The sequence below is a fragment of the Anolis carolinensis genome, chromosome 1, assembly GCF_035594765.1.
Source record: "Anolis carolinensis isolate JA03-04 chromosome 1, rAnoCar3.1.pri, whole genome shotgun sequence".
NCBI classification, from domain to species: domain Eukaryota; kingdom Metazoa; phylum Chordata; class Lepidosauria; order Squamata; family Dactyloidae; genus Anolis; species Anolis carolinensis.
The window spans coordinates 95,982,713-96,124,750 of NC_085841.1; the positions used below are offsets into that span (position 1 = coordinate 95,982,713).

Sequence of the window (142,038 nt, forward strand, 5' to 3'; positions counted from 1 at the left end):
TTTCCTGCCAAGTCAGTTCTGAGTTCCAAGGACAGACCATTGCAAACTTCATGCATTTTACTCTTTTGTTTTTTCTCCATATTTCTGTTCTCTTTACTTCTTTCACATAAAAGCCTTAGAATACCAGTTGGTTTAGCTAGACCCTTGCAGCTCACCAGAAACCTAGCCTTAGCTCTGCCTTGCACAGCTTTGGCATAACTTGCCTGTCTTTAAAGCTTTGATAAAGTTACTAATAAATAAAAGGGAAACCTCACTTGAGACCTCATCACATAATCTTCTGGAAGCATCCTCAGCATAGCCCATCATTCAACACAAGGTTACTTCTGGTGGGGCTCCATACAGGAAGCATCCTGGCAGCATCCTAGGACACTGCCCAGAGAATATAGGATGCTTCCTGTGTTTTCACTAGATAGAATGGGTGGAAGCCAGGCAGTGACATTTTCTCCCATGTGATGGGGAAAGTGGTATAGCAGGCAATGTGGGACATGGGGCAACTGTTTCCCCCACTGCTCCATGGATTCGCCATGCTGCCTGGCTAATCCCACCACTGTCGCCCAGCTTAGGGGGTCTCAGTGTGATGAGGTCCTTGGATTCTCTTCTTGGACAATTTATTTACTGTTTTCTACCTAAGAAAAGAAAAACACATTCATTTTGTTCATTTGGAGGCTAATTCATAAGTAGGTGAATGGTAATAGAAACATTTTCTTTATAGGGACAGGAATACATTACCCATGCTTTCTATGTGTGCCTCAAATTCTCAGGTACATCAATGGTTACAGAATTATCTTGTAAGCGATGAAGCAACACCTGAGGACTGAAGCCTTTTAAGACATTTGACTTTTGCAGCTTAAACTCCATCTAATACTTAAGCCAAAGAGGTAGGTAGAGGAAAGCTCAAGTAAAGAGGTTAAAACAAAACAGGGGCGAGGAAAATCTAGTTCCAGGAAGAAACTCATTAAAAAAAAGAAAGGAAATCTCTAATGCACAGGAATTCATGTGTTGCTTAAACAAATTTTTTTATAATTGAAGACATTCTTGGCTTTAGTGACACTCTCTCTCCAGTGTGGAAGGAGATGTGGAAAGATTTCTCCTTTCTGCATAGATTGGTTGTTAATTGTGGTCAATTCAAGCATGATTTTTAAAGATGCAAGCATAAAACTATAGCTAGCCAGTATGTGGTTTGAGTGTTGGACTGGAGTGTTGGATTTGAATTCCCACCCACCTATGGAAACCTACTGGGTAACATTAGGTATATCTCATCTTTCACCCTAAGAGGAAGGTGAAGGCAAACGCTCTCTGATTTTCTAACGCCAAGAAAACCTCATGATTTCATCCAAGTCAGAAACAACTAATAATTTTGTGGGAAACAGGTTGTTCTTCAATTTCTTTCCTTTAATCATATTTGAGGGATCCCCTGCAGAGTTCAAAGGTTTCATTAAATTCTCAAAGAGTTCTGTGAAGCAAAAACAAAGGAAGTAGGAAGATTTAAGTTCTATTGATCTAAAGGTGAGGGGAAAGAGTCTAGTGTGTTTACTACGGTCCTTCCAGACATGGGTAAATCCCAGGAGGAACTGAGATATTAATCCCCACACCCACCCCAAACCCCAGATTTTTCCTGGGGGGGGGGGGTTGGCGACTCCATGGATCCACCCTCCAGCCCCCTATTCCCTCCCAAACTTACCAGAGGGACCGGGCTTCATGTTCACACCCCTTTGTGGAAAGCTCCTGGTGTGTCAAAATGATGTGTCAGGAGGTTGGGAGCGGGGGGGGGGGAGGAGGGATTTCCTTCCTCCCTCACCTTCCCCTCCCCTCCCCACCTCCCAACACATCATTTTGACATGCCAGGAGCTTCCTATGAAGGGGACTGAGCATGCAACCAGGCCCCCAGGTAAGTTTTGGGGGGAAATGGGGGACTTGGAGGAAGGGTGGGGGCATCATCTTGCTCCTTTGGGCTCCAGGAACCTGAGGAACTGGGATTGCTGTGAGGAACACAATCCCGGGAGTCAATCCCCACATGCCCAACACCTCAACAGATCCAGACCTTTCAGTAAAGTCCGGATTTGTTGAGGTGTCAAATTAATCTATAGTAAACCGGGAAAACCTGGATCAGTCCAGTTTACTCTGGACTGATTCAGGTTTACCTGAGGCATTGCTTGGATGCCTCAGGTAAACCCATTATAGGTAGAACCTGTGTAAAATGACCCTACATGAGTTTTATCTGATTTGAAATATGTACTTTATAAAGTGGTACTTCTTGTTTGTATCATATTGAAAGCATCTAAATCTGACTGCTTCCCTGATGATAAATTGATAACATTTCAATTCAACAAATGACTTAACTTCTTATTTTAAGAGATATGAAGTTATTTGCCTTTTATTGCTGTTCCGTTTCCTGCATTGCCCATACCCCCCCATAGTTCTTTAGGGCCCCCAATCTCTCATCACTTGTGTAGCAGCTGGGCGTCTGCTGAATGCTGGGAAGTATCCTTCACATGGACAGACAAAATAGCAAAGGTATGCATTGCTGACAGCCACATATGCTTGTTTGCATGAGAAAAATTTACCATTATGCAAACCTCTAATTCATAACACCCTGGGCAGTTTATGGAATACACTAAAGAATGTGTGTGTCTTGCTGTGGGCTGAACTACCCAGCATGAAGAGGAAAGCTCCTGTTATCTCCAATGAAAATTCCAGTTTCAGAAGAAAGACTTTCCTCTGGATTGCGGTAGGAATGAATTTCCATAGACATTTCAATCTCTTGTCTATAGCTAATTAATAATGGATGCATTTATAAAACACTATACCTTATATACAGAGACATGTCCACTGTGGCATAGTGGTTTGGCCATGTGGTGGCTATTTTAGGAGACATTGAAGAACAGGCTTGATTGGGATGTGGCATGAAGATGTCTTCAACTTATCCATTAATTTATTCCACAAGGCAACCTTGCTACTAAGAACAATCCAATATATGAAGGTAAAGAACATATTTCTAACATTAAGTACTATCATGCTACAAATAAATATTTAGTTAATATCAGCCCAAGCTCCCAAATCATCACAATATACAAAAGAGATCTCCAGTGGATACACCCAAGTGAATCAGTCCTGATAAGACTGTGCTATTCCAAACAACTGGGTCAAGCAGCCATGTCTGCTGGTTGTTTCTGGGTTGTCCTTTAGCAGCTGCCTTTTACACTCTCATGGTATGTGCAGAATCCTATCCCTGAGCATAGATTCCTGTTGGTAGATTGGGCGTTTGTTTGTGTAGTACAAAGAGCAAGGCATAGGGAGGAAATCTTATGGAGACTTCTTCAATCTGATTGCTTTCATGCTGGATGCCATGAGAAAAGTAAATCCAACCATTTCTGTTTTGCATTTCAGTATCTCAATAACCCTTCAGTAGGTCCAAGAAGACTGGTGACCAGAAGGTACATTGTATTCCACTGGATACAAGGATGCATCTATACAGGATGCTGCAAACTAAATATCCCTGTTAGCTGGCCTGATCACACAAGTCACCTTTTGACAATCAGGTACATGTCTTTGTTTCTATTTTCCCTTGGACAGAAAAGCAGCTGGGGAAAGGATTTTGAGCAGACAATGACTGGCAGTGCTACTCACAGCGGTGGTCCATGGCTGAGCGCCAATCCATAAGCCACTAGCTTCTGGTCCTTGGATAATTTCCAGGAAGGAAAGTAACAATTGCAGCCAGTGGGCACATATATAGGACCAGTCCCTGGCGTACTTGGGGGGTGGGTAGGATAATTGCTACTACCTTGTATGAGATAATTTGAGAAGTACTGGTTCATTCACTATGCTTACACCTTTTTCAACCTCTAAAATTTCTTCTGATTCTTGTTATAGTCTTTATTTTGCATATGCACATAATTATGGTGTTAATCAGTGCTATGCTACAACTGCTTTGAATTTACTTAACAAGATGTAATATGTAGTATGATTAGAATTGCTGCAGATAATTCTATACAGAATTCTGCACCTTGGAAATTATGGATGTAAAATTAAATGATTCAAAAGGTAATGAAAATAGAATGCAAGAAGTTGAAGAAAAATGGAACCGGATCAAGGATTATATTATGAATAAGTCTAGAGATGAGGCCATAAGAAATAGGATACAAATGTTATATACTGTAATATGTAAATCTAGAAGGATTGTCTCAAACAGGATTAATATGTAAAAGAAAATAATCCTCGTGGTGGTGGTGGGAATTGTAAATGTCGTGTATGTGTATGTCTTAAAATAATAATAATTTTTTTTAAAAAAACAACAATTCTGCACCTTGGAATAACTGCCCTTGAAATCCTTTCATTTTCTTCTGAGAATAGAAATGCAACCTTACACTATTAGAGTTGTTTTACTTCTGGATAGTAGTGCATTTTTTTCTTCCTTAATATCAAGAACTTGGGAAAAACAAGAGTGAATTTACCACACTAGTGTTTGTGTCAAAGGATTTACCTTATGAATGAAATTTCATAGCAAAGCAATAAAATTGCTTTTTTCCAATTGTGGTGTAGAACTTGCAATGAAATAACATAATGAAGTACATAACTACAATGTACAGGACGGCTTCATTATAGTTGTTGCAAATGTATTAATAACGAGGCAAAAAGTAATATTTATGAACCTCTTTCCTAGTACAAAGTGTTTCTGTTTTATACTGGCAGAAAATAAATATGCTTTTCTGGATTTAGTTGTTTTGGAATTCTTTACCTGAGATACTCATTTCAAATAATCATTTCACAGCCATTACTTTTTCACATAAATGCACTTTTTTCATGCCTTCCAACATTTCCAAATAAAAAGTGAACAAGTGTGACAGGGTATAGTCACAATGGCAAATATTAGAATCGAAAAACTAGTGGACTTTGAAAGCTGGTACAATGCATTTTGCATTTTTTCCTGGCCTAATACCTCTCTACAAGGTGTACTTTGAATTTTGTTTTATGGTCAACATGGCCTGCTTTTTTCCAATTGTGGTGTAGAATCCCCCTCCCAAGCCCTATAGCCTACTTTCACATTTGTGGATAGATGTCCAAGACCCTTTGTGGGTTGCATCAAGGCTGTCCTGTTTGCCTGATTTCATATTTTGACTGTGGATGTACATAACCTCAAACATTTCCTGGCAAGAAATTGTCTGAGCACAGAAAGCAGAAGGAGGATAGTTTAAGGGCAAATAGATGTTATGTGAGGAGCAAAAAGTGCTTCCCTACCCTAACCACACCAGGAGGGTACTATGTTTTAATGATTTAAAAGTTTTAACAATCTTTAATCATGTTTGAGTAATATTTAATTCTTTCCTAACACTTATAATTATGTTTTAAAATGATTGTAAGCTGTCTCGAACCCCATTTTAGGAGAAAAGGTGTTTTGTAAATGCAATGAGCGCAGCAGAATGATACATCTATTTATCACTATCTATCTATGCCTACATGAGCCAAGAAACTGGGGGGAGAGTGGAGAGATACTTGTAAAATCTTGTGTGTCCCATTAGACCCATATATTCTGTCTTTGATACAGCAGGCATTCAAAAAATCACGGAGCTTCCTGCCACCTACTTCACTCTCTCTTGGTGAGAAATAGGGCTGCTATAGCTACTCTTGGTTGTCACAACCATGTTCCTCATTTTCATTCGCTTTTTCCTTTCATGGCATGGACTGAGATAGAGGATGGGTAGTGGCCAGTGGCTTTAGCTGGTTGGCTACTCAGGAGCATTGCCCCTACAACATGCCTGGCTGTGCCCTGGCAACCAACTTGCTAAGCCTCCCCCCCCCCCCAATGTGACACTGAATACATGATAGGGCCAGGCCAAGAATTTTTGTCATCTAAAATAAGGGCAAGCTGGTGAGCCCCTGTCCTCTCCTTTCCATGTAAAAAGGCACATCAAAGACAACTTGAGCGGTGTCTGCATAGCTCTGTCATCCAACAGAAAAGCTGGAAGGTTCACAAGGACAGGAGGTAAGCTGTTCTTGCTGCCCTCCAAAATTTGACACCTGAGGCCACTGCCTCAGTCAGTCTAATTATAGAGCTTGCTCTTACAGGAAAATGGTGCATCCCAAGAGTCCAGGTTCAAAAGCTATAGCTGTTTTCTTGCTCTCATAGAGAGATACACAGATGGGCAGACAGAACCTCCTCCATTTTTATTGTAGTTACTATTAAGTAGTATCTTGTTACCATATAAAGATGGCTTGAGAAATCTGTGCCACTACTCAAAAGCAGCAATTTCCACACAGCAATAAACAAGGGCCCAAGGATGGAGAATAGTAAACATTCCTAATTCTTTTTTAAAAGGTTTCTATTTCTTTCAAAATAACATTTTTAGTTCAAGGCAACTTTGCCTTGGAAGGGAACTTGCTGTATACTTGGAAAGATCTAAGGCTAATAAGCAACGCTGCGATATGCTACTGTGAAAGTAGCTCTTGGAAACAGTGGTATAGCTTCTAATGGAGGCATTGTTCTGAGTAAATTCAGTATAAAATGTTCCTTGGTATTTCTCCAAAGACCACATTTTGCAAAAGGGAAAAGACATTGACCTCTGGCTTCAAGCAAGCAAATGTTCCATTCTAACTTATAGTGAGCCAGCATTAAAATGGCTTTTGTTTATTTCACTATTGTCTTGACCATTTTGATGAATGCTGAAGAATATTGTTGACAATACATTCTGTTTATGAAAGGCGGTCTCTTTAGACAAATGTTTTCACTTAATAATATTTTTAAAGAATTGTTTACATGATGGAGTGTGTAGCTTAATGTGATGAAGCTAAGTGCTGGTGCAGCATGGCTTGTAGAATTTATTTCATTGTGGAAAGTATTGCAGCAAATGTACATGTGTAGTTGGTTGGTTTGTTTCAATTCATTTATGGAAGAGCTTAAAAAGCCTCCCTACAACCTCATCATATGGGGCTAGAATTGGCGGCATACACCGATTTAGCCCCGGTCACCCATAGAGCCGGCCGGCTCCTATCAGATGATGTGGTGCTGGCTCTGTGGGTGAAGGAAGGTGGAACTGGCATGCCACTGTCGCTGTGGCAACACAGGATGCTTCCTGTGTTCCCTCTATTTATGGGGGGAAGCTGTATGCACCACAAGCACTCACACTTCCCCCCCATGTGATCGCTCTCCCAGAAGGCAATGCGGGCAATGTGAGGTGAGGCGTTGGGTGTTGGATTCCCCACGCCTCACAGTGAAGTGGAGCACCACCACCTCCTGCTGTTGGCCATCTGATGAGGTTGGTAGTAAGAAAGGACCCTTCCATCAACAGGAAGCTTTTGATACAACAGAGCTTCTCTAAATAAAGACATGGGAAGACAATGTTTATTGATCCCCCTTCTTCCATTGTAAGGTTTGCAAACAACAGTAGCTCCCCTACTGTATGCATTTAGATCATAAACCCAGCTTTGGGAGATTAATATATCTGTTATATTTTAAAAGACAAATGGTCCACTAGAAAGAAGACATATCAATAAATGGACATAGATTTCTATTTGACAAATGCAAACCCATTCCTCCATCTGCCTAGTTCGAGGGCAGTCCCAGTGGGGCAGGATGAGAAGAGGAATCTGCCTAGCCCAGTGGTTCTCAATCTGTGGGTCCCCAGATGTTTTGGCCTACAACTTCCAGAGATCCCAGCCAGTTTACCAGCTATTAGGATTTCTGGGAGTTGAAGGCCAAAACATCTGGGGACCAATAGGTTGAGAACCATTGCCCTCGCCAATCCAAGGGATAATATGAGAAAAGATGAAACAAACAGCTATAACTTCAGCCAATAATACAGGGATGGGGATAGTAGTGACTTTGAAAGGGATTTTTTTGCTTCCTAATTAGGATGTAATTCTTCACTGATTTTCTTCTCAGAGGAAACAAGTGTTTTTAGTAATTCTATTTTTTATTATATTTGTACATTGGCTTGCTTCTGCCAATGGATCCTGTACAGAGGTGAGAGATATGTGACAGAGATGGAATTCTTTTTGATCCCACCACACACACAGATACCACCAATTATAAAGATGTTTTATGAATGATGATTTTAATTAATTATTTATTTAATTATCTTCTTCGCTGCCACCATTTGAGGAGACGTCAGGCAGATGGCACTGGTTCTTTTTAATGATTTCTTTGTTTATTTTACCTCAGATGATGATGTCGCTTAACTTAGTATATAATTGTGACAGAGACTTAGGTGGAATAAAATCAAAATAAGTTTATTGCTTGTACAGAGCTTGATGGTTTCTTATAACTTTTTAAAGGCACTTAGCTTAATGGTTACAAACGGATATGAGGTGTTCAAACTTTCCAAATATTTCTTCCTCTCAGCTAAACTAAAACCTGATCCTCCTGGATCTACTGGGATTAACTTTCCCTAATCCACAGCCTCTGTAAATGACCCTAACAAGTCCCCTAACTTGCTTAGTCTGGCCTAATAGAGGTCTGTCCTTCTGGTTCCCTTCAGTCTTGAAACCAGACTGCTCCCTGTGATTTAAAATCACAGACTGTCTAAAATAAATCCTTTTATTTTAGACCTGATTCAAATTCTTTTGAGTCACCCTGATCCTCCACATGAGAATCAGTCTTCTTCCTGCGACTCAAAATCACAGACTGAAACTGGGTTTTAAAACATTCCCCTTTTCCTTTCCAAATGGCGGTTGGCTCCGCCCCCGTTGTCATAGCAACCAGTTCTTCAATGCTGAGCTGGCTATCTCCTGGTATTATCAGCTCTAATACTCACCATATTAAATTAACCAAACCTGACTGTTTAAACAAATCAAATAAACATGTCATCATTAAACAAAATAAAATCATACACTTCTTTACAGATCCATTCTGCTCTGAGATTCTACTCACAGTTCTTTGTAATATGCGTGCTTGGCTATTTGTGCACAGAAAATTCTCTAATTGGAGACTTATACTGTGTTCAACATTCACATGCAGTTGATGTGAACAAAAATAGCATTCACTGCATAGTAAACAACTTTTTCTGCTGTTTCTGTGCAAAACAGCTAACTGCAATAAGGTTTGTCAGTCCCACATTCAGAAGAAAATCAGCTTGTGCTGTAGAGCTTATAGCAAATCCTTTGATTGTGTGATCATGGAAAACTATGGCTCCCTCATGAAGAAATGAATGTACTACAATATTTGATTATCTTAATGTGCAATAAGACAAGAGGTCATTGTCAGGGAGGAATATGGAGAAATGAAATCGTTCTAATTGGCTGGGGATCAGGTAAGACTGCATTTTATCACCCTGTCTATTTAACTTCTATGGTGAAAATATAATAAACAAAGCTGAATTATACTATAAGCAAAAAGGGTAAAAATTGGAGGAAGGAACATCACATTCAAGATATGCAGATGACATCATATGGCTAGCAGAAAAAAGCAAAATACTTGGAATGACTACTGAAGAAAGACAAGGAAGAAAGTACAAAGGAAATTTTATATTAAGAATACTTTAAAACAGACAACAAAGATACTGAGACAATGAAATATTTTTATACTTTGGCACAACCCTTAATCAAAATAGGAACTGCAATCAAGAAATCAGAGGAAGATTAGCAATTGGAAGGGCAGCTTTGAAGGAACTTGACAAGATCCTCAGGTGTAAGGATATATCCTTTAATACCAAAGTCAGATTTATCAATTTTATTATATTTTGTATGGTTGTGAAAGATGGATAGTGAAGAAAGTTGACAGAAAGAAAATCAACTCATTTGAAATGTGGTGCTGGATGAAAGTATTGCAAAAAACATTTGACTGCCAAAAAGACAAATAAATGGGTTCTAGAGCAAATAAGCCTCAATTCTTCCTAGAAACCAAGATGATAAAACTGAGATGTCGTACTTTGGAAATATCATGAGAAGGCATGACTACTAGAAAATACCATAATGCTATAGGAAGGCCTTAGGAAAGAACCAAGACCACATTGTAGATGGGTAGAGTCAATCAAGGGACTTTGGAACCATTGATGACAGGGTAATTTGGATCTCTCATACATAACTTTGCTCATATGTTGAAGCTGACTTAGCAGTTAATAAGAACACACAACAGTCATGTAATCTTTTCGTTTGCTTGTTTTTTCTATTAAAATTAATCTAAAAATTGAAAAAAAAATAGTTATGCAATTTTCTTGTTAGTTCAGGTCCTCAACATTTCCAAATCTGATATTGTTCCTTACCTGTTTGAATGAATTTAAGATAACCTTTTCTTCTTTCTTCCCTTACTGATAGTGAATAGAAGCCATCTGACAGAGCACAGCTGTACAAGAGGATCTCTAGGATTATTCACATGTTTTCTGTATATTCTCTTTTTCCCCTATTTTCTATTGTTTAATATCATCTGGATGACTATACCTAAATTCACAATAGAAGCAGTGGTGTATTAGTGGTTTTTTAAATGCATGAAACAATTTCACACACAAAAGAGAAATCTTAAAAAACAACAAAGGGAAATAAATCTGCAAGATATTTTGCTTTATTTGGAGGGCTTGGGCTGTTAAGATGTTCTTAGGAATCTTTTCTCCTGTGTAAGACCACAAGGTGTATGCTTTTCACAAAAGCTTTTCCAATAGAATGTGGAATGATTCACAGCCAAGGTAAAGGGGTCTTATGTCAGGGGGAGCTTTATTAGCAGCTAGATCTTTACAGCCATGGTTTAATTGATTTTTCCATTTAGAAAGGGATTCTATCCATGCTATCCATATTGATAACAACAGTGCCAATTTGAGGTATTCAGCATGCTGTGTGGGAAATACAGAATGAGATCCGCTCAGCTCTTTGTGAAGCTCTTTGTCAAGAACTATAGTTTCTTGAAGAGCCATGAACCCAATCTGCCCTTATGTATGTTTGTTACCAAATTCAGCCTGGCAACATAATCAAGCACATCCCTGCATGAGTACGGTTTTATACTTTAATCACTAGAAGGCACTGGACTAAGAAACATGGCCTTTTGGAACTGGAAGTTAACTTGGAAGGCGTTTAGGGAACAGCTACACTGGAGAATTGATGCCGTTTGATACTTCTTTAACTGCCATGGATCAATGCTGTGGAATAATGAGAGGACTACAATTCCCAGAATTTCTTAGCCAGAAGGGACATGGAGCTATAGATCTAAAAAGTAACATGACTAAGCCCTGTCTAAGCCAGTGGTTCTCAACCTGTGGGTCCCCAGGTGTTTTGGCCTACAGCTCTCAGAAATCCCAGCCAGTTTACCAGCTGTTAGGATTTCTGAGAGCTGAAGGCCAAAACATCTGGGGACCCACAGGTTGAGAGCCACTCGTCTAAGCAATGCATAGTCTAAATATGCATTTTAAAACACAAGACACTGAAGTTTTACCAAGTAAGTCTGAAAGTGATTGTTTGTTCACTTTATGGGGATGGTACTTATGGTCTCTATGAATCATTGTGAGAATTGTTGTTGTTGTTTGTACTGTCACACTGGTGGATCATGATCCAAGCAAGGACTTGTTTTTTTCACTATAAATTGAGGGATATTCTTTTTCACTGCCTTTCCTAAAGACTTTTCTTAGAGCCTGAAACTTTGTACAGCAGGAGTGAATCATAGAATAGTAGAGTTGGAAGAGACCTCATGGGCCATCCAGTCCAACCCCCCCCCCCCCCCGCCAAGAAGCAGGAAATCGCATTCAAAGCACCCCCGACAGATGGCCATCCAGCCTCTGCTTAAAAGCCTCCAAAGAAGGAGCCTCCACCACAGTCCAGGGGAGGAAGTTCCACTGCCGAACAGCCCTCACAGTGAGGAAGTTCTTCCTGATGTTCAGGTGGAATCTCCTTTCCTGTAGTTTGAAGCCATTGTTCCACGTCCTAGTCTGCAGGGCAGCAGAAAACAAGCTCCCTCCCTCCTCCGTATGACTCCCTATGAGTGAGAAGTCCTCTAATTGTTTTCTCACAATGAAATAATTCAGCATTGAGAGTTATGTTGCTTTCTGCACCAGAAAACTCACCCATGTCATACACAAGCTTGTTTTATATCATATTTTTCAGGCTTGCTTCCCATGTAAGCTGCCCTGAATCCCTTCGGGGAGATGGAGGTGGGTAATAAGAATAAAGTTGTTACTACTACTACTACTACTACTACTACTAAAATGTCCAGATGCTGTTCATCACATTGACCATTAGGTGTGCTGTTTAGAGCCACAGAATTGCAATGCTAAATGTATTCCCAAACTCTGATTCAACAACATTATAATATCTAGGAATCTTGGCTAAATTATGTGTAAGAATTTTATAATATATTTAATTAATTTCAAGAATAGGAAGGCTAATTGGAAATACTGTAAGGCTAGCTAATTTGCAGAGAGAGAAAGAGCCAGAGCATAATACTCTTTTCAGTTCCTACTATTATGAATTGTTTAATCCAATGTAATACTCTCTTATAATAACAATGAATCCAGTCGTTCTAAGTATGTCTGGAACTCTGGGGATTAAACACCCTTTTAGTAGCACTATGTCCAACAGTAGTCAATCCACCCAAGACTTATCTGAGCACAGAAGGACTGATCATCTTTGAGAGGGGATTAGTAGAGGTGTGTGAAACAACAGAAACCCATTTTGGTTTCATTTCAAATTTCGGATCCCCCTCCCCCCAGTTCCATTTTTGGTAAAATTTGGGAGATTCTGGGGGGGGGGGGGGTTAATTGGTACCACCATGCTGAAGAAGGTGATGCATGAAGAGACATTGTAGTGGGAAGCCACCAGCACCATCAAGCGATGAAACCTTTCCTGCTTCACCTTTAGGAACGGCATGTCATTGAGAGCCAGTTTCTCTCCCAGGCACTGGGAGTAAATAATCATGAAAAACAAGTCCAAATCAAAAAATCTTTCCTGACTTTAGCCAAAAGATTTGGTGGCTCGAGTTTCATTACATTAAGGTTTTGGAGGGGTCATTCCTGGTTTGTATTTCAGCGGTTTGTATGCCAAATCGCCAAAATGATCTGAATTCTGAATCAACCACTGGAATTTCACTGCTCCTGGGGAATAGATTGTTGTGTTTAGCTTCTGGACATTAGAGTGGTGCCATAATTGGGTCATCATATGCTATAGAGACATCTAGCCCTCCTGTTACCTCTTTCTCTAGTTATTCTGGGTTTTGGACCATTCCATTTGAGACCAATAAAGTAGGACTATTCCACTCCACCTTAGTACTAATTCACCCTCCATACTCTTTTATATCATCAGTTGCTCTGAAGAGGCATTAGGAATGAGGGAGACGCTTATTCAAAATGGTGCCTTGCTCAAAATGACAGAAACCTGAGCTGCTACAGAAAGTGACTCCAGGTGCTCCAGAAGAATATTATGATTTTGAACATGATGGGCCCCTTGTGAAGTTCCAGTGCAGTTGCTTTAGGTGATTCCAGGCCCTTCTACATATGCTCTAAAACGTGGAAGAAAGCAGCATAAAAGGGGTGTGAAATGATGTTTCATGAAAATGCACACTGATTTGGATTAACAGCTGAAAAACACGTGTTACAAAGTGAGTTTAAAACCCAATTTCAGCTGAAATGCTCATATTTGCATCACTGTATCTCTCTGCAGTCAAGGAACACACATGATTTCATTCATATACCCTGGTGTAGAATGCTCCAGCGGATGTGTACATTTTAAAATCCCAAAACAGCTGATCTGGGCTGTAAAAAAATGGAGCCACGGACACACAGGAGGCTAAATGGAAGCACACATGGAAAGCAGTTACAATGAGAACTCTCTGCAACCATTCCTTTGTTCTGATGTTTACAAAATTAAACAGAACTTGAATTTACAGTAGGGTGAGGAGAGATAATAAGAAATCTGCTTGTGTGTACATTTAGATATCTACATGAGTGCATATGAGGTCCAGCACATCTCGGATGTCCCCTATCTATCTTGCGGATTTCTAAAATCCGCTACAAATGAAGGTGTGAGGATGGCAGGGGACCATTTACCAGGATTGACAAGTCGATGTTGTGACTTGCTGTCAGGTTCCGTGATTTTTTGCTCTACTTATTTGACCCACATTTTGACACTGTCTGCAAGTGCCCTCCCTCTTCAGTCTCAGCAGCAGAACAAAGAAGTAATGATAGCAAAGTGGGGGTTGAAGTGAAAGGGTAATGGTCGGAGTAGGAAAGTTTAAAGAAGGAGGTAGGAACAAGGCCAATAGGATGGCTAACGTCCTCTCCCCTGTGAATATTGCTGTAGCTGTAGCTCCACAGGCTCTCTCTAGCACTCATAATTTTACGCTTTCCCCATTAGCAGCTTTCCCACTGGGCCCACCAGTCATCGCTTGTTATTGTTGTTGAACAATGTTGCCAAAGAAAGCTGCCTTTAACGTGTTTGCGGTAGCATTACTACTCCTAAAAAAGAAAATGGATTGTTAAGCAACACCACTAGTGTTTAGGTCTTCCCATGCACATCACATATATTGTCACTCAGGTGCCTCAAGGTGTTGAGTGGACAACATCCCTATCTGTGTCAAAGGCTGTGGCAGGGAGCAGGCGTTATGCCAGGGGAAACCTAGCAAGACTTCCTCACCTGATCGGAAAGTGAGATAAGAATGAAACTCTACCTGCTAGTAAGTGCCTTTATCCCACGAGAAGATTCCGAGTACAAGTGCATTCAAATAAAGAACACCAGCCTTTCCTCAAAAAGTGAGCTATTTAGAAGCATCAACATTGTAACCAAGATACATACTACAATGTATGTATTGTACATTCTAGTAATATGTACAATACTAGAAGTCATAAGGCACATTTATGAGAAGGTCTAACCCATTTTTATAAGGCAGCAGTGATATGTTATCCCATCTCAATAATAGCTGTCTTGGGTGTAGGACAGATAATACTTTAAAAGAAAATACAGTATGATTCCTGTACCCACAGATTTGCTATCAATGGTTTCACTAATCCATGTGCCAGAAATATATGCCTGCCACCTCCTGGTATTCGTGGCCCTTCTCCAGTGTATAGAGATAGATATAGGGTCGGAACCAACCAGAATTCAGAAGGGAGAGAATTCCCCAAGTGGAGTGCCATTACTGAGAAGGTATTTTGGGATTTACCCTACATGGTGTGAATAGTAAGATCAGTGCAGAAACACACTATTTCATGTGTAGAAAATAATATTTCTGCTTTTTAAATAAGGTCAACAATCAATATATCAAGGGCAGATGTGCACATAATAATTCCCAAGATGAAAAAATTATCCTCAGTCTAAGGTTCTTCTCACTAATGTTTTCTGGTATGCAAGAAACATTTTTTTTACCGTTTTATAAAGAATATTTTACAATACAATTTCCATTCCAATTACATAAGCAAGGCTACTCTTTATCTACTCATTCTTTGGGACCATCTATAGCATTTCCAATGAAGTGCTATTTTTTAGTATTTGTTCTCTATATATAATTGATAACAAAAGGAAAGCCTTCCAAACATGGCAGAGACACCAACTGTGCTGCTAAGAAAAAGATCAATGCTAGTGCAAAAGCTGAGGTCCAAAGAAGGACCAGAGAACTCAAGAATATCTGGTGGACAAAGAAGGCTGAAGAAATCTAACACTTTGCAGATACCCATGATGCTCAGGGATTTTTCAAAGCCACAAAGATAATCTACGCACCAAGAAACCATGGCATACAGCCTCTACACTCATCAGATGGAACCAAAACTCTGAAGGACGAAACATCAATTGCACTTCGTTGGAAAGAGCACTACCAAAACCTTCTGAATCACAGCTCCAATGTGGCCGAAGAGGCCCTCTCACAAATCCCGCAACAACAAACCAGAGATGAGCTTGCAGCACTGCCTACTTTGGAAGAAGTCAGCAATGCCATCAGCCAACAAAAAAATAATAAAGCCAGCGGACCTGATGGGATCCCTGCTGAAATCTTCAAAGAGGGTGGACCTGAGCTGATACAACAACTCCACTAGCTCATTGAAAAGGTCTGGGTGACCGAAAAATCCCAGCAGACTTCAAGGATGCCACCATAATCACCCTTTTTAAGAAAGGGGATAGAACAGACTGTGGAAACTATTGTGGTATCTCCCTTCTAACCTCCGCTGGGAAAATGCTTTCAAGAATCCTTGCAAACCACCTTCTTCCTGTCTCAGAAGACACCCTCCCAGAATCCCAGAATGGCTTCCGCCCCTCCAGAGGAACAGTGGACATGATCTTCACTGCACAACAGCTCCAAGAAAAATGCAGGGAACAAAATCAACCTCTGTACATGGCATTCATTGATCTTGCAAAGGCATTCGACACAGTGAATCGCAGCGCTCTCTGGACCATCCTCCAAAAAAATTGGATGCCCTGACAAATTTGTGAACATCCTTCAGCTCCTCCATGATGACATAATGGCAACAGTCTTGGACAGCAATGGCTCCCAAAGTTACCCATTTAAGGTGGAATCGGGTGTCAAGCAGGGATGTGTTATTGCCCCTACCTTATTTTCCATCTTCATCGCTATGATACTTCACCTTGTTGATGGGAAGCTTCCCACCAGAGTGGAAATCATCTATCGGACAGATGGCAAGCTATTTAACCTCAGCAGACTGAAAGCCAAAATTAAGGTCACCACAACATCTATTATAGAACTCCAATATGCTGATGACAACATAGTCTGTGCGCATTCAGAAGAAGACCTACAAGCTACTCTAAACACCTTTGCAGAAGCATACGAGAAGCTCGGCCTCTCATTGAACATTGAGAAAACCAAAGTGCTCTTCCAACAGGCACCAGCTAACCCCTCTGCAAAGCCAGGAATACAGCTTAATGGTGTAACATTTGAAAATGTTGACCATTTCCGCTACCTTGGCAGCTACCTCTCTACAAAAGTCAACATTGACATTGAAATACAACACCGCTTGAGCTCTGCAAGTGCAGCATTTTTCCGGAGCAGAGAGTGTTTGATAATCGGGACATCCGTAGAGATACCAAGGTGCTTGTTTACAAAGCCGTTGTCCTCCCAACCCTGCTCTACGCCTGTGAAACGTGGACGGTCTACAGACATCACACTCAACTCCTGGAGCGTTTCCATCAGTGTTGCCTCAGAAAAATCCTGCAAATCTCTTGGGAAGACAGACGGACAAATGTCAGCGTGCTGGAAGAAGCAAAGACCACCAGCACTGAAGCGATGTTCCTATGCCATCATCTCCGCTGGACTGGCCACGTTGTCCGAATGCCCGATCACCGTCTCCCAAAGCAGCTATTCTACTCCCAACTCAAGAATGGAAAATGGAATGTTGGTGGGCAGGAAAAGAGATTTAAAGATGGGCTCAAAGCCAACCTTAAAAACTGTGGCATAGACACTGAGAACTGGGAAGCCCTGGCCCTTGAGCACTCTAACTGGAGGTCAGCTGTGAACAGCAGTGCTGCGGAGTTTGAAGAGGCACGAATGGAGGGCTTAAGGGAGAAATGTGCCAAAAGGAAGGAGCATCAAGGCAACCCTGACTGGAACAACCTTCCACCTGGAAACCAATGTCCTCATTGCGGGAGAACATGCGGATCAAGAATAGGTCTCTTCACCCACTCCCAAGACACCAGAGACGGAAAACCATCATCCTCGGCTTACGAGGGATCGCCTAAGTGAGTAAGTCTCTATATAGATAACTCTAATTTACATAATCTGGAATAATAAAACATGTAATCTTGATTTGGAGTACTGTACTCAAATGAGTTTCATAAGAAATGAAACTTCATGAGAATGAGAAATGAAGAGAACCATTGTTTTAGCAAAGAGATAATAAAGTAGATGTTTAATTAAAATTTTCAGTAATATATACTCATTGTAAAGAGTGTCCTAAGAATAGCTGAATTTTACTCTGTGTTTCAGTTAGGGCATAAAAGATGCTGAACTATATAGTGACCAGAAGCTTAAACTATTTTTAGCCTTCTGTTGTGGAGACCAGCTTGATCCATATGGCCCAGAAATTCCAGAGCAATGTAATATACAACACTGGAATTCCAAATGGTTCAAAGAAAACAAGAGTGCCACAACTGACAGGATTTTAACAATACAGTTGGTAGAAAGAACATGAGGTGCAGTTTACATTCTGAAGCCCCGATTGCCAAGGTGTAAATGGGCTTTTTTTTAGTATTCCCTTTTGTAAAGTGTAATTATTATTGCTTCATAAATTTCTGAACTGTGGATGCGGGTTCTTGCACTTGTTTCTCCCTCTGTCAATAGGTTTCATGTCTTATTAACATGGCTTCTAATCTTTCTGCCCTTTGGCTAAGCATTGTAAGTCCCCCCACAGCTGTTCTGTATAAGTTTAATCTATCTTACTATATATATATGTGCAGATGGGAATCTCCAAATGCCAGTTTCTGCTCAGATGTTAGCAGAAAGACAGAGTGGCCTTGACCTTTTGTGTAACTTAGTTGGACATGAAAGGTGGCAGTCCCAGATCCTTTGCAACATAAATTTCATGCCTGTTACATCAGCTGCCCCAAGCCAAAAGAGTTACTCCATTATGCCCTCCCGGTTGACATCTTCATCTAGTTCCCTTCCTTGAGAAACTTCTGACAACTAGGATTTCCCCAAAAAGGTTTTATGGATTGTGTGAATGATAACACGTGGAGGAAGAAAAACCTAAGAGTGCAGATCCCAGACCTTTTAAAAGTACAGTAGAGTCTCACTTATCCAACATAAACGGGCCGGCAGAATGTTGGATAAGCGAATATGTTGGATAATAAGGAGGGATTAAGGAAAAGCCTATTAAACATCAAATTAGGTAATGATTTTACAAATTAAGCACCAAAACATCATGTTATACAACAAATTTGACGGAAAAAGTAGTTTAATACGCAGTAATGCTATGTAGTAATTACTGTATTTACGACTTTAGCACCAAAATATCATGATGTATTGAAGACATTGATGACAAAAATGCATTGGATAATCCAGAATGTTGGATAAGGGAGTGTTGGATAAGTGAGACTCTAGTGTACATTTAAACTGTTTCCTTTCTCATTACTCTAAAGGAATTAAAATATTTACTTTTTAATTTTAAAATTGTCATAGTTCTACAAACTATGAAAAATTGTTTACAGTAATATTGCAAAAAGAATGAAGTTATCTCTTGCTATGATATGTTCATGGAGTACACTGGTTATGCCTTAGATACTAAGCGATTACAGGCAGCTTCTTGTCTGTGACAAGTTACATAGCTATGTCTGTTTTAGCTCTTGTGGGTTGCCTTGAGTCCTGACCTGGGGAAAAGGTGGTATAATAATACTTACAATATTATGAGTTGTGCATACTTCTTACAACACAGAGGCCAGCGCTTGTGTGAATGTACTATACAGCAAGAATTTGTGCCTTCTGCGGCTAGATTCCAGGACTCCTCTGTGGATATCAAAATCTATGGATTCTTAGGTTCCATTATATATGTTGGCAGAGTACAGTGGTGCCCCTTATATAAAATGGAAAAAATTAAAGGTTTTCTTTTTGTATTTAAAAAATGTATTTTCAAGCCATAAGAGGCTGAGTCAGTGGATGAACTACATCTATAGATATGGTGAGCCAACTGTATACCTGTTAGCAATCTGCAGCTTTTTGACAGTGTGGTAGCCAATGCTATGAATCACAGGGAGGGAGTCAATCCCAATAAATCCACACACTTTGAATAAAATGGGATACAATTACCCTCTACACACCCTAAAAAGTGTTTGGAACCATTTTAGGGAAAAGGTTTGGCCCTATGTGTACTGTCTTCCTGCTGGCAGGCAAGAACACTTTCATTCATGTAGGTTTTTCAGTTACTGTAGTGGGAGGTGTTTTTAATGGAGTATATTATTTTTTAAAATCTTTTTACTGTGCTTCAGTTTTTAATAGCACTGCTTTGTTCAATATTTTTTAACTTCTGTATTAAACAGGTTTTTAGTGTACTTTGTTCTTAACCTGATGTGAAATGCCTTGGGTCTCATCCCGGGAGAGCTGAGAGTAAGTAAATAAATAAATCTATTATCTGAAAAAGGTTGAATTCTTTTAATCCTGGGGCCACACCACAATATAAAAGCTTATCAGGTGTTATTCCCAACATTATTTTGAACATGGGGCAGGTTTCCATGCCTTTCTTTGTCATTGCTTTTCTCACATGGAAAGGCCATCATTTGAAGAGAAGTTCATGTTTGTGTTAGCCTTTTCATGGAAGTAAGATTCCTGACCTTCCAAAGTTAGAGCTGCTGTGTGGACAGGATATTCTCTGCTTCACTTTCCACATGGAGAAGGTGATGAAGAAAAAATTGACAGAGAAGGGCAGGGCTAGGACCTCCCTACTTATAGCACAGGCTGGAGAGCAAGCCAGCTGCAACCAGCTGCAATGAATCACTCTGACCAGGAGGTCATGAGTTCGAGGCCCGCTCAGAGCCCGTGTTTGTCTTGTCTTTGTTCTATGTTAAAAGGCATTGAATGTTTGCCTATATGTGTAATGTGATCCGCCCTGAGTCCCCTTCGGGGTGAAAAGGGCGGAATATAGATGCTGCAAATAAATAAATAAATAAATAAATATGTTCAAGTAATGATCAAATAGGGCTATATCTGTGACACATGTTTTATATACCCCACCTAATACAGGTTAGGTATCCTTTATACAAAATACTTGGGACCTGAATGTCAAGAGTCAGACGCCAGTTTAACAAACAAAACAGAGTTTATTCCGAAGATAAGCCAAAAATAACATAAACACAGAAAGTATCCTTGAAACACTTCACTTATCAGTGTTTCAAGAGTAGTTTGCACAAAAATAACTCAAAAACAAGCCACGCTATTTTCCCATGCTGGCATTCAATAAAAACTAAAAGATGCTTCAATTCAGCTTTGGAGAACAAATAGAGTTGACTGCAAGAAAATATGCAAAATAAAGGAAGGCTTGAAACCTTCCAGAAACTGCAGAGTATAACTGAAAGTGCAAAAGCCTCTTTTGGTTCCAAACCGTTTCTGAAAACAGACAGCCGGCTCTGCGGATTTAAAGGGACAGTTCCCAAAAGAAAAACAGCAAACTGGCTAGAAAACAAACAAACTAGAAGAGCAGTAAACTGCTTCCACGGTGCAGATAAAGCCGAAAGCTTCAAAGGGATGACGAATAGCCGTCGTCAGGATATTCCAAGGTCAGGTCAGGAGGCAGCAGCAAATTCCGAAAGGCAAACCAGTAGTCAGAAGCCGGGAGTAGTCGTCAGTCAGAGGGCGTAGACAGAAACCAGGTCAAATTCAATCCAAAGTCCGAAGAGGGTGCAGTCATCCAAACCAGGTCCACGATAAGACACAGCGAGAGCCAAGCCAGATGGTATCAGCAGCTAGAAATAGTAATCAGAATGCAGTCCAGGGAAACCCACACGGTTCCATCTCTCTGCTGCAGAGCAGTCCCAGATAACTTACATCCGAATCACAGTCCAAGTCCAGTCTTCACGGAAACACAGAGATCCCAATGGCGCCTCAGCAACACCTTGCCACACGCAAAGTGCAGTGGCCAAACATTCCCATTTTATTCCCCTTCCTCCTGGGTGACCAAACACTCACACCCAAACACCAGGTGTCCCAAATCTACTCAGAGTCTGAACTCCACACAGCTAGAGCTCGTGGATCAGGAGTACCTAGCAATTCGTCGGAGTCCCAATCATCCTGCCCACACTTAGCCCCATGAACACTTAAAGAACCATCCTCCCTTCTCCAAGCATCCCAATTGGGATCAGCTCCTGCAGAAACCCCAGGTTCAGTAGTATCCATAGGCCCCAAATCCCCAGACATCTCAGGTGGCTGTGCCCATTCAGTGCCCGCTTCCCCAGCCACCACCTGTTCCTCAGCATCCATTTCCCCAAACTCCCCATCTGAATCTTCCTCAGAAGATCCCCATATAGCTCTCTAAGTCACTTCCTGAGCAACTCCTCCAGTGAACCCTCATCACGAGGGTTTTTTCTTCCTCTACGAATCCCATCACCATCAACCATAATCCCCGAAGGCGCAGTCACAACACTGAAATGTTTTGAATTTAAGTTTTTTTAAAAAAAATTGGAATATCTATATTTGCATATATGTACATAATGGGATATCTTGGAGATAGCATGCAAGTCTAAACACAAAATTCGTTTATGTTTTATGTAACTTTACACACATAGCCTGAAAGTAATTTTAGACAACATTTTACTATGTTTAATTTTTTTTTAATTAACTGTAGACACAATGTGAGTAATACAAATCTCAATAATGAAATCCCATTTAAATTTTCCCTCAATATAATGTATCTTATTTACTTAACCTTACCAATCCCATTTCCATACTTACCAACCACTTGTGTCCAGCCCTGGCCCTTGAGCGCTCTAATTGGAGGTCAGCTGTGACCAGCAGTGCTGCGGAGTTCGAAGAGGCACGAACGGAGGGCTTAAGGGAGAAACGTGCCAAGAGGAAGGAGCGTCAAGCTAACCTCGACCGGGACCGCCTTCCACCTGGAAACCGATGTCCTCACTGCGGGAGAATATGCGGGTCAAGAATCGGTCTCTTCAGTCACCTAAGAACACACGGCCAAGATACCAAGGTTGGAAGACTATCGTCCTCGAACGACAAGGGATCGCCTAAGTAAGTAAGTAAGTCCAGTAGTTTTTCTCCCCCTTCACCCAACCCCAATGGGAACAGTTATGCCTTCAGTTTTTACTACCTTTGTTCATGAAGCAAGGTTTGTGTACATTGAGTCAGCACAAAGCAGAGATATACTTATCTCAGACATGTAAATGGACAATTTTAGAATTTAGAATATTTTGGCATTCAGAATTCTGGATAAGGGAATCCCAACCTGTATATACACATTATGGCTTCCTGTTTAGAAAAGGTTGTCTGAAAAGATCAAACACTCTTTGGAAAGATATATAAACAAAATTTAATCTGCAGAAACATATTAATTGTCAAAATGTGAAACCCAGTTCCATAAGTATTCACACTGTTAATTTTCAAAAGAGAATTTCTAGTAGCAGATATGTGAAATTTCAGTTGAGCATTTAGAAATACAGATTCTGTATATACATTAATAGGACAGGCAAAGATACTAAGGCAATGAAAACACAGCTAATACTGTGGTTCTAGAGGTGAATTTTCAATGTCTCAATTTTCAATGCTAACATCTGGGAACGGAAAGAAAATGTAATTGAGAAGACAGAATTTCTATTTTGGGAGGGTGTAATACTCTCATTCTGCCTCCTCCCATATCATTCCTATATCATTCATCAGAGTAATAATTTTAGTCGACTCTTAAAATTGTGTTTGATGGATTCATTTGAATGTGCATAGCACCACTAGTGCATTTTGCCATGAAAATTTGTCTTTTACATCTGCCCTGCCAATTCCACAGGTGTGTGATTTGCCCGTAAGACCAACTGTATCTTCATCTGAATATTTTCCCATTTCTGCTAAGGATCAACAGCAAGGAGAAATATGGCAACAAGAAAATCTATTTGTCTGAAAAAAAGTTCTACTCCCAGCCAAGACTGAACAAAGCTCTCATGTTAGCCTGATATTTTTGAAGACATTAGTACTACCACCTTACATCATTTAATTGTATTATGTTTACACCTACCCACCCACATATTCCATATCTACCACATTTATAGTCCCCAGATCATTCAGAGTTTTGCTAAAACCAAGATAGAGGGTGATGCAATTTTACGAAGAGTGGCTTCCAATTTCTTAATCCCTCAAAATGCAGTGCTGTATGTGTTAAATGGTTTACATATTTGACGTTAATTAAAGGGGAGCAGATGGAATCTGTCAACATCAGGAAAGCACTGTGCTAAAGCTTCTGAGCAGTGAAGAGATCCTCCTCAGCCTGTGCTGAAGCTACTATGCAAAGTGTTAGATATGGGCTGCCTTTTCCTTTCAATTCAATGTAACACATTCTTGATAATACCAACATAATTTAATGTCATTAATAGCAACATACTTCATTCTGTTATAATGACAGTCGCTCTCACTAAGCTCTCCGCATGCCTGCAAAATGCTATCAGAATGACCCTTCCCAGAAGGCAACTGGACTATTCTAATACTCTGGAGACATCATATTATCAACACTAAAAACAACGTGGTTTGGAGTGGCTATCATCTTGACAAAACTTCCTGGAGATTGCAGTTTCAGGAAAGACTGAAAATTGTTTCCAAGCCAAAGGTTCCTAAGAGGTGGGAATGATTGTCAAACCAGTATAACAGTGTGTGTAGACAAACCCACAGTCAGCAGCAGCTTCTTCTTTCACCTATGATTGCAAAGAAGGGAAACAGGGGAAAGTAGTGTTTTTCACATTTATGTATACTCTGTAGTCATCTGTGTGAATTCAGTGTCAAATAAAGTGCTTTTGCTGTTGCAAAAAAAGAACGCAGATTGTTTCTGTGTAAATGCTACTCAACTATATTTTGTGTAAAATTATGATACTTTGGCAGCGTCCTGTGTAAGAATGCATCCCAACATCCTTTTGTGAATAAAACTGACAGGGAGAGAATCCATTCATTTTAAACTGGTACTGGTAGAGAGTGCTACACATACTGTGAACCAATCAATGGGTCCTACAGCAAATAAAGCTTTAACTTTTCCTAGAAGCCACAACGACCAAATAGAGGCTATTGTACTTTGGGCATATCATGGGATGATCTGTTCATTAAAATGGCAGTAATGCCTGGAAAGGTGGAAGGCAATAGAAAAAGAGGATGGATGTATTATTGGTAATAGAGTCAATCAAGGAACTGGACCAGAACTATTAATAATACGATCATTTATAGGATCAACATAAGTAAAAACATCCTTGACAACAATTAAGTCTAGTCTAGTGAATCAGAATATCACACTATATATATTTAATAGAATGTAAATAAATAAATAAACCCAAGTCTTTATACTGAAAATGCTGTTTTTTTTTGTAAAGAAAATGTCTCTTTCAGAACCAAAGAAGCATATGTGAATTTTGCAAAATAATCCATCCTTTGTTTAAAAACCTCAAAAGGAGGAGACTCCACCCTACTCCAAGGCAGCATATTCCACTTTTGAATGGCTCTCGCAATCAGGATGTCTGGAATCCTGTTGGTCACATATCCTGGCATAATTCCCCATTGCATCAGTGTACGTGCTTTTCCATCATTTCAATGGGCAGAAACAAATACCTTTTTGTCTAATGACTATGTCAATCCAATGGACCTTTTCTCGGCATTGAAGTGTGACCCATGGTTAATTAGTGGATATCTTGGATGTCCTCCTTCTCCTGCTGCCCATTACTTGACTATGTGGCATGCTATAGTGCTGAAAAGATCTATTGTGCTGGATGCAGGGGAAAGTCTGGTGAAAGAACTCTAGTATAGCTTTATTCTGTGCCATTGTGGTCCAGGTTCACAGCCAATGTGTGAAGCTGGGGATATCGCACAGATTGTCTGTTGACTGCAGGAATGCTCCCTTTTCAGACCAATGCTGCATATTCTTTAAGCCTGAACAATATCTCTGTATCTCTAAACTGAAGACCATGGAAGACTTTACAGACAGCAAATGGAAGAGTTGTTTTACAGAAAACAAATGTACCTGAAGTATAAGACAATAGCAACATTAGAATTATAATCTGTTGTTTCAAAGAAGAGACATTAGTGCAGTTGTTTATTTAGAGTTTAAATGAAGGGGCTTCCAGACTTCCTTTTTTTCTTTTCTTTTTCAATAGCTCCTGTCATTCTCATAAAGCAGACCATTTTCCCAACGGCAGCACCTTTACTCAGAGGCATTACACAAAGTGTGTTTGGTAAACATGGAGAAGAATGGTGAGAGCTCTCCCTTCCTGTGCTTTCTTGACTGCATGACTGGACATCATTAGTCCAAAAGGAAAACAAGAAGGGAATAAACAACATTGTGCCTGACAACACTTTAGATATGCACAACATCTTCCTTAAATGTCTCGTTCAAAGTAGAAAGGCTCTTTGGGGAGGGGCATAAGAGGTCTCTTAATATTTTTATCTCAACCAATGCCACTGCCTCCTATTTGGACACTTCTGTATTTTGATCTATTTGTTGAATAAATCCCAAATTACTTGTGTGATATCTTCACAAACCCCAACATGAATGCTCCTTTTATTGTGGCTCAATCAAACCATCATAGCCTTCTTGGAACAATGTGGGGAAAATATAATCTCACCTTTACCTGTGAGCAGTCCAATCTTAAATGCTCTAATGTCAGTTCTATTGATTTTAAGAGCATCAATGGTGATTGTTTTTCAGGGGTACTCTATCTGCCCCTCTACAATAACTCTAAGGATGTGATTTGCCATTTAAATCTTAATTTGTTATCTCCAGCTTTTTTCAGTCAGAAAAGAAATTTGAAAACCAAATAACCTGCAAACAACATTAAACTAAGGGCCATGTAAAAGAGAGCCACAAAAAGTGTCTGTTGTAAATGGCAAACCACCCTCATAAAGGTTTCTTTGAGGCCTGAGTTGCTATTTTGAGAACACCAGGAGGCATGGGTAATTCCTCCAAATGTTCAGTGTTTGCCAACCAAGGTCTATGGAGTATAAAAGTAAAGCATGAGCATATCACATAAACCACTTTAAACATGCATCATCATGAATCAGTGCATTCCTCTTTCCAGAATCTTGGAAAAGTTCCTTTTTGGGATTACAATTATCCAAAATTCTCTAGACAGCATGAATTGTAGTTATGTTGGTTATGAGATGCTTTGCAAAAAGTCATTTTCCCAAGTACTGCTTCCTTCCTTTCCCTCTTTTTGCCTTGCTGTTGTATGCCTTCAAGTTTTTTCCAATCTAAGGTGAGTTTTCTTGGCAAGATTTATACAGAAGGGTTTTGCTTTTGCCTAACTCTAAGGCTGAGACGGGGCTCCTGGTGGCACAGTGTGTTAAAGCGTTGAGCTGCTGAACTTTCGGACTGAAAGGTGCCAGGTTCAAATCCTGAGAGCAGAATGAGCGCCCGCTGTTAGCCTCAGCTCCTGCCGACCTAGCAGTTCGAAAACATGCAAATGTGAGTAGATTAATAGGTACCGCCCTGGCAGGAAGGTAACGGTGCTCCATGCAGTCATGCTGGCTACATGACCTGGTGATGTCTATGGACAATGCCGGCTCTTTGGCTTAGAAATGGAGATGAGCACCAACCCCCAGAGTCGATCACGACTGGGCTTAACGTCAGGGGAAACCTTTACCTTTTTTAAGGCTGAGAGAGTGTGACTTGCATAAGATCACCCACTAGGTTTCCATGGTCAAATGTGATTTGAATCCCAGCATAGTTCAATGCACTGACCACTTTATAATTCTGGCTACTGTATTATTATTATTTTTAAATAATGTAATGCTGATAAAGTGTCAGTGGGTGGCACTAAAGAGCTGTTTGGCTATCTACTCCACCAAAAAAACAGCCTTGAAAACAACCTTTTCTTCTTTTGTCTGTAAGAGGGAATGCAGACCCATTCAAAGTTCTTGGTGAGGACTCTGCATAGTGTCTTTCACTTACTAGCAAATTCAGAGGAAAGTAAATGCAAACAAATAATGATATCCTGTAAAGAACACTACAAAATGTTATTTGTAATGTTTGTTGTTTTCTATGGTAAGGCAAACAGTGAAGCACATGGCATACAAATAAAATAAACAAATTCATATAGCAATTTGACCATGTGAACTTACAAATATATCCAGAGTCCCAAACTTGGTGTTTTTCAAAGATACTGAAAGAGAACTAATTGTCTTCCAGTCTCTAAAAGGCATGAAGCTACAAATAGTGCTAGCATTGCCTGGTGCATATGTTTAATCACAGGGATAGATAGGCATGCAGTCCCAAAATGTTCCTGCAGCCTCTGAATTTTTTTTATGATCCCCAAAAGATGTCTGGGTGACACTACGGGCCATTTTTCTGTTTTTAGAGACGTTTTAGTAGAGGGTTCACAAATTTACGGTTTACATGGGTCCTGCTTTAAGATGACCGTCCTGGGCCTGGTTCTGTTCAACATCTTTATTAACGACTTAGACGAAGGGTTAGAAAGCACGATCATCAAGTTTGCAGATGACATCAAACTGGGAGGAATAGCCAACACTCCAGGAGACAGGAGCAGAATTCAAAACGATCTTGACAGACTAGAGAGATGGGCCGAAACTAACAAAATGAAGTTCAACAGGGATAAATGCAAGATACTTCACTTCGGCAGAAAAAATGGAAATCAAAGATACAGAATGGGGGACGCCTGGCTTGACAGCAGTGTGTGCGAAAAAGACCTTGGAGTCCTCGTGGACAACAAGTTAAACATGAACCAACAATGTGATGCGGCAGCTAAAAAGGCCAATGGGATTCTGGCCTGCATAAATAGGGGAATAGCATCTAGATCCAGGGAAGTCATAGCTTGGTCAGACCACACCTGGAATACTGTGTTCAATTCTGGGCACCGCAGTTGAAGGGAGATGTTGACAAGCTGGAAAGCGTCCAGAGGAGGGCGACTAAAATGATTAAGGGTCTGGAGAACAAGCCCTATGAGGAGCGGCTTAAAGAGCTGAGCATGTTTAGCCTGCAGAAGAGAAGTCTGAGAGGAGACATGATAGCCATGTACAAATACGTGAAGGGAAGTCACAGGGAGGAGGGAGCAAGCTTATTTTCTGCTGCCCTGCAGACTAGGACACGGAACAATGGCTTCAAACTACAGGAAAGGAGACTCCACCTGAACATCAGGAAGAACTTCCTCACTGTGAGGGCTGTTCGGCAGTGGAACTCTCTTCCCCGGACTGTGGTGGAGGCTCCTTCTTTGGAGGCTTTTAAGCAAAGGCTGGATGGCCATCTGTCGGGGGTGCTTTGAATGCGATTTCCTGCTTCTTAGTGGGGGGTTGGACTAGATGGCCCATGAGGTCTCTTCCAACTCTACTATTCTATGATTCTATGATTCTATGACTTAGGTTGCATCTACACTGTAGAAGGAATGCTATTTCACAACACTTTAACTATCGTGGTATCCTGGGAGCTGCAGTCTACTAAACAGTACTGGTTTCTGACAAAACTACAAATCCCAGATTCCATAACATCGAGTCACAGCAGTCAAAGAGGTGTCAGGCTGCCTTTATCCTATAATGAAATGCACCTTTCATGAGAGTCGATTTTTATATAACACCAGGCTGTCCTGAAAGGTAGTTGTTAAGAGAAGAGAGATTTACAGTGTGTGTGTGTGCATTGGTGCAGGATGAGGTCAAAAACAATTTTACTGATTCAAAAGGGGGGAAATGTGTTGCTGATTCTTGTCTTAGCTTTTAGATCTTGACTGGTCCAGGTTCTGGTTGGTGGAAAAGTTCCTGGTATGTGCTGGTGATCTTGGGTGGATCTACTGATCCCCAATACCAGGGCTGATCCAGTATGATATATGCCAGCTCTGCCTCAGTATGGGTCAGACAGGCATTCTTCCACCTGCTGCAGAGGCAGGATGGAGTTCCAACTAGTCATGGGCCTGGTTACCGTCTCATCAGTTTAATTCGTGTTTTCGTCCTGTTTTGTTCATTCGGAATGTACAGAATGGTACACCCCCATCTGGAATGGAAATATCAGTGAAACAAAAAAAAAGGAAGAACAGTAAATGTTTGGTCAGCTGATTTTTGGTGCTCCGCTGCAAGCCCTGGCAGGCGCTTTGGGCCTGCTTACCACACACACATTATCTTTCCAAGGTAGGACCTAGAGTCTGGCAGGGCCTACAGCGGAGCGCTGAGCACCTCTCGCTCAGCATGCTCGGATGTAGGTCCTGGCAGACCCATGCTTTTGCCAGCAATGGGTTGAAAATATTCGGGGGGGGGGGTTGGACTTTGGGCGGAAAAGCTCATTTGGAAAGGCACCCATTTTTGGGAGAGGTGCTCAAAAATGAAAACAGGGTCTTATGAACGAAAAAAAACCAGGAACTGATAGTGATTCTATACAAATGCACAAGATGAGGTCCAACTGACTAGTGAAGGCGAATGCAGTTGAGTGCTGCGGAACAGTCAACAGTCAATCATCTCCTCCCATCTGTGTTGTGGCAGTCTCCATCCATGGCATGGATCATACATTTTTGTTTACACCTGCAACAATGCTGGATGGAGCAATGAGACAACAAGGGAGCGGGGAGGGGAGGAATATCTCCTTTCCCCCTTCCTTTCCTGATAACTGTCTCTCTGGTCACTCCAGGTAGGAACAATGTCTCAGCTGGAGACTGCAGCAACACAGTAGGTAGGAAGGGACTGTAAGTGCCATACTGAGCCTCTGGACCACCTGAGCCTGGAAAATATGAGATAGCGATGAGAACAATTGCAGCCAGTTCCCTTGTGTGTCTGGCTCAACTGCTTAGGCTAGCATCCACACTATCACCAAAACTTTGATTAATTAATACAGTTTAACACGGTTTTATCTGACATGGCTCAATGCTACAGAATGCTGGGGTTTGTAGTTTAGTCAGTCACCAACATGCTTTTGTAGAGAAGACTAAAGGCCTTGTAAAACTACAATTTGCAGGATTCCATAGCATTGAGCCATGCAGTTACAGTAGTGTCAAACTGTATTAATTCTTCAGTGTAGATGCACCTTCAGTTAGAAATACTAACCCAAAGCTTATTAGGATCATACAGTATGATGATGGTGATGATGGTGATGATGATGATGATGTTTCTTTATACCCTGCTTTTTCTCTCCATGAGGAGACTCAAAGTGGCTTATATTAAAAACATTTCAATATAATCTAAAATCTACAAATATACAAACATTAAAACAGAATTAAATATCAATGGTATTTTTAAAATCAGTTTAAATTAATAAAAACATATTCAAAGCTAAAAATCACAGCACCCCCTGACCTGACCTTAAAAACCTCCTTCTTTAAAAGCCTGCCTAAATGAAAAGGTTTTAGCCTGTTGCCAGAAGGACAGCAGGGAGGGGGCCATTCTGAGTTCCAGAGTTATGGGGCAGCCACCGAGAAGAAAGGCCCACTTTCTTGTTCCCACAAGTGGGCCTCTCCGGAAGATCTCAGGGCCCGGGTAGGTTTGTACAAGTGGATGTGGTCAGCCACATAGCCTGGACCTGAACCGTCTAAGGCTTTAAATAACCTGCAGTTTGAATTGTGCCTAGAAAGAGACTGGCAGTCAGTGGAGCTGCTATAACAGGGGGTTGTCCGCTCCCTGCAGCCACTCCGAATGAGCTACCTGGCCACAGCTCTTTGAACCAGCTGAAGTTTCCAAGCACTCTTCAGAGACAGCCCCACATAGAGCATGTTACAATAATCTAGATGGGATGTTACTAAGGCATGTCCCACCATGGCCAGATCTGGCTTCTTAAGGAACGGGAGCAGTTGGCGCACAAGTTTTAATTGTGCAAAGGCTCTCCTGGCAACCGCAGATATGTGGGCTGGTTCATAGCTGAGTCCAGGAGGACACCCCAAACTGGATCCCTATTCCCTGATCTACCTTCTGACTGACCAGGAGCACCTCTAGATTGTCTGGATTAATTTTCAGTTTGTTTACCCATCCAGTCCATTACTGATAACAGACACTGGTTTAGGGTCAGGACGGCTTCCTTGGCTTTAGTTGAGAAGGAGAAGTAAAGTTGGGTGTCATTTGCATATAGGTGGCACCGTACTCCAAAACTCTGGATGACCTATCCCAGTAGTTCCATGTATACATTGAACAGCATTGGGTCAAAATGGAACCCTGAGGAACCCCACAGGTCAATGGCTGGGGGTTCAAACAGGAATCCCTCGGCACCACCTTCTGGATAAGGTCCTCTAGGAAGGACCAGAGCACTGTAAAATAATGCCTACCAGTCCATCTCTGAGAAAACCTAGAAGGATACCATGGTTGATAGTATCAAAAGCTGCCAAGAAGTCCAAGAGAACCAACAGGGACACACTCCCCTTGTCTAGCTCTGTGCATAGGTCATCCACCAAAGCAACCAAAGATGTTTCAGTACCATAGCCAGTTCTGAAACCAGATTGAATGAAGCTGTCTTGTATGTCTGAACCTATTGCCTTTCTAGGTGCTGAACCTATTGCCTTTCTTTTTGCATGCAAAACAGATTCTCTACCATGGTAATGCCTTTCTCCCAAGAAAAACACATTCAGACAAAACTGGATAAATTAGAATTCCTTGTGATCTAACCTATTTTGCTTGCATTTTGTAGCAATAAGGAAAAAGGGTTTCCACTCTGTGCACTCTGATATTTTCTGTTTCTGTCCTTACCTTATGATTAACATCTATATCAATATTGATTAAATCTTTATACTTGAAAGGAAATAACCTCTATGCCACACTTAATAGAAATAAGGCTAAAACCAGAACTTCATTCTAGTTTCCAAGGACACTAAAAATCATTTTCTTAATTGTCCTTGGCAATCTTTTCATGATAGATCCTAGCATTAATTAATGATATAATGCCATTTTTTATCCATTAAGCCTTATGCTTACACAATGGCCATTTTATTCTCCAAGCATTCTTTGTGGGGATTGTATCTATAGCACAAGTAATTCGCATTACAAGTGTTGCCTAGATGATTTGTACTATGCGGAACATTTCAATTGTTCGGAAATTTGATTGAATGAAGGAAGCATTGATGTTGCCCACAAATATGTTCCAACCGAGTCTTTCTTAAGGGACTTTTTATGTCGAGATTAGAATCAGTGTTTAATTGACAGCCTCTTCACTTAATTAATTACTGGGGTTATTGTGACAAGAGGGAGAATCTGCACAAAGGCATTTGTGTTATGCACAACTACCACTACAAAAACAAAGATAGAAGGGTGTTCTGCCCACAGGGGTTGGGGGAGAAAATCTTTTTACATTTCCATACAACAACATTAATTTTCATTTATGAGTTTCAAAGGAAAGTGAGACTATCCACAATAACACTGCTTTTTGAATGGAGAGCAGGTTGAAAGTGTTTATATTTTCAAACTTCTATTGAGAGAAACTCTTAGCTGAAGGCTGTGGTTTGGTCTTTGTTCCATGAAAACACAGGCAGAAAGAAATTGCAAATACACTCTTCTAGGTGCCCATAGAAGAAAAGCAAAGCAAATAATGACTACAAGTCTCTCACCAAATCACTGACTTGTTGGTTCAAATCAATTCAGCATTATTATAGTCCATAAAGGAACTGTGAGTGGGTGGGAGGAGGGAACTACATAGTCATCAGGTACAATCACTGTATAGATATGTTAGGAAGGTTCATGGATCTTTTAATCCATACTCTGCCATACTTATTGAATCTATGGCTCTTACTACTTTTATATGTCTGGTTTTAAATGTGTTATTGGTTTTCATGTTGATATACTGGATTTTGTATGTAGTGTGGCAGCACTGTGTGCTATCTGCAAGTCACCCCAAGTCCCTATGGGAGATGGTACAATGGATTTTGGATCGGCTTTAGACCTTGGCTTTGGATGATGTGTCTCATATTGAAATGTATTTTAATCATGTTTTATGTCTGTTTTAATTTTTATAATTCTATTTAATGTCTATGTTTATGCTCAAGGCACTATATATGTGCCGTTTGAAAGCCACCTTGACTCCCCCCTCCCCCCAGGGTAGGGAAAGGTGGGATATAAATATGGTAAATAAATAAATAATAAATAATGGGGGTGGGGTATAAATAAAAGTTTGTTGTTGTTGTTGTTGTTGTTGTTGTTGTTGTTCATGCATGTATATGTGTGTATACAGATATTTATTGTTCTTTTTGATAAATTTTAAGATGAAAAAATATTAAACAAAAAGGAACTGTGAGATGCTTCCATGTAGATACTCCGTTTGTATCCTATGCGCACATATCGGCACCAATTATAAGAAGCCCCTCGGATGCTGGAAGCCCCTCGGATGCTGAACCAGTGCCTGGCCGCTGTGGCGGACTGGATGAGGAGGAACAAGCTGAGGATCAATCCCGACAAGACAGAGGCCCTCCTGGTCAGTCGTTCGTCGGATCGGGGTATTGGGTGGCAACCTGTGCTGGACGGGGTTGCACTCCCCCTGAAATCACAGGTCCGCAGTTTGGGGGTCCTCCTGGATTCAGCGTTGACGCTTGAGGCTCAGGTGTCGGCGGTGGCCGGGAGGGCTTTTGCACAACTCAAACTTGTGCGCCAACTGCGACCATACCTCGTGAAGTCTGACTTGACCACGGTGGTGCACGCCTTAGTTACCTCTAGACTGGACTACTGTAATGCACTCTACGTGGGGCTTCCCTTGAAGACGGCCCGGAAATTACAACTAGTCCAACGCTCGGCGGCCAGATTAGTAACGGGAGCGAGTTTCAGGGAGAGATCCACTCCCTTGTTTAAGGAGCTCCACTGGCTGCCGTTCATTTTCCGGTCCCAATTCAAGGTGCAGACCATCATTTATAAAGCCCTAAACGGTTTGGGACCCGCCTACCTTCGTGACCGCATCTCCTACTATAAACCTGCCCGAGCCCTTCGTTCATCTGGGGAGGCCCTCCTGTCTCCACTGCCTTTATCACAGGCCCGCCTTGTGGGAACAAGGGAGAGGGCCTTTTCTGCTGTGGCCCCCCGTTTGTGGAACTCACTGCCCATTGAGATCAGGCTAGCCCCCACTCTTTTAGCCTTTAGGAAAGTTTTAAAAACATGGCTCTTCCGGTGTGCTTTCGGAGAGTAATTGTATATACCTCCTGTGTTTCTCTCCCCAACATGTATTCTGTAGACCCTGTTCCCCATGGTTTTATTCTTATCTCTTCTTACCCCGAGTTTTTAACCTTGTGTCCATGCGGCCCGCCCTTGTTATGTTATGCTACGTTCTGCTTTTTTGTTCTGTATTGTGTAGTGTTATTGTTGCATTGTTTAATTGCATTCTGATATGTTGTTTTTATATTTTGTCTATTGTATTGTCTTGGGCATGGCCCCATGTGAGCCGCCCCGAGTCCCCGTTGGGGAGATGGTGGCGGGGTATAAATAAAGTTTTATTATATTATTATTATAAGTGATCCATTTGCTCAGAGAAGCCCAGCCTCCTTCCTGAATATCAATTTGCTACTATCAGTGAAGCAGTAAATACTGTAAATAAATAAATGTGTGATCTGTTGTGACTTTTTCTTTTGGTTGCTTGCTTTTATTTTCTTCGGCTCTTAAATCTTGCATATTTGGAACTCCACAGACTAAGCTTCCCAGTAAAACTTTATTTGGCAGAAAGAAGGCCATGTCCATCAATTTAAAGGCCTTCACTATTGAACAGGCATTGAATTCCACAAGTGCGTGCTTCTTAACCTGAAATGTTGGGCAGGTCACTAATTCTGTGTGTTGAGTCCTCCAGCTAACATTGTTGGCATTTCTCTCATCAGTGGTAAATAGCTGGGCAATCTGTCTGCATTTTTGGCATGGTAAATCTTACAGCCTGCTATGTTTTAAAGATAAATTATGGCTCAGTCAATTCTTATTCTCTAAGGTTGGGTGCATTTTTTTTTGCATTTTTAAAAAAGTTTACTTTAGAAGTAGCACGAACATCCAAAGATTGGCCATATATTATCTGTGTTTAATAATTCAAGAAAGATTGTGCGTTCTCATTCCATGGAGGTCTAATGATTAAAGCAAATTTGTGACACAAACTAGTAAGCCGTATTGTTAACTACTATTTCAGAAAATGTACATGACCATAAATTAGCCTGTCTTTTCTTCCCCTATGCCCAACCTGTCCTAAGGAATGATAAAGAGAGATGGACAGTGGCAGTTCTGCTACCCTGTTTCCCTGAAAATAAGGCATCCCCTGAAAATAAGACCTAGTAGACGTTTTGCTGAATTGCTAAATATAAGACCTCCCTCGAAAGTAAGACCTAGCAAAAATTTTATTTGGAAGCATGCCTGCTAAGCAGAACACCAGAGCATGCAGGATTGGTAAATGTACGCACCATGGAGTGTTGTACATGGAAATAATGGTAGTAACAAGAAATTCTTCTTTTTTTCTTTTTTCCCCCTTTTTTATGCTGGTTTGTGATGACAACTAAATAAATGTTCATGTTTTTGTTCAACAATAAATGTGTCATGACAAATTTTGACCAATATTCAGACTGCAACAATTTTCATGCAAATGAAGATACAGACTTGATCAAATTTGCAACTACCCCCCAATTTGGGATTTTGCTTTTTATTATTCTGTTAAAACTAATAAAGATTATTTTATATTTAAAAAATTGCAACTACCCAACATCTATACCCAACAACTACCCTGCAGGATCTCTTCAGATTTGGCACTTTCAGCACAAAATGTAAAACCTTCCGAAATTCAAAACCAATTATTTAAAAAGAGTCTACCTGAATGTGTTTGTGAATATGTTGTATATGCTATATATCACATTGAAATCAACAACCCCATTGCCTTAGGGGCCACGCCCAATAACCATGCAATAACTAGCAGGATCATGAGGATGCATAAAGCATAAGGCATAAATGCAAAAATATTACATACTTTGACGTGAGTAATTGCAAAACAAATGTAGAGCAAAAATTTCTCTTTCAGATGATAATATTCATAAGCATATTCAGGTAGACTGTTTTTAAATAATTTTAAATTTGGCAGTAGACTCCTTATGGCAGTAAAATCTTCAGTTCAGAGCTTACTTCTTAGTCTTCTAAATACTTCCAGAAATTCAATTTCAGATGAAATCTTCAGTGAGATATTTTATTATTGTTATTTTGGACAATAACTGCTCCAGCATGGCTCTTGCCAGAGAGATTCTTGGAAGCCTAGTCTAAAAAAGTAACTTTTCCAAGCTCTGCTGACACTCTCCATTTTGCTGCCCATCTCCCACTTATGTCAGCTGGTGCTCTCCACTAATGTAAATGCAATATCCAGCTAAAACCAAAGTGTTAATTCCTCTAAAATGCCTTAAGCAACTGAGCAATATGGGTCCAATGTGATATCGCTGTTTTTCAGAATAAATGTTATGGGACATAATATTCTATTATCTCAGCCTATCAATGATGTTTTAGCATGCTCATATCTTGTATATGAACTCCATCCTCCCAATGGTTCTTTGGAGATGTGAGAAATTAGAATTGTCTTTCCAAACCATGGGTTACCATTTGCTGTTGTTGGCCTTTAGCTTTCACACCTCTCAGTCAAGCATGGCCAATGTTCAAGAATTCTAATGGTTACAGTACAAAAAGAAAATCTAGAAATTCATTATTAGAAATCGGTGCATTAGGAGCTTTCTGTCAAATGAATACTGGTCCAGTGCACATCCTATTTGAAGACAATGGCCAAGATCCCTTATCAGCTATCAGTATTCAGAGAAGTATAACACAAGAAAATCCAGAACGCTCAAATTAACATCTTTAGTGGGCAAACTAAAATGCACAACTTAAACTTGTATCACAGATTCTCTGTTTCATGGATTCTAGATTTTGTTGTATTTTGCTGCTTGGCCAATACAACTACCTCTGATTATGTGCCTCTGATAAGTATGCTTTAACTACGTAGTATCTCTGGCCTGAACCAACCATTCTACTTTATGGGGTAGCATCTGCTGCAAGTAAAAAAGGTCTGTTCTCATGGTGATCAGGACAGAGCACTACTGATGTTTTCACTCATCTCCTGCTGGTGTTCTATGGTATAACAATCAGTAGCAAGATCCTTGGAGCCACCGGTGCTGCTGAACTTACTGACCGAAAGGTTGGCAGTTTGAATCCATGGAGTGGGGTGAACTGTTGCTGTTAGCCCCAGCTTCTGCCAACATAGCAGTTTGAAAACATGCAAATGTGAGTAGATCAATAGGGGAAGGTAACAGCGCTCCATGCAGTCATGCCGGCCACATGACCTTGGAGGTGTCTATGGACAAACCGGCTCTTCAGCTTAGAAATGGAGATGAGCACCAACCCCCAGAGTCGGACACAACTACACTTATTGTCAGGGGAAAACCTAAGCAAGATCCTTGCTACATTTTAACTTTGTATTGGAGATACTAACAGGAGGTACATTTGGAAACATCAGTATGCTTTGATTATGTTTTTATGGATTTTAACTGTGAATTTATTAATATCATTTATATTTAATTCTGTTTCAACATTTGTATATTATTAGATTTTAAATCGTATTGAGATGCTTTTAATGTGACCCTCTTTGAGTCTCTTTGTAGGGGAAAAGTGGGGTATAAATAATAATAATAATAATAATAATAATAATAATAATAATAATAATAATAAGTCCTCTAATAAACAGGATAGCAGATCGATGTCACGCTGATTGCTGCCTGGTAAAGCAGGGTTGGGAATTTTACAATCTGCCAATAGTGTCATGATTGTGAATATGTAGGGAATGTGAATACAGTTCAGTTATGAATATAAAACTCTATTTTATATCCTACTATTCTGTGATAAGTCATCTAAAGAAACCTTCCCTGAATCCTACTGCATGTGATAACTGTAGGCCAGTCTTCAAGTTTCCATTTTAGGGCAAGGTACTAAAGTATGTGGTAGCTATCTATATTTTAATAGAATCAGATTGTTTTAAATTAGCATTGTTTTATATTTACTGTTAGGTTATAACATAAGATTGGAGGACTGGGAAAGACTGTGGAACCACAAATTAAGATACATCTGTTCTTACGACATGAAAGAGAACTGGTACAAGATGTTCTACCAATGATACATCACGCCAGTTAAAATATACAAATGCTATAAAAACTCAAATCCAAATTTCTGGAAATGCGGAAAGTAAAGAGGAACCTTTGTCCACATGTAGTGGAGTTGTGTTAGATTAAAAAGGTTCTGGAAACTCCATGATGTAATCCAAGGTATCCTTGAAATACAATTTCAACCAAAACCAGAACAATTTCTATTGGGACTGACTAATATAAACATGGAAAAAAATAACAACATCCTTCTCCAACTCTTAACCACTGTGGCCGGGATTACATACGCCCGATACTGGTGATCCGAGGAAACCCCACCAGTTAGCGAATGGCTAATGAAAATGATGGAAATCATGAGTGTGGATCGACTATCAAACCTCCTAACAGATCGTCAAAACAAAGCTAGACAAGAAATTGATAGGACACCCTTGTCAAGATATATGAAACAAGAAAAAAATGAAGATATTAATTTGACTCTACAAAAGGGCAAATATTGACCTCTTGTGATCCAAAAATTCAGGAACGACCAGAACAAGAATAGGAAGTAATTAAGGACTATTATAGTCCAAGATACAGAAGATTGGAAGCCTCTAAGCCCCCCCCCCAACCCTTTATCCCCCCAGTCTTTCCCCCATGATCCCTGACACTGCCCTCCCCACCCTTCCACTCCCCATATCCCATCCCTCACCCTTCTCTCCTTTTACCTTTTTAAAATTATTTACCCCCCTCCTTGGAAATACTTCAATAAAATTATTTATTATATTTACTGTTAGACATCTGAAATCCCCCTATCAGGATAAAAATAGGATAAAATAAAGTATATTATAATAAATAATGTAGAGTATGATTTAGGAAGGAAGATATGGGGCCAACAGAGCTGAGTGTTGGACTATGAGGCTGGAGAATAGCTATGTAAACCCACTGGATGATCTGACCTTGGGCAAGACAGTCTCTCAGCCTCAGAGGAAGGCAAAGATAAAACCTCACTGAACAAATCTTGCCAAGAAACCCTATGATAGGATTGTGTTAGTCTCACCTTATTTTGGAAATGTCTTGAAGGTACACAACAATATATGAGTCTGTGAATGTTCTTCTACCTCTTTCATGCTTGACTACATGCCACAGTATAACATTCTGGCTTCTCCTGGGAGGGGATTCCAAAATGGGTATGTTTAGGCTAAGCTCCATGTGGGCCCATATCTTCCCCAGAAAGGCCAACTGCAGCTACTTCTTCCTGATTTGGAAGGGAAGAAGTAGAAGGCAATCCAGATGAGAAAGATCTGGACTCATAAGTGAGAAGAAATAATAGTGCCTGCCTATTGGAGTGTCTTCCTTTTCTGGGCTAGACAAAACTACAGTTAGATGGATCTGTAATTGGCTAAGTGAACAAACCCAAAGGATGCTCACCAATGTGTCGTCTTCATCTTGGAAAGAAGTGACGAATGGAGTGCCACAGGGTTCCGTCCGTTTTGTTTAACATCTTTATTAACAACTTAGATGAAGGGTTAGAAGGCATGATCATCAAGTTTGCAGATGACACCAAACTGGGAGGGATAGCCAACACTCCAGAAGACAGGAGCAGAATTCAAAACGATCTTAACAGACTAGAGAGATGGGCCGAAACTAACAAAATGAAGTTCAACAGGGACAAATGCAAGATACTTCACTTTGGCAGAAAAAAAGGAATGCAAAGATACAGAATGGGGGACACCTGACTCAACAGCAGTATGTGTGAAAAAGATCTTGGAGTCCTCACGGACAACAAGTTAAACATGAGCCAACAATGTGATGCGGCAGCTAAAAAAGCCAATGGGATTTTGGCCTGCATCAATAGGGGTATAGCGTCTAGATCCAGGGAAGTCATGCTACCCCTCTATTCTGCCTTGGTCAGGCCATACCTGGAATACTGGGTCCAATTCTGGGCACTGCAGTTGAAGGGAGATGTTGACAAGCTGGAATGTGTCCAGCGGAGGGCAACTAAAATGATAAAGGGTCTGGAGAACAAGCCCTATAAGGAGCGGCTTAAAGAACTGGGCATGTTTAGCCAGCAGAAGAGAAGGCTGAGAGGAGACATGAGGGCCAAATATGTGAGGGGAAGTCATAGTGAGGAGGGAGCAGGCTTGTTTTCTGCTGCCCTGGAGACTAGGATGTGGAACAATGGCTTCAAACTACAGGAAAGGAGATTCCACCTGAACATCAGGACGAACTTCCTCACTGTGAGAGCTGTTCGGCAGTGGAACTCTCTCCCCCGGGCTGTGGTGGAGGCTCCTTCTTTGGAGGCTTTTAAGCAGAGGCTGGATGGCCATCTGTCAGGGGTGCTTTGAATGTGATTTCCTGCTTCTTGGCAGGAGGTTGGACTGGATGGCCCATGAGGTCTCTTCCAACTCTACTATTCTAGGATTCTAATTGCCCCCCTCTTTCTTCTTGCCAGCAAGGAGTAGAAGCAATGGAGGGAGAGGATTTGGGCTAAGTGCAAAGAGCAACACAATAACCCTCTATGCCCTATCTGAAAGAGACACACCCACATGTGGGCCACTCTTATGTAGGAGTAAGCAGGTGAGGCATATTTTATTTATTTACAGTATTTATTACCCCACCCTTCTCACCCCGAACGGGAGTCAGAACAGCTTACAGAACACACATACAGCAAATATTCAATGCTGATTATACAATTAACAAGGCCAGAGAACACAAACAAAGGTAAAGGCAGTTTTTCCCATCTTATTTCTGGCATCTTGGAGGCTGTGCTCAACTCTGGCCACAGGGGGTGCTGTCTCTCCATCTTCCTTGCTGAGGAGCTTTTCTCTGATCGATGTCCTTAAGGGTGCCTTTATTAACTCCTCGCTAAAAACGGTACCTATTTATTTGCATTTCTGCTTTTGACCTGCTAGGTGGGCAGATGAGCTGAGGCTAACAGCAGGTGCTCACCCGGGCTCAAACTACCAACCTTTTGATTGGCAAGATTTTTCTGCAGCACAGCGATTTAGCCTGCAGTGCTAAACTTGGCCCCTAAGCCTGGCTCAAGCATAGTGGCTTTAGTATTGGACTCTCACTTTGGAAACCAAGATTTGATTTCCCACTTGGCCATGGAAACCTTGGATGAGTTGGTACACACATTCCATGAATCAGAATTGACTCAAAGGCATACAACAACAGCAAACCACTAATATAATCTTGTCCTTGGTCATCCAAAAGGCCATCAAGCTGTTTTCAGAGATGATTCCAAAACAAAATGGATGGCTTGCTAAATAATGTCTTCATTGAAAAAACGAATCTAGAACAGCAAAGTAGCTTATTACTTTAAAATGAATTCAATGTCACCTGTAGTTGGAAGGAAGCTAAAAATGTTCTTAAAGTAACCTTTAAAAGTAGCTAGAAAACATTACTTGTAACACCAAAAGAATAGCTTCTTTCCCACTTCATATGTACTTTAAAAATGTAATTTAAAAATGTAATTTTAAAAGTACATAGGAAGTGGGAAGCTATTCTTCCTTCCTACTTCTGGGATATAGGGCCGTAGGGTGTAGAAGGCGGCAGAGAAAGAGGGAGAGGAACATGAGGGAAGAGGCAAACTTGATAATCACTTATGGTGGAGCTAAAAAGCTAGAAGTTACAATAAATGTAGCATTTTGTAACAAAGGCATAATAAAGGCATTTCAGAGGGGGATTTTTTTCTGGCTCACATTGTTATTGTTGAATGTTACCAGACGTTACATGACTTGTATATTTTGAGTATGTACAGTACTTCAAAGTGGGTCCAGAAGCAATTTGAAACTTAAGGCAACATTCGTAGATTTGCTATAATATCACCAGAAACACAAGCTTTGGCATTTATTGTGAATGCAGTTCCTGTCTAAGAATTGTCCAGACAGCCTGGCTAGGGATTCTGTGAATTGTAGTGCACAAATAACTTTTATAAATTTTGGTTTCTGAATACTTTTCAAAGATAGTTATAAGAGGAATACATTACAAGACTACAATCTCAAGATGATCAAGGTAATGATCATACTGAAATACTGGTGGGTGTAGTCAGCTGCAAAGGAGCTACTGGTCTTCCACTCAAATGACACACTACAAGACCTTTTCTTAGGGCCCACCCGGACAGACCCATAATGCAGGACACCTCTGGTGAAATCGAATTAATTCCGAACAAACCAGGGTCTGAATTAATTAAACACCTGGTGAGATCTTGTGTTTCACATGCCAGTAAGGTAATGCTCAAGATTCTGCAAGGTAGACTGCATGTAGCCACCCTCCCCAGGAAAGTCCAGGTTTTGGGGGGCTTTCCTTTGATTTTCATCCTGTGTGGAAGAACCTTTATTGCACTAAATAGAAATTTTTGCCTTTGACACATTGATGTAGAAGTCTGCATTGAAATGTGTACTGGAAAGACATTACTGCCATCTAGTGGTATGTGATACATGGAAAAACACTTGTATAGTCCTCCTGTAACCAATTCAGCAAAAGAAAAGAAAAAGACACAATTTGATGTGGATAGTATTTCAGGGCATAACTTACATTAAAAGTTGGATGATATCAAATGTACTGCTGACCGTGACAAGGTATATAATAGCTAGCTACCCATAACTGAAATAATCTGCATTTTTCCTGTATGATCTATAGTATGCAGACACTCGCAGTCACTTATTCATACTCATTTCATTACTATTATTTACTTTCCATTTTAGAAAAAGGCCTGTCTTGAGGCTAAATTGGCAAAAACGTGCATATACTTCCAGTTATTCTTTGGAGACAATGGGGTGAATTTATTTGCATTGGGGACATGTTGGGGGGACCCTCCAAGTTTTCCTAAGGTACCCCCTGACCTTCCTCAGTTGCCCAACCTGGGTTTCACGTGGCTCCGAGAGCCTCCATGGTCCTTTTGGTGTGTGTCATATGGCTTTCTCTGTGTCTATATATATACCATTTGGGCTGTTTTGATCTGCAAAATTGATTTTCTGCTTTCAGGTATGGAGAAAATTACTGAAGCTGGATTCCGTTAGCTGTCTATTCCGCTTCTTTACATAGAATGGGGAAGGCCAAGCTGGCTTGTCTTTTGCATCAGGTAGCAAAATGTCTCAGCCTGACCCAAGTTTGGTTTAAGTTAGCTTGAGGCTCACTGCCTCAGACTCTACAGAATCACTGACTTAAGCAGATCATATATTTTCAGACATTTCCAGAGCCTTTTTTTCTTGGAAACTATTTCTTATAGGTGCTACTTCTTCTCTTTTGAGGAGAACTTTGAAATGTGACAGAAGCTTCTGACTGATCTGGTTTCAGTTTAGAGAAAGTATGTTCAAAATAGTGTATTTCAGAATACACTAAAGAGTTAAACTAAATGTTTAGTGTTTATTCAGAAGAGATGCTTCCTTATGGCGAACAACATCTGTTTTTCACAGCACATGATTGTCTTCAATAAAATATCTTGTATGCAATGTGGTTTGCTTTGTGCTTGACTATTAGGTGAATACAGATGTAATTTGCCATTCTGATCCCCAAAATATGTCTTTAGGAAGAAATCCTAGTGTGAGAGGAAAAATGTACTCATCACAAGGAATTCATTCTCCCATTAATATCTAATTTGATCAGAGAATATGTCATTTCTTTATCATAAGGTAGACAACATATCCTGGGATAGCTATTCCCATGACAATCGGGATCCATTCAGTGGATCTTCTCATGTACTGCTATTCTTCTGTGTGGGCAAATGGGGAGGATTAAGGACCTCATCACTTTGAGGTCCACATGGTGGTTGATCACGGGGATATTCACCATGCAGCATGGGGAATCCGTCACCTTGAATCACCCACATCACCCCTTACCTATCCTACTGGGAGAAGTGCCACTGCCCAGCTTTCCCCCAGTCTTCTCTATGAGAACACAGGAAGCCTCCCATGTCCTTGTTGCTCCCTCATGATATTTTCACCTCAGTTCAGGGACGGAGCCCCGCCGAAATGTTGTTTGATGGGATCCGGCGGGCTCTGTCCCCGAACTGAGGTGAAAGTGTTGTAGGGGCAAATTCACCCCTGTGATGAGGTTGTTGTCAGACTGCTTCTCCAGCACAATCACTATTAAAACTGATGCTGTTGCTGAATACATTATTGCCATACCCCTGCCAGCCTATTTAGAACTTTGCCCAAAGTTCCCCAATAAAAGTGTTACCTTTAAGCCTAACAGATTTGCATTGCATGAGCACTTGTTGGATTTCAGGGAAGTTAATTAAGAGTAGATATTAGGCTTGATCGATCCACGAAAAATTTGATTCTAAACTCGTTTCAAAACTAGAGGGGGGCAGCTTTTCGTTTCTGATGGTATTTCCGAATTTGGCCCCCCAAAAAATTCGAAATTAACGAAAATTCGTTATTTTCTAAATTAATTCGTTAATGGCGGACGCGCATGCGCAATTCCCAAAAACAGCACAGAGGGAGAGGACTTTACAGGACTCTCCCACCCTCATTTTTTGAGTGATCTTCTTCCAACTTGGTACAGTGGTAGAACACATTTAACACTGATAGCTCACCAAAATTTGGAACGTTTCCCTTATCCTCTGATTTTTGGCGAATTTTCATAGCTTTTATAATAAACCATTTTTCAATAATTGCAGAAATCTGTTCCTGGTTTGAAAGTCTTATTTCCTGTTAAATTGGGTTGTCTTTACTGTGAAAGTCATTGTTCTACTTCAGAAACTTTGTTTTTGTGGCTGAAACTTTGTTAAATTGGTATGTGTGTGATATATACTGTGTATATAGTCCCTGCATAATGTGTGTGTGTGTGTGTATATAGGTAAAGGTAAAGGTATCCCTTGACGTTAAGTTCAGTCATGTCTGACTCTGGGGGTTGGTGCTCATCTCCATTTCTAAGCCCAAGAGCCAGTGTTGTCCATAGACACCTCCAAGGTCATGTGGCCGGCATGACTACATGGAGTGCCATTACCTTCCCGCCAGAGCGGTACCTATTGATCTACTCACATTGGCATGTTTTCAAGCTGCTAGGTTGGCAGAAGCTGGAGCTAACAGCGGGCACTCACTCTGCTCCTGGGATTTGAACCTGGGACCTTTCGGTCTGCAAGTTCAGCAGCTCAGTGCTTTAACACACTTCGCCATCGGGGCTCATGTATATATAATATACATACACATACACACAATGTGGAGAATATGTGGAAAGGGATAGATAGATAAGTTGGGAGCCACAGCGAAGGCACCTTCCTGGGAGCAAGGTCTAATAATAATAATAATAATAATAATAATAATAATAATAATAATAAATCCCTTACAATATCCAAGATGGGTACCATTATTGGCAGAGAAAGCCAAGCTGTAGGAGTTGAAATCCAATCATTTATCCTCCCTATAGAATCAATTTTATATGCATTTTTAGCTACAGAAAAGCTAAAATCAGGACAGTAAAAGAACAACACCCAGAAAATGGGAATTCCAGACAGGAAACAATCAGGGCTAGCTAATACCTCCCAACAAAGGATTCCCCCAGGTAGGAAGCAGCCAGGCTTTGAAGCTGCAAGGCTATTCAATGCTAATCAAGGTGACCAATTGCAACATTCACACTTGCCTCCCACAGACAAGAGTTCTTTCTCCCACCCTGGACCTTCCACAGATATATAAACCCCACTTGCCTAGCTTCGCACAGACGTCAAAACCTCACCGCCGGGCCCCTCTCTGTCTCTCTCGGTCTCTCCATTCCCGGCTCCATCCGCCGCCTTCCCGCCTCACAGAGAGACACCAGGCCTGAGCTGAGGCGAGGCGGCGGCGGCGGCCATTTCCCCCCTCCGTCTTCCTCCTCCTCCTCGGCCTCCTTCCCCCTCGCCCCCTCCCATTGGCTGAGCCCGTGACGCCCCTTTTGCTGAGGGGCAAAAGGAAAGGGCCTGAATGGTGGGAGTTTGGGTGATTTGCAAAAGCTTTTTTTTCCTAACGAAAAAAACGACGACATAACGAAAAACGGCCTCTCGCGATTCGAAACCGCGATATCCAGACGTGTGGACAACCAATGCTTCAAAATTGCTTCAAAACAAACGAAAATAATGAATTAATAACGGTTAACGGGGAAAACGAATTATTTGAGCAAGCCTAGTAGATATCATTTACCACATATCTGATGAGATGGAGTGTAATCACAAAATAACTTACTTTTACTTTCATGATGCTAGCCTGTTATGGAGTTGTGAGATGAATGGGAGGATCTCAGCATTTTTTTTCCAACCAATGAATATAGCAATCTTTTTGAAAATTGCCCTGTTGCAGATTGTTGTAATCAAATCTGAGTAATGTATTTTGACAGATCGCCTGGTAATCTGAGAACTGTCAGTCTAATTGTCTGATAATAGCAGCTCATAAAGGTCCTGGGTTTTAGTTTAAAGGGAGACATGTGTGTTGTATTATAATAACATTAATCAAATCAGGGAAATAATAACCTTTTCCGATTGTAATCCTTCATGCCAAACAGGGAAGTGGCTTGTGTTCCAAACCAGTAGAGGGCACCCAAGTATTGTTCTGTTGGCTTCTTGTACCCTAGTTAACTACCATACGCCAAATAGGCTGTCTGATTCAGAAATCCACCCCACCTTTTCCATTTTGTACTCATATTATCTGAAATAATATTTGAAGCGATGTGTTGAATTATTAATCTATTTGCTTTTCATCATTGTCAGCCCACATAGCCTCAACTATGACTAAAGTGCAAGCTGCATTTTAATAAAACAACTCCATTATTAAACTGTTGATCAAAATTCAATGATTTGTATTCTAAGGCCTTTAAACAGAAAACAAGGACCAGCTCTTAGACCATGTTTCTGTGATGTAATCCTAGATTTATGTTGAACACATGTAGAATCTACCTACACAGTGATTCTCCTACAGCACCCTTCAGAGCAGTGTTTCTCAACCTGGGGGTCAGAACCCCTGGGGGGGTCGCAAGGGGGGGATTTCAGAGGGGTCACTAAAGACTATCAGGAAAAAAAAACATATTTCTGATAGTCTTAGGAACCCAAATCCCTCCAGTATTTTCTGTTGGTTGCATGGGTTCTGTGTGGGAAGTTTGGCCCAATTCTATTACTGGTGGGGTTCAAAGGGGTCTTTGATTGTAGGTAAACGATAAATCCCAGCAACTACAACTCCCAAATGTCAAGGTCTGTTTTCCCCAAACTCCATCAGTGTTCAAATTTGGGCATATTGAGTATTTGTGCCAAGTTTGGTCCAAATCCATCATTGTTTGAACCTACAGTGCTCTCTGGATGTAGGTGAACTAAAACTCCAAAACTCAAGGTGAATGCCCACCAAACCCTTCCAGTTTTTTCTGTTGGTCATGGGAGTTCTGTGTGCCAAGTTTGGTTCAATTCCATCATTGGTGGAGTTCAGAATGCTCTTGGATTGTAGGTTAATTAGAACAGGGGGGTACTGGGTGGCAACCTGTGCTTGATGGGGTCGCACTCCCCCTGAAGGCGCAGGTCCGCAGCTTGGGGGTCCTCCTGGACTCATCACTGACTCTTGATGCTCAGGTGTCAGTGGTGGCTGGGAGGGCCTTTGCACAACTAAAACTTGTGCACCAGCTGCGACCTTACCTCGTGAAGTCTGACTTGGCCAAGGTGGTCCACGCCTTAGTTACCTCCAGATTGGATTATTGCAACACACTCTACGTGGGGCTGCCCTTGAAAACGGCCCGGAAACTTCAACTAGTTCAGCATTCGGCAGCCAGGCTTCTAACTGGAGCGAATTACAGGGAGCGGTCTCCCCCCCTGTTTAAGGAGCTCCACTAGCTGCTGTTTATTTTCCGGACCCAATTCAAGGTGCAGGTGATGACCTACAAAGCCCTGAACGGTTTGAGACCCACCTACCTTTGTGACCACATTTCCCCCTACGAACCCACACGATCTCTTCGTTCGTCAGGGGAGGCCCTTCTCTCGCTCCCACCTCTATCACAAGCGCAGTTGGTGGGGACGAGGGAGAGGGCCTTCTCTGTAGTGCCCCCCCCGACTCTGGAATGCGCTCCCCAGGGAAATTAGGCAAGCTTCCACTCTGGAAGTCTTCAGGGAAAGCATGAAAACATGACTCTTCATTCAGGCTTTTGAAAACTTCCCGTACTAGTCTCAGGGTTCACCCCCCCTTTTAAGGTTTCTCCCTCATGATCTTATAGCACTTTAACTTCCACCATGTTTACAAGTCTCACTTAGTGCACTTTTGCCCAGTCCATTTTTTATGATTCTATTGCTTTATTTTAACCTGTGTTTTATTAATGGTTGTCATTTTATTTATGTCTTTTTCATTTAAATTTTCATTTGTGTTGTTGTTCGGTTCCTTATGTTATTGTACTTTTGTTCTGCATTTGTAAGCCGCCACGAGTCCCCACGGGGAGATGGAGGTGGGGTAAAAGAATAAAATTATTATTATTATTTATTATAAATCCCAGCAACTACAAATTCCAAATGACAAAATCAATCCCCTGCAACCCCACCAGGTCATCTGGCAGTGTGGACTCATATAATCCAGTTTAAAGCAGAAAACCTGGGATCAGATCCTGGGATATAGAGCCTGTCTGGAACAGCTCTTACACTGCTATATAAAATCCAGATTATCCACTTTGAACTGGATTATATGGCAGTGTAGACTCATATAATCCAGTTCAAAGCAGATAGTCTGAATTATCCGTTTTGACAATCTGGATTATTTGGCAGGGTAGATCCAGCCTAAGAGATTCTAGTATTCTACAACTAGAACAGAAACAACCATGTTCCTTCTCATTTCAAATTTCTGTGCTGTGAATATTGATGCTGAATTCCATATCTGAGTATCAATATAGCTATGTTTCTTCAGCCATTTTATACAAATGAGCAAATCAATAACCATAGTATTGATTTTCATATAAAACAATTCATAACTAACTTTAAAAGTACAGACATTAAATAATATAATAATAATAATACATTTATTCTTATATCCCACCCCATCTCCCCGAGGGGACTCGGGGCGGCTCACAACAATAATAAAAACAGTGACAAATTACACATTGTAAAATCAAACATGAAAAGCAGTCATACAATCAATACATACACCACATGTTAAAAACAAGGAGATAAAACAGCTCTAGGCCGAAATAGAGGGCTTCTGTAGCTTCGTGGCAGAAGTACTCAGCAAGGTATCAATAATCATGGCAGAACACTCTCTAATTAAATTAAATGGGCAGACAAATCAACCCCCAAAAATTAGTCGTCGAAGGCCCTCTGGAAAAGCCAGGTTTTAAGGCTTTTTCGAAAGGCAAGGAGGGTGGGGGCCTGTCTAATCTCCCTCGGGAGTGAGTTCCAGAGGTGGGGGGCCACAGCGGAGAAGGCCCTCTCTCTCGTCCCCACCAGCCGCAACTGCGAAGGTGGTGGGAGCGAGAGGAGGGCCTCCCCCGAAGAGCGAAGAGATCGTGATCTAACATTCCCCAAGTTAGACACAAGAGAGATTCTGTATGTTTGTTGTTAAGATGAATTTGTTTGTAAATCAGAACAGGTACATTTTTAAATGTAATTCCAGCCCAAAGTGTGTGTGTATATGCATGCATATATACATATATATGCCTTGGATAGCATAGGGGTTAATACCCCTGTGGTGTTTGTTTTGCTGTCTATGCTTCTGTTCAGAAATTTTCTCCTCACTTTCTGTCCCTGTAATAACTGGATTTTGAAAAAATTGGCTTGTTGTGGAAACAAAGATCAGTGATAAAGCTTCAGTGGAAACACCTTTCCTCCATGATAACTCTACCAGGAGTATTTTTTTTCTTCCAAGGGATAGATTTCTTTCACTTAATGTTGTCTTAGCCTCTTTCTTAACTATGAATTGCTTGTAAGTTGGATGTTCGTAGCTTAGCACCTGCCTGTAATCAGAATGTAGAATTGAAAGAACAAAAGTGCAATGTTAACATTTTTAAAAAATCCATTTTCTTCCAGAACCATATCAGTCAGATATCATCCTCAGTAAATTAAGGACCACATTAGACAGGCATCCATAAGCTGGGGAACAGTGGGAGACTCCATGGGGCAGCAGGGCAAATCTGTAGGGCAGCAGGGGAAACTGTCGGGTAGCGCCCCACATTACCCCCTTACCATCCCATGGAATTTCCTGTCTGCCCCCGGCCTCATTCCACACTGTCCCTGGCTTAATCAATGACAACATGGGTAGTAGTCACCCGTGTTATCACGGCAGGCTCTCAACATGCTGCTGAGATGCAGTCAGGACGGAGTTCCATCCTGGCTGTATTTTGGCAGTGTCCTAGGATGGGGGGAAAGCCCTGTTTGTTGAGGTCCTAAGATATTTTTTAGTCTGCTATAACTTTAGGGCAGTGTTGTCAAACTTGTGGCCCCCCAGGTCTTTTGAACTTCAACTCCCAGAATTCCTGGCCATTGAACAAACTGGCTAGGGCTTCTGGGAGTTTGAGACCCAAACATCAGTGGGGCCATAAGTTTGACACTTCTGCTTTAGGGCATAATTTTATTTCTGCTTTCTTTTGCTTAAATGCTGCCGTAAAAACTAAAACAGCTGGTTTTTTTACTGCTATATATTTTAGAATGTAAAATGTGGTAGTTTTGACATGTCAGGGTAATTCTATGTATGAACTAGACACCCGTAATTTGTTATCCCAACCACACATAAAAATAAAACAAATTCCATTTTAGTTATAGCTAGAGGTGAATATATATCAGTTTGGACGTTTATTCCCCTGAATGTTGTAATAGTCTAACTTGCCCAAAGGACCAAGGACAATGATTCCTGTTAGTGATATCATGCTCACGTAGACCACGTTCTCGCCTTGGTATTACTGTTTTCCCACAAAACTGAGGAATGCATTTACTATAGACCTCTCTAATGTGGCAGTAAAGATTTAATAGAAATGTAATATTCTACTACACAATGATTTTAAGTACTAAAGTAATCTTTCATGGGGCACAGGTGGCAATATTTCATTGTTTTTAACAAAAAGGTTTTTGATAATGGCCCCACTGACATCTGTTTAATGTCCTCCAAGCTAGTCTTCAAATCTTACTGTTGCTAGTACATTTCCTCCTGTGCCTCTCCTCAACAAAGAAATCTGGAGAGGAAAGGAAACATTAAAGAACCCAATGTGTTTAATTTCAAAACAGATATAAATTTTAATATTGGCCATAAGAAGGTGCATTTGTGAAGGGAATGTTTTATTGCAGCCTTCGATACTTTTGTTGCCAACATTAGTGGAAAGCTCTGCAAACCAAAGGCTTTTAAAATAGAATTATGGACTCTCTACAGCCATATCTCACTACATTCAGTACCTTCTAATAGTTTAAAAATGTCAACAGGTCATTGCTGGTTGTGGAATAAGTACATGCTTGCTAAAAGGAAAAGTAGAAATGAACCTTCTACATAGAGACAGCAGTTCCTCCACTTATTTGAATCTCCTGGTTTTGAGTAACTGTCTGAAGGATGATTAATCTGTTTTTACTAAAATATGCTAACTTCTTCCATGTGGCTAGGTCTCATTAACTCTGAGATGAATGGCAAGTAATTAATATATACTGTGAGTAGTAACAGAGATTTTTATGCATACAGCCTGTTCTCCATTAATCAGATGAAGTTCAAAAATTAATTAACTTTATTTTTATGTGAATTATTTTTGTAATGAAAAGGATAGAATCAACAGCAGGATTATAATGGGATAGAAGTATTCTGATGAAGCACCAGTAGATCAATTTGGCGGGGGAAGGGGGGGGGGCAGAATGAGAGGTGCACCAGTTAGATTAAGTCTACAAATTTTGGAACTTTGCACCTGAACATTTAGAACTATAGTTTAGAAACCATGCTATAAGCCAGCCAAATAAATAAATATTTGTCCAGATGCTTAGAATCTGTAATTGATCTGAATGATCAAGATAGAATTATACACTTCCTCTATGTCTAGTTCAGATGATGATGATGATGATGATGATGATAATTTATTTTTATTCCACCCTATCTCCCTGGGGGGACTCAGGGTGGTTCCCAACAAAAGTAACAAAAATGGCAAACATTCAATGCCAAAAACAGTCGATGATAAATCAAATCAAAACAATGGATAAAACCATCTCAAAATAAACTCATAAAACTAAATAAAAATACATAATTGAACTTAAATAAGAATAATGTAACCCATCACACACAATTTCCACAGGCTGAAGTAAGTGTCCAATATCTAGGCGAGGATATATAAACGTGTACAAGTCTTCCTCCTCTCATATGCTAAGGTGCATAAATGAGTTTTTAAAAGCTTTTTAAAGGACAGGAGGGTGGGGGCTGTTTTATTTCTTTAGGGAGGGAGTTCCAGAAAAGCGGGGTGACCACAGAGAACATACTCTCTTTCGTCCCCACCAACTGCGCTTGAGACAGTGGTGGGACTGAGAGAAGAATTTCCTCCGTTGACTGCAGTGCTCAAGCTGGTTTGTATATGGAGATGCAAACCATTTAGGGCTTTATAGGTAATGACCAGCACTTTGTATTTATCCCTGAAGCAGACGGGCAGCCAGTGGAGCTGCTGCAACATGGGAGTGGTTATCTCCCTATGCAGCGTTCCATTTAGTAACCTCACTGCCGATCTTTGGACCATTTGCGGCTTCCGAACTATCTTCAAAGGCAGCCCCACATAGAGAGTATTGCAGTAGTCCGAACAGGATAATAATAATAATAATAATAATAATAATAATAATAATAATAATAATAAAAACCTTTATTTGCATTCTGCCCTATCTCCCCAAGGGGACTCATGGCGGATTCCAACATACAATGGCAACCATTCAATGCCTCCATAAAACAAACCAATACTGACATAAAATCCCAGAGAAACCCCGCATATGAAAATAACATTAAAACCTAACATCAAATTAAAGCATAACATCAGTAAATTAAACCGAACATCAACAAATTAAACTACACATAGTCAAACAAAATTATATAATAACATAAAATGTAAACAAACATCCACATTAATTTACAACAGCCAACTAGATTTCACAAAAAGAGTGTGGGTTGGTTATGTAGTCAAACGATGATAATTGGGCTGGCGTGGGACTAGGTAGGTCCAAATACGATATAGGATGTGACTAAGGTGTGGACTACCTTGGCGCCTCAAGGTTAAGAGCCAAAAGAAGCAAAAACAACCCCCTTCTCAATATTTTGCCAAGAAAACCCAGTGATAGGTTCATTTTGGGGTTGGCATAAATTGAAAATGACCTGAAGGCACACAACAACAACTAATTCAATTAAATAAGTCTTGGTCAATGTTCTAGATTTGCAGTGAAAATGGCCAAGCTCACTATTGCCTAGGAGAATAAGATTAATTGTTCATCATAAGATGGGTGCACAGAAAAATATTTTTGTAAGTTTTGTATTTGTTGCATTTTTGATATTTTGATACATTTTCTAACAATGTAAAAAAACCCAACTGCGGTGAGAGGTGGTAAATGGTGAAAACATAGAGGGCATTTGAAGACACTAAAATTGTGGGTGGTGCAGTCAAGATCTCCCAGGAAAGATAACATGGCCTCTTATCCTTGACTGAAAGGGTCTAATCTACCTGTGATCAATAATGGGATTTGGCCTGTTGTGTAGAAAACCTGGGCCATGTTTGTTTCCATACAAAAATCACTCTTGTTGTACTCAGTCATTTACCATTGTTTTAAAGGTTATAGCTGTTCTTGTAATCTAGATTTTTGCGACAATTCTCATGTAAAGGCCTTTGATGGGTCTGCTATCTAAACTCTTTTAAATGTAAGATGCTGGAGACCAAATAAGCCTGCATGCATGCAATAGGCATATACTGTGACATTCAGTGATAGCTTTTCAGAATCTCTGTGTAGCATATTCTTGGACAATGAGATGGAAGAGGAGGAGGAGGAATCTGTTGTCTAAATGAAGACAAGTGCAACTTCTTGGAGGCATTGTCCTGTTGTATTAGCTAATGTACTCAGGACAGCCATTTTGATCCATGTACATATTTTTCTGATGGCATAAATGTCTCCTTCATCAAAGAAAATGGGAAATCAGTCCCATTTCCCCTATCATCGCTCTGTGCCAAACAAGTGAGATTGTGACGTGCCCACTGCTGCAGGTTAAAACATTATGCTGGGTTCCTTTTTGCTTTGAAAGGAGTCATGCTTGAGCTATAACAGATGGTTTAAATATGGTGATTACAAAATCCTGAAGTTAAAATAGTTTAATTACAAAGTCAATACTGCCACCAACCTCTACTAAGAAAACGACAGACGGCCTAATGCAAACGGTAAGGCAATGTTTAACCAGAACTTTGCATTAGCTACTGCAGGCCTGTTTTCCTGCTCTCCTGGTTTATGTTTGTTCATCATCCTTGTTTTGGTCTCAAGACACCATGGTTAGCATGAATGAAATATATCTAATGAAAACATCAGCAAGGAGAAGTACCATGCCCCATTATATTAAAGAAAGGCCATCTTCTTTGCTAGTGCTATATCTGCTAATATCGACATGAAAACTGTAGCCTGGGCATTTTCTCAATGGGCCATATAGAGTTACATTCAGATGATCCCTTTTATCAGAATTTGGTACAGCCTATCAGGATGAGGTGGATTGGCTGCTTTCGTGGTGCAAGGACAATAATTTGGTTCTTGACATCAGCAAGACCAAGGAAGACCAGACCAGAAATTCAGCCCTTGGTCATAAATCGAGACCAAGTGGAGCAGGTGGCCAGTTGTAAGTTCCTGGGTGTCACTGTAAAGGAGGATCTGACTTGGGGCACCCATACAGCAGCATTGGTGAAGAGGACCCAGCAGAGACTGTACTGCCTGAGATTCCTAAAGAACTACCAACTGAATGAAAAACTGCTGGTGACTTCCTACCACTGTGCTATAGAGAGTGTCCTAACCTACTGCCAGGGCCGGCCCCACCATAGAGGCCACGTGAGGCGGCCGCCTCGGGCGCAGATCCCCGGGGGGCCCTGTCAGGCTTCCCCCGCCCCTGCGGGGGGACGCTTTTCCCCACCTCCTGCGCGGCGCCAGCGGGGGGGGGCACTTTTCTCCACTCCCGCTTAATATTTTAAATTATCTCCGGCCGGCCCTGCCTACTGCATCTGCACATGCAGGCCTGTAGCCAGGATTTTGTTCCAAGAGGGGCTGAGTCTGAGCAGGAGAGGGTCTACTCTAGCAAACCTTTTGTATCGTTATCCCAATACCCCCATGCATATGGTATATATTGAGCATGGTGATCAGATCATGATATGAATAAACATAACAGTTTACATAATAAATGTGAGAATTTCGGGGGGGGGGGAGGCTGAAGCCCCTCAAGCCCCCCCGCCCCCCGGCTACATGCCTGTGCACATGGTTTGGTAGCTGCACAGTGGCAGATAGGAAGGTGCTCCACTTCTGCCCAACAAATCATTGGTTGCCCTCTCCCCTCTTTGGAAGAACCTTATAATTCCTGCTGCCTTAAGAAAGCTCAGAGCATTCTTAGGGATCCATCTCACCCAGCATAGTCCTTTTTTGAATTATCAAGAGAATTGTCAGAATTGAATTGTCAGAGACAAGGATATGCATACTGAAGGATAGCTTTTATCCTAGAACTGTGGCAATGTTGAACTCCATGGTTTTGCATTGATGTGATTGTGTGTGTGTGTGTGTGGAGGGATGGGTGTATTATCTTGTGGTGTGTATGGGGGGGGGGAGGCATGTAATTTTGTTATGCAATAGCGCAATGGCAAATAAAGCTATTCTGATTCTGATTTTGGACTTCAGTTCCCTGAATCCCTCCAGTGGAAGAGCCAGCAGCTGCCTTAGGTAGGTAGAGTCGTGGAAAGGTAATTTGGGTGTAATCTGAAGAGTAATCTGGGGATCAATGCTTTGGTAGAAGCATGGGCAATTGGTTTGTTTATGTGTATGTTTCTGTGTAAGTGGGGTGGCGGAGGGGGGGACGCAACTGCTTTGTCCTTTCCCAGTGGTCTGTTTTACTGGTCAAAATTTCATCCCAGACATTTTGCTTAAGGTGGCAATTAAAAAAGGAACCCATATCCCATACTAGCTATCCCACCATTTTTAGGATGCCACTTGGAGTGTCAAATGCTACGTTCTCCATAACCAGTGGTGTAGTGGTTTGAGTGTTGAATTAGAATTCCAGAAGACCAGGATTTGAATCCCTGTTCAGCCAGGGAAACCCACTGGGTAGCCTGTCCATTTCCTTAGACCACATGTTTATTTATTATTATTTATTTATTTACAGTATTTATATTCTGCCCTTCTCACCCCGAAGGGGACTCAGGCGGATCACATTACACATATAAGGCAAACATTCAATGCCTTAACATAGAACAGAGACAAACGCGGGGCTCTGAGCTGGCCTCGAACTCATAACCTCTTGGTCAGAGTGATTTGTTGCAGCTGGCTGCAGCTGGTTGCTCAACAGCCTGCGCCACAGCCCGGGCCCAGATGTTGAAGTAGACTTGAAGGCAATGCTTCTTTCTGCTCAAAATGGAAACAAGAGAGAAAATAAAAAAATATTGACAAGTAGGATTCTGGAAGTCCTGAGATAATTTGAAAGCAAGAATTTTACATTTCACGGTGCTGGGAGGTTTTTTCACTTTGCACTGTCTAGCTCAAAAGTGCCATGCCTTTCTTTTGGGCCAGATAAAGGTTGAGGGGGTGGAAATCAGGGCCCTTTCACAAAGCCATATAACCCAAAATATCAAGACAGAAAGTCTCACAATATCTGCTTTGAGCTGGGTTATCTGAATCCACACTGCCATATATTCTAGTTCAAAGCAGAAAATGTGGGATGTTATTCAGCTGTGTGGAAGGGGCCTGAGATGCAGCCAATAGTGCAGGTTCAGGAATATCAGGTATCCAGTTCTTCTCCCCTTAGACCTCGGCCATGGTCACATGTGTCCATAGCTTTGATGTCTTCCTCCACAGCCTGTTTGGCTTTTGAACCTTAGGAACTCCTAAGTGATGCCTGCAGAAACCTTCAGGCAAAGGAGTCTTTTGTTGGCTATCCCTCCACTGCCAGCATTCAAATATGTGAGGCCCCTCCAACTTGTTGCGTAGTAGAAGAGTCCCTTTACGTATTTATCTCATAAAAAATGTAAAACAGTCAGGAAGAGGTCAGGTTATCTGCTTACGCGAATATACCACCAAAGAAGTAAATGACTGTTTAATCCTTCTTCCAGCTTTTGTGACTTCTTGAATTATATTCAGGATACTGAGAAAGAGTCTTTATTTAAAGAGTAACAGTAACTGTTGTGACTGCGCCTTCGGGGATTATGGATGCTGGTGGTGGGATTAGAAGAGGAAGGAAAAACCCTCGCGAGAAGGGTTCATTGGAGGAGTTGCACAGGAAATGGATTAGAGAGCTCAATGGGGAATCTTCTGAGGAAGATTCAGATGGGGAGTTTGAGGAAGAAATGGATGCTGGTGAACAGGTGGTGGCTGTGGAAGTGGGCACTGAATGGGCACAACCACCAGAGATGTCTGGGGAATTGGGGCCTATGGATACTACTGAACCTGGAGTATCTTCAGGAGCAGATCCCACTTGGGCTGCTTGGAGAAGGGAGGATAGTTCTTTAAGTGTGCATGGGGTTGAGTGTGGGCAGGATGATTGGAACTCCGATGAGCAATTAGGCACTCCTGATCCACGAGCTCTAGCTGTGTGGAGTTCTGATTCTGAGTAAGATCTGGGACACCTGTTGTTTGGGTGTGAGTGTTTGGTCACCCAAGAGGAAGGGGAATAAATTGGGAATGTTTGGTCACTTCACTTTGCGTGTGGCAAGGTGTTGCTGAAGCGCCATTGGGATTTCTGTTCATTCAAGAAGACTGGACTGGGACTTTGCTTCTGATGTAAGTTATCTGGGATTGCTCTGCAACGGAGGGCTGGAACTGTGTGGGTTTCCCTGGACTGCACTCTGATTACTATTTCTAGCTGCTGTTACCATCGTTGCCTTGGCTCTTTGTGCCATTTCGTGGACCTGGTTTTGATGACTGCACCCTTTTGGACCCTGGATTGTAACTCGACCTTGCTTCTGCCTTCGCCCTTTGATGGATGACTACTCACGGCTCTTGACCACTGACCTGCCCTCCTGACCTTGCTGCTGTCTCCTGCCCTGACCCTGGATCACCCTGACGACGCCTCTTCGCCTTTCCTTTGGAGCTCCTGGCATTATCTGCATCATAGAAGCAGTTTGCTACAGTTCTAGTTTGTTTGTTCTCAGACCAGTTTGGTGATTCTTTTTGGAACTGCTCCTTTAATTCCACAGAGCCGGCTGGCTGCAACAGTAAGGGCTTGGACCCAAAGTGCCTTTTGCACCGGCTCTAAGTTTGTTTTTCCTGGGCTTTATTTTCCTGTTCTGGATTTAAGCTACTATTGTAGCTCTTGGAAGGTTTTTGGAAGGTTCCAAGTCCTTGTTTGTTTTGTCTATTTTTATAAGCCAACTCAAATTTGTTTTTGAAGCTGAATTGAAGCATCTTTTTAGTTTTATCTAAATACTTGCATGGATAATCCAGTTGGCTTGCTAAAACATACTTTTGTTATATATTTTTGTTTGGACTGCTTTTTAAACACTGATAGTTAAGTGTTTAAAGCTATCTTCTGTGTTTATGTTTACTTTTTGGCCTATCTCCTGAATAAACTCTGTTTTGTTTGTTAATTGGCGTCTGACTCTTGACAGTAACTTAGTTTATTTATAGCGTTCTTGTAGCAAAAGTGTAATGGTTACAAAGGTATAAATGCTTAGTAGTTAAGAAACAACATTTCAGTACAATTCTCCTTCAATTTTTTTCTTCATAAAAAGAAATGCCATATTACTACGTAAATACAGATTTTCGATTATCTTTAACTTATTCTTCTGACTACTTTTCTAACCACTTTTCATTAATGTCCTCCCTGACTCTAACTTACTGACTAACAAACTATCATGACTCTCCAGCAAACTCCCTCACTTACCAACTGACTTCAACTCCCAAAGAATGTTCAGTTGGGTTTTTCTTTTTTTCTTCAACTGCCATCCTTGACGCTCTCATCTTTCAAATCTTGGCACCCACTCATTTGCAATCAGGTTGCTCTTATGCAAAATGGCTCCTCTCCTGGTGCTGCTGCTCCCTGAGAACCACAAAATGGTTGCTCACATGCCAGCCCTATAAGGTAGGTCAAGTCCCAACATCAACAAATATATTTAAAACTCTACATTATAGCTAGGCATTTCGTTACAGAGTTCCTTCTGAAAAGAGCAGATAAAATGGTGTTTAAGAGAGACAGGGTTTTTATGGTCAGACAGGGCAGGTGTGGATTGGAAAGCACAGCCATTTCTGCCTGCTGAAGGAGAGACACAGCTGATTAATAGCACCATTAAAGCCTACTGTAAGCTGCTCTGAGTCCCCTTCAGGGTGGGGGAGAGAGAGGATATAAATACTAGGCATGTCCGATCGATGAAAAAAATGTTTCAATTCTCATTTATAAAGTAGGGGGCACCGGCGCTTCGATATAGAAACTATTTCCAATTTTTTCCCTCAAAAATTTTGGATATTTCCAAAAATTCGTAATGTTTCTAAATGTTTCTAAAATGGCAGACGCACATGCGCAATCGCCAAAAAAAACAGCACCCGGGGGGGGGACACTTTTACAGGGCTCTCCTGACCTCATTTCTTGAGCTATCCTGATCAAATTTGGCACAGTGGGAGAACACATTCAACCCTCCTAGCTCACCAAATTGCAGAACGTTTCCTGTATCCTCCGATTTTTGGAGAATTTTCATAGCTTTTATAATAAACTATTTTTTAATAATTGAAGAAACCTGTTCCTAGTTTGAAAGTTTTATTTCCTGTTCAATTGTGCTTTTTTTCAATGTGAAAGTCCTTCTTCTACTTGTGTAACTTTGTTTCTGTGTCCGATTCTCCCTTTGTAATATTTTTAAGGAAAAGGGACACTGGAAATCAATGCTATGTCTTGCTATGCGCTCCCAGAAGCCCCAAACCCAATGCCTTCATTAGGAAATGTACATGTGACCAAGCCAGGCAATGCTCAGGCACTGTGTGCAAAGGAACTTTGGAAACTAGAGATTCCTTTTGTAATATTTTTTAGGAAAAAGGACACTGGAATTCAATGCTATGTCTTGCTATGTGCTCCCGCAAGCCCCAAACTCAATGGCTTCCTTTGGAAATGTACCAGTTACCAACCTGGCCAATGCTCTGGCAAGGTGTGCAAAGAAACTTAGAAAACTAGATATTCTTTTGTTATATTTTTAAGCAAGAAGGACACCAGAAATCAATGGCGTGTCTTGCTATGTGATCCCACAAGCCTCAAAGGCAATACCTTGCCTTCCTTTGGTGATGTACCTGTGAGCAAGCTGGCCAATGACCTGACAAGATACTTTGAAAACTATACATTCCCTTTTTATATTTTTAAGCAAGAATGAAACTGGAAATCAATGTTGTTTGGCTATGTGATGCCACAAGCCTCAAAGGCAATGGCTTGCCTTCAATTAGAAATAGAGCTGTGACAGGAGTGCAAAGATACCTTGAAAACTATAAATTCCCTTGCTATATTTGTAAGCAAGAACTCTGGAAATCAATGTTGTTTGGCTATGTGATGCCACAAGCCTCAAAGGCAATGGCTTGCCTTCAATTAGAAATAGAGCTGTGACAGGAGTGCAAAGATACCTTGAAAACTATAAATTCCCTTGCTATATTTGTAAGCAAGAACTCTGGAAATCAATGTTGTTTGGCTATGAGATGCCACAAGCCTCAAAGGCAATGCCTTCTTAATGAAATAGACTACTGATTCTGCAACAAAGGTATGCTGTGATCTAGCAAGAACTATTCTTAATGAAATTGAAAGCTAGATAATTTTTTAATATGGAAAAAAAAACCTGGAATTCACAGCTCTATAGCTGAGCGCTACCCAGAATTAACACGCTCAGTCACTCACAAGAGAAGGAACCAGCAACAAAAGCCTAACCCTTTCTCCAAACCAGACCAGACTGGACCCCTTCTCCCTCTCCCCCTCAAGACAGGCTTGCTTGCTCTCTGCTTCCACACCACCACCCTCTCCGTGCAAAACCCATCCTAGAATGGCTCGCCTCGGCTGCGCAACGGGCTTCATGCCAATCTTCCACGTGGACGCAGAGGGCCCCACCTTTGCGTCCATCGTGGAGGCTTCTGATTGGCCGGGGAGTGGCAGCCATGTTGGGGAGCGGCAGCCAAGTCAGGCTGCACTAAGCTCCCATTCAAGATAGGTTGCAGAAACAAAATAATTTTAAAAAATATTTTAAAAAATATATTTTAAAAAAAATTGGGGAAAAAAATTTAACGAAACATTAAGAGACAATTAGAGAATGGGCCAATGATGGTTCAAATTATATTGCCAGTTGCACCATGAGACAACGTCTCGGAATGCATTTCAAAAAGCGAGAACAATCTGAAATAATTCCGATATAAGAATCAAAACAATTTTTTGGACAACCCTAATAAATACAGTAAATAAATAAATAGATACTGGGGATGTTTCACATTTGGATCCATTCCACAAATACTGCAAGAACTCAAATCAAGCACTAACTAGGTAGCCTAAAGATGGAGATGAATACAAAAATGGGCAAAAAGGCACAGCTGAGGAGAAATACTGCTGAACAACTCTGTCTGGAGGAGGGACCTGAAGGACTTACTCTTCCATCTTCAGCTTTGAAAAGGTAACACCTCATAAAAGCACCTCTGAAAAGCACATCCCATGCTCAAGATAGTAAGAAAAAAAGAGAGTTTAACACCAGGTTTCTCCCATTCAAATCCACGAAACGTGTAACTATGCTGCAGAATTAATGCAATTTGACACCACTTTAACTACCGTGGCTCAGTGGTATGGAACCATGGGATCTGTAATTTGGTAAGGCACAAACACTCTTTGACAAACTAAACTACATGATTTAATGGAATGGAGTCATGGCAGTTAGATTGGTGGTTTTGTGTGTGTGTCAGGAGTGACTTGAGAAACTACAAGTCACTTCTGGTGTGAGAGAATTGGCTGTCTGCAGGGACATTGCCCAGAGGATGCCTGGATGTTTTGATGTTTTTACCATCCTTGTCTCATGTCTCCACGTGGAGCTGGAGCTGATAGAGGGAGCTCACCTGTGTTCTCCCCGGGTTGGATTTGAACTGGCAACCTTCAGGTCAGCAACCCAGTCTTAAAGACATCAGTCCTGGCAACACAAGGGTTTAACCCACTGCTCTACCGGGGGCTCCAGAGTGGTGTTGAACTGCATTAATTCTACAGTGTAGATGCACCCTGTGGAGGCTTTATTTCCTCAGCCACAAGGACCACATCCTACAGTCATTTAAAAAACAGAAACATGTTTTTTTTTATAAATACATAAAGACTTCCTCCTATGGAGTGAAAAAAGATACATGAATACCAAGAGAAGATATATGAAGTGCCTTGAATAGAAGCAATGGACGATGAAAAAGTTGGAGTTTTTTTTTTTAATATTTCCAAGGTGGGCAGGTATTTTTTTTATGTCCCTGCCAGAATGAGAGGAAATAAAAAAAGCAAATTAAAAGGAAAATGCTATGAATGAAATATTTATTTCTGGCAATAGTCCTGTCACTGCCATGGAACATAACAGCAATACAAATCAATGAAGAAATCTTTCATTTGTAAGAATGATGAATATCTTATGGGGACCAACCTAAGCAACTCTATTTATGTGTTTTATATGTGTAATTATATACAGACACATTTTAAATAAGTAAGCAAATACAATTGATCCTTACACAGCAAAAATGCCTTTCAACAGCTAAGAAAAACACATGCAACAATGTTCTAAAAGATACAAGAAGTATGAATTTTTCATTTCAATTTCATGCATGAAAACCAAAAATCTGTTCATATTTGTTTTCTGTTTTGCACCTGTGCGAAGCTGTACAATGTTTATTTATATGTGTGTTTGTATGGTATTTTTTTTTTGTTCTCTGCTATAATTCAATGTGAAGGCGAATCTTTTGTGTAGTAAACCTTCCAGATCAAGCTCTAGGTACAATGGGAGAACTACCCTATTAATTTGCCACTACCACAAAGATGTACAATAGATGAAGGAGACACAAAGACCCTCAGTATCAATCTCTTTTTAAATGCAGGATTTAACTGTGTATCTATCTTTACTATAGCAACCAGGGCACCAGGGCAGTCTGAACATGTGGCCTGTTATTTGATCAAGGATAATAATCAACTAAGTCAAGAGGACAGGAAGCAGATTTTCCTATTTCAACAGCTTGTTAGAATTTTTGGGGTATTCCCAGTTCTCTATGTCCAATAATACTTTATAATCTTAAAACATTAAATAATCTGTATTATTTAAATAAATAGCAGCTTGTAACAACTGCATGTTCTGCACAATATTTCCATTATATCCTTACTAAGAAAACTATGGCCCTGTTTCCACCCTTTTGAACTTAATTTTGAACTGAATGTGTGACATAATATATTAAATTCTGCACTCCACACATTTAAATTATTCCAGTCTCAGTACTACATACATAGGATGTAAGTTTCAACTTACTACCTATGCCATGAAATTGCATTTTATCTCTGGTTTTTCTGTTTTGAACTGGACATTGTCTTCCATGTTGCCAGTCAATCCCTCTGTTAATTCCCAGAAATTTACCACACTGAGTTTTTGAATTAGGAAAGTTTATCGAATGTGGGAACTACACAGCTTAGGGAGTGAGGTCATTAGGAATAAAGGCATCAGACAGTTAATGATTTGCTTTCTAATGGTTCTCATTAAGTTCTATTGGAGAGAGTTATTGTCTGGCACCCGGTAACCTAAACACTACTTGTGAGGTTAGGAGCAGATTTCATTCCCATACTAATGGAGTCTCTATCTGGTGTATCCTTCACATGACTATCAAGTAATCCAATCAGGCAACTGAATGTGATGCACCTTTGTGGAACCAAAACGTGTTTACTGTCCAGCACTGGGAAATCTGGTCTCTAGTTAAACAATGGGTGTGGAAAGTGTGGCTCTTAAACCAGAGCATGCAGCCCCCTAACATTCGTTTGTGCCTTCAAAGCATCCCAGGACAATATGAACAATAAAATCTATTGTTGGAATTTGGTGGCACCATCTCTTATGGAAAATAAATGTTGAAGCTGATGTTCAGCACCATGGATAGTGACAATAGAACCTGGAATAGCTCCCATAAAACCCAGTGTGAATTCAGCACTCTGATGTAGTACAGTCCCAGGCCACTTCACTTCCTAGACTACCTATAGCAGTGGTTCTCAACCTGGGGTCCCCAGATGTTTTTGGCCTACAACTCCCAGAAATCCCAGCCAGTTGACCAGCTGTTAGGATTTCTGGGAGTTGAAGGCCAAAAACATCTGGGGACCCCAGGTTGAGAACCACTGACCTATAGGATCAGCTTAGCTTTTATAACATAAGAAGAATGTTCCTGGATTGGACCAAAGGCCTATCTATCCAAACTATTTTTTGCAAATTGTCAACTGACTATGAGAAGTTAACCTGTGAAACATTCACCTAATACCATCTTCTTATGCTTCGCAGGATTTTTTTTTTACCCATTTTGACATCCTCCTTGTACTTGAGATGACTTGTATGGGGATGTGTGTGGAAATTAACATATTAATATTTTGATATCATTAAGTAAGGACATAGGGCAGTAGTTAGCACAGCCAGTATGATTCTTACCAAATTTTGGTACCAGGATAATATTGACATCATTTCATGATGAAGACAAGGAGCTGGATTCTAAAGTTGATGCAATCTTGGTGCTAACAGATTGGAAAAATTGTTGTACCTTTCAATTGGAAACCTATCAGGACCGGGAAACTTACATTTTTCATACTTGTATATTTGATCATTTCCTCTAAGTGTAAGTGTTCTAAAAGAAATTGTTATTGTGATATGCTAAGATGGGGAAGGTCAATATGGTAAAAGAAAACTTCTATACCCTATTGGTAAATGCCGTTATCGAAACTATGGAGTTTCACATACATCTTCAACAATTGTAGATTTATGTTTGTGCATGATGTATACACGTTATTGCTTTCATCTTTGATCACTGAAATAATATTGTGTTGCTTCTGGTGCTCAAGATGATACACCAGCATCTTATTGGAAAGCTCTCCATTTCCCCAATATGCTTGCCATGATGTGTCAAAGCTAGTTTCACTTGAGAGAAAACTTGATGTTTCTTCATCTGTATAACTTTTTGCAAATTTTGATAAAGTTGTACAGATGAAGAAACATCAAGCTAAGGTTCTAGAGACTGAGGTATAATAGCTATCTCCTGAGTATACTGTTATCCATGAGGCAGTTAAATCATAGTCATTCATACATGCCCGTAAAATAGCTCTCCTAAGGAATTATTTGCTTGGTGGAAGTGCATTTCTGTCTAATTATTAGGGACATAAATATTTTTTTTTAAAAAAAACAATACTTCCAACTTACATCTTCTTCTTTCTTCCAGTGATTCAAGTAAACAAGCCCAGAAGAAATAAGAGTAACTATTTCCTACCATCTGTAAAAGTATTTACAATGTTTTAGGTATAAATGAGGTTGTGACATTTAGCTCTTGTCATGGAAACTCTGATCAGCATGTGCTTAGCTTGCAATACATCTCACTTTGTCTATTTCATCGGACAAATTGTAGCTTTACAGTCCAGACTGACAGTTCTCTTTATTGCATTATAATGATTGATACAGAAGCATTGAAAAGGTATTGTCCAGAATCTTCTACGGCAGGTACAAATATGTGATCTTGTTATATGCTCACGATGGTTGTGTGTATATGAGTCCTTTTGTACTCCTTAGTTTAGTAATCGCATGGGGACTGGAAAAATCCCGTCCTTCCTTCTGCTCAGCAGCCATAGGAATTGATGGGAGGCTGTTTCCCCTTAACTCTGGAAGCTGCCAAATAATATTCTTACCTATCTCCTCACACAAGCAATCTCCAACAAGAAGGGAAATTGTGACAGGGATCTTCTCTGTCATTCATAGTAGGAGGTGGAAAGGACCTTCCTCAGAGCCCAACAGACCCCATTGATTGCAATGGCTGCTTCCTGGTAAATGGGGATGGAAATGAGGATCAGCATCAGGCCAGGATTCAGTGTGGAGCACAGTAACTATGGTGCTTATGCATATGTATCTTCCATGCAGGATTCCAGTCAATATTTTGAATTAGAACATTGGTCCATCCAGTCAAGTAGCTTTTATATTGACTGGGAGTTGCTTTCTAGCGGTTTCAGACATAATTCCTTCTCATTCTTGTCTAAAAAATTGAGGGATTGAATCAGGTCCTTCTGTATGCCATTGATGACTTCTGATGCTGAGTTACTACTCTCTCCAAAGACACCCTCACTCACATGTCAGAATCCCATGTTACAACTCCTTCCTAGTTTGGCACTGCCCAATTTATGGAGGGGAGCAAAGAGGGGGCTCTGTGGCATTGGGTTATCTCGCACGATCTAATGCTTTTCCCAGATTTCTGACTGATCCCATTATTCCTTTATAAGAAGCAAACTTTACTGGATTTGAAATAAGTTTAAATTGCAAAGTAGAAATCATCTACTACTTCATCACACATTCAATTTGGCATGGATCTACTCAGTTTATATACTGAATGTGCCAGTTTTAATGGTGAGATTTAACATTTCCTATTCTGATTATTTGCTTCAGCAATAATGTGTATGTCATTCAAATCTTTGGGCACTGAGTTAATGTTTAGAAACGTTTTGGGATTAAAATAGTGTAATGAAAATATAATGGCCACCATGTTTATGCTCCAGCCTCCCTTTCATGTGTCCTTGTAATTTCTAAGACATGATTGTACCATGTAATAGCATATGCCAAAGAAATGTTGGCTAAAGAAAAATGATAGATAACAGTGAAAAATATTATAAAATTGAACTGAATTATCAATGAAAGAATGACCAAAACCAAATGAGCTTGCCACTCAAACCACTTGAAATGAGCTCTTTAATCTATGAGACTGGAAAATGTAAGCTTGGTCTAGACTGGTCTGAAGCTATTTTTTTTTTTTAAAAAAAGCCTTGTAAACATTCATGTGGGAGGTAGAACACATATTTTTGACAATCTGGTCAACAGAACTTCATGTAAACAACTCCGCAGTCTCAATAAATAAAGAAAACCACATCTATTAAATAATTGTTTTTACATTTAACAAAAAGTATATAAGAGGGACAGAAAAAGTATTTCAATAAGGAGATATCAGAAGAACTCTGTTCTTTTCTTCCTTTCTTCCTTCTCTCCTCCTTCTCCTTGTAATTATGGACCATAATATTTGGATTGCCAGTGCAAAATCACAAATGGTGGAGCATACTGGCTTTAGCCATCCAAAAGAAAACAAAAGAAAGGGTGAAAGGGAAAGAAAAAGGAAAAATGGGGGGAAAGGGAAAAAGAAAAGAGGAGAAGAAAAGAAAAGTGGGGAAAGAATACAGTCTTATAGTAGTGCAAACTAATACATGTCTAATCAGAAGTACAGTAGAGTCTCACTTATCCAACATAAACGGGCCAGCAGAACGTTGGATAAGCGAATATGTTGGATAATAAGGAGAGATTAAGGAGAAGCCTATTAAACACCAAATTAGGTTATGATTTTACAAATTAAGCACCAAAACATCATGTTATACCACTAATTTGGCAGAAAAAGTAGTTCAATACGCAGTAATGCTACATAGTAATTACTGTATTTACGAATTTTGCACCAAAATATCATGATATATTGAAAACATTGGCTACAAAAATGCGTTGGATAATCCAGAACGTTGGATAAGCGAGTGTTGGATAAGTGAGACTCTACTGTACGTAAATCTTGGGTGAGCATGTAATACTTGTCCACTTTTCCATTCCAGTCATCACAGGCGGAAGCATTTCAGTAAGAAGAAATGCAGCTACTTCTATAACTTAGGTGCCTCCAGCACCAGCAGTTCCCATGAAGACAGTGTTGATTGGTGGTAAGGATGAAACCATCTCACTGCTGCCTTGACCAGAAGAGTCCATTGTTTCCTGAGAAGGACACTGTCTAGAATGCCCATACATACATTGGGAGGAGGATGCAGACAGAGCAGGCTGCATATCTGAATCTACAATTAAAAGGAAAATAGTCACACTTCTGGTGCTTAGTTTAGTGGGAGAGGAACAAAAACCAGAGCTGTGGAATCACAGACAGATTCTATTGCGGAAGTTTAAAAAAATGGTTGGAAGCAGCATCTGAGTTGGTAGAAATGTACTGACTCTGGCTTCAAAATAAAAAGTTATTATATTAAATGTTTCATTTGCTGCAAGCTTTCATGTTCCTGTTTAATCAAATATGCAGAATGTTCAATCAATTTGATAGTGATGAAATGTCTTGTACTAAATTTTACTACAGTAAATGTGTTATTACTAATAACATACATTTGCCATTTATGAAGAAGCTACTAATGGAAGTGTTTTAGTCAGTGGTTTGGTGTAGACACAACCCTATCATTTGGAATAAGGATGTAATCTGTGCCAATGTTATTCTCAAAGGAAGCCACAATTAAGTTTTAGCATTTCCCCCCTTTTTAAATACAATAAAATAGTCTTCAAAAACTGGACAGCTTTCAAAGTCTATTAGCAATGCAGGGTGTATTTTGTTCAAAGTTTGATCATGGGGTTTTTTGGTGTAGAAAGCTGCATTTTTAAATGTAGGAAAACACTATAAAATCATGTGCATAAAATGCTGTAGTTACATGTATGTCTTTTTTTCTGTTCAGAAAATCCTGTTTACTGAACAAAACAGTCTGAATTCACAAAGACAATGTGAATTTTGTGTAGAATAAGTTATAAAATGTGGAGTCCCTCACCAGCGTAGGGTTCTTTTAGTCATGGTCCCCAAAACATTTTGGAGTGATATTTTTCAAACATTCTTTCCATCTCTAATCTAGAGGTATCTTAGGTTAGATCAAAATTCCATATGCAAAGAAGAGCCACTGAAATTAGTGGGACTTGGGTGTCATTGATGTCAGTGGTTCTGCTTGATGTATGAGTAAGGAGTGAGCCAAACTACACCAGATCCAAATATTTGCCAGCCTGTGTACTTATAGAAAATTATGCCAGGATAAGGGTTTGTTGGGAGATTGTTGGATTCAAAATGTCAGCGGACATACTGTCAGTTTAGTTGTGCACTGACTTCCTTGACCAGGTAGAATTGTGTTCTAACTCTGGATTTAACCCATTATCATTCAACTCATTAGCAATAACCATTATGTTCAACTTCTTCTAAGAAAGGGAACTAGATGACAAAGCCTTAGTATACTTTACCACATCACACAAATCACAGAAATCATCTTTAAAAAAATCCTGTTCAAAAGATATTAGTTATGTTTAATTTTGAATAGTGAGTCTGTTATCCGCCCAAGTTGTCAATTTGAGATAAAACTCATAAGACCCAAATGCATAGGACTCACTGAAGTAATTAATTGGCCAACGAAATTGATATTTCAATTAATCAAATGTTGAGGTCTTTAACTTTTGCAGCTAGGTTTCAATTCCATTTTAGAGCTTAATTTGAATATCTTTATATTTGGTTGTTCATGAAAGACAAATGTATTGAGAATGAACATGTAGAAGGAGAACAAGACTGTTCCCTTGGCTCTGCTTCTGACCTTTAACTCTCTTCTCACTCCATATCTAATCTATAGCATTAAACTAAAGATGAGAACAGAAAATATGTATATACATCTGCATATTCCTAACACTTTGTAGAACCCTAGACACAGGATTTACAACTGTGTACACAAGTCCTATGTGTGTAGCAGTGGTAAATGTGAAAACCTTTGGCTAATGGCCTGAGGCTGTTTTCACTACTGCCTTACCAACTATGCACAGATAGAAAGGTGAGAAGGCAACTCCAATTTGATAATTTATAACAAAGAAATGGAACCTCTGGCCCACAGCCATCTGGTCCACTGAGGAAGTGGAGATTCCTTTCCTGGAAATCTTAGCTAACAATGCTTTGTTCCTTCTCAATTTTTATGGGTGAAAAAGAGGTTGAAGGACCAAAGTCTGGAATACTGGAATACTGTGTCCAATTCTGGGTACCACAGTTTAAAAGAAATACTGACAAGCTGAAAGGTGTCCAGAGGAGGACAACTAAAATGATCCAAGGTCAGGAGATCATGCCCTATGAGGAGCGTCTTAAAAAATTGGGTATGTTTAGCCTGCAGAAGAGAAGGTTGAGAGGAGACATGATAACTATGTATAAATATGTGAAAGGATGTCCTAAGGAAGAGGGAGCAGGCTTGTTTTCTGCTGCCCTGGAAACTAAGACTCAGAGCAATGGGTTCAAGTTACAGGAAAGGAGATTCCACATGAACATTAGGAAAAACTTCCTGACTATAAGAGCTATTCAGCAGTGGAACTCTGCTTCGGAGGTTTGTGGCAGCTCTTTCCTTGGAAGTTTTTAACCAAAGGCTGGATGGCCATCTGTCTGGGGTACTTTGATTGTGCTTTTCCAAGGAGGTTGGACTAAATGGCCCATGTGGACTCTACCAACTCTATGATTCTATAGTTCTAAGATTCTAAGTCAGTTTGACTGTCAGGTGGCACCACAAAGTGCTGGAGAGCCATGCACAATCCCACCTTCCTCCTTCTGATATTAAATTGCAAAATGGGAATCCAGTGATATCAGGGATATGGCTAGAATTCCTGACATCATCTGGTCTGTGGAAGCCTTAGCGGAGGGGTGGAGAATCTGCCTCCCCTAGTGGTTATCACATTCTTATCTGCAGGAATGAATAATTATTATGCAAGTATGAATTGTAAACCTTCATACCTTCAGGATGTTTTATGAAAAATGTTTTTTTTGTATCAACATTTTTTCTGTAGAAAAACGTGCATCTTATACTGAAACAAACTTTTAATAAAAAACAGTGTGTGTGAAAATTAATTCTGTAGAAAATACTGAAATATAAAAAGTTTTATACCAGTGTTTTCAATGAGGTGTCTCAAATAGCAAGATAAACAACCTTGTTGAAGATAGGAAAATTCTTAAGAATTCTTTAAATTCCTGGTTCCACTCATCTCATTTATCCCCCAGTCTTAGTTTATTCTCTGACGCTACTATATGATTTACTTACTGATATGGTTTCGGCATGCTATGGAGGCATCTGAGTAATAGGGTGTTCCCTGTTTCCTTCCAGTATCCTCTAAGATGCTGAGTGGATCATGAATGTCACTGTATGGAGGCAGGGGTCGGATGCTGCTTATGCTGCTGATAACAGAAACATGCTGATCTACCATAGGTCCAAGTCTGTGGGATTCAGAATAGTTTATATTGTTTCCATAGAAACCTGTTGATGTGAATTTGACAATAAATAAATAAGCATTAATATCAGCAGATAATGTAGAAATGATCATTATGCTCAGAGGATCTGCAACTCTGCAGGACAACTACTCCTAAATTATTCAACTTGAAACTGTTCAACCACCATGTTGGGTGCATACAATCAATGCTGATGCTTTGAGTATGATCTTGTGAAGGAACAGCCCAGTGGTTTATGACAACTGAACTATTACAACAGAGCCCTTCTTTTTGTACCAGAGAAACCAGTTTATGCAAGAAGAGATTCAGCTTCTGTGTTTAATTTGAAGTCCTATGTAGTAAAGGGTGTCCCATCAATGGAAAAAATTAAACCTTGAGATAGACCTCTTGCTTCTGGCAAGAGTACAGCTTAGTTACTAATGAAATCTCAACTCTTTGTAAGAGCAAAAAGGAATACTGGATATATGGGGCAGAGAGGGGCACACCAACAAGTGGATGGAAATCTGTAAGTGATGCTGGCCAAACTAAAAGTAGAAACATTGTCATACTTTTCTTCACCTGGTTTGTATCCCTCTCAATGAATTGTGGACAGCAAAATCCATTGGCCACAATTGGCTATTTTTTACCTAAAGTAAATGGTTAGGGAGTGTTGCTTTTTCCAAGTTTTGTTCCCATTGTACATATTTTTGCAAAACCTACCAAAACACTCCTTAAAATGAAAAGGTTACTTTTATTGGGAAGCTATTTTTTCCTATAAAATATTTCTGAAAGCACAGCAATTGATCATATGTAACTGTTACATGAGAAGATACCTAAATAATTATTTCTTGATTCCTGAAAACCAAAGAAAGAATGAATTCTAGGACCTATTTTTAAAATATGAGTTCATGGAAATCAGTGGGCTTTCCATTGTTTGTGATCTGCATGCTTGCATTTTTTTTATAAGCCACTATAACTACCTTGCAGAGAAAAGCAGAGTATTAAATAAACAAACAAACATTGGTCTTTTATACAGTGAACTGGATTCATTTGATTGTATGCAAGTCTATCATAGTAAGACATTTGTGGGACACATTTACCACCCTAAATGTGTCTCTAAAGTTTAGGTATCTGAGTAGAGGTCTTGTGGCATGGTCCACTTAAATATTACTTAAAATATTATATAAAACTGTCTTCAGGTTATGTGTAAAAGGTGTATACAAAACAAAAATGAATTTCATGTATAGATCTGGGTCTCATTTCCAAGAAATCTCATTACGTAGGTATATGAAAATACAGTTATTCCAAAATCTTAAAAAATCCAAAATCCAAAACACTTCTGGTCCCAAGCATTTTGGATAAGAAATACTCAACCTGTGCAAAGTAGACTTTTATGTGTAAAATCTTATAATTATTGTGTTGGTATATAAAAGTGCTGCCTCCACCTGAGGGTGATGTTACAGTAAATTAATATCATTAGCCTTTCTGGAAGGCATTTTAGAAAAATGAACAGCCAATTTCTGGAACATGAAGCAGGAAATTCCGATGGAGTAAAATAAAATCAATTTCTGTAAGAATTTAATACCATTGGAAGCAGTTGAGGAATATGATGAGGCCTGACAAGAATTGGTTGCAGAATTGTTCATAAAATTGTAGCCCCCACTGTTCAAGTACTGCACGCTGTGTGTGTCCTGCACACTTGAAGAGGATCCATACTGAGAAGGTGACCTGGTACTGTAGGGAGACACTGCACAGCTACTGCTGAAGTAGTCTCTGGAGAAGCGTTGTTGCTCATTCGTGGCTGTCAAGTGGCTGGGCTCCACCCTATGCTGTTGATAGGCTCCAGAGGATGAATGCACCTGGGGTCTGAACATGGCTGAATAACCAACACCATAGAAGTTTTGGTTAGTTTGTGGCACGTGTGTCTGATAAAGGGGTTCCGAATATGAGGAGCAGTGGGAATGTGTAGGCAGTGGTGGGCCCACACTTGGAGGCCTGCCAGCCATGGGTCCCTGGTTGATCACACTTCCTCGACTGACCATGGCAGGAGAAATGGGTGGAGTCATGAGATGTTCAGCACTATGAGAATGATCCACTTGACCTGGAGAAACAAAGAGGGAGTGAGTTGGAGGATTTAGTAGGAGGGTTTGATTTGATGTACAGACATTTTTCACAATGTATAAAAAAGAAAACAGCCATGGAGATTCATGTTCCTTTCAGTAATACTGTCAGAAAAAGAAAGATAGAAAAGCAAAAAAAGAGAGGTGGGGATCAATTTGTTTCCTACCTGTCAGCTGCATATTCTCATTGTTCCCTATGGCAAAGGGGTTCAGACTAGAAGATATGCCACTGAGTTGGCTGGTTGACACAGGGAAGTAGGTTTGCTCCAAAAGGCATTCATTTTTCACTGAAGCATCATTAGAAATTGTACCAGCCTTGTTGCGGTTGGCCAGGAAACAAGAGCTAGGAGATGCTGTAAAAGCAGCTTTACTGGCATCTGGGAAAAAGAAAAGATTAGTGGTACCGTATATAAAAGAGAACTTAACAGATAGATTTCATGTGCATAGTGGAATGGAAAACTCAATAACAGGCTGTCTGAGTGGCAACTATTACTAAATCAGTTGAGTGTTTAAAGAAAAATTATATCTGTGATTTAGTGCAATGTGGGAAGCTACAACAGGGATTTTTTCTGAGAGAGATGTTTCAGCCCCACGTGTACTTGAAGCTTATGTATATCATCATAGGGCAGGGGTGGATGAAGTGCTGCCCCTTAGATGTTCATGATTTGCAACTCTCAGCTATGCTGGCCAAGACTGATGGGAGTCATAGTACAAAACATTTGCGTTTCCTGAGCTATATGCTAAGGGATTATGTCCAATAATCAAACACAATGGTAACAGGGATAAAAAAACAATACAAAATAGCTAGATTTCTTAAAAACAAAGTCATCGCGTCTGATTTGTTGTTATATCATGTTCCTGAAAGATGACTCAAACACTTAGGTTGACCCTAGCGTTATCTTGGCAAGGTTTATTTGGAGTACACGTGCCTTTGCTTGTGGTATTGAGAGAGCGTGACTTGCTCAAGGTGTCCATGGCTGTGTGGGATCTGAACCCTGATTTTCTGTAGTCAGCATGGAAACCAAAGTTCAATTCTCCACTTGTTCATGGAAACCCACCAGGTAGCACTAGGTAATTCACACTTTCTGAGCCTTAGAAGAAGGCAAATCTTGCCAAGAGAACCCCGTGATAAATTCATCTGAGGATCACCATAATTACTTGAAGGCACCAACAACCCTTGCAGCCCAATATTCAAACCATTATGCTTGCTATTTGATGGCTGAGATCTATTAAAAGTACTGTTTTAAAAAACATTTAGTATTTCTTCAAGTTTCACCATATTTACTTTCGATCAGCTAGTGACATTTTGGTCTGTCAAGCCTAAAATAATTCATATTCTGCATAACCTAAGGGACTACCCTCTTCATTTTCACCTGTTAGGATTTCTTCTACAGATACCATTTCTTGTTCACTATGCCTGTACTACCCTGTTTCCCCTAAAATAAGACATCCCCAGAAAATAAGACCTAGTAGAAGTTTTGCTGAATTGCTAAATATAAGGCCTCCCCTGAAAGTAAGACCTAGCAAAGGTTTTGTTTGGAAGCATGCCTGGCGCCTGCCAAACAGAACACCAGAGCATGCAGAATTGGTAAATGTAGATACCATAGAGTGTTGTACATGGAAATAATGGTAGTAACAAGAAATTCTTGATAGGATTCACAGTTTGGCTGGTTATGCTGGTTTCTGATGACAACTACTGTACAGTATATAATAAATGTTCATTTTTTGTTCAACAATAAATGTGAATTCTTCTTCATGGAAAAATAAGACATCCCCTGAAAATAAGACCCAGAGCATCTTTGGGAGCAAAAATTAATATAAGAAACTGTCTTATTTTCAGGGAAACATGTTACCTCCTGGTGCTGTTTTTAAAACCAATGTTGGAAAACCTTTTTATGAAGACTTTCCAAAAACCAAAGCCTTAGTTTCATCTGTGAAAAAAGACCTCTTGATGCCCTTCCAGACAGGCCCTATATCCCAGGATGTGATCCCAGGTTTTCTGCTTTAATCTAGATTGTATGAGTCCCCAATGCCAGATAATCTGGATAAACAGAAAACCTGGGATCAGATCTTGGGGTGTATGGCCTGTCTGGAAGGACTCTTATAAGATATTTGTAAGGATATTAATTTGGATCTAAGATGAAATAATAGATTTGTGAGGAGGGGAGTGTCATCTAATTTAATTTGAATAGTATATAATCCTAATCATGTTTATTCAGAACTGGTTACCACATAGATCATTAAGAAATTTGAAATTCCAGACATAATACATTTCTATTTATCACAACACCTGTGGGTGAAATGGACAAAATTTAAAATCAAATCAATATGACAGTATTAGGAATGGGAATTTAATTTCAGTCAAACCTAACTTCTTGTCCCAAACAAGATGCCAGCTTGGCTATCTGTGCATAAACTATATCTCTATCTAGTAAGGGCAATTATGCTTCCATATTCTAAAGATTTCCAGTGACCAATATTAATTACCCAGATTCTTCATATATTTGTCCAATAAGTTCTGGAGTTCTTGTTCTTTGTCATTGTTGAATTGGGTCTCCATGGCAAGCAAGATATATTCATCTAAAAGCATGCGGATTACATGAAATGAACCTTGCAAAGAAAGAAAAGTGGAGAGAAAGAGAGTGTGTATGTAAGAGAGCATATGCATGCCCTGGACGTTATCTTGATGACCATCTCTCAACACTTTACAAGGAGCAAGTGAAACAAACAAATAATTGTTGGACTTTCAGTGACCTGCTAAGACCAACAAGGAGCAGTGCTTAACTTCTCCCTCTAATCTTGCTTTGCACTGGCCCGCCTAGCTCAATATGTTTACTGTCCTGCAGGTTATTTGACCACTAATGACATCAAAGTACAACACTGATGAAAGTGAGATAGGTTTTATACTTGAAGAGTATAATGAGTCAGAAAAAGCTGAAGCCTCCCTAGAAGGAGTCTGGGTTTCCTGTGTTTAAGTTCCCCTTATATTTAACACCAAGCATGCTGTTCTTTTATATCTATGGAATAAAAATACTCTTATAAAATTGCTATGAAAATTTGATTCAACACAGGTAAGGTCTAATTTCCTAAAATGACTGATTACATTTCCATTAAAACTAAATAAATTAATTTAGAACGAGATGGTATCTAGAAAGAAAAGGGTTTAATTTGACCCAAGGCCATCCTGAATCCAACATAACAATTACACATAATGTACGGAGAGAAAGAAGGCAGATAAAATCAGATACCAAAGCTTGATGCATTGTTCAGAGTGAGATTGTGCATAACACGAGCTCCAAAAAAGCTCCATTTGAGAAGAAAGTCTTGTGCCCTCTTCTTTAGTGATCGGCCATTCTGTTTGCTTGCCTAAAGAAAAACAAAGGAGAAAAGGAGGGGGGATTAAGGCATGATCCACACTTAGCAGAGACATAGGAATGATATCTATCACCACACCGCATTTATAAAGTCCAGTTCTCCCAAAAAACTTTTATCTAAACCTTTGATATGCTTTAAGTGTTCCACACGTACAGATTTGTGACTCTTCCCATTGGTAGCAGCCAATTCCTATGCAGTTGCTGATATAGCCACTAAAAGTTGTGTAAGCTGGAAGGAGGTGGCTGGGCAGTGGGTCTTGTCTACTGGGGTGGATCTGCTCTCTAGAAAGAATGACATTTGACACTACTTTAACAGCTATGGCACAATGCTATGGATTCATTGAAGTTGTAGTTTTAAAACGTTCTTTGTCTACCAAAATAGTACTCACCAAATTACAACTCCTATGATTCCATAGCATTGAGTCAGTTATAGTGGTGCCAAACTGCATTTCTTCTACAGTGCAGATGCACCCTTGGAGAGAAATGCTGATGACATTATGCTTCTGCTTCTTTTGTTTGTGAACTGAAGGAAGATGGGAGCCAATTGCATCCTGTTTCTCAGTAGGAGCAGCTCCATGGGGCCTGGAATGATGACAGGTCTGGAGAGAGTGTAAAAAGCTAGAGCATATGGCACCAAAAGACTCCAGTTTATGGGATTTATATGAAATGACAACTGGCTTCAACATAAACCACTTTTAATTTGTATACAGTGGTTCTCAACCAGTGGGTCTCCAGATGTTTTGGCCTTCAACTCCCAGAAACCCTAAAAGCTGGTAAACTGGCTGGGATTTCTGGGAGTTGTAGGCCAAAACACCTGGGGACTCAAAGGTTGAGAACCACTGTAGTATACAGATCACAAACATGCAGGCTACAGTTTAACCCATTCAATGAAGGCCTTTGATAATGCTCAAAACAGGATCCTGTACAATTTTAATTACAGACTGAGGATCATCACATTTACCGGGGTGATGCAATTTGGACTGCTAGAGGAGCAGTTGCAGAAACATGACAACAATTTCTAAATGAATCTGATCACACATGCAGTAGACTCATGGAATCCAATGAAGTTTGGTTCCATGACCCTCACCCCCATGGATAATAAAATCCATGGATGTCCAAGTCCTATTTTATACAAAGCAAAATGGTGTCCCTTATATAAAATGCAAAATCAAGGCCTATCTTTCAGATTTTGGAGTTGGGGTAGGGATATTTTCAAGCTGTTGGAGTGTGTTTCTCTGTTCAGTCATATCCTAACTCTGCCTCACCTATCCAGGCTCAGTAGCAGCATTAAAGTCTGCCGCTTCCTCAAATGGCAAACAAAAGGAAGCCATTTGGTGTGAGAGAAGGCTGTGATCTTTTAACTGAACAGAAGGTAACAGGCGAGGGAAGGATTACGTGTTCTGTAAATCATTACCACTCACTCAGCTAATCTTGATACATATAGTAAATTGTTCAGCATTTTCCCCCAGACGTGGGAGGAAAACACTGGAAACTATACCTGTTTGCCCTAGAACAATGTTCTGTAACAGATGCTGGATGGTGGGCAATTCTCCCCTGCCCTGCTTCCTCTCTTTAATAGTGATTATCAAAAGATTAGTTAAGCAAAACAGAACTGGGAATATAATTTCACTCTGTGATACTGCAATTGTTACATGAAGATGAGGACTCATCTACCCATTGAATAGTGAAATCATAGGAGAAGGATGGATTTGAATTCTGAAGTGAAGTTCTCATGATGAAGTACTTCATGCTACAAAGTATAACATTTTACACTACTAATCCATTTCCATAAACTGGACAAAGAATAGGCTCTGCTTCTTTTATCATTTTCTTTCTAGGGTTAGGGTTGCCAGGTAGGGTACAGAATAGGGCTTTTGTAACTTAATCCTGAACAGATTGTGATGCAAGGTGAGGTATTGTTAAACTCTGCCAAGTCAGACAAAGGTACCTTTTCTCCCTCGCCTTCCAAATCCTAACATTCAGCCACAGCTGCCCCTTCCAACATGATTCTTGCCTCCGTAGTGCAATTGGGAGGAGTATGGTGTGTGTGTGTGTGTGTGTGTGTACACTCAACTCTGCTCATGTTGCTGATGTTTCCATGGCTCTTTTTCTGTCCTCCACCAGTGAAGCAAGAGCTGTGTTTGAAGAAAATGACTGTGGCTGAAAGTGGAAGTTTGGAAGGTAAGAGAAGTCAGGCATCTTTGTGTATCCAACTAGACAGTGGACTATCATACATTGTATTGCTCCATGATCTGTTCAGGATTAAAATTACAGGAATACTATCTGATATCTAATGAGGCAACCCCATCCATGGGTCAAGTTCCAACTGCATAGCACTGACAGAAAATGAATTCAATTAGAGGATTTTCCAGTACAATTCAGCTCCTGTGATTTGAAATGCTGAGAAAACTTCCAGAGTACAGTTTCACGTAAGATAAAGAAAACATTCTTTTGTGGATGTGAAGCCACTAGTTAGCATCCTGATAGTGACACACCTAAGTGTGAGTTCATCTTACTTATTTCATGACTATGTTATTGTTTATACTGTATTTTTACTTTTTAAAATATTATTCATTGATGATGTGTTTTATGTATGTATTTTATTCTGTTTTAATGTGATTTAATGTTAGTCACCTCGAGTCCCTGTGGGGAGATGGAGGCGGGGTATATAAATAAATTTACTTACGTACTTACTATCTTATGCTTGTGTATGTTTTTTTTGTTATTGTTGCTGTTATTGTTGCAAAGACTGGAATTCTCTTCCATCTCTGCAAAATTCCATAGCCTTCCCAAGATACATGGTTTTGGTGCAGTGCCCCCCAACGGCCATTCTGTGATTAGTGCAAAGCATCTGGTTGTGTCTCACAATCAGATGCACACTGATGACATCATATCCTAAATCTGATGGATCTCAGTGGAAGATGTCATTAGCCTGCCTCTGGCTATTGGGGTATAGCCAGAAACTTCTCTGATCCCACTAGCCATGGAATTGCTATTTATTTGCCCGGGGGGGGGGGGGGGGAGGGGGCTGGTATCATATCAGAACTATAAATCTTAGAGTAGGAGATGGAGCCACAGCAAAGTTCTACCTGTGGGACATGCTATGGTGAGTAACATAACATCTCAGCCAATGAGTAGGACAAGAAATCACCTCCTCATGGATCTACTTTTAGAACTTCTTCCATCAGCATCAATCCCCAATGGATCAATGCTTCCACAGTTAGTTAAACCACAATTTCTCATAACATCTTATCCAGGAAATTGTGATCTTAACCAGGACATTGTGATTTCAATAGGTCCCTATACCTCAGGATGTTGCACCATAATTACTTAGTTTCACAGTACAGATAGCATGGAAAATGTATCATGTACAAGTGTTATGGAAAAACTCAACAACTATTGAATTAAGACAGGTGAGAAAAGGTAGGAGGAAGGGGTGGGACTGTTTCTCTCTTTCCAGCTTCATTACTCTGCTTGTGAGAGCCATTACTATCCTTTACATTCCCTGACATCTAGGTTTGCTAGACATCTGGTCTAGACTCTGTGTCTCTGGCCACTCCAAGGCAGTGAAACAACTTTCTGGAAAAGATCTGATAGCTCAATGAGCTGTCAGAATGTAAAACACATTTGAAGACCTATCTCTTCTTATAGGCCTATCCAGTCAGTTTTAATCATGAATTTTGAACTCGTGTCTTGTGTTCACTATATTTTATATTTGTTCTGTGTATTTTAATATATGTATTTTATAGAAATATGCTTTAAAATGTGTGTTTTATATGTTGACTATGTGTTTTTAGTTATGTTGTAACCCGCGTAGGACAGGTACGATACAAAAAAGAAGACTTTAAAAGACTATGATTCTGCAAAATCTCTTTTGAGACATATTCACCTACTTAACTAAAATATACGAGTAGGCTCACTCACATTGATTTAAGAGGGTGGGTTCAATCAGGGTGGGCAGATTCTACTAGGAGAAAGGGTGCTGATCATATGGGGGAACTCATTCAATCAGTCTGAAAACACACTTAATCAGGAACCATTTGAGTTCCATTCACACAGAATTGATGAGACTTACCTTGATAACCCTTTGCTCAACCACAGTATCCAGCCATTCAATAAATGACTCCACAGTGGCATTCTTCTTTAAAAGGTCTTTCAGTTCTTGAAACACTGTAATAGAGTCATCTACCATGTAAAAAGGAAAACATGTAGTTGCATTCTACTCTGAATAAGAGAGAAAGGCACTCACCAATTATTGTTAGTTTTGTAGCATGGAAAGGAAAGGAAAGAAAGAATTAGAGTAGCTGCAGGCAGGAAGTGGTGGATAAGAGAAGACAGGACCATGCAGAGTTTCCCCAAGATCATCAAGCCAGCCTAAGATAGAAAGAACACTCTAAATCAGGGGTGTCCAAACCTTTTGGTCTCCCTGGACCACAGTGGAATAATTGTCTTAGGTTGCACATAATATACACTAAAAATAATGATAATGGATAAATAACAACCAAGAAAAAGATACGTGCATAATTTTCATGATATTTACCACCACAGAAAAGCAAAAACAAAGTTCTGGCATAATAATCGTAATAATACACCAATTTATTCAGAGGGTCTTTTAAAACGACCAAAGCAGATCTTCTGGTTGAACTGTTTGCAATTATAATGTGAATTGCAGATAATACCCTAATATTTGTAGATGTAACCTTCTCTGATTATTCCACTACATTCTGTTGTCATCTACTAAATTCATGCTTGAAAACCACACAATAAACTTACAACCCCCTAATCCAAACCTCATAATGTTTTAACTAAGTTTATGGTTTTGCATTGGGAAACATTCATAGGCAACCTAGGCCACTTATGGTCCATAGGCCATAGGTTGGACAAGCCTGCTCTAAAGCATTTGGAAAAGGTAGAAAAAATGGGGGGGGGGGGGTGTTGGGTATTGAGAAACCCTGATAAGAATCTTTGTAGTTCAAGACTAATTCTGTTCAAAATTTGCACATGGTTGTTGTACATTTATCAAGAAATAGTATATTCTGCATGGAAAAATAATACTTTAACACCAAAATATTAATAACTTTGTAGAAAATGCTGTAACTGGGGATGTAGAAAGCAGCATTTTCTGAATCACAATATTAATTTCCATTCAGGAAGTGCTATCTTCCTGCACAGGCAATACTATTTTCTGTACAAAATAATCACATTCAAAATTTGCACAGAATAAGTCAGTAATTAGGTATAGCCCTCAAAAATTACATGGTTTTCTGGCAAAATGGTACTTGGAATAGTAAGATATGTATCCATTCATTTGTTCACTCTATTAAGGTTAGTTATATTCAGTGGAATAATAATCATCATCATCATGATCAAATAATTTGTAATGTGCGGTTTGTTTCTGAACATTTGTTTGCAAAACAAATTATGTTTGCAAAACTCTCCCCCGTCCCCCAGCACAAAAGAAACAAAAACATTGTTTTTGTCCAAAAAAGATTTTGATGCAAAACAATGGCTCTCAATGGTTTTCCAATGGAATCATTTATTTAATGGAAAGCTAACACATAAGTAAATCAAACTGATTCAGTAGGTTTACTGGGATGAACAAAAGATCTAGGCTATTTTGTGTGTGGGTGTGGGTGTAAATGAAATGTTTGTGCAAACAAATCATCCAAAAAAGTGCAAAAAATATTTCACTCAGAAGGGGAGATTTTCTTTTGGATTTTTCATTCTAGTATGTGAGAATTCCATGAGCAAATATTTGTATACTCAATACATTCATCTCCATGAAATAAGGTGCTTCTACGTTCATTTTCATATTAGACAGCCATGCGTTCATGCAAGGGTTGAGTATCCCTTTTCTGAAATGCTTTGGACCAGAAGTGCTTTGGATATCGTCCCCCCCCCCTCCCAGATCTTGGAACACCTATATTTCTGTATATTTACATGGTGAGATATCTTGGTGATGGTACCCAAGTCTAAATAAAAAAATGCATTGATGTTTCATGGACACCATATAGACATAACCTGTAGATAATTTTTGCAATATTTTAATAATATGGTGAATGAAACAAAGCTTGTACATTGAACCATCAGAGAGCAATTTTGGATTTAGGAATCTTTTGGATTTAGGAATTCTGGATAAGGAATGTACAACCTACAATGAAATAGTGATCAATACACTGCTCCAGCACAGAAAAGAGGGAAGCAACTGATTAAATGATACTTCAGTAGTCCACAATAAACAATTTCAGAATAAGATCTGTTCTCCCATACAAGAGAGAACTATATAAGTCTGTCTTTGAAATTGTACTCAAATGCAAATGGATATTTCCTGGCATATACATTTGAATTGATCTTTGCAGTCATAGAACAAAAACCATGAGACAAAAGCTTAAATGTTTTTAAAGTATTTCAAAGATGGCCAAATGCCCTGCCTGTGAGAAAACAGTAATATTTTATAACATAATCACAAACTTACATTCAATGTAGCTCTCCCCATCTGAGTCCATGCTTCCAGAAACTGCAAGCAATGCCTGAGTCCCAATACTGTAGAGATCAACTTTGTCAATATCAGCAACCATGGCATTCACAATGTGTTGATCAAAAAGAGCTGGTCGAGCAATCTGTGAAAAGGCACCAGGGGAAAATATACTGAAATTGTCATTGGTGGCAGGGATGGCACAAAGGGCAAGGCTGATATAATAGTTATATCCTTTTAAACTATGTTTCAGAAAATGGTCTTTTATACAAAGTGGGTACTGGGTTTCTTAAAATTTTCACCCAATTAGATACTGGTATTTTGAAACAAATATGGAATGCAATGAACACCAGCATTATAACAAAAGTTCTGGCTGCTCATGCTAAATTGACAGCTAACTTTGTGGATGGAATGAAATTAGCCCAAGGTAAGCCCTCTAGCAGAAAACACAAAACTGAGCTGGAGAATTTGGAAGCAGATGTTAAATCTGTCTATTTTAACCATTCTGGGCTTTTTGTGTCCTGCTGATTCAGACTAAAAGTCCATTAAAGTTCAACACCGTGTTTCTTGCAAAAATCTCCCAAGACAGTCTACTCTGAGAAAGTCCATAAATAGATATTGAAGATAATGGTTCGTTCATGATGTCCATAAATACAGAGGTACTCTCATGATAATAATAATAACAACAACAACAACAACAACAACAACAACTTTATTTTTATATCCTGCCTCCATCTCCCCGAAGAGACTCGGGCGGCTTACATGGGGACGAGCCCAACATCAGCATAGGTTAAAACACAATCCATGAATTAAAACAATGTAACAAAATAAATATAAAACAAAAGAAAACACATCAAAACTTTTAAAAACTTGGACATAAAGTACATATGCAGAGAAGGAAACTGTGCAGAACTCTGGATAGGGCCCATAAATAGTATAAAGGCAATCAGGAAAGGGCGAGGGGACGGTCTTTTCACTAACTTGAAAATGAGTAAAAGATCAAAAGGTCCATGACTTTTTTAAAACTATGAACAACTTTTTTTAATGTCAGGGAAAACAGATAAGGCAGATAAAGGAAAAGGCAGAGAGAACACTAAAAAGAAAAGAGTTGTCTACAAGTAACAACTATGTCAGACAACTACGATACGAAGCAGAACACTACAATGATAATGTAAGTTTTTCAAGTTACATTTTGACCAAACTGCATCTCAAATGGTTTGAGTAATAACCCTTTAGATGAGCATTCTGTTTAACATAGCTGAGAATACTGGTAGACTAATTGCTAGGTTCTTAGCATGTAGTATTACTTCTGAAAGAGATTATGTCTAGGAATACGATTTTACCAACCCCCAAGGCACAGTCACTAAATTGATATAGTTATGCACACAGGCTGAGATACTGCATCAATCAAATAACCACCTATAGTTTAGCTCCCCATCTGACCTCTAAAACCCATCTTCAAAACCAGACAATTGTCTAGTGCAATGGTTCTCAACCTGGGGTCCCCAGATGTTTTTGGCCTACAACTCCCAGAAATCCCAGCCAGTTGACCAGCTGTTAGGATTTCTGGGAGTTGAAGGCCAAAAACATCTGGGGACCCCAGGTTGAGAACCACTGGTCTAGTGCCATAGAGATCTTTGCTGCTGCTGGGTGGGGCACAACAGGATGACACAAAGAGCCCATTTTCACCAGCAAGTGGGACTGCAATGAAAAATTGGGACAGATCCTGCTTCTAATTCTCAAAGTGTCACTCACAGGGGCTGGTGACATCATTCTGCAGCACCCTGTGGCATAGACTCCCATTCCTCAAGACAACTAGGTAGCTTTTAAGGTGGGTTTCAGGGCATGACAATAACACCACAATTGCAAATGAGAATATGAAACAATTACAATTTCCTGAGTCTTTTATGAAAGCATAACTACCAAGGTATACCATTTTATGGTATTTAATCTAACTTTACCTGGGCTAAGTGCAAAAAAGATGTTTGTCGCTTCAGAGAAGATACAAATCTTCGTGCAATTGGTAGCTTCTTTGTTGTGAGATCTTCTGGTAAATTTTCTAGTGATGAAACAATCCAGTGTTCCCAGTTTTTAGCAAAACTTCTAATATCAGCCAATAAACTGAAAGGAAAGGGAATAAACAAACAACACCCTAGACTCTTGTGATTGTCTCACAAATAGAGATGGACAAATCTGTCAACTTCACTTATCCCTAAATTTAAATATTTTAAATGTAAAATTCTTTCTATGCTATTTTTGAAGGAATTTGCAAATTGGGTGCATATTGTAAAAAAAAAATTAAACAAATGCCCTCATTCAGGGTCAATGAAGCCAACAAAACATTTAAGCATTCCAATTCATCTATAACAGTGGTCCTCAACCTGTGGGTCCCCAGATGTTTTGGCCTACAACTCCCAGAAATTCCACCCAGTTTACCAGCTGTTAGGGTGTCTGGGAGTTGAAGGCCAAAACATCTGGGGGCCCAATGGTTGAGGACCACTGAGCTATATGATAAGCTAGACCTCATTGTTTGATTTTTACTGACAAGCCATATAATAAGAACCCAAGATCTTCTAATTAATGGTTCTCAACCTTTGGGCCTTCAAGTGTTTTGAACTTCAGCTCCCACAGTTCCTTATAGCTGGTAAACTGGCTGGGATTTCTGGGAGATAAAGTTCAAAACACCTAGAGGCCCAAAGGTTGGGAACCACTGTTCTAAAGGCTAAATCTAACCTTTGTGGTGAGGTAGAGTAGACCCATTGAAATCAATGCAACTTATGTGATTAGCAGTTAATCTTATTGTTGGCCTGCATTATATGAGTCCACACTGCAGTATTAAACTTCATTACAGGGCAGAGTACATGGGGCCGTTACATGCCTTCAAATTGACTTTGGCTTATATCCAATACATTCTATTTTAACCTCTGGGAAATGCTAATGTACAGAAAGGATTTGCATGCATTCATTGTTTAGTTAATTAGTGCTATGAGGTGGGATGACTTTAACTTAAAGTTCAAAACACCTAGAGGCCCAAAGGTTGGGAACCACTGTTCTAAAGGCTAAATCTAACCTTTGTGGTGAGGTAGAGTAGACCCATTGAAATCAATGCAACTTATGTGATTAGCAGTTAATCTTATTGTTGGCCTGCATTATATGAGTCCACACTGCAGTATTAAACTTCATTACAGGGCAGAGTACATGGGGCCGTTACATGCCTTCAAATTGACTTTGGCTTATATCCAATACATTCTATTTTAACCTCTGGGAAATGCTAATGTACAGAAAGGATTTGCATGCATTCATTGTTTAGTTAATTAGTGCTATGAGGTGGGATGACTTTAACTGAATACATATTTGACTTCCATCTAGCATTTAGCACTGCTGAAACTGACTAACCATTGCTTTGGTGCTGCATGTAAACCAGCAAGGCGGAGATGATATTCAGAACTACAAGCTAAATGGAAGGATTTACCAATAAGAACCTTATATACAGTACTCCTCTGTACATAACAAGACCTGGTTGCTCTTGCTTGAGGAGGAAAAAAAAATACAAATGAAATCATCACCACCACCACCACAGTCATCCTTGTCATCCACCTTATTAATCAAAAACTTAGTTTAATTTGGGCTCACAAAAGTACTGTAACTGACAAATTATATTTAAAATTGCTTTCAAATGATCATGACTGCTCTTCTTGTTTTATGTCAGAACCCTTTTTGACGTATCCTAAGTAGAGCCAAAGCAAAGGTGGCAGGACCATAGATACAGAATAGTGAGAGACGAGGGAAGGATAAAGTAACAGGAAGTGGACCCAAAGCAAAGGCATCAGGGTAGGTTGGGACAATCAGAACATTTTCCCAGCTCAATTCTTTGAATGTCTACACAGCCCTGATACACAGCTTTCCTGTTTGTAGTTTTGTGCAAAAAAAATTATGGCTTGAAAAGCAGTTGTAACTTGTAAAATAATTGAGTATTTAAACCATTTTCTACATTAACCACATTGCATTCTATAACAAAATGCTAGCTGTCTAGCTGTTCCTTTTGTTATTACAATTACTCATACCTTTAGGTGTAGAAGAGCAATTTTTTAATATATATATATATATATATTGTTAGGTGAAGTATTTTTCTAAGTTATTGATAATCACAATGTCTGTCTTTATGCCCTGAATAACAACATCATATGCAGATATTTACCTACCTTTCTGGCATCTCTTGCATAGTTGCAGGAATTAGGACATCTGTCAGAACCTTGAATATAAGAACAGGAAGATGAGTATCACTCTAATGGCTGATGCTTTGTCTATGAACTTGTTGAATGCAGTCTCAATTATATGTGAAGTGTTTTGAATAGTGTAGGATCACACAGGAGACCTCTCCAGCACAATTCTATGGTCAATTACCACCAGAGGCAGAGAGAGGACAATCTCTTGAGGAACCACTACCATGTTTTCCCAAAAATATGAGTGTCTTATATTAATTTTTGCTCCCAAAGATGTGCTAGGTCTTATTTTCAGGTGATGTCTTATTTTTCCATGAAGATGAATTCACATTTATTGTTGAACAAAAAAATGAACATTTATTAAATACTGTACAGTAGTTGTCACCACAAACCAGCATAACTAGACAAACAGAATCCTATCAAGAATTTCTTGTTACTACCATTATTTACATATACAACAATCTATGGTATGTACATTTACCGATCCTGTATGCTCTGGTGTTCCGTTTGGCGGGCATGCTTCCAAACAAAAACTTTGCTAGGTCTTACTTTCGGGGGAGGTCTTATATTTAGCAATTCAGCAAAACCTCTTATTTTCAGAGGATGTCTTATTTTTGGGAAACAGGGTAGGTCCTTCTGTGTGATTCTATGATACACTTTGGCCAGAGGACCACAAAACTTTCATTTTTGGTTAAAGGAATTACAGATCAAAGATCACAGTCAGCAGCTGTGCTTGGCTAGGGCATTCTAGGAGTTCCCTATATGATCCTTCCCTATCTGAACAATGATATTTGCCCAGAAAGTAAAACACTTCAGGATTTCCAAGTCTCTCCATGCCATCTCCCAGATACATACAACCTCATCAGATGGGCAAAGTTGCCCATCCTATGGCACTTTGACTTCACTTGAGGTATGAAGCCCACCGGCTCCCATCACACAATGTTGATCTACTTCTTGCGGGGCTCCCTTCCTCAAATGAAGTTGAAGTGTCGCAATAGGCAGTGCTGGCAACACAAGAGGCTTCCCATGTTGCATAGGAAACAACCAGAAGAAGCCAGGCACAACACTTTCCTCTGTGGAGTGAGGTGAAGGGCAAGACAGGTGATGTGGGGCAATGCATTTCCCTCGCCTCCCACCGGGCCCTGCTGGATTAGCCACAATGTGTGCCAAATCCTGGCCTCAATGTGATGAGGTCCATAGTCAACTTCATCAGATGTATTATTTTAAACATACCACACACCTTGTATAGTATAGAGTCGCAAACACAGAAGATGTCAATGATCACAGGGTTTTCAAGCAGGGGAAGAAGGTGGTCAGGCATTCCTTGCCAGAAATGTAACAAGAAATGCTGGATCTATGGAACAATAAGAAGAATGCTGCTCTGAGTGATATGCCAGCCATACCTCCCTACAGTAAGAAACATATATATATATACATCAAGAAGCCTCACCTCTTCAAAGTTGCCATTAATTGCATTGTCAAGGACACACTGGCAGTGGGTTTTATACATCATGATAAGGGTGTCTACCTGTTTTAACAATAAAAGAAAATTAAATTAAATTAAATTAAAAATCTTTTCCTATATTGAAAGTTCTAAAGTATAGCTGTGCATTTTGGGGGCAGGATTGAAATCAGGTTCAGAAATTAGTGAGGCGCTATTCTTGCTTTTGCAGGGGTTGGCTTTATAATTGCAGGGTCTTTTGTTAATAATATTTTGTTGAAGTGTGGGTTCATGTGAGGGTCATGATTCTTCAGATGCTTCACGTTCTATCTCCAAATTTCTAGATGTTAATTCTTCCCGTGAGAGTATGATCGCTTATTACACTATGTTACAAAATTCCGTTCTTGGTTTGAAAGTGTTATTTCTGTTTAATTGTGCAGTACCACTGTATATACTTGAGTATAAGCCTAGTTTTTAAGCCCTCTTTTTAAGACTGAAAAAGTCCCCCTCGGCTTATACTCGGGTGAGAGTCCTGGTTGGCTTATATTTGGGTCAGCTTATACTCGAGAATATATGGTACATTTATTATTTTTCTCTATTATTATTGGTATTATTACATTTATTATTTTTCTCTATTATTGTTGCTACTATTACATTTATTTGACTCTATTTTTATTATTATTATTATTATTATTATTATTATTAATACATTTATTATTTCACTCTGATATTATTATTATTATTATTGCATTTACTATTTTACTCTATTTATTATTACATGTATTATTTTCCTGTATTTATTATTATTATTATTACATGTATTATTTTACTCTATTTTTATTACAAGGATAAATAAGTGCATTTACATTGAAGAAGATGAGAATAATGATTTGATCAGAGTTGGACAGTCTTATCTTAAATTTGAGCTTTATGTAAATATTCAAAAACATTTAACCTTCTGATGCCTCAGTTAATGTAATTTTATTGGTATCTATTTTTATTTCTGAAATTTACCACCCTTGGTTTACACTGGAGCCAATGTTTTCCCAGTTTTTTGTGGTAAAATTAGGTGCCTCGGCTTATATTCGGGTTGGCTTATACTCAAGTATATACGGTATTTTGAAAGTAATTGTTATATTCCAGAAACTTCATTTTTGTGGCTGCTACAAATTATGTTGAATTGGTTGAGACTCAATGAGATATTCACTGAAAAAACTATAGCAAAATGTGCTGCAGGATCTCCCGTGACAATATTGTTGCAGTTTAATTAACTTTTTCTAGGTTTTTATGACAGAACCAATTAGGAAATGACATTTATAACCCAGGAACAAGAATCGTGTTACAGAGCATTATCTTTTGCATTGATAATCAAGCCCATCTATCAGGGAAAATACATAAAAAACTGGATACAAATTTCTGTCCGCATTTATGCTCAGAAACTGATAAAAATGAAGAAAAAACTCAAATAGGAAATACAAACATTATTGAAAGTGAAACGGAGAGATTAATCCACCCCCCCCCCCCCCCCAGAATTTACTTGGTAAAATCAGTTAACATAAATATTAGTTTTTTCAAGTTGAGGAATTACAATGTTGTCTCCACTTATTTTAGTGCATGATTAGAGTATGATCACTTTGCTCATTTATGCTTAAAGCCTTCAAGTAAGGGCAATTTGGAAGCTGAAGGTCTTCTTTACAATCAGGTGAACCTTCTGTGATATACACTATTGCTCACATAAAGACTGCTTATCTTTCCAGGAAACGGTGACTGGATCTACCCTAAATCTGGGTTATATGGTCAGTGTAGACCTATATAATGCAGTTTAATTGCATTGAATTGCATTAAATGGGTCTACACACTAACCATATAATGCAAATGTACACTGCACTATATGGCAGTATGAATCAAGCCTAAATTGTCATAGTTGTCTCATTTGCATTCCTAATCTTTCCTGGTTTATATAAACTTTGCCCCCTTAACTTCACAAAGGTACAAAATGATGAAAAATGCAGGAGAGAAATAATATTCCTTACACTGTTCCCCAAGTTTAACATCTAGCATTCCAGTCACAAAAAGTCAAACATTAGGGGAAAATCAGCAAGATGGAGACAGATATTTAAAATCTCAGGAATATAAAATCTGCTTTTGTTTTCAGCCTGTTTAACTATACAATAAAGTAAGTAAAATACTTGAGCCATTTTGAAGTTACAGTGAACAAGTACGCTATCTTCCAAATCTATTCATTGATAAAAACTAGTTAGGAGGAAAACTCCATAATTTGCCCAAATAGCTTGCCCCTGTCTTATCAGTGCTAAATTAATCCTTTGGTATTTGCTGTGGATAGGACTCCTAACCATTTCATTGTTTTGCAGTCCTCAAGTCAAATACTATCTGTTTGTAAAATATTAGTCAAGTTAATATGTAAGTAATTGAACCACCTTCCAATGGAAAGGCAGTTAACAGGTGATATGAAAGATCTGCTCCCTCTATAAATCAGTCAAGTCTATTTGGCTATAGATATTTTGAACTGTTTCATGTCACTACTGTGAAGCCTTTGAGGGCAGAGGGAAAATAAAGGGGGCAGATCTGGAAATCAGTTCTTTGTACAAACACTTCACATATTTACCTTTTCTTTAGAGATGCACCTGTCCAGAACAAGATGCTGAGCGCTGGGGAATTCTGGAAGAAGTGTTCCTGTTTTGCTGCTCAGGGAATATTTCCGGGTGAATCCACCCTAAAACAGGTGAAATGTCTTTATAAGTGAACACTGCATCCCAGCTACACTGTTACTAATATTACAAAGAACTAAATTAATTTTCATATGTTTATTGGTGACAAGTTATGTATACACAAAGTCGCAATCAAAAACTATGCTGGTAGTTGAGCATCTCACAAAATGCAAGTTGTATCAAAAACCTTCCTCAAAATAATCAGATCTATACAATCCCAGTGTCCTTTACTGTACATTGGCTAATACATATTCATACTACTATTGAGGATTAAGCAGAACAAAGGAAAGAACAGAAGACACATAGCTATACCAGAATCAAGTATTTAAAGAAGAATGCAAAGCAAGAAGCAGAAAAGGGAAGATACTGAATGCAGTTTTCTATATCATCTCCGCAAATAGCATTTTTCACTGTTTCTTTCTTTATAAAGTCTATTTCTCTGACAGTCTTTAAGGTCTCTGTATTATATTTTAATTTTCTTTATCAATTAAAGCAACACTATTTGCATATGTATAAGAATATATTATGATTAATAGTATAACTTCAGTCAAAAGTTGTATGAGCGGATGTCTGGTAACACAACAGAACCTTTGTCTCCTCTACTTTGCCATTGAAGACCAGCATGGTGTAGTGGTTTGAATGCTGGACTATTAGTTTGAAGACCAGGTTCAAATCTCTGCCCTGCCATTGAAACCCACTGGGTGACCTTGACCAAGTTACACTCCCTCAGGGCTCAGATGGACCACAAAGGCAAAACCCTACTGCACAAATCTTACCAAGAAAACCCTATGATGGGTTCACGTTAGGTCATCAAAAGTTGGAAATGACTTAAAGGTACACAGCAATAACAAGCATTACTGTTCACCACAACACTCACAAGCCTGCTGGAAAGACTGGAGGAAATGAACTTACATAGTGAAAGCATTCATAAAAGATATGAACCAGATTAAATAAAATCCCACAAGGATGGTAAAACATTAAAAAAAAATCTGGACGTCCCCTGGACAATATCCTTGCAGACGGCCAATTCTCTCACACCTGACATGGAAAAAAAGCTTATCCACATGCATTTTTGCACACTGGCACCCAGAATTACCACACTGGTCTGACAAATGTCCATTTACCTTTGCACTATATCTACTGACAGGAGCCAGCCTCTTCAGGAAGGATTTCAATTAACATTTTAGATTTGTCCCTTTTTTTACAAAAAGGATTTGCAAGCTGTACTTTGTACAAATATTGAATTATTCAAATATAGATAAGGAGCTAAATGGAAAAATGTTTGCTGACACTCTTGTCTTGATGTAAACATTAGGTTGCTTGAAAGATGATAATAAGTTAATACAACTGAAGTCAAACAATTTCCTATGAATATTTTGTGATTTCTTCTTTAAAAACGATAATAAGAATAACACATGAAATATCTTTCTGGAAATATACAAATATTCAGTGTCTTTTTTGAATGGGATAAACTGAGATTAAACATTGAAAATAATGTGATGTGGCTATTTGTTTAAAATCAAAGGAAATATTCACATAAAACTACAAAAGGAAAGAAATTACCATGACATCACAATGAAACTTGCTTTATTACCAAATTAGGTCATTGGTCCATTAAGCTTGGTACTGAAATCATGGCCATCTTAAGAACATTATAGCTCCCGGGCAAAGCAGTGCACTGCCTACACAAACACTCACAGGAATGAAAATGTAAATGATTGATAAAATACAAACATATGTTTATTGGTACCTACTAGGCTTGCTCAAATAATTCGATTTCCCCGTTACTCGTTACTAATTCGTTACTTTTGTAACTTGTGAAGCAATATACGACCTTGATTGTCCACACGTCTGGATATCGCGGTTTCGAACCGCGACAGGCCGTTTTTCTTATTTCGTCGGGTTTTTTTCGTTGGGAAAAAAAGGTTTTGCAAATCACCCAAACTTGTGTAAGTGCACTGGGGCAACCTAGCGTGTTGTTTCCAACTTGTGGCCAATCAGAGAGCACGTTTAACCCAGGGGAGGGGCTGGTAGTACGTCCTGAATGAAAAGACCGTGCACGGGCGCCTCGTGGCTCATTTCGGCTCGGGATCAGCAGAGAGAGGGTGGGTTGGGAGTGAGATTCCGTAGGCAGGCAAGATTGCTGCGTCACAGCTTCCTTGGCTGAGCTAGATCTACATATCAGAAGACCGGGAGAAAAGGTTGGGTGGGTGAGGTGGGGTGGGGTGGGAAACTGTTGGGTGTTTCTGATTTTTTTTTTCCAAAGGGCCTGTGGCCTTTTTTCCCCACAAGCTTGGCGTTTGCATTTTCCCACCCGGCCTGCAATTTTTCTGCTGCGCCATTACCTGTTGCGGGCGGGGTGGGCTTTCGTTTTGATTAGGATACTTTTCTTTTTTCAACGCTAGTAGCAAAGTCTGGCAAAAGGGTTTTTGGAAAAAAGGGAGCCTGATTTTGCTTCCTTTCCTTCTCGGCTGCTCAAGTAGGGCTTTTGGTCTGTGCCAGGGCCGCAGAGAATCAAAAGCAAAGTCTGGCAAAAGGGTTTCACATCCCATCGTCCTTTGTAGAACAACACCTGTTTTGGGAAAAAAGGGAGCCTGATTTTGCTTCCCCCTCTTTCCTTTCCTTCTCGGCTGCTCAAGTAGGGGTTTTGGTCTGTGCCAGGGCCGCAGTGAATCAAAAGCAAAGTCTGGCAAAAGGGTTGCACGTCCCATCGTCCTTTGTAGAACAACACCTGTTTTGGGAAAAAAGGGAGCCTGATTTTGCTTCCCCCTCTTTCCTTTCCTTCTCGGCTGCTCAAGTAGGGGTTTTGGTCTGTGCCAGGGCCGCAGTGAATCAAAAGCAAAGTCTGGCAAAAGGGTTGCACGTCCCATCGTCCTTTGTAGAACAACACCTGTTTTGGGAAAAAAGGGAGCCTGATTTTGCTTCCCCCTCTTTCCGTTCCTTCTTGGCTGCTCAAGTAGGGGTTTTGGTCTGTGCCAGGGCCGCAGTGAATCAAAAGCAAAGTCTGGCAAAAGGGTTGCACGTCCCATCGTCCTTTGTAGAACAACACCTGTTTTGGGAAAAAAGGGAGCCTGATTTTGCTTCCCCCTCTTTCCTTTCCTTCTCGGCTGCTCAAGTAGGGGTTTTGGTCTGTGCCAGGGCCGCAGTGAATCAAAAGCAAAGTCTGGCAAAAGGGTTGCACGTCCCATCGTCCTTTGTAGAACAACACCTGTTTGGGAAAAAAGGGAGCCTGATTTTGCTTCCCCCTCTTTCCTTTCCTTCTCGGCTGCTCAAGTAGTGGTTTTGGTCTGTGCCAGGGCTGCAGTGATTCAAAAGCAAAGTCTGGCAAAAGGGTTGCACGTCCCATCGTCCTTTGTAGAACAACACCTGTTTTGGGAAAAAAGGGAGCCTGATTTTGCTTCCCCCTCTTTCCTTCTCGGCTGCTCAAGTAGGGGTTTTGGTCTCTGCCAGGGCCGCAGTGAATCAAAAGCAAAGTCTGGCAAAAGGGTTGCACGTCCCATCGTCCTTTGTAGAACAACATCTGTTTTGGGAAAAAAGGGAGCCTGATTTTGCTTCCCCCTCTTTCCTTTCCTTCTCGGCTGCTCAAGTAGGGCTTTTGGTCTGTGCCAGGGCCGCAGTGAATCAAAAGCAAAGTTTGGCAAAAGGGTTTCACATCCCATCGTCCTTTGTAGAACAACACCTGTTTTGGGAAAAAAGGGAGCCTGATTTTGTTTCCCCCTCTTTCCTTTCCTTCTCGGCTGCTCAAGTAGGGGTTGCTGCAAATCTCTTTCTCTTATATTAACCCTATCAAGGTCTGGAAAATACAGGTATCCCCTTTTAACGTATAACAATAAGAACAACAGCAATAGAAGGGTTTGCGGCAGTTAGACCCAGAACACATTGCCAATCAAGAAACAACACATCTTTCCCCCCAGTAACACAATACTTTCCTCCCTTCTGTTACCTGAAAACACTCCCGTTATCATGAAGCGTTCAGCTGAACACGGGTCTGGTGGAGCAAGTCCTGCTAGTGGTCAAGCAACACCCCGGACACTGTGGGGGGCCAAAAAAGTTAGGGTGGGTCCCATCCGTCTGGAACGCGGAACGATGGGAGTGGGTGGACTTGATGAAGAAGCTGGCTGTTCGACTGCTGAAAGTTCACAGCCCTCCACCCGGAGCCATTTGTCGGTTGGAGCTGAGACAAGTGGACAATCAATGGAACATGCAGGTGTTCCGTCCTGGAACTACAGGTGGTGGATAGTGAGGATCTTGATAACCCCACCCCTCCACCCGCTACTGACAGTGAGGAGGAGGTAGAGGAGGTAGTACCATTAAATCATAGTCTTTCTCATGCTGCTGAAAGGGTGCCCACGACTCCTATCTCCCTGGGCGTCGGCACAGTGGCTGTGGGGAGGCCAAGGTCATATATTTGGGACCATTTCCATGTCCACACTCAGCGTGCCACTTTGGCAGTTTGTAGACACTGTGGGGCAAATATCAGCAGAGGCAGAGACCTGAGACATCTTGCGACCTCGGGGTTGAGCTCTCACATGAAGCGACACCATCCCTTGATATCGGTAGGAGGGGGAGCTGCAAGCCCTTGCAGTGGCAGCATTAGCACACAAAGTTCTCCTGGTGTAGATGGTGGAAGGCAGACACAGTCCACCTTGGAGGATTGGGGCATGCCTTTAGCCAGGAAGAGAACGGGGGAAACATTACCCACACCCCAGCAGATAACCCAAAGTGTGGGAGAGATTATGGCCCTTGATCACCATCCCTTCCGCCTGGTTGAACAAGAAGGCTTCGTCCGCCTTATGAAATGCCTGTGCCCCCGCTACAAAATCCCCTCCCGTCACACCTTTCCAGAAAAGTTATTCCCGGATTGTACGAGGGCTGCAAGGAATGCATTATCCAGATGTTGCGGAGCGCCATGGGAGGACACATCCATTTTACCTCTGATATTTGGTCAAGCTTGGGAGGAGGCCATTCCTACCTCTCTCTCACGGCACATTGATGGGAGAAGGAAGGCAGTATGGATACATCCCATCGTTGGGCACTCCTCGCTTTGGAGGTAGTTGATCGTGATCACAAGGCAGAGACCATCTGCAGCTATCTGGGAAACATGATGGGGGAGTGGATACGGTGCAGGCCGGAAGAAATGAGGAGGGGCTTCATGGTGACTGACGCTGGTAAAAATATGATCAAAGCGGTTGAAAGTGCAGGATTTTTGATTGTCACCTGCATGGCCCACTTGCTTCACAATACCGTCAAGGAAGGTTTAAAGAGCAGCCGGCCAGCACCGCAAACATCGCCCTGCTGATCGAGCGCTGTAGAAAGATCGCGGGCTACTTCCACAGGAGCATCAAGGCAGCCCGGCAGCTGAGAGACAGGCAGAGCCTTGAAGGCCTCCCGCAGCACAAGCTGCTCCAGGACGTCTCTACCCAGTGGAATTCAACCTATAAGATGCTCGAACGCATGGTCGAGCAGCAGAAGGCGGTACACGGCATCTCCCTTACATTGGTTGCGCCTGTTAGCAAGCTTGTTCCAACTAAGCAAGAGTGGGACACCATCTCCCAGCTGGTAGACATGCTAAAGCCATTCAAACATGCCACAGAGACCCTTTCGGATTCAAAAGCCCTTCTTAGCCAGGCAGTGCCCATGGTCTTGGGGCTAAGGAGGCACCTAGAAAGGCTTGGGGCCGGTCGAACACTGGACTCCCTGGCTGGACCGCTGACACCGCCGGTCCAGGAGGTGGTGAGGAGGTTGTCCTTTGCTGTACGGAAACGCCTAGAGCCACTTCTTTCCAGCAAGGTCCATATGCTGGCGGCCTTGTGTGATCCACGGCTAAAGTACAACGTCTGCCCAAAAGACTTTACCGTATGGAAGGCCCAACTAGTTAACCTTGTGAGGGAGGTCTTTGCTGCCAGGGTGGGGGAAACGGGCACAGCGTTCCCTCTACCGGAAATGCCTGCCACCCCCAGCACTAGTGCTAGTGGCGAGAGTGATAGTACCGGGGAGCCGGCAGGGGGTTGCCGTAGGGTTACGGATCTCCAGCCGCGACCAGGAAACGCTTTCTTTGCAGAGACGGTGGCCATACTAGCCTGCTCGGAAGATTCCTCTTTGCTGGCTTCTGCTCAAAAGGTAGACTCGGCCGAATGCTCGGTCAACAGGTACTTTGAGGAGCCTCCTGAGATAATTTCTTGTGATCCATTGGCCTATTGGGCTTCACGTGATCACATGTGGCTGGATCTGTCGCACGTAGCCCGCCAGTTCCTCAGCTGTCCTCCCACCAGCGTGCAGAGCGAAAGGGTCTTCAGCCTAGCGGGAGATGTAGTCACGCCCCACCACAGCTTGCTGGACCCTCAAACAGTTGAGAAACTGGTCTTCCTGAAGGCCAACCTTCCCGTGTTGAATTTCCCCGATTTGGATTTTGACACCGACGCCTCCTAGAACAACAGTTCTCCTCCTTTAAGCAGCTCTGCTTCTGATTAACTTTGGCTATTTCTGTTGGGGGGCGGGGGGGTTGCCCCTTTGGCCTATGTCCAACAACTCTCTCCTCTATCCTACCATGCTTTCCTTCCTCTCTTCCCTTCCGTTCTCGTCTTTATCATCACACACCGTTGCCCACTTTCGTTTTTGGGTAAATCAATCTCTAGGGGCCGTTCCCTGAGGTTCCTATAGGTTTTGTCTCCTGTAATAATGATTCTGGATGGGAAGAAGGATATTCTGGGGGAACTTAGTCCATAAAAGCCAAGGTAGGAAATGCATCCGCTTTGGGTTCGGAACGGATTACATTCAAATCTCTACCCTTTTTTTGTCCAAAAATATTTCGGGAATGAGCCATGACTGTTAGGTCTTCTCCAGATCCTCACAGTTCCTGTACAGAAAGAACATTGTTATAATTGATGTGGATCCTTCGGTAAGACATATTTGGTGAAGGAATACGGCAGAGTCTCACTTTACAGAAATAACGGTCCATCAGAACCTTTGTGGCTGTGTCTTGCTGCATTAAGTAGTACACCTCGGCCTTGGCCACCACTTCTCTAAATTTTCATCTTTCATTGTCCCATCGCCTTGAGCGGGTGTGGTCGATGCAGTGGCCGCGGGACAGCCGAATAATGGTCCCCGCGCCCTCTGGCCGCGCACGCGGACGGTGCCGTTTGCCCGTCAGGGCGTGTGCCTTTGCGGCTGCTATTGATGTGTGGGTGCAGGTTCCCTGGCTTCTGAAGTGTTTTTTGCTGGCTTGTTGGCCGGACGATAGAAGAGGGTGGAATCACCGCAGAAAGTGGGACACCTCGGCCGTGGCCACCATTTGTCAAAATGGTTGTCTCGTGTCCCATCACCTTGAAAGGCTGTGGTTGACGCTGTGGCCGCGGGACGGCCGCCTTTGGGTCCCCTCGCCCTCTGGCCGCGCACGCGGACGGTGCCGTTTGACCGTCAGGGCGTGTGCCTTTGCGTGTGCCTATTGATGTGTGGGCGCAGGGCGTGTGCCTATTGATGTGTGGGCGCAGGTTCTGTGGCGTGGGAACTTCAGTTTGCTGGCTTGTTGGCAGGACGATAGAAGAGGGTGGAATCACACCTCAGAAAGCGGGACACCTCGGCCTTCGCCACTTCTCAAAATTGTCTTCTTTCACTGTCCCATCGCCTTGAGAGGCTGTGGTCGACGCTGACGCCGCGGGACGGCCGCCTTATGGTCCCCTCGCCCTCTGGCCACGCACGCGGACGGTGCCGTTTGCCCGTCAGGGCGTGTGCCTTTGCGGCTGCTATTGATGTGTGGCCGCAGGTTCTGTGGCGTGGGAACTTCAGTTTGCTGGCTTGTTGGCAGGACGATAGAAGAGGGTGGAATCACACCGCAGAAAGCGGGACACCTCGGCCTTCGCCACTTCTCAAAATTGTCTTCTTTCACTGTCCCATCGCCTTGAGCGGGTGTGGTTGACAGTATGTGTTGCTAATCTTCCGCAGACTCATAAGTAGAGAAACAAACCACTCAGAAACTCTGTATTGCTATTAAAAACAATGAGTTATGTCTTCATGGTTTCTTTTGTCTCAACATTTGTGCTATGTTTAAGTTCTTTGGTTTCATTTCTACTCCATTAAAGACAATATCTTTCATTATTTTACTTCCTCAACTTTACTGAAACTGTATACCAACAGAAGTCATTTCCCTCTTTCCAGCTCATCTGCTAGAGAACTTTAATAACACCAGACACACACAAGTCTTCCCTCTAGTTCAACTCCATAGAAACATGAACCTAACATCAGAGCCTTAAAACCTTCCTCTTCCAAAAAGCCTTCGAGGACTCTGTGGTGGATCGTTGCCTATTGAAGAATTGGTTGCCAGGCCAAGAGTATTTCGCACTTTATTGATTTTTAACTGTCAAACTACCTCATCTCTGTGAAGTATTCAGCCCTCGGACCAGAGCCGTGTTTTTACACCACTGTTTCTTAAGCAGGTAATGCTGTATGCTGACTGTGACAGCAGTTTTATTTTATGTGTTATTGATGCAACATTTTCTTTAATACAGAAGAGTCTCACTAATCCAAGCTAAACGGGCCGGCAGAAGCTTGGATAAGCGAATATCTTGGATTATAAGGACAGATCAAGGAAAAGCCTATTAAACCTCAAATTAGGTTATGATTTTACAAATTAAGCACCAAAACTTCATGTTATACAACAAATTTGACAGAAAAAGTAGTTCAATATGCAGTAATGTTGTAATTGCTGTATTTATGAATTTAGCACCAAAATATCACGATATATTGGAAACATTGACTACAAAAATGGCTTGAATTATCCAGAGGCTTGACGGTTTGCTGTCAGGGAGTGTGCCTTTGTGGCATGGGTTGTGGGGTGTTGGCGTGGGGCCGGCCAACGGTGGCCGGCCCCCCTGGTCTGAGGGTCTTGGGCCCACATTTCAATAGCAGACGTAAAGAAAACACGCCCTTCCCCATGGGTTGTGGGGTGTTGGCGTGGGGCCGGGCAACGGTGGCCGGCCCCCCTGGTCTGAGGGTCTTGGGCCCACATTTCAATAGCAGACGTAAAGAAAACACGCCCTTCCCCATGGGTTGTGTGGTGTTGGCATGGGGCCGGGCAACAGTGGCCGGCCCCCCTGGTCTGAGGGGCTTGGGCCCACATTTCAATAGCAGACGTAAAGAAAACACGCCCTTCCCCATGGGTTGTGGGGTGTTGGCGTGGGGCCGGGCAACGGTGGCCGGCCCCCCTGGTCTGAGGGGCTTGGGCCCACATTTCAATAGCAGACGTAAAGAAAACACGCCCTTCCCCATGGGTTGCGGGGTGTTGGCGTGGGGCCGGCCAACGGTGGCCGGCCCCCCTGGTCTGAGGGTCTTGGGCCCACATTTCAATAGCAGACGTAAAGAAAACACGCCCTTCCCCATGGGTTGTGTGGTGTTGGCATGGGGCCGGGCAACAGTGGCCGGCCCCCCTGGTCTGAGGGGCTTGGGCCCACATTTCAATAGCAGACGTAAAGAAAACACGCCCTTCCCCATGGGTTGTGGGGTGTTGGCGTGGGGCCGGGCAACGGTGGCCGGCCCCCCTGGTCTGAGGGGCTTGGGCCCACATTTCAATAGCAGACGTAAAGAAAACACGCCCTTCCCCATGGGTTGTGGGGTGTTGGCGTGGGGCCGGCCAACGGTGGCCGGCCCCCCTGATCAGAGGGGCTTGGGCCCACATTTCAATAGCAGACGTGAAGAAAACACGCCCTTCCCCTTGGGTGGTGGGGTGTTGGCGTGGGTAGAGGCTAAGGTCGCTAAAGCAGAAAACTTTGTGGGAGGGCCGGGCCGATCTCTCAGGGATGCATGCCGGCCAACTGTGGCCGGCTCAGGGTGGGGTCTTTGCTGCCTGCGGCTTTTTTCTTTCTTTTCCTTTCTTTTTGCTGCCTCTCGGCCTACGTGGTCGAGTTTCCCACGATGCACCGCATCTCTCTTCTCTCGCGGCTGTCCTTCCGCACACTTTTGGGCAATTTTTCCCAGATCCTTCCTTTGGGGCGGGGTCCTCTTTTTTTTCCCCTCTCTCTCTCTAGGGGATGCATGCCGGCCAACTGTGGCCGGCTCAGGGTGGGGTCTTTGCTGCCTGTGGCTTTTTTCTTTCTTTTCTTTTCTTTTTGCTGCCTCTCGGCCTACGTGGTCGAGTTTCCCACGATGCACCGCATCTCTCTTCTCTCGCGGCTGTCCTTCCGCACACTTTTGGGCAATTTTTCCCAGATCCTTCCTTTGGGGCGGGTCCTCTGTTTTTTTTTCTCTCTCTCTCTCTCTAGAGGATGCATGCCGGCCAACTGTGGCCGGCTCAGGCTGGTGGTCTTTGCTGCCTGCTGCTTTTTTCTTTCTTTTCTTTTCTTTTTGCTGCCTCTCGGCCTACGTGGTCGAGTTTCCCACGATGCACCTCATCTCTCTTCTCTCGCGGCTGTCCTTCTGCACACGTTTGAGCTATTTTTCCCAGATCCTTCCTTTGGGGCGGGGTCCTCTGTTTTTTTCTCTCTCTCTCTCTAGGGGATGCATGCCGGCCAACTGTGGCCGGCCCGGCTCAATGTGTGGTCTTTGCTACCTGCGGCTTTTTTCTTTCTTTTCTTTTCTTTTTGCTGCCTCTCGGCCTACGTGGTCGAGTTTCCCACGATGCGCCGCATCTCTCTTCTCTCGCGGCTGTCCTTCCGTTCATATTTGGGCAATTTTTCCAAGATCCTTCCTTTGGGGTGGGGTCCTCTGTTTTTTTTTCTCTCTCTCTCTAGGGGATGCATGCCGGCCAACTGTGGCCGGCGCAGGGTGGGGTCTTTGCTGCTGAGATAGACATTGGGGTTCGGATCCCCACGGGGATTTTTTCTTTCTGCTTTTTTCTCCATCTTGGACATTGTGGTTCGGATCACCACGTTGATTTTTTCTTTCTTTTTGCTCCAATTTTTCCCACTCCCCCTGCCAGTGCTTTTAATGGATCCAAACCCTCATGTGTATCTCTGCAGCTAAGCCCCCGCCCTACTGCTTTAGGGAAAGGGTCAGGGGTGTGGGATCCATGCCCCCATGTCTATTTCCACAGTTTAAGCCCACGCCCTGCTGCTTTGGGGAAAGGGGCGGGGGTGGGAGACGGCCCACGGTGGCCGGCTCCCCAGGGGAGTGGGATCCAAGCCCCCATTTTGCCATCAGGCGATAAATCAAACCAACGTCGCACAAATCTTACATTTCTTGGGAGCGGGAGGGGCTTGACCACTGTGGTATAATGGCCTCCAATATGGATGCCTGGGGAAAGTCATTGCGCATTGTGGCAGGCAGCACAATGTGTCTCTTGGCCAATGGCCCCCAATGCCCTAACATTTTGACAGATTTACGGGCACTGAAACAATGTTGCACAAGTAGAAGAAGGACTTTCACAGTGAAGGAACCCCTATTGAACATTTAAAAGCAGGAACAGATTTTTTGCAATTGGTAAATAAAGTTTTTTTATATGAACTATAAAATTGCGCAATAAATCTTAGGAAAGGGCAAACGCTCTGCAATTTAGCGAACAAGCAGGGTGGATTGTGTTCTCCCACTGTACTAAATTTGATCAGTATAGCTGAAAAAATGAGTGCAGGAGAGCCCCCTAACTCCCCCCCCCTGGGCTGTTTTTGGGCAACTGCGCATGCGCGTCCGCCATTAACGAATTAATTTAGAAAATAACGAATTTTCGTTAATTTCGAATTTTTTGGGGGGCTAAATTCGGAAATGACTTCAGAAACGAAACGCTGCCCCCCTCTACTTTTGAAACGAGTTTAGAATCAATTTTTTCGTGGATCGCTCAAGCCTAGTACCTACAACAAAATCAATGCTCCTTTTCTCTTCCTCCTCTAAAAATGCATAAAGCATGGGTGAGATCAATTGAGAGCTTGGAGATATTAACCTGATTCCAACTGTTCTCAATTCAACTAGAGTGGCTCCACTGAATAAAAAAAGATTTATAGAGGTGTTGGATTGCAATTCAGCTATGGATTCAGTGGGTCTACTTTGGTTTGGACCACCAATATTTAGGCCATGACCAAAAAAAATCGAGTACATTTTCAAAAATCTTGAAGGGATTCTAGGAATTACTGTAAAAAAAACCCCCACTTTCCCAGAAAATGAGGTGCACAGGCTTGAGGCTGGAGAAATTAAAGCCTGATGTTTCAAAGAATGTGTTGCATCCCAAATTCGAAAACAGAGGTGTTTGTCCCTGTAGTCCTTACAAATTGCATCCGTATCTAAAAGATCAAGCAGCATAGCACATGTTACTTACCTCATTCTTCATCTTGCTCCCAGAAAACCTTTGAAAACCAAAATACATTACTTTTAATTTGGGGAAGAACATGGAATGCACATGCCAAAAATAATTTCCTTGTATTTTGATATGGCAGTATAGTGGGACCCTTAGTATCCGCTGGTATTTGATTCCAGGACCTCCATGGACAGCACCTGAATGTCTGGAAATTCCCCAAAACTATTGCACATGCCATTGCTTTTGCTATTTCTGTCCCAGATAGAACTTTGCATGCAGCAATCACATCTGAAGAACATTCATATCTCTGAAAATCGTCTTTAAAACTGTTTTTAAACAAGCACCATTTATACATTCACCAAATTGTCATCAAGTGTCAACTAATCATGTAATTAAAATCAAGTAAGGTATATATTTCAATTAGATGGGAGTGATTTATGATCATCTTCCAACAATATCTTAGCATTGTAGGCCTTCTACCATACCTTGTCAAACCTTTCCCAGAATACACAGAATGATAGTATGCGCTGCTTTCTTTGATGCCAATTCCATAATAGTGATATCTGTAGGAAGGAGGAACCAAGACAATTAGAGGATTATAAAAAAGGATATGAAGATAGGAAAGGTAATCAAAACTGATGCTTAACTTTTTGTATCTGTTATATATTTGTTATGTTACATTTCAGTAATGTAATTCCAGGAAGTACTCAGTAGGTGCTTTTTTTAAAAGTGCCTTGATACTAGAGCATCTGTATACATTAACTTGTCTACAGTAACAAAACAACCCAGGCTCATCCCAAATGGACTGCTAGTCAGTGACGGTAAAGAGGAGGTGATGTAGTCTTGGCCCAGTTGGACAGTGTGGACACAAAAGTAGCACTGTAGGAGATTTGTCGGGTACATCTGGCCACCTCTTGTGGCCAGTTTGGAATATTTAGCAGCCAGTCTAGACTAGCCCAATGGCCAACCTTTTTTTCCCCTTTTCCCTACTTGCCAGTGCTGCTCAAACTGTTGCCTGGGAAGTATTTCACAGAAGAAGAGGGTTTCTGCAGGACTGGAAGACTCATAGTGAAGGCAAGTATTAAGAAGGATCAAATGATAGCGTAGCTGGCTGGGTTTTCAAATATCAGATTGAAAATAAAGAAATAAAGTATGTTCATTTCATTAAAAATGAACATACTTTATTTAAACATATTTTACTTTAAATAATGAAATATTGGTGGGGAAAAACCACAGACGCATCTCCTGGATAATGTTTTTGTCATTAAAACCCCATTGAGTTTACATCTTACATAGAAGTTTCATCTACATAGAATCATAGAGTTGGAAGAGACCTCATGGGTCATCCAGTCCAACCCCCTGCCAAGAAGCAGGAAAATCGCATTCAAAGCACCCTCGACATGTCAACATCTCTCTTCAATTGCGGTGCCCAGAATTGGACACAGTATTCCTGACCAAGGCAGAATAGAGGGGTAGCATGACCTCCCTGGATCTAGACACTATACTCCTATTTATGCAGGCCAAAATCCCATTGGCTTTTTTAGCCGCCACATGACATTGTAAAATACAATGTAAAATAAAAATATTATAAGGTATTATAATATGTATGAATTGACATAACATTTTAAAAATACATTTGTATAATACATTTTATGTATCAGATGCTATAAAACAAAGCCATTATCTCGCATGGACTTGGGAGAGGAAACAGATTTATGGGAAGGAGTGGATAGATCAGATTTGTTTGCTTTAATGTCTAATTGTTTCTCTTTTGCTGAAACTAAATAAAAGCTCCACTGCTAATCTTTGGCTTCAAGATTGGCATCAAGATTTTCAACAAGACCCAGAATAATTGACTTTCTTTCACCCATCCCTTGCCATGTGCATGAACATATGTTCCTACGCAAAGAGCCACCCTGACAGGAACATATGCTGACACAAATGATGGCTGATAAGGCAATGATACGATTAAGCTGCTCAGGGACTAGCAATAACTCGTTATCGCAAGGCCAGCTGCCATATCAGTTTTATTAACCCACTAAATCACTTTTAATAAATAAGATAATGCCTTTCAGAAATGGTGGAGGGAGGAATTAAAATATAGCATTGGTCAAAGTCGACAAAGAAATTACACTGTAACATGAGCACAACCTACCCATAGTGTGTGCTTATGCATGTGCACATACATATGTGTGTGTGCTATTATCCCATGATACATGAAAATGTTGTTCCTCAAGAGTAGTCACAACTGCACAGCTGTCCCTTGGACCCCATCCAAAGAATGTTGGCTATGGTGAAATCCTAGTATTTAATTTAGGCATGACTCATGTATTTGTTATATTGATTTCAATATATTCAGCCTACTTCCTCTGGATTTGAACCATCATTATTTATAGTTTCTACCAAGAAGTCCATGCAGAATGTCATTCACAGTGGTATCTCAAAGGATTTTTCCCTATCTTGACTTTGCTTCATTTTTTTCTCTCTATCTCCCTCCCTTCCAGCCTCCTTCCTTCCTTCCTTCCTTCCTTCCTTCCTTCCTTCCTTCTTTCCTTCCTTCTTTTCTTCCCTGTTCACACTTCCTTGTTTGTTGTTCACTTTAGTTTCCATTTTGCCCTCCACACTTTCATTTGATCCATTTTTGCTTGTTGCACTAGTGAGATCTAGCAGTTGCTACAAGCCTGCACAACCTGCAATCCTCGAAGTGTTTTGGACTTCAGCTCCCAGAATTCCTTGCCATTGGACAAGCTGGCTTCTGGGAGTTGGAGGCCCAAACATCTGGAGGGCCACAGTTTGTGAAGGACTGAGCTACTAGTACTACAGAGAGACCACCACCACACCAGCATCAGCCCTCCATTTCGGTGTACATTTTAATGTTCAAGTACATTTTAAGAATGACTGCTCCAAGCCATGAAACTCTCAGGGCCCTTCCATACAGTCATATAACCTAGAATATCAAGGCAGGAAATCCCACAATATCTGCTTTGAACTGGGTTATCTGAGTCCATACTGCCATATATTCCAGTTCAAAGCAGATAATATGGGATTTTATTCAGCTGAGTAGAAGGGGCCTCAGATTTGTCTCCTGTTTCAGCCAGGGGGACAAGCTGCCCTCTCATTTGGAATCTCGTATTATACACAGAGAAATGGTTAAGAGTAACAGGTTAATAACTGGGGCAGCGTAAGGGGAGCACACAACTACTATGTTGCATCACTTCACTGGTTGCCAGTTTGCTACCGAGCACAATTCCAAGGGCTGGCTTTGGCCTCTAAAGCCCTAAATGGCCCCAGCTCAGTTTACCTGTCTGAACACATCTCCCTCTATGAACCACTGTGGAGATTAAGATCTTCCAAGGAGGCTCTGCTCTCGGTCCCATCACCATCACTGGTGCAATTGGTGTGGACGAAAGACAGGGCCTTCTCAGTGGTTGCCCCTCGGCTATGGAACTCCCTCCCTGACAAGATTAGATCAGCCCCCTCCCACCTGTCCTTCAGAAAGATGATGAAGACCTGGCTGTGGGACCAAGCCTTTGGGGCAGTACAATAAGGCAACAATAGGAAACTTCACGCTGCTGACCAGATCCAGTACAGTTGACTTGTGATGGTTTTAAATAATTGTTTTAATGTGAAGATAACTTATTTTAGTGTTTATGTATATTTATAGTTTATTTTATGTTCTGGCATTGAATGTTTGCCATATATATGTTGTGCTTTTTTTTAGTCCCCTTTGGGGTGGGAAGAGCGCAATCTAAATGTTTTAAATAAATACATAAATAAGAATATGAAGAATGTTGTGCATTTCTCTATGCTATTTGATTTCATTTTTCAATTGCCTTTTCTTGCAGTTAAGTGATACATATTTTAGATATTGATGCATGCTAATTAAATACATTCCCTTGTTGGCCTTATTTTAGAGTAAAACAAATATACTTTTTTGTAATCCTGAGATGTGTTATCTCTTTTAACCTTTTCAGAAAGAAGGTCTAATACCCTCACAATTTTTCACCTGAGAATACAGTAGACAGCATGAAAGCATACTGAGCTTAGTATGTTTTCAAAACCAGTCTTGTTAGGAGACCAACTAGCTTGCTTTTCAAATTGCTGGCCGGGCGCCCAGATTTGCCCATCCATCACCTTGTGCTCCTGCCCAATGGAGGCTCTACTGCAGCTTTGGAACACCTGTTCTTTTGATCCGAATTTAATCTACCATTGAGGAGTCTCTTTTGCCATTCATTTTAGCAAATGAAGTCATAAGCTCCCCCTACATGTCTTTAAGCTGCTCTTATTCTCTCTCTCTCTCTCTCTCTCTCTCTCTCTCTCTCTCTCTCTCTCTCTCTTGCTTCCACACACACACCTTTCCCAATCCAACCCCATTCACTTACAGGCCCATCTGTCCTGTAGCAAAGAGGTGCACACACTGCTGCTCTCTATTGCTTTTCTCTGTCCTCTTGATTAAGTTCTGAAGTTTTGTCTCTGTTGTTCCTTTCTAAAATGTTTACAGTGATATCTTACTATCCAGAACTGCCTGGAACTATATAGTCCTTCCACATACAGTTGGACTGAAACTTCCAGCCATTTTTACCAATGGATGTTCTTTGGTAGGGCTGCCAGTCTTGCAGTTCAACGTTATCTGGAGGGCTGCATGGTTTCCTCCCATGATCCAGACTTAAAGGTTATATTCCCAAGCCTACCATGCACTCTGTAGTATTATAGCAGTTTGACATCACTTTAACTGCCATGTCTCCAACTATAGAATCTTGGGATTTGTAGTTTGTTGTGGCCTCAGAGCTTTCTGATGGAGGTTAAATATCTCACAAAGCTACAAAGCCCAGAATTCCGTAGCACTAAACCATCAAACTTAATGTGGTGTTAAACTGCTTTAATTCTGCAGTGTGGATACAGCCAGAGGCCTTCTCTTTGGGGAATGTACTGACTTTCTGAACTAACTGTGTAAAGTGGTTAAAAGTCTACACTCATCTGGGAAAAGAGTGATCAAGAAAGAATGGCTTAGAGAGATGCTATACTGGGTAGTTGTGAGTTTTCCAGGCTTTATGGCCATGTTCCAAAAGCATTCTCTCCTGACGTTTTGCCCACATCTATGGCAGGCATCCTCAGAGGTTGTGAGGTATATTGGAAATTATACTGCTTTGTTTACTAGGTTTTACCTGGACTCTAATCATGACATTTGGTGTTTATTTAGTTACGGGACATGGCCAATTCCTCTCTGTTCCCCCTTTGCTTTCTACCAACTACCAAAGGGCTGCTGGGGGGACACTGCAATGACATGACTAATACTGGGGATTAGGATGGAGAGATGTGTAACTTTTGGAATCTCATTACATTCAGTTATGTAAACCTGACTATGGTAACTTTTTCATTAAACATGTGATTTACACAGCATAACAGAAAGATAAAAATACAATTTATAGTATAGATCCTCTCATTCCTCTGGATAAATCTTTTTACCAGAAGAAAAGGCTGAAAGGTTTTTATTTTAATTCTCAGAATGTCAGCCAGTAAGTTGTGATCAATGCAGTTGCCATATTTCCCAGGTACTCTAAAAGCTCTTTTTCATCATACACAAGACACCCATCTGAATAAATATTTTGTGGATTGAAGAATTAAGATTAAGAAAGATGTGAAACGTGTCTTACTTTGAATGGCCTCTTGTGCCCAGGCGTCTTGTGGTGAGAAGAGGAAACTTTTGGCGAATAGTCTAAAGGGAAATATTGATTATTAGATACCTAGAACAGGTATGCTCAAAAATAAATATGAACCAAAGGAAGTGCAATCTATGGTATAACACTTGTTCTTTTTAATACAGTATGATACCTGTATCTATGTGACCAGTATTCAACCATCACACTTATCCATGTCTGTCAAAAATGTCCTTTCCAGGCATTTTATTGGTCCTTCCACACAACTATATGGTATTCTTCGCCTGGGAGTCCTCATTTCAAAAGGGTTCACAATTACCTATGTTTTTGTGTATCCATGCAAAGTCCAGGACTATATCAACAATTGATACATGGGTTGTACAGTACATGTGAGACACTCTCATTTTTATTAGACAACCACCAGTTACCTGAATTTTTCCTAAATATAATGGTAACCCCATAAAAACTTAGCCCTTTAGTGAGCCAAGCAGGAGCCCAGCTTATATGGGCATGTCTGTATATAGAACTGAGTATAATGTCTCCAGTGGTCTTGCATAAGTTTGGGAGATGGTGACATTCATACTGATTCCCTCAGAAGTCAACCAGTTTCTGGCTTGGTGTGGTGAGAAAGCAAAGCTTCAAGACAGACTAGAAGACAGGAGTCTTAAATCTGATCTGTGATGGCATGCCATCTTTGGATACTGTGGCCTATTTGGCTGCTGTACAGATACATTATTCCCGCTCCCCCCCTCTATCTCTATATATATTGAATAATTTCATTTCCCATTATGTCCATAGTTCTGTGGAAAAAAATTACTCTTAATCCATTTGAAATCTGTAGAATAGGGATGTCTAGACGACATATGTATTTTTTCATATGTATGTAAGCTTGGTGTTTGTATGCATTTGTTTTTGCATTATGAATTTAATGTAAAAACCTACCTATTAAACCTTTAAAATTACCATCTTCTACTCTGTATGCCACATTGTGTCAAACTACACAGTGCATATATTACTCTAGAAAATTAAAAAGCAGTTTTATGATCATGCATGAAACTTCCCTGAAACTATCAGCAAGACAACTGTACCATGTTGTTAGCAGAAATGAGTAATCAAATCATGGGGATGATATTCTTTCATTTTGAAACAATGCTATTAACCTGGAAAACTGATCTATTTAAGTTTATTGAGATAAACAATGCTGAAACCAAAATTCAAGTATGTGTCAATGCTGGGATTTCTCTTCCAGCAGTTTAATTAAAACCATTCTTTAAATTGACCTGAAATGGAGCAAATCTGAGGTGACAAGTTCACAAAAGCCCCCTCCTTTTCTGCAGACAACACAATCCAGTAGCCAGCAGCAGAATAAATACTGAAGCTGGAAAGATAAGCAACTAATAGAAAAAAGGCTAATCCCACTGTTTCCAAAGCTTGGAAGATATAGTAATACAGGGTCCCCCCCCCCCCCCCTTGTCTTTGGTCACTGAATATCATAAAAAGATATGAAGGCCCAAGTTTCATTAAACTAATGTGTTTCCAGCTCTTCAAGGTAACTGGAAGAGATCATAGATGTTTTAAAAAGTTGATCTCCAAAGCTTTCTTGGTGTTCAGTTTCACTTGTTCTTTGCAGTTTGGATTTAATTTAGAAAACCTAGCTCTCACATTGATTGAATGATTTTGGCATTAAAACACGAGTGGATGTTTGAAAGGTGGGAAGAAAATATCTACAGGCAACCTTATCCTCCCAAACTCCTACTTTCATTAATTGTTCCTCATTCTCACAGTAATTATTGTAGAAATTTCATTTCTTAAAACTTTACTGATGACAGTGCTTTCTGACGTATAACATATATTTCTTAAGGCAAATGCTTGCTTCTACCTTAACACAAATCCCTTGCTTTTATTATTGCTTTTTCTCAATTCTGTTACATGGCAAACAACAAAAAGCCTGGAAAATGTACCAGTGTTTTGTTATTGTCTGCCTTCCAGTGATTTCTGATTTATGGCCACCTTAAAGCAAATTGATCATGTTCTTTTCTTGGGAAGATTTGTTCAGATGTGGTTTGCCTTCACTTTCCTCTGAGGCTGAGAGAGTGTGACTTGCCCAAGGTTACCCAGGGAGTTTCCATAGCCAAGCAGGTGTTCGAATCCTGGTCTCTCAGGGCTCTTTGGATAACCCAGTTCCAAGTTGATATTGTGGGATTTTCTGCCTTGATATTCTGGGATATAGGGCTGTGTGGAAGGGCCCTCAAAGTCTTGCAAACACTAAAACCACTGAACTGCTCTGGTTCTCTTTTCACAGGAAGCTAATTTTTAAAATCACCTTTCAGATAAATCCCTTAAAGGCTACCACACTCCTGTTTTCATTGAGGAATTTATACAATCAGGATTTCTGAGCTAAACAAAGAAAATGATCCTGATTATTAAAAATGAAATGAAAAGAGTGAATTAAATGTGTTATCTACCTTGCCAAACGTTGCAGCACAGGCAGGTTCAAGTTTCTCCTTCCTGCAGAAATCCAGGTAATGTGCATACAGGATGCACCTTGGCAAACAAACTCCTTCACATACAATATAGTTCTCTTCAAGCCTGCAGGTGAAAAGTGAGACAATAACAGCAGCAAAATAATTAGGGCTGTCTCAAATCCTAATTTCACCCCCATTTTCCTTACTACCTTTAGAGAAGTCACTGTGCTCTTAGGCTTACAATACAACTGGTGAACTTAGTGGGGAGAGGATTATTCTGCACATCATTTTGGGGTCAGGTGTCCTCTCCATATGATCTGCCAACACTTTTATGCAATCATTTTGTGCTCCCAAACAGCACAGTCCAAATAATTAATCTGGAGAAATAAATCTCTGATTCAAGAAATAAGTATCTAATGCAATTATTTATTGTTATTGTTACTTGCCATCAAGTCTACTTCAATGGCTGAATGAACAAGAGACCTTCAAGACCTCCAGTCAGCTGTTTGCTCAAGTCTTGTAAAATCGGGGTCATCATTTTCTTAATCAATCCAAGTGAAGAGTCATTTTCCTCTTTTTTCCTGATTCTTTACATTTTACTGAGCATTATTACTGCTTCCAGTGAATATCATGGTCTCATAATATATTCAAAGAATGATACTCAGCTTGACTTCTAGTGAGAGTTCAGGCCTGATCACATAGTGCATTTTCAGACAGTTACTCAAAAATTGCCTACTTATTAAATATAAAGAGTCATGTAAGTAACACAGATGACAACTTCTCTGCTCCTTAGACCCTTTCCACACAGTTACATAATATATTCCACATTTTCTGATTTGAACAGAAATATATGGCAGTGTGGACTCAGATACTGATATTCTGATTTATATGGTTGTGTGGAAGAGCCTTTAGACTCCAAAACAGTATTTTTACCAAAAGGCTGGGACAGTTCAGAAATATGTGTGCCAGATCTAGCTAACCATCTAAATGTATCCAATTTTCTACACTGCCAGACAATCCAGCTCAAAGCAGATAATGTGGATTTTGTACAGCTGTGTAGAAAGGGCCTAAGCCAACCCTGGTTGTAACCATTTTACAGGGCACAGAAGCTGGACTTGGTGCCACATCGTATTTCTTCCGTTTTGCTCATGTTATGATTTTCATTGTGAGCTGGCACACATTTCTCCCCATGAAAACAAAGTAAAAAATAAATGATTCTGTAGGAGGGGGCAGGTATGTTTATTCTTTAAGACAGTGGTTCCCAACCTTTTTTTGGCCAGGGACCACTTGATCAGGGACCACTCTCCAACATTATTAAAAAAAGGGTTACAAATCCGTTTTTGGTCAACTTTAGGTTTGGTTAGGTTATTTGAGGTGCTGATTCAGAAAATTGCATTGGATAGACCACATCGGCTCTAGTTTCTAATACAGAACATATGCCATCCAATAGTCGCCATCTGCTTGCCCACAGAAAACCATATTTAATAATCTACAGCTGATGTGGTCTATCCAATCCAATTTTATTGATCAGCACTCCAATAACCCCAGGAACAGGTCTAAAAATGAAGACATCAAGTAAAAAAAAATACTTTTTGGTTGGGCTGTGTTATTATCCATACCGATAGTAGTAACGGTGAGGCCATGGCCCATAATTTAGTTCTTGCGGACCACCGGTGGTACATGGACCACAGATTGGGAACCACTGCTTAAGAGGACGTCAATAAACTTACCATTGCAAGGTGAGCTGAGTCTGCTTCTTTTTATCCTTCATAATCTGAGTGATGGTTTTCTTTGGAGCCAAATGTTTGTTGAGAGATGTTATCTTTCTTTCATGGGTCTCTCCATTCTCCTCTTCTGAAGACAGGGCTTCACTGCTAAAATGAATTTCTGTATGCAGAGCGGGGGGTTAAAAAGAAAACACAGTAAATACATTTTAAGAAATATCCAAAGACATAGTAGTGTTTGTCTGGAATATCAATATGAAAAGGGAACTTGTAGCACCTTTGAGAGTGAAATAATCAAGGTGGCAGCATAAGCTTTTATAGATTTAGTCTACTTTGTCAGATGCATTTGAAGAAGTAGATCTACAAAAGTTCATGCTATCAAGTTCTTGCTCTCAGTTAGTCTCTAAGGTGCTAGAAGATATCTTTGTACATTCAAAAACCAACCAGGAATGGTTGGATTTAATTTATGATATTCAATCATTTAATTTAATTTAAATTTAAATGACTTTATTTACATCTGGAAATAAAATCACAATGCAGTACTTGGATTTTTTTAAAATAAGAACTTTCTTCCAGACAAAAACAGAAGCTACCTGAGGTAAGTGTGAGGATCCTGATCAGAACTATGTTAGAAGCATTTTTTAAAAAAATAATCCTTTGTCCACACAATAGTTTCAACATAAATTGTAAATATGTGTTTTAGAGAAATGGGGTTGGCCAGATGTGTTAGCTGGGAGGCTTCTCTCATGTCCCTGCAAGCTAGAGCTAACAGACGGGAGCTCACCCCATCTTGCGAATTCAAACTGGCAACCTTCAGGTCAACAAACCGATCTTCAGGTCAACAGTACAGCCAGCACAAGGATTTAACCATTGCACCACCACAGTTCCTTGCAGAAAAAGGTAATATTTCCTAAGTACCAGCTCCAATTTATTCTTTTTATACTGAAGTAAATGGAACCAGAAAAGATGTGAAGAACAATGACAAAATGATTCTATAAAAGATTACACAGCCCAACCAAAAATATTATTGTCTTGGTTTGGAGGTCTGTTCTTGGGGTTATTTGGGGCACTGATTGAAAAGATTGCACTGGATAAACCGTACCAGCTCTATTTCTTAGATATGGCTATCATGATTTTCTATGAGTCAGCAGATAAAGACTGGTAGATGTCATATGTTCTGTATCTCAAAAACTAGAGCTGATGGTGAAAACTGGTGCCATTTTCGGAATCAGCAGGTCAAAATGTACCCAGAAATAGCTCTAATATTTGAGGCACCAAAATGTATATAGGCCCGTGTTATCCTCCTATGTTGTGTGAAAGAGAAAATCAGTAAATGAAAAGAAGCAAATATTTGTAATGAATTGTAGTGAACCAAGAAATGTCGCTGTTTCAGCTGTTTTTACCCACAGATTACAATTCTATGTCCCAGTTGCATAACTTTACATTAACTGGAATAAATCCAATTCTGTTTCACCTCACTGTTTAATGAATGGATACCTAATGAAGAATTCTGTCACTACCAAACCTGTAGCCATCAGTATAAACGTTGCACCATTGAAATATATTTTCTTCATGTCTGTACAAGAAAAAAGGATACATAGGCCCTTTCTACACTGCCATATAATCCAGATTATCAAAGCAGATAACCCATATCATCTGCTTTGAATTGGATTATATTAGTCTATGGTGCCATATGATCTAGTTCAAAGTAGATAATCTGGATTTTATATGGTAGTGTAGAAGTGGTCAAAGAGAAAAGACTGATGCAAAAGTTGTTACAGTGCCAAGTGCATTGGAGAAAGAAACTAAGCATTACTGTGGAAATTCCATTTTAAGATAGGAAAGTTAGTCAACGTCTGGGTAATGAACATAAATAAGTTGAGGATGAAGATGTCCAAGAAACAGAGATATAGATGCAAAAAAATAGACATTTGGGGGAATTGGGTTAAAAGATGTAATTTAAAGCCTTTTGCCATATATTTCCATGAATATATAACTTTTTTATCTTGTAACATACAATAATCAGGAAAATGCTATCTTATGCATTCCATTCACCTTGGTTTGGTATAAGAAAGATAATAAACAAAAAGCAAAGACCATACAGGCTTCCTTGCATCTCTTAGGCTGCAATTCTTTGGTAGCAGCTCCCCTTTGAAGCAGTCCTAGGGTAAGGATCTGAGGAATCACAACCTCTGGTATCTCAACAACAACAACAACAACATTTTATTATTATAACTTATAATAATAATAATAATAATAATAATAATAATAATAATTTATTATTATAATTTATTTGTATCCCACCACCATCTCCCCAAAGGGACTCGGGGGCGGCACACAAAAAAACTCAATAGTACCACAGAATAAAGTAGGTACATGAACATATAAATCAGAACAATAAAAATTGTACACACAGAGTTTATATAAAACAATCTATAAAACCTCTACTGATTAAAAACTTATTCAGTAAAATGCAACAAGACTGCAGACATAAACAAGCTGTATATGATATCAGTCCCATAAAATGCAAAGTGAAACCAATCACTAAGTCCTTGAGTTTAATGATTAAATTATTAGACATGGTCAAAGACTTGTTTAAAAACCATGTTTTCAGATGTGTCCAGAAGACTTGGGGAGTGGGGGCCAGCCTTATCTCTCTAGGGAGGGCATTCCAAAGCCGGGGGGCCACCACCAAGAAGCCCCCCCCCCTCTCTTGTCCCGACAACTACGTTTGAGATGGTGGTGCGACCAAAGGGAAGGCCTCCTGGGCAGATTTTTAGGGCCCTCAATGGTTCATAGAAGGAGATGCAGTCTCAAAGAAAGGTTGAAACCGAACCGTATAGGGCTTTGTAGGTAATAACCTGCCCTTTGAATTGGGCCCGGAAACTCATTGGCAGCCAGTAGAGCTGCTTTAATAGGGGTGTGGTATGCTGCCTGTAGCTAGCCTCAGTTAGTAATCTGGCTATCGACCTTTGAACTAACTGCAGTTTCCGAGCTGTCTTCAAAGGCAGAGTGCATCACAGTAGTCCATTCTAGATGTAACTAAGGCATGGACCACCATAGCAAAGTCAGGCCTTTTGAGGTACAGTCGCAGCTGGCGCACAAGTTTTAACTGTGCAAAGGCCCTCCCAGCCAGTGTCGACACCGGAGCTTCAAGAATCGGTGCTGAGTCCAGGAGGACCCCCAGACTGCAGACCTGTGTCCTCAGGGAGAGTGTAACCCCATCGATCACAGGTTGCCACCCTATACCCCGATCGGCTCCACGACTGACCAGGTGGAGGCCTGTCTTGTCTGGATTAAGCTTCAGTTTGTTGGTCCTCATCCAGTCCATCACAGTTGTCAGACACTGGTCTAGGATCTGGGGAGCTTCCTTGGAATGGAAGACAAGCCAGAGATTGGGAAAGTCCCCCCTGACTTAAAACCCCTCAGATCCTGCCACTCATAACATCCTAGCTAGACAAGGCTAGGAATTGCACCTACCCTGTAGAACAGGGATCTCAAACCTATTTTTATCCAGAGGCCTTATGGCTGCCTTCAAAATGCCATTGAATCCATGGATGGAGAATCTGTGGATACTGAAGGACAACTCACATATATATGTATATGTGTGTGTGTGTGTATATATATATATATATATATACACACACACACACACACACACACACACACACATATTACATAGCTGTTGGTGATCTTTAGTTATTACCCAGTTTGGTCCAAGGATGTTACTGAAACACAACTTCCATCACTTTTGGTTATCCACCATGTGGACCTGGGGCAATGGAAATTGCAACCTAACAGCACTTGTGGCTCTGGGCCCTTCTACACAGCCATATAACCCAAAATATCAAAGCAGAAAAACCCACAATATTTGCTTTAAACTGGGTTGAGTCCACACTGCCATATCTTCCAGTTCAAAGCAGATATTATAGGATTTCCTGCCTTGATATTCTGGATTATATGGCTGTGTGGAAGGGTCCCCTGAAGTTGGGGGAAGGTTAAAGGTCATTTTAAAGTCAGGCATCATATCCACAAACCTTGTATCCAAATTCAAACCCCACGATCCCAAATACTAAACAGAACAGCAGCCTTTTAGATGTTACAGTATCACAACTCCCATCAGCTCTAGTCCTGATGTTTAATGAAGTTGAATACAGGAGTTGAAGTCCGGCATCTGAAGGCCACAAAAATGTCATAGTGGGTCGCACTGAGTTTGGCACATGTGCTGTAGAATGAAGGCAGTCTGGCACCCCTTTTGCTGCCATGGATCAATGCTATGAAATCATGGCAGTTGTAGTGGCGGCTAATGCCCTACCAAAACTACAATTTCCAGTACTCTATTGCAGTTGAAGCAGTGTCTAATACATTAATTCTACAGTGTAGATCAGGACGGGCAAACTTTGGCCCTCCAGGTGTTTTGGACTTCAACTCCCACAATTCCTAACAGCCTACCGGCTGTTAGGAATTGTGGGAGTTGAAGTCCAAAACACCTGGAGGGCCGAAGTTTGCTTTTGCCTGCCGTATAGTGACCCATAACAGGTCGAAATGCGCGCACGGAAGGCGTGCCACGTCTCAGCAAGGATCCCAAAGTCGGGCTTCAAAGGCGTGACACCCTTCCCCTTCCCCACCGGCCTTCTTGGGAACATGATGCGCTTCCAAGCTCCGGCCGCGCCGCCTCTCAACGGGGAATGCTCACCTGCCTTGATCCCGGCGCCCAGAGCGGGCAAGGCCCGGGGCAGCAGCAGCCCCTCTTGGGCCCGGCCCGGCTCCTGCTCTTCCTCCTCGGGATAGCGGCGGCGGTGATGCTGGGCTCCCTGCTCCTCGGCGCCCAAGGCGGCTCCTCCTTCGCTCCCGGCGGGGCTCCTGCTGGCCATCTTCATGCCCTGTCCATGGGGCAGCTTGGCGGAGGGAGGCCCAGAGAAGAGGCGACAGGCAAGGAGACGGAGGAGGAGGAGGAGGAGGAGGAGGAGGAGGCGCCCACCTGGAGGGCAGCAGCAGGTGCAAGGCGATGGGAGATGCTCAGCAGTCGCGCTGGGGGCTTTTAAAGCGCGGTCCTGTCCCGGGAGGAAAAGGAAGGGGAGGAGGAGGAGGAGGAGGAGGAGGAGGAGGAAGGCCCCATCGGTCCCTGGAGAGGGAGGCCCTGCCCACCCCACCCGCGCACCTGCCCCTCCGCCGCCTCCCTCTCCCTCCTCCCCTCCCTGGCAGGGGGAAAAGAAGCGCTCCTCTTCTCCACTGGCCAGCCAATAAAGACGGCAGTTCTTTGGAGCATGTACAGAGCGCCGTCCTCTTGCCCCCAGCGGGATCGCCGCCACACGCAGGTTCTTCAGAAGCCGGAGCCGGGAGTTTCTGATATTCCTCCCTTGTTCCAGCCTCTTGGACCAACGATGAGGAGCCACCAAACTTAACATGACCCATTGCGCCCAAAATCCCATTGGTTCCTTCCAGACAAAGTAGCTAAGGATGCGTCTCTACACTGTAGAATTCATGAAGCGCGGCACTATTTTAACTTCTCTGGCTCAATGCTGTGGAATCGTGGGCGTTGTAGTTTTACAAGGTCTTGAGCCTTCTCTGCTGCCTCACCAGACCACACTGTAGTATTGCAGCCCCTTCTACACTGTCCGTATATCCCAGGATCTGTTCCCAGGCTTCTTCTTTGACCTGGAATATATGGGGCCCCATCCACACAGCTGTATAAAATCCCACATTATCTGCTTTAAATTGGGTTATGTGGCAATGTGGACTCAGATAATCCAGTTCAATGTGTATTATCCAATTTGACAATCTGGATTATATGACAATATAGAAAAGGCCTGAGAGCCCTTCCACACAGCCGTATAACCCAGAATATCAAGGCAGAAAATCTCACAATATCTACTTTGAAATAGGTTATCTGAGTCCACATTGCCATACAGGCCCGTAGCCAGGATTTTGATTTGGGGGGGGGGGGGGCGATGTCTTGGATTTTGATTGGGGGGGGTTCTGGGATTTTGATTGGGGGGAGGAGTCTGAGTGTGAGAGGATCTACCCTAGAAAACCTTTTGTATCGTTATCCCAATACCCCATGCATATGGAATATATTGAGCATGGTGATCAGATCATGATACGAATAAACATAACAGTTTAAATAATAAATGTAAGGCCTTCTCGCGGACAACCCTGAGAATTTCGGGGGGGGGGGCTGAAGCCCCTTAAGCCCCCCCTCTGGCTACATGCCTGCTGCCATATATTCCAGTTCAAAACAGAAAATATGGGATTTATTTCAGCTGTGTGGAAGGGGGCTGAGTCTGCTTCTGGGGCATTAATTTGCCAGATTCATATAACAAACAACAACAAAAAACTGATCACCTTGTTCATCTGTATGAGGAAATAATATCAACAGACTACCTTTCCATGAGTGGGGAAGGTGTGCCTTCCATTCGCACTGCCATATGACACTGGCTGGATCTATACTGCCATATAATCCAGGTTATCAAAAGTAGATAATCACATTATCTGTTTTGAACTGGATTATATGAGTCTACACTGCCATATAATCCAAGACATACAGTTCAGAAAAAAATCTTTCTCCACACCAACTCCTGCATAATTGGCTCCAAAGAATAAGGAAAAAGGAAAGTATCTGAAGCCTCTTCTACACTACCATATACAATCCAGATTATCTGCCTTGAACTGGATTATATGACAGTTCAAAGCAGATTATATGGCGGTGTAGAAGGGGCCTGAATAAGCCTTTGGCTCAGATTCATACCCTTGGATAGAATATAGAGGAACACAAGGCCCTCTTATTTTGTTAACCGCAAGTCACAATTTCTCTATGCATTATAGGTCCTGTGCCACATTAATCTCCCTCAATATGTTATGATACTAATAGCAAGAGTATCTAGGGTGCAGCTATGGGGAGGCAAAATGGTGGCATTTCTGTCCTTAAAAATTCTGCTCCCCAATTACAATTTCTTTCATTCTCAAAATTTCTGGCATTGCAGTGACTTAAAAATGTACATTAAAACTAAGCTGATATTTTACAAATACATTCTCATTAGAAGGGGTAATGCCTTATCCCGCTCCAAAAAAGATATCCCTGAACCAGGTGTTCTACAGTAGCATGAGAACCAGCATTGGATTGTGAATGGACAGAAAAAGCCTCACAAGAAGCACCCCTAGGAAAAACTTTTTCCCTATGAAGCACAATTTTAGAGGAAGGGAGCATGTCTGTAGTGGGGATTGGACTGCCAGCATCCATACAGCCAAACAGTAGCAGTTATTTGGAGTTACACATTTCAACAGACCATAGTGAATAAAGAAACAGAATCAAATTGTTTTAGAATTCTGGATGTAAAATATGGTGGGCTTTTTTCGTTGCTGAACCCATCTTTCACCACATATGTGGTAAAAGTCTTTGCTGTAGAACTTTAGCATTACTTTGCTTGCATGAAAAAACAAGTGATGGTCCTGTGGTTACTACAGTTCTTGCTGTCCCCTTGCTTGGGAAGTGGAATGTATATGCAGTGTTTCTGTGGGCTGATGTTTTGCTTCCCATATTTATTGACAGATTTTAGTTAGAACTAGAATAAATTTTGTTCCTGTAGCTTGATATTGGTATGCCATCAGTTCCTGGTGATTTATCTATCTCTAGTGCTCTGAGTGCAGTTTCCACTTTAATTTATAAAAGTACTAGCTGTGCCCAGCCACGTGTTGCTGTGGCAAAGTGGTGGTGATATTGGTTAAAAATTGTGTAATTTTTATTTGATGTTATTTGTATTTTTTTTATAAATTTTATTGTAAGTTATCTTTTTATTATATTTTATTATTTTCTTGTATTATTTTTAGTTATTTTCTGTCATAGTATTTTATTGTATTAATTTTTTAGTGTTTTTAATTATTTTTTAGTGTTTATTATTATTATTTTTTATTGGGTTGCTAGGAGACCAAGTTGGAGGAGCTTAGCCTTCTAACTGGCAGCAATTGGATAAAAACAATTATTCCTCTCCCTCTAATTAGGACTTTATTTTTCTTTTCTTTTTGTTGTATCAACCTAGAGGCATGGATGATGGGTTGTGATGTCAATTTTTGAGGTTGGGGGGGTGTTTACTTTTGTTGTTTTGTCCGCTGCCATGATGCCATCACTCTTTTATATATATAGATAGGCTCATCATCAGATTATTCTTCCTTGAGTGAATTTGTCATCCTTTCAGGTCTTTTATATAATTTTTCAGTGTAATGTTTCCATTGGCCTTTTTATTTCTACTTAGTCATGTAATGTGTTCCCCTGCTGGTTGTAGAGCATTCCCACTCTTGTTTTCAATTTCCCTTTGATTTCTTGGATCTTGTGGAAGAGGCCTCTTGTTCTTCTTTATTTTGGTTGTCATCATCAATTTCTCTGAATTGATTATTACAGTAGTTCTCCTTGTTCTTGTGCACAGAAATACTTTCAATAAATAAATATTCATTAAGGTTTCTTAATGGAGTCCATGGGGTAGAATTCAAAGGCATAACCATGTTAGTCTGGAATAGTATGCAAAGGGATCTTGTAATATCTTAGAGACAAGCTAAGATAATGAAGTTGGCAGCACATGCTTTTGTAGGTTAAGGGCCCTTTCACACAGCCATACAACCCAGAATATCAAGGCAGAATAACCCACAATATCTGTCTTGAACTGGAATATCTGAGTCCACACTGCCATGTATCCCAGTTCAAAGCAGATAATGTCGTATTTTATTCAGCTGTGTGGAAGGGGCCTAAGTTTACAAAAGATGCAACTGAGGAAGTAGACTGAGTGTACAAAAGTGTGTGCAACTAATTTTGTTCTCATAGGCCCCTTCCACACTGCCCCTGTATCCCAGGATCTGATCCCAAATTATCTGCTTTAAACTGGGACTATATGAGTCTCCACTGCCAAATAATCTGGAATAATCAAATAATCTGGAATCAGATCCTGGGATATAGGGGCAGTGTGGAAAGGGCCTTAGTCCCTAAGGTGCTGTTGTAATCACAACAGCAGGGCAAATGGCTGGTCCAAACAGAACAAACTACCAGAGGATAGGAAAGACATGAGCTGAGGTCTAAACAGTTTGAGGTCAAGGAAACCAAATGAACAAGTCTGTTTAGGGTTGAGCCAGAAAAATAATGACAACAGGTCTGAAGTGAAATCTACAAAGGCACGAATAAGCTTTGGAAGCCAGGTCAAAATAGAGTAGTTGTCCACACCAGAGAAACATCGTGCAACTACTTGATGTATAGGTCTGGTTCCTCTTCTTGGCTACTCCTTCATTAAACAGAATTTTTCATAAAGGTGACATGACTTCCTGATCCCCTGTCTTTGCTGCTGTCTCGCTACCAATGTAGGTATTTCATCTTGAACTTTCTGGCTGCTGCTAGCTCCAATTTCAGCCACTGGAACATCCACAGGCTTTACGGCAGGTGGCTGCTGGGAGCTGCTACTGGCACTTCCATTTGCTCTTCCTCATTATCTATCTGCTTATAACATGAGAAGTGCTACAAGATCCCTTTGTATTCTTAAACTGTGGAAGGTCCATGTAATAATTCTGAGCTAATTGGACCAATGGGAGCATTCAATACATGGCAGCTTCCTATGCTGTGATACTTGTCTCTCCAACCTAGTTCTCACTCTTGGAGTGACCAGTGGCTTCTATGGGCTCTTCCACACAGCCAGAATACCAAGGCAGGTAATCCACAATATCTACTTTGAACTGGCTTATCTGAATCCAGTACACACAATCCACTTCAATGTGAATGTTATACAGCTGTGTAGAAGGGCCCTTTGTAAGGATTGCAGTGAATCCACTCTGATTTTTATTTCAGGCTTTGAAGGAACAATTCAAGGTGCTGAATGCTAGCTCCATTCACTGATCTGGAAGCTTATTTTTTGCCTTTTGATTTGCTTCTGAGGACACACGAGACAAGAGGTTCCTGCCTGCCCACCTCCCCTATTACTTGTGGGGCAAACATGGAATATATTCCCATAAAACTATAGCTGCAGCAGGAGGGTGACAGCTATGAGGCAGCTGTCAGACACATACACAAAGAAACTACTGGGACAGATGAGCCTTGTGGCTAGAGCAAGGAGCAGCTTTTGCTCTCTCTCAATGCACAGCCTACTGACGTTCATTCCTTTCACATGGACTGTTTTCAAGTCAGGTATCACTCATCCTATATCTGTGCATTTCATTTTTCTTGCCAAAGGATAGTACCATACATTTGTCCCTATTAACATTCATTTTGTAAGTTGGGGCCCAGCTCTTGAACCTGTTAAGACCATTTTGGATTCTGATCCTGTCCTCTGGGGTATTAATGTCTTCTCCTAATAAGCTATCCCTGCACATTCTGCCGTATGACGATGAAATAGCATGCCAGTAAATACAGAATAACTGCTGCCACTTGCTGAATGTTGACAAAACCCCGGCTGCTTCCATTTACTGCCATGGCACTAATACTTTTAAAAATGAATTTCAAACAAGAGATTTAAAATGCTATGGCCCTCCACCAAAGTAAGATTATCCTAGAACCTCTTCAAACTGTCCAAAACTTTGCGAACCCACATTCACCACTCCCATACTCTCATCTTCATAAATTGTGGCAAAAAATTACTTTATCAATGTTATTTGAGAAATCAGAGGTGGAGGCTGAATGTTCCAAAATATATTTAAAATTTGGATGAATGAGAAGCATGCCAATAAAGAGGTCATTTAATGGCTCTATACAGTAGATGATTTATTTAGTGGATAAAAAGTCACCAGTAGATGGCATCATTTAACAACATACTTCTTCCTTTGCAGCTTCTGAAGCAGAATATGTTTTACTGATCTTTGATCATCTGGAGGGATATTTGGAGTAGTCATGCAGCAAAATTAGAAAATGCACAAAACCGATAAGGACACTTTCCTTTTTTGTTGCTAATACAATGGAAATTTTATTGATAATATTTAACTGCCATTGCTTGAACTCATGGCCAACCTATTACCTATTAACTAACAAAAGAAGTAATAACTGAGGCAAAATGTATGCCTGCTACACCAATATAATCACATTTTCTTCTCCTTTATGATTTTAAACACTTTAAACATGTTAAACTCACCATGTTTTACACAAAGTATCGGTGTTCAAACATCTTTAAGGGGAGACCCACGTAAGATGCATTATTATAGGCAAATGGGAGGTCTCCAGAGTGTAGATTACTATGAAGTTATCCCTCTTCAGATACAATTGTAGCTAAAACACCAGTTTGATTATGACCATCTCCTTTTGAAAATGAGAAAGAACAAGTCCCTGAGCCTTGTTGCGTATCCCATCCACCACAAACAGACACTACAACAGAAAATGTTCTTTTTCTGAATTTTGAAAATATTCTTCTGAATTCTGGAAGAGAAGAACATAACAGATGGCATGCTTACACATAAAGGCAAGCTACACCATTAGATAGATTGACCGGGGATGGCTGTGTGTGTGAAACTAGACAATAAAGCAAATGTAATTCCTACAATTAACCTGTTTTGCTTTGCTTGGTGGAATTTCATGAGAGATAAATGCTGCAGTAATTTGATTGCAAATTACAGCTATTCTGTGATTTTAACTTTTAAATATATGATTATTCACATATTTGATTACGCCGTTTTTTCTAGCCATACCAAGGGGCTCCAGTGCAACTCTAAGGCCAACCTCCACCAGAAGGTGAACCTGAAATTGCAATGGAACAGTGGTTCCCAACTTTTGGTCCCTCCAGGTGTTTTGGACTTCAACTCCCAGAAATCCCAGCCAGTTTACCAGCTGTTAGGAACTGTGGGAGCTGAAGTCCAAAAATATCTGGAGGATTAAAGGTTGGGAACCACTGCATTTGGAGGACATAAAGATTCCCAGACAGGGGTTATTTTAGGTAGGTAGAGGAAAAGGCTTTCCCCTGACATGAAGTCCAGTCGTGTCTGACTCTCGGGGTTGGTGGTCATCTCCATTTTTAAGCTGAAGAGCTGGCGTTGTCCGTAGACGTCTCCAAGGTCATGTGGTCGGCATGACTGCATGAAGTGCCATTACCTTCCCACCCGAGTGGTGCTTATTGATCTATTCACATTTGCATGTTTTCAAACTGTTAAGTTGGCAGAAGCTGGGGCTAACTGCAGGAGCTCACCCACTTCCTGGATTCAAACCATTGACCTTTCAATCAGCAAGTTCAGCAGCTCAGCGGTTTAACCCACTGCGCTATCGGGGGCTCCCTCTTCGAGGTAGTAATGTTTTTTATTTGCCTTTTCCCCACTTTCATTGCTTGTCAAGCTAGAGGTAGCAGATGCAGCTTGTCCTGCCATTGCAGCTCTAGAGGAAGTGATTATTCACCATATTGCCTGAAGCTTACCACATACAACATATGCATCCAGGAAGAGAATGTGATGAGGATGAAACAATGGTAATGACAATGGGCAAGTAGGGGGAAATGGGTTGAGAAAAAAGGAAGCATTCCCCACAGCTCACTAACCAGGTATCCAGAGGACTGCATGGAATTTACATGCATTCAAATTGGCATTTAATTTATAAATCAAAATGCTGGCTAGCCAATAAATTTCTATTACATCATAGGCAGAGCATGGAAACTCTCTTTTTTGTTGAATTAATGAGGCACCACTTTAAGTGCCTTGGCTTAATGCTATGGAATCCTAGGAGTTGCAGTTTGGTGAAGCATCAGCACCCTTTGGCAGAGAAGGCTAAAGACTTTGTAAAACTACACATTACATTCCCTACATGGTAGTTAAAGTGGTGTCAAATGGCATTAACTCTATAGTGTAGATGCACCCCAGACTTTCCCAGCCAGCACGATTACTTAGTTGTTTCTCCAATATTTTCTTCAAATAGTACATTTCAAAAGTTTGTAGAAGTAAAAAGTTTATAGATTAATAATAATTATGATAATAAATAAATTTTATTTGTATCCCACCCTGTCTTCCCAATGGGGAATCAGGGCAGTCAACACCATATAATGGCAAATATTCAATGCCATATAATACAATCAACTAATAAACAAGACATACCATAAATTTAAAAACACATTAAACATCAACATGAAACAATAATGAGACATTTCAAAGTGGGGATTTCATGTTTAAAATGGTAATCCATTATATTATATATATATTTACAATGAACTGAATGTTATAGAAATGACTGTAATAATCATCAGGCAGAAAGAACTGTTTTAACTATATAAATCATGACAAAACTATGATGTATCTTTGTGGACATCCATAAAGGAAACTGTAAAGCAATTGTGAGAGTGCATAGAGCAGTGGATGGCAAAATCTTTTACATATTTTCTGAGAGATAGCAATAGGGAGCTGAAGCAAATAATGAGGCAGAGTTTACAGTGGAGTTAGTATAGCCAGATCTTTGGGGAATTGATTCAGTTGAATTCTGCCAAGAAAATACCAAAAAGCAAGGGCTCGGTTACCACCTTGGGATTGGGTGATTCTAGTTGAACCAACAGCTACACTTAGACTATGCCAAGTTTATAGCAAATATGAAGACTGTGCAGATTATCATTTTTTTGTTTTTTCTATTTGTTTGACATTGAATGCATAAAAATAACCAAACAGCAAAGAAGTTACAGTATAGGGTGAGCAAACTGGCAGTTTGTAAACACTGGCCTGAATTCTGTTGCTAAGCCTAACATGAATATACCTATTAAACTGATGAGACTTATTTATGTGTTTGCTTATTATTTTATAATTGAACATTAAGGAAAACTAATGGAGAAAATAATCCTACAACTGTTGTACTAAATGCAGTAGCACTGGATTTATATTCTGTAAAACTATATGTAAAATAATACCATATTCAAAGTCAAATTTAGAATTATTAATTGGAAAAAGAGAAGACAGAATTAATATACTAGCTGGAAGTATCATCTCACTTAAGTTTATTTAATTTAGTGTTATATAGGTGTAGCGTTTAGGGTTTCAATGTATTCTACTTCAGTCTTTCATCTTCTGCTAGTTGTACAAACATGTATACTTGTTATTCTCTCTGATTCTGCACAGTCTGCTGCTCAATGTTGTCTAAAATTTATGTGATAAGGTAAAGGTAAAGGTTTTTCCCTGACATCAAGTCCAGTCGTGTCTGACTCTGGGGGTTGATTCTCATCTCCATTTCTAAGCCGAAGAGCCAGGGTTGTCCATAGACACCTCCAAGGTCATGTGACCGGCATGGAGCGCTGTTTTGGTTTTTAAATTTTTTTTATTACATTCCAACAATTAACAACATTTTAGCGATGCATGTCTTATTTCAATATACATAATACCAAAAGTAAGTAATGCTTAAATGACATTTTAAACGATCCTTTGGAATGTAACACCCACCCCCTCCCCTCCCCCATTCCCCCTCCCCCCTGGAACAGCAATTCAATATATTATCATTGTATCATTTTAACTGTGTGGAACGCCTGGTTCAAGGTGGTGTATCTTTCGTCTCCATCTATTTTGTTAATTAGGACTGACCATTTCCTGAACCAGTCAGGTTCTTTTAGACAATTTGTATATTTTCTTTTCCTTTGATTAATGAAATCATTGATTATATATTCTGATATATAAGACCACCAAATTTCTACGTTCCATTTTGTCTCATCCCTCCATCCTCGGGCTATTGTGGCTTGTATTGCAGCTGTCATATATTTTAGGATCTCGGTCCAATTATTGTTATCTTCCCTTACCTTTATTGTGAGGGACATAAATCTGGCTTTGTCCCATATTAATTCTTTCCCTATTATTTCTTCCATTTCTTTTCTTATTTTGCTATAAAAGATTTGAATTTTTCTACAGTCCCACCACATGTGGGAGAATGAACCTATTCCCCCACATTTATGCCAACATTTGTTCGAGGTACTTCCCGTTATATGAGCCAGTTGTAGGGGGGTTCTATACCATTTTGTGATTATTTTCCTTTGTGTTTCTTTGATCCTTATATGATTAATTTTATGAATATTATTGATCCATGACCCAATTAGTTTCTTAGTAAAGTTTTTTTCCTGTTTCCAGATCTCTTTCGTATTATAAGTTAAGGTAATTAGTACATCATACCATAGCCCACTCATTCCTTTATCTGTTTCTAATTTCCTTCTAATTATTCTATCCAGGGGGGTTTCACCTGCTTCTCTTCTTTTCATGGCCTGGGCTTTACTGGACAAACCTAACCATGCTATCCAGTTCCCTTGGCCACATTATCTATTATTTTATCCCACTTTAATATTTCTCCATTGGGGTCCATAAGGTCCCCAATCCTTTTAATACCATTTTCCTTCAGTGCCTTAATTATATTCCTAAATGTCTTGTCCTTATTTTCCAATGTTTCTAATGGGAAAGGGTCAATTTTATTTATTTGTAATTTAGTTTGCCATTTTGTCCAAATTGACAACATTGTTAAGCAAGGGCCTGCTTTTATGTTCTTTAGGTCTTTTATATCTATTCTCTCTCCCATTGACGTTCCCTTTAGCCAATTATTTGCTTCCTTTTCTATTTGCACCCATTTTTTTTTTACCCTTCCAATTCGAATTCTAGTAATCTCACTAGTTGACGCCTCATAGTATAAACCCAATGAGGGAGCCCCCCATCCACCCAATTCTTGTTTACTATAATATAAGAAGTTAGCAATTCTGTTTTTGTTTCCTCCCACTACCCATTTTTTGAAAGAGTTATCCCATTTCTTCAACAAATTGATAGGGATATTCACCGGGAGGGTTTGGAACAAGAATAAAAACTTGGGCAAGATCTTCATCTTGTATATTTTTAGCCTTGAGGAGATATCTCGAAATTTCTTTCCCCATGAAATGATTTGTTTGCTCATATTTTTCCATAAATGATTGTAGTTCATTGGTATAATATTATTAATATTTTTTGGTATATCTACTCCCAGGTATTTCATCTTCTTATTCCCCAGTTTTATTCCCATGATGTTTTGAACCTTCTTAAGTTCTTCCCATGTTAGATTTTTATGTAGAATCTCTGATTTCCCTAAATTAATTGTGAGGCCCGAAGTTTTACCAAAATCCTTAACTGTTCTGACTATTGATTGTAGTGACTCCTCCACCTCCCCTAAAATTATCATAACATCGTCAGCGTATAGATTAATCTTGATGACTTCCTTGCCCACCTTATAACCTTTAATAGCTGGGTTGTTCCTTACTGAATTTGCTAAGGGTTCAATGGCCAATGAGAATAGGGCTGGGGAAAGGGGACATCCCTGTTTAGTTCTCCTGTTAATGTTTATTTGTCTAGTTTGTTCCCCGTTAACTAAGATAGTAGCTTTGTTTTCAGTATAAAGTTCTTTTATTACCTTACATACTTTCCCCCCCATATTGCTTTCCTCACAGAGTCTGTTCAAATATTTATGGTCTAATGAATCGAATGCTTTGCAAAAGTCCAATTTTAGTATAAGTACTTTAGATTTTTTTTTTCTGTGGCATGATTCAGAATGTTCAGAATATTCCTTATAGGGTCTGCTAATTTCCTGTTTTTTATGAATCCGTATTGATCTTCGTGAATTATCTCTGGGATTATATCCTTCAGTCTATTAGCTAATATTTTAGTGAATATTTTGTAGTCCACATTGCAAAGTGATATTGGTCTGTACGAGTTAGGATCCGTTTCATCCTTATTTGGCTTTAAGATTGTGAGAATTTCAGAGAGTTTCCAAGAATTTGGTACAAATTGATTCCCCAATATTTCATTAAAGAGTATAAATAGGTTGGAAGTAATTTCATCTTTGAATATTTTATAAAAATTTGATGTAAATCCATCTGGCCCAGGTGATGTATTTGTTTTTAGGTTTTCTATTGTTTTTTCAATTTCTGATTTAGTTATTGTACTATTTAGAATAGATTCTGACTGTTTATTTATAGTTTTTCCCAAGAGGCCAATCCGTTTGGTTAAGTCTTTACCTTCGGAAAGTTTTTCATAATAACTAGCCATAATCTCCCTAATTTCCTTATCTGAAGCTCTCAGATGTCCTCTATCATCTTTCAGCTTGAGTATTCTGTTTCTAGCTTGTTTTGATTTTAGGACTCTGGCCAGCCTCTTCGAATTATTATTGAGTTTGATAATCGTTTTTAATCCATAGGTATTTTTTTGTGGTCTCTAATTTATCTAAGTTGTCTAATTGCTGTTTTTTCTCTTTCCATTTTGTTTTATTCTCGTCTGATGGGATTTTTTGAAAACGAAGGAATGCATCTTCAACCTCTGATCTTAAATTCTACTACATGGAGCGTTGTTACCTTCCCACTGCAGCAGTACCTATTAATCTATTCACATTTGCATGTTTTCGAACTGCTAGGTTGGCAGAAACTGGGGCTAACAGCAAGAGCTCACACCGCTCTCCAGATTCAAACCGCTGACCTTTTGGTCAAAAAGTTCAGCAAGCAGCTCAACAGTTTAACCTGCTGCAGTTTAACCTGGGGGCTCCACTAAAATTTATATGTTAAACAATTTTATATATATATATATATATATATATATATATATATATATATCATCTATATCTATATATTTATTTATATTTATATCCATAACTAGCTGTGCCCGGCCACGCATTGCTGTGGCAAAGTATGGTGGTATGGGAAATAAAGTATTGAGGAATTGGTGGTAGTTAAGGTAAAGGGTAAAGGTTTCCCCCTGACATTAAGTCCAGTCGTGTCTGAGTCTGGGGGTTGATGCTCATCTCCATTTCTAAGCCGAAGAGCTGGTGTTGTCCATAGACTCCTCCAAGGTCATGTGGGATGACTGCATGGAGCGCCGTTACCTTCCCGCCAGAGCAGTACCTATTAATGCACTCACATTTGCATGTTTTTGAACTTCCGGGTTGGCAGAAGCTGGGGCTAACAGTAAGGGCTCTCTCCGCTCCCCCAATTCAAACCTGCGGCCTTTCGGTCCAGAGGTTCAGCAGCTCAGCGCTTTAACACGCTGCACCATCAGGGGATATTATTTCCTAAAGGTTGTGAATATACAATATTTCTGATTTTTTTGGTCTGTTGGAGGCAAGTATGAATGCTGCAATTAGGGGAATTGATTAGGATGTAATGGCCTTGCAGTTTTAAAGCCTGGCTGTTTCCTCCCTGTTGGGAGGTGTTAGCTGGCCCGGATTGTTTCCTGTCTGGAATTCCCTTGTTTTCAGAGTGGTGTTCTTTGCGATATTTTATTTGCCTCTACTGTCTGTGGCCCTGAGAAAACAGATTTGCCAGACTTTGATGATGAGAATACTTTGTTGGGAGGTTTTAGCTGGCCCTGATTGTTTCCTGTGTGGAATTCCCCTGTTTACTGAGTGTTGTTCTTTATTTAGTGTTCTGATTTTAGAGATTGTATTGTTCTGTTTTATTATACCACAGGAATTTTTATATATTCTGATTTTAGTGTTTTTGAATACTGGAGCCAGATTGTATTCATTTTCACAGTTGACCACAACACAATAATAATAATAATAATAATAATAATAATAATAATAATAATGATAGTAATAATGATGACTTTGGTAATACACAGTGCTTCACTCCCTTCTCAGCTTCCTTTCTGGAAGAATCCTTTCTTGGGAGGTGTTAGCTGGCCCTGATTGTTTTCTTTGTGGAATTTCCAATTTCCCTGCTTTCAGAGTGTTGCTCTTTATTTACTGTCCTGGTTTTAGAGATTATATTGTTCTGCATTATTCTATCCCAGTAATTATTTCATATTAAAGTAGAATCTCACTTATCCAACATTCGCTTATACAATGTTCTGGATTATCCAACGCAGTCTGCCTTTTCGTAATCAATGTTTTTGTAATCAGTGTTTTAAATTCATTGTGATATTTTAGTGGTACATTTGTAAATACAGTACATTAGAGTCTCACTTATCCAACATAAACGGGCCAGCAGAATGTTGGTTAGGCGAATATGTTGGATAATAAGGCGGGATTAAGGAAAAGCCTGTTAAACATCAAATTAGGTTATTTTAAAAATGAAGCACCAAAACATCATGTTAGACAACAAATTTGGCAGAAAAAGTAGTTCAATATGCAGCAATGCTATGTAGTAATTACAGTATTTATGAATTTAGCACCAAAATATCACGATATATTGAAAACATTGACTACAAAAATGCATTGGATAATCCAGAACATTGGATAAGCAAGTGTTGGATAAGTGAGACTCTACTGTAATTACTACATAGCATTACTGCACATGGAACAACTTTTTCTGTCAAATTTGTTGTATAATATGATGTTTTGGTGCTTAATTTCTATAATGATTATCTAATTTGATGTTTAATCGGCTTTTCCTGAATCCCTTCTTATTATCCAACATATTCACTTATCCTGCTGGCCTGTTTATGTTGGATAAGTGAGACTCTACTGTATATTGATAATCTTATATTATCTGCTTAGAACTGGATTATATGAGGCCCCTTCTTCACAGTTGTATAAAATGCACACTGAAGTGGATTATATAGTAGTGTGGACTAATCCAGTGCAAAGCAGATAATATAAGATTATAAATGGGTAATATAGCTGTGTGGAAGGGCCTTGAGTCTACACTGCCATATAATCCAGTGCAAATTAGATAATCTGTGGAAGAGGCCTAAGTGAGGCCTAAATCTGCCTGTCCCCTGGGCTGAGTGGGTTGCTAGGAGACCAAGTGGGCAGAGATTAGCCTTCTAATTGGCAGCAATTGGATAAAAACAATTATTCCTTTCCCTCTAATTAGAATTTTTTCTTTTCTTTTTGTTGTATCAACCTAGAGGCGTGGATGATGGGTTGTGTTGTCAAATTTCGAGGTTGGGGGGCCTGTAGTTTTGTTGTTTTGTCGGTCGCCGTGATGCCATCACTCATTTATATTTATATTTATATATATAGATAAAAGTGAAAACCCATATGTGTGTATGTGGCACAGGTATCTGTTCACACAGACAGCCTCCGGCCTCTACAAACAGGCTACAGTTCCCAGTGTTGAGGAGCCAGCAAGTCACTCTTTTCCACTGACATTGCGGTTACAGTGAACTCCATGAACATGCAGCCCAACCCCTGCCAATGTCTTCCCCAAATGCTACGACCCATCACCCAAGGAATGCTTTCATTTGTGGACCATTTCATCCTAGATTTTGCATTTTCCTTCACCACAGGCAAGCATCCCAGGGTTCTCCATTGGTGTGAAATTTGCATGACCCTGCCTACTGCCCTTCCCTTTCCAATCTGTCTGCAGAACAAACACAGCAGAGGAGTTTGGGGGATTGACTCCACATGGTGGAAGTTGTAGTTCACCCTGCATCAAGTCAGAGCACTGTGACTCCTACTGGGGAATGTAGAGGAGTTGTAGTTCACCTACACCCAGAACGCACTATGAACCCAAACAATGATGGGTCTGAACCAAACTTGCCATGCATACCCGATATGCCCAGATTTGAATACTGGTGGGTTTTGAGGGGAATTGGCTTGGACATTTGGGAGTAGTAGGTACTGGGATTTATAGTTTACCTGCAATGAATGAGCACTTCGAACCCCACCAATGATCGACCAGGACCAAACTTGGCACACAGAGCCACCATAACCAATAGAACATATTGGACAAGTTTTGGGGGAAAAGAGTTATAGTTCACCTGCATCCAGAGAAACTAGCCCACACCGACAATCGACCGGGACCAAATTTCACACAGAGAAGCCTCATGACCAACTGAACATACTGCAGGGGTGTGTGGGAATGGGCCTTGAGTCTGGGAGTTGTAGTTCACCTGCATCCAAAGAGCACTGAACCCAGCCAATGATGGGTTTGGCCCACACTTGATACACAGACCCAAAATGGCCAACTTTGAAGACTGGCAGAGTTTGGGAAGGATTGACCCACAATTCTGGGAATTGTAGTTCACCCACTCCAAACAGAATACATAACATTCAGAGACAAATCATGCCTTTTTCAAATAACCCAGGCATCGCCGGGTCCCCAAGCTAGTAAATAAATAAAACAGAACATAATTAGCAGTATTTTTGGACTAGTAACAGCAACTTTGTTAACTGCACATTCTTAATAGATATGGCACGAAGTTTCATAAAAGATACTGCAGCATATCATAGTGTAATCTGTTGTGTATGGAAAAAATCTGCGTGCTGTGTGACAAAGCAGCAGATGTATATGTACTAGAAAAAAAGAGAGTAATTTGCATGCATTTTGCTTTGCCTTTGCTCTATAAATGTGTTGTGTGGGTCTTTTAGCAGTAACTAGTTTTAGCTGGTTTGTTCATTTCAAGTGTGCTCCATAAAACCTTCTACAACATCACCGGTCCAGTCTTGAAAGTGTTTTGCAAACATTAAAAGCTTTCGCCATGTTTTTCTCCACAACAGACTCTACGAGGTCATACGTCTGTACTGGACAACTGATTTTCCCACTGAAATCAGGGCCATAAGTTTGTTATGAAAATTCTGCAGTATTTCTGTTTTCTTGGTTTGTATCTGAAAATTTAAATAATGAAAAACAGATTCTTTAAAAATGTGTTTTCCAGTTTAATTGATCCACAGTAGCTACAAATTACAATCTGCATGCCTATAAGGCGTTAGGATGAGGCATTTTCTTAGGTAATGTTTATTAGGCAGGAAGGAAAAAGACATTTGCTGAAATCTCTACTTCTATATTATTTTTGAAGGTTCTGAATCCTTAGTTGTTTTTGTGTTGTGCCACTGTAGAGCTCTGCTGGCTTTTATAATATATTATTTTTTCAGTCTCACAGAACTAGCTCATAATCTCTCCTGGAGTCCAGTGTTTCCAAAGATGAACATGTGAAGAATATACTCCATGAATTGCATTTCTTCTCCAAACAGTATTCAATATGAGATACAAGCATTTTTTGAACTGATGAAAACTAAGGCATCATATTTATTTATTTATTTATTTATTTATTTATTTGCATCTTTTATATTCCGCCCTTCTCACCCCGAAGGGGACTCAGGGTGGATCACATTACACATATAGGCAAACATTCAATGCCTTTTAACATAGAACAAAGACAAGACAAACATAGGCTCCGAGCAGGCCTCGAACTCATGACCTCCTGGTCAGAGTGATTCATTGCAGTGATTCATTGCAGCTGCTCTCCAGCCTGCGCCACAGCCCGAGCCCATATCAGCTGAAACTAAAGAAAGTCAATTGTGTATACAAACCAATCTTTTTCCTTAACTTTAATATGCAAAAGTCTCTTCCCCATAATGATGTCCTCCGAATATGTTGAACAACAAGTTCCATCACCAATGACAATGTGCTTGAAAAGTGTGGTCAGATTAGGGAATACACTGTGAAAGGGATACCCCCAACATAATTTTTAACAGAGTTGGAGAATTGTTGTCTGTTGAGAATGCACCATCAGTATTAGAGTAAGTTAGTTAGAAGACATTATTGATGCTAGGATGAAAATGTTCTGATGGAAAGTTCATTTTAAAACATTTCTCTCCTGGCACACACTTTAAATTCTGATTATTAAGTGAAGGCTAGATTTTGAGATGGGCCTAAATACCGTAAAATGCACCAGATCCTGTCTGATCTTGGAAACTAAGCAGGGTCAGGTCTGTTTATTACTTGGAAGGGAGCCTGCCAACAGCTATCAAGTACTGTGTGCTATATTTGAGAGGAAGGAACTGGCAAAACCTCTGATCGTTCTTTGCTTTAAAAAACCTGATGAAATTCACGGGATCACCATCATTTGACAGGCAACTTGGAGGCACATACACACAGAGAGATTTTGAGAGTGTTCCTTGCCTACTTTTGATAGTGTCATAACATCCCTGAATAAATACTAGCAATTAAATATCAGAGATCGTTTAAAGCATTACATATGCAAACAATAGGCTGGTTATCCTTGTTGAGATTTCCTTTCAACATGTGAAATTTGCACCCATTACCAATCTGATTAAAAGAGTAAGGTGTGAGAGTGACTCATATTTCCTGCTCCCTGACACTTATAACCAACTCTGAAATGAGCCAATGTTTTGAGTTTGAACATGACTGGACTCCTGATACTGTTCTGCATTGCTGTTTTCTCCCATGGCTGGGAACGAAACAAAAATTAGATTCCCAATGAACACATTAGGAATCAATATAAACAGACATGAGTGTGGAAAGACAGAAACTGTAATGTGATCAAAAAACAGATGGCAAAGCTTCAAATTGCAGCATGGACTCAGTGCCCTTTCTTGAATTAATAAACAATCTGTAAAGTTTGCTAGCTGTATCTACAGCCTTGAGAATGGAGTGGAAATCTCTCCCGTCCATCAGCTAAACATTTGCCCCCTTTTAGCCCATTGCAGAAGTTCCTAGACGAGGTAGCAGAACATAAATCCTAAAGCACCCAGTCCTAGTCTTGGTGACTCCTGATGTTTTAGAAAAATGGGGCTAGCAGTGACAGACACATTATAGATTAAGTTTGAAGAATATTATTTACCACATGGTGATCTAGTTTGAAAAGAAGACCATCGCTCAGTGCATTGGAACCCAGATTCAATCGCTCTGGGAAAATGAAGTTACATCAGTTCTGCATCTCTGGGACCAGTATCCACAATTTCATTTATCCACATCCAAAAATATGTCCATTCTAGGCATTGTCTAGGTCCTCTAGCATGACTCTATGGTTTTCTTGGACCAGAAGTCTTTCATTTCCATAGGATTCCCTATTATCTACATATTCACATATTCATGCAAAGTCCAGACACATATCTCTTGCAGACATATGGGTCATATTGTAATTAACATGGTTATCAAAAACATCAATTGATGACCTTGGGGAAGCTTTGCCAGACAATGTTGCACTTGTTGGGCCAAAGGTTTGACTCAAGACAAGGCAGCTGTGAGAGCCAGCATGGCATAGTGGTATGAGCACTGGACTATTACTTTAGAGACCACACTTTGAACACTTGTTCAGGCACAGACACCCACTGGGTGACCTTGGGCAAGTCGTATTTTCTCAGTCTGAGAGGAAGAAAAAGGCAAGCTCCCACTGAAAACATCTTGCCAAGAAAACAATCCATGATAGGTTCACCTTAAGGTTGCCATACACTGAAAATGACTTGAAGGCACACAACAACAACAACAACAACAACAATAACAACAACAACAACAATGCAGCTGTATAACTTCTTCACAAGGAAAAGACTTTTCGAACTGAACCTACGGTATTTTCTAAATTTGGAGATATAGTGTTTGCTTCCCCCGCCCCAACTGTATTCATTTGAATAGTCCATTGCAAGAAGTAATAATATAAATAAGCAATAGTTGCAAAAAGACCTAGTTGTATTTGATGGTCTACCTACCTATGGTTTTTCCTGTGCCTTGAGATAACCTTAATGACTCTGCTCACTATCCCACCATTCAGATCCATAACATTGGCTGCCTCTAAAGAGAGGGGGTGGAACATCTCCAAGGTGACAACTTTCCAATGGAATTTTCTCCCACAAGATATTTCTCTGGGTCCATCTGTGGCTGCTGTTTGGAAACATGCATCTTTTGCTTTGAAATAAAAGGTGATTTTACAGTATTGAATGTTGTTAAAAATTGAAATAGGATATTATTTGATCTGACTTTTGTATTTTTCTTTTTAAATGGTTTGATAATTTAAGATACAACTATATGGCTTTTAAATTGTGACCACTTTTTGAAGAACATGGTCTTGAAGGATGCCATTCATTCACACACACTTACACACACAAGCCCCCATCTCTAATAATGCTATAGGATTATTTCTGAGAATGATGACATATTATCATCATTTTCAGTTCTCAGCTATGGTGGAATCAGGTGCAATCTTGTTCATTTTGTTTTTTAAAAAAAACAAAATTTAGAAGTCAGACTACAAACAACCAGCTATCATAAGGAATTCTGGCAATGCAATTCAAAACAGAAAGAAAAACATTCTACATAGAAAAAGACTCACATGTTCTTATCATGTGGTTTTGCAAGTTGAGGTGGTTTTAAGAAAATAAACATTGACGCAGTACACAAGGGAAGACAACGTATAGTTTTTGTTGTCCTCTGTTGCTGCTGCACCAAGTCATGACGTTCACACAACAGATAAGCATCATACAAAGTTCTTCTAGATGGACACAGACAACAGAATAAGGTAATACACAGCATTTCACAATACTGATGATCCACTGCACTAGCAAACACTAAAACCATATTTCAGTCTTTGTCATATGCTTCTATGCTCCTCTAGACTCAATCATTGTGAAAATGGTAAAATGAATAAATGAATAACTGAATAAAGCAGAGGGAGATGAAATATTGAATGGTCTAGGGAAGCATGGACTCCCATGTGGGCTCACATAACTGTTAAATAATTATACAAATTGGATCCAAAACTAAAATAATGAATTTCAGCTAGGAAAAATCCACCTAATATAAATATTTTTAACCCAGATTGTCTATTCTTCCTCATTAGTTACCTGTGCCACTTTGATCACATTGTGATGTTGCTTAGCCATACTGTACATGCCCTGGTTTTCATTTGAAACATTTGTTATATGGTATAAGTATATAGAGTCTGACCTTAGGAGAAGCCAAGAAAATGAATGTTGCTGTGGGAGTCTTATCAAAAGTTAGGAAAACTACATTTGTGCATTCCATTTTTTCAGCCTAAGTGTATCATCTTTTTCCTCCACTGATAAATTGTGTGCAAAGTATTCAGGGAACAGCTTCAGAAATGGGGACTGAAGATCTATGGAAGAATCAGGACTGACCCACAGAGCAAAGGACAATATGGTGCCCACTCACTAAAAGTTTATTGGACAGGCAGCTGAACCATCAATGCTGGCAACAGGAGAATCCCTTCACCATGTCTGGCCTGAGCTAGTAAGATAGCTCTGGGAAAGGGCTAGGCAAAGAAAGTATTGATCTCTGGCAAATGATATCAGCTGGAGAGTTTGGAAAGTACAATATGGCTATGTCCGCTGTATATTTACTCCCACTCCCACTCCCAGAATATGTTTTTGAAGCAGCCACACTCTTTCATTAAAAGCAGAACCATGATTCTCCCTTATGTGCATCTTTGCCCAGTTCTCCTCCTAGGCTGTATAATATTTCTACGCACCTGTCATTCTGGAAGGCAAGCAGAAACAGAATGCAAGTAGATGGAGTAGACACAGTCACATGCTCGCACACACCTTTAATCTAATTCTCTGTTAAAGCATTTCCTACAGCCCTAACGTTTATAGAAAAATTCAAAGTACACTTAAGGTTATGCATCACATCACTTTACTATGTTTCTATAAATAACGGCAAATTATGCGCAAATTGTCCCGTATGTTTGTTCTGTCAACTTTAATTTCCAGTGTGTGAGTCCATGGGTTTCCTTATCTGAACTTCATAATACAATTTAAACCAAACTTGCTGTCACAGGGCCCTGCAAGATTTCCAGCTGCCACTAATAACACACACACACACACACACACATGGTTATCTGACAATTTTTGAAAATGTGCAGACACAGTTACAGACAACAGGTAGCAATTGGAAAAGTTTACTTAGTAAAGTATTCCTTGTAACTCCTAAGTCACAGAAATAGCAGTAGTCAGTGTGTCAAGAATTAAATAAAGATGTAGGCAATGATCTTAGAAGGTGGGCATGGAACATTCATTTTTCATATTGTATAGTTCCACACCTTTGAGCCCCACTGCAGGCCCTGTGACGCTGCTGCTCTAATTGTTAAATAACTATACAGAAGAAGAGGAAAACAATGGGGAAAATGGGACTGCCTTTCATCCTCCTGTAGTTGTGTGTGTGTGTGTGTGTGTGTGAAAGAGAGGGGGGGGTAAAGTAATGATGACACTCTTGCTCCTTCTCAAATGCACAAACTGCAAGGAGATGAGGGCCATTCCCACTACCCAGTTACCCTCTCCCCAATTTCATACAGATGTAGTTATTTAGTTTTCTTTTGCATCACCTTTGACTGTCACTTGGATCAGACATCCCCACGCTCTACTTTCCACCACCAGCATTCCCCTCCTTGCACATGCACACACACACACACACACACACACACAGAGAGAGAGCTAAAATATAGATAGCAATGCCATAGCAGCCCCTGTCAATTCACCATATAGGACCCTTCTACCATATAATCCAGAATATCAACGCAGATAATTTACATTATCAGTTTTGAACTGGATTATGTGAGTCTACACTGCCATATAATCCAGTTCAAAGTGGATAATCTGGATTTTATATGGCAGTGTAGAAGTAGCCATAGCCTATACTCTCAGTGTTATCAACTTCTTTCATTTACTTGTTACTGTTTATTTATTTGGAACATTTTATGGCACCCATTATAGAAATTTCTCCCAGGATGTTCACAAACATTGCAAATAAGCCAACAGATGGAAGATATGTCCACAATACTTCAAAGAAAACAAAAAAAAAAGCCTCTGGAAAGCCTGTAAAAATAGAGCACCTGAAAGAAAACACCTTTGGCTACTGTGATTATGTAGCAGATGATTAGTTGATCCTCATTTGTTGGCTGCAACCACATCTGTTTTTCCAACTGTCTAGTTCCTTTTATCTGGGTATCTCTCAAGAACTTTTGTCGCTTATGAGAAATAAGGACTTCCAATATTAATGACATATTACTCTTTTTTTCAATAATTGAAACCCTTCATGGGTTGGGGACTTCCGTTACTCCAACCAGAAACTTAGGAGAGTCACACCTACCATTCCCAGTCTTCTAGTTTGGGGGCAAAAGTCTCATTTCCCCTTTAACTAGATTGGATTTGGCAAACATAGCTTA

General features: G+C 40.5%; 1 protein-coding gene and 1 long non-coding RNA gene across 2 annotated transcripts; one reads left to right on the plus strand and one right to left on the minus strand.

Annotated features, from left to right (window-relative positions):
• Positions 1–58,030: 58,030 nt before the first annotated feature.
• On the plus strand, positions 58,031–59,208 carry LOC134298669 (uncharacterized). Its single transcript, XR_010005773.1, has 2 exons — positions 58,031–58,402; positions 58,485–59,208. It is a non-coding gene; the product is annotated as an uncharacterized LOC134298669 (long non-coding RNA).
• An 8,319-nt stretch (positions 59,209–67,527) lies between these two features.
• On the minus strand, positions 67,528–119,699 carry rfx6 (regulatory factor X6). The gene is made up of 19 exons (XM_008120413.3): positions 118,973–119,699; positions 114,283–114,439; positions 112,553–112,676; positions 110,085–110,146; positions 104,916–104,993; positions 104,452–104,479; positions 92,114–92,221; positions 89,497–89,574; positions 89,287–89,400; positions 88,026–88,075; positions 85,785–85,944; positions 83,824–83,968; positions 81,424–81,533; positions 77,223–77,340; positions 76,462–76,584; positions 74,142–74,351; positions 73,440–73,955; positions 71,691–71,903; positions 67,528–68,672 (listed from the first exon to the last, which is right to left on the minus strand). The coding sequence occupies exons 1-19, from the start codon at positions 119,682–119,684 to the stop codon at positions 68,494–68,496; spliced, it is 3,285 nt and encodes a 1,094-aa protein (XP_008118620.2). The 5' UTR covers positions 119,685–119,699; the 3' UTR covers positions 67,528–68,493.
• Positions 119,700–142,038: the final 22,339 nt, after the last annotated feature.

Excerpts from the sequence above, each read along its gene's own strand:
- rfx6 (XM_008120413.3), bottom strand. The coding sequence starts at position 119,684 with ATGTTAAGTTTGGTGGCTCCTCATCGTTGGTCCAAGAGGCTGGAACAA. Across the intron at positions 110,147-112,552 it reads GTGCTGCAACGTTTGGCAAG|ACTATTCGCCAAAAGTTTCC; the intron begins GTAGATAACACA and ends ATTTCCCTTTAG. Across the intron at positions 89,575-92,113 it reads GGTGCATCTCTAAAGAAAAG|GTAGACACCCTTATCATGAT; the intron begins GTAAATATGTGA and ends TTGTTAAAACAG.